The sequence below is a fragment of the Marmota monax genome, unplaced genomic scaffold (genome assembly GCF_021218885.2).
Source record: "Marmota monax isolate L192 unplaced genomic scaffold, Marmota_monax_Labrador192_F-V1.1 WCK01_AAM20220418_F8-fsc00021, whole genome shotgun sequence".
Classification (NCBI taxonomy): Eukaryota; Metazoa; Chordata; class Mammalia; order Rodentia; family Sciuridae; genus Marmota; species Marmota monax.
The window spans coordinates 27,063,033-27,204,411 of record NW_026695228.1 but is presented as its reverse complement, the minus strand read 5'-3'; the positions used below and the strand labels follow the sequence as shown (position 1 = coordinate 27,204,411).

Below are 141,379 nucleotides of genomic sequence, written 5' to 3'. Positions count from 1 at the left end.
TATACAGATGTCTCAAGTATTTGGCATTTCCAACTCATGAGATTCAAGCCACATCATAGTCAACAGAGTAGACAGTTTGATGATCTATGCAATGTAAGACCTCTGACATTCTATTAGTGCAGTGGTATACGTTGGATCTGGAATGTACCCCCAAAAGTCCATATGGTAAAGTCTTGGTCACTTCCAAGTTGCAACTAGGAGGTGGTGGAACCTTCAAGAGGTGGGTACTAGTGGGAAATCTTCAGGTTACTGGGGACATGTTCTTTAAGGTGATAGTGGGATCTCAGCTCTGTCCTGTCTTTTACTGTCAGAGCCCGCTGACAATCTGTAATTCCTGGTACAGCAGAGATGCTTAAAGAAAGACACACACACACACACACATCGAGTAGAAAATAAGTACCATCTTTACTTTCTTCTCTCCTTCTTTTATACAGCATTGTTAATTAAAACAAGGGAAAAGAAAAAACATCCTTTCGGCAGCTTAATCCTTACAAGCATGGATAAACATTCTCAGGAAAACTTTGTTTATGGTCACAATGCTCCGTATTTCTTATCAATTAACTTGTGGTTAGTTATTCCCAGGCAAACACACACACACACACACACACACACACACACACATATATATAAATTTTACACTTGGCAGAACATTCTTTTATCTTCTTAAGACAGCAACAAAGACAGTTCAAAGAGTTCATACTTTCTCACAGAACTCCTTATTTTGCTAAGTGCAGCAAAACTTAACTGTTTGTGTGCGTGAGCACACATTTTACTTCTTAACCATGAGTTGAGCATATTTTTTAAAGAGAGAGAGAGAGAGAGAGAGAGAGAATTTTTAATATTTAATTTTTAGTTTTCGGCGGACACAACATCTTTGTTTGTATGTGGTGCTGAGGATCGAACCTGGGCCGCACGCATGCCAGGCAAGCGCGCTACCACTTGAGCCACATCCCCAGCCCAAGTTGAGCATATTTTGCTCTGCCATGATGTGCCAACTTGTCACAGGTCCAAAGCAACAAGATCAGTCACTTGTGGACTGGAGTCTCCAAAACTGTGAGCCAAAGTAAATATTTTCTCTTTATAAGTTGATTATCTCAGGTACCTGTTATAGCAATGGAATGCTAACATGGGCAGAGAATGGGGGATTAATCCAATTTTATGATAATCTACTTCTCCAAGTTCCAATCTTCTTCCACACAGGTTTGGTTACATACCTATTTTCATAAGTAGGTAACTTTGAGAAATAGAAGTTACCTATTTCTGAAAATTGGGGGAGAGAGTGTGATTCTCTGCTGTGATGACTTGTGTCAGGTGTTTTGTCTACTGGATTTGAGACTTCTTATATAGATAAATAAGAGTCTAGTGCTCAGGTTGGCAACTATGGCCCATGGGACACATCTTGCCCTAACTTTAAAAGTTTCACTGGGACATAACTGTGCTCATCTCTCACTTTACACCAGCTGGATGGAGTTGACTATTTGCAACAGAGACCATTTGACCCACAATGCCTAACATTTAATACCCATCCCTTTAGGACAATGTCTGTTGGTCTCAGTTCTGCTAGGCCGGTTCTCAGTGTCATTCCTTGCAGCACTGTCTTCATATTCCATCATCAATGATCTCTGCCAGCCAAATCATTCTAATTTCTGGTATGTGTCATCTGCCCTTGACTATTGATGTGGACCCATTGCCTTTGATAGTTAAGGGCCACCCACTTAGTTGTCACTACTCTGGGTTTGCATCATCCCCAAGAAATCAAGATACTCAACTCAATGATTGTCTCCCCTATATTTGTACCTGACATATAAAATGGTATAACCACAGGTTTTCAAGGATGGAGGTTCTCCCGTCACCAGTTTATCTATGGTTAACTCATGAAGAGAGTGTCTTCTGCGTCCTCAACACAGGAAGAGGAAGGAGGGCTGTGCAGATCACACGTGAGAAATTCAGGGCAACATTCCTGTCTCTAGGATTCCTTCTTTCACTTATGCCAGGAAAGCTCTGGCATATGAATTTCCCTAACTCTAGGTCACCACCAAGTCAAGTTCCAGTCATTCAACCAACCTGTTAGTTACACCCAGATCCATGAAATCTAGAATGTCTAGTAAGTGTCCCCTGTCAAAAACCCTAACAGTGTTTTCTGAGGGCTCAAAATGGATTTCTATATTGCCATTTGCTGGAGCTACCTTGAAGACAGTCTGACCATGGTGATAAATAAAGCAGGGCACTCCCAGACCCCATTCCTTTGTGGGGTTTTAGGGGGAGAAAATCCATTCTGCTAGTATGTAAATACGTATCAAAATAAAAACAGGTAAACGTGTGAATGGATGCTAAGGATATTAGAGCAAGGAGGGTGAAAAGTAATACTAGATAGGACCAAATGCCACATGGGGGCATTTACTAGCCTAACTAGTCCTGTTCCTCAGTTATGTCAGAATATAGCCTTGAACTTCCAGTGGTGTCTGAATTAGGCAACTGAAAGTTTAAAAAAATAGCCTGCATCAGACTAAAATTCTAACGTATCTACTGTTTCTGTCCTTCTCTCCGATCTTGGCAACAGTGTCTGATTCTTCCCTTTCACTTCCCTGCACAAACCTGCAGATAGCACCTGGCTTTACAGACTCTTCCTTGCTAGTCTGTCTTGGTAGCTCAGACTTGCTTCTTTGCCCTGAGCAGAGGCACAGAAAATCAAGGCTTCAAACCCAGAAAGGTGGATATGGCAGTTATGCTCCATGCTTCCAAGGAAGTAAAATTAGCAACTGGGCAAGGTGGCACACGCCTATAATCCCAGCAGCTTGGGAGGCTGAGGCAGGACCCCAGCCTCAGCAATTTAGCTACGTCCTAGCAACTTAGAACCTGTCTTAAAATAAAAAGGACTGGGGAAGTGGTTCAGTGATTGAGCACCCCTTGATTCAATGCTCAGTACCAAAAAAAGAGCCATCAAATTAACATATAGCAGTGAAACTTGAGTACAAGACATTTTTATTATGGAATAATACAAGCAACAGAGACTAAGTAACATATATAAAAATGGAGCCCCTTATACCTACCATCCTGAAGGCCAACCCCAACCCATTTTTCAGTGGTACTGAAGATTGAAGCCAGGACACTTGACGAAAGCTACATCTCCAAACCTTTTTTAATTTTGAGACTTTTTATATTTTATTTTATTTGTGTGTGTGTGTGTGTGTGTGTGTTGCTGGGGATGGAACCTAGGGCTTTGTGCATTCAAGGAAAGCACTGTACCAACTGAGCTATATACCCAGCCCTTGAGACAGTTTCTTTAAAAAGATTTTCTAAAAAATATTTTTTAGTTGTAGGTAGACAAAAGAACTTTATTATGTGGTGCTGAGGATTGAACCCAGTGCCTTGCATGTGCTAGGTAAGCACTCTACCACTGAGCCACCACACCAGCCCTTATTTTGAGACAGTCTTGCTGATTGCCAAGACAGGTCTCAAACTTTTTTTTTTTTTTGTATTTTTATTTTTATTTTTACTGTTTGATTCACAACTAACATTTGCTTTTATTTTTTTTTATTGGTTGTTCAAAACATTACAAAGCTCATGACATTATCATCTTTCATACATTTGATTCAAGTGAGTTATGAACTCCCATTTTTACCCCAAATACAAATTGCGGAATCACATCAGTTACACATTCACATTTTTACATAATGCCATATTGGTGACTGTTGTATTCTGCTGCCTTTCCTATCCCCTACTATCCCCCCTCCCCTACCCTCCCATCTTCCCTCTCTACCTCATCTGTTATTGTTCAGTTCTCTCCCTTGTTTTTCCCCCCCTTTCCCCTCACAACCTCTTATATGTGATTTCGTATAACATTGAGGGTTTCCTTCCGTTTCCATGCAATTTCCCTTCTCTCTCCCTTTCCCTCCCACCACTCATCTCTGTTTAATGTTAATCTTTTCCTCATGCTCTTCCTCCCTGCTCAGTTCTTAGTTACTCTTCTTAAATCAAAGAAGACATTTGGCATTTGTTTTTTAAGGATTGGCTAGCTTCACTTAGCATAATCTGCTCTAATGCCATCCATTTCCCTGCAAATTCCATGATTTTGTCATTTTTAGTGCTGCGTAATACTCCACTGTGTATAAATGCCACATTTTTTTTATCCATTCATCTATTGAAGGGCATCTAGGTTGGTTCCATAGTCTAGCTATTGTGAATTGTGCTGCTATGATCATTGATGTGGCAGTATCCCTATAGTATGCTCTTTTAAGGTCCTCAGGGATTAGTCCAAGAAGGGCGATAGCTGGGTCAAATGGTGGTTCCATTCCCAGCTTTCCCAGGAATCTCCATACTGCTTTCCATATTGGCCGCACCAATTTGCAGTCCCACCAGCAATGTACAAGTGTACCCTTTTCCCCACATCCTCGCCAGCACTTATTGTTGTTGACTTCATAATGGCTGCCAATCTTACTGGAGTGAGATGGTATCTTAGGGTGGTTTTGATTTGCATTTCTCTGACTGCTAGAGATGGTGAGCATTCTTTCATGTACTTATTGATTGATTGTATGTCCTCCTCTGAGAAGTGTCTGTTCAGGTCCTTGGCCCATTTGTTGATCGGGTTATTTGTTATCTTATTGTTTAATTTTTTGAGTTCTTTGTATATTCTGGAAATTAGGGCTCTATCTGAAGTGTGAAGAGTAAAGATTTGTTCCCAGGATGTAGGCTCCCTATTTACTTCTCTTATTGTTTCTCTGGCTGAGAAAAAACTTTTTAGTTTAAGTAAGTCCCATTTGTTTATTCTTATTAACTCTTGGGCTATGGGCGTCCTATTAAGGAATTTGGAGCCCGACCCCACAATATGTAGATCGGAGCCAACTTTTTCTTCTATCAGATGCAGCGTCTCTGATTTGATATCTAGGTCCTTGATCCATTTTGAGTTAACTTTTGTGCATGGCGAGAGAAAGGGGTTCAACTTCATTGTGTTGCATATGGATTTCCAGTTTTCCCAGCACCATTTGTTGAAGATGCTATCCTTCCTCCATTGCATGCTTTTAGCCCCTTTATCAAATATAAGAAAGTTGTAATTTTGCGGATTGGTCTCTGTGTCCTCTATTCTCTACCATTGGTCCACCTGCCTGTTTTGGTACCAGTACCATGCTGTTTTTGTTACTATTGCTCTGTAATACAGTTTGAAATCTGGTTTCGCTATACCTCCAGATTCACACTTCCTGCTTAGAATTGCTTTTGCTATTCTGGGTCTTTTGTTTTTCCATATGAATTTCATGATTGCTTTATCTATTTCTACAAGAAATGCCGTTGGGATTTTGATTGGCATCGCATTAAACCTGTAGAGAACTTTGGGTAATATCGCCATTTTGATGATGTTAGTTCTGCCCATCCATGAACAGGGTACATTTTTCCATCTTCTAAGATCTTCTTCTATCTCTCTCTTTAGGGTTCTGTAGTTTTCATTGTATAAATCTCTCACCTCTTTTGTTAGGTTGATTCCCAAGTATTTTTTTTTTTGAGGATATTTTGAATGGAGTGGTTTTCCTCATTTCCATTTCAGAAGTTTTGTTGCTGATATACAGGAATGCCTTTGATTTATGCGTGTTGATTTTATATCCTGCCACTTTGCTGAATTCATTTATTAACTCTAGCAGTTTCTTTGTAGACCCTTTTGGGTCTGTTAGATATATTATCATATAATCCGCAAATAGTGATAATTTAAGTTCTTCTTTTCCTATTTTTATGCCTTTAATTTCTTTTGTCTGTCTAATTGCTCTGGCTAGTATTTCAAGAACTAAATTGAAGAGAAGTGGTGAGAGAGGGCATCCCTGTCTTGTTCCAGATTTTAGAAGGAATGCCTTCAGTTTTTCTCCATTTAGAATGATGCTAGCCTGAGGCTTAGCATATATAGCTTTTACAATGTTGAGGTAAGTTCCTGTTATCCCTAGTTTTTCTAGTGTTTTGAACATAAAGGGATGCTATACTTTGTCAAATTCTTTTTCTGCATCTATCGAGATGATCATATGGTTCTTACCTTTAAGTCTATTGATGTGGTGAATAACATTTATTGATTTCCGTATATTGAACCAGCCTTCCATCCCAGGGATGAATCCTACTTGATCATGGTACACAATTTTTTTGATATGCTTTTATATTCGATTCTCCAGGATTTTATTGAGAATTTTTGCATCTAAGTTCATTAGAGATATTGGTCTGTAGTTTTCTTTCTTTGAAGTGTCTTTGTCTGGTTTCGGGATGAGGGTGATGTTGGCCTCATAGAATGAATTTGGAAGAGCTCCTTCTTTTTCTATTTCTTGAAATAGCTTGAAAAGTATTGGTATTAATTCTTCTTTGAAGGTTTTGTAAAACTCTGCTGTATACCCATCCGGTCCTGGGCTTTTCATGGTTGGTAATCTTTTGATGGCTTCTTCTATTTCTTCCTTTGTTATTGGTCTGTTTAAATTGTGTGTGTCTTCCTGACTCAATCTGGGCAGATCATATGACTTAAGAAATTTATCGATATCTTCACTATCTTCTATTTTATTGGAATATACGGTTTCAAAATACTTTCTAATTATCTTCTGTATTTCTGTAGTGTCTGTTGTGATATTGCCTTTTTCATCCCGTATGTTAGTAATTTGAGTTCTCTCTCTTCTTCTGTTCATTAGCATGGCTAAGGGTCTGTCGATCTTATTTATTTTTTCAAAGAACCAACTTTTAGTTTTATCAATTTTTTCAATGGTTTTTTTTTGTTTCAATTTCGTTGATTTCTGCTCTGATTTTAATTATTTCTTGTCTTCTACTACACTTGCTGTTGTTTTGCTCTTCCTTTTCTAGGGTTTTAAGATGTAGTGTGACTTCATTTATTTGTTGTTTTTTTCTTTTTTTGAGGAATGAACTCCAGGAAATGAATTTCCCTCTTAAAACTGCTTTCATTGTGTCCCATAGATTCCGGTATGTTGTGTCTGTATTGTCGTTTATCTCTAAGAATTTTTTTATTTCCTCCTTTATGTCTTCTGTAACCCATTGATCATTCATTAACATATTATTCATTTTCCAGGTGATGCAGGATTTTTCCTTCCTTCTTTTATCATTGATTTCCAGTTTCATTCCATTATGATCAGATATGGTGCATGGTATTATCTCCACACCTTTATATTTATTGAGAGTTGCCCTATGGCATAATATATGGTCTGTCTTTAAGTAGGATCCATGTGCTACTGAGAAGAACGTGTATCCACTTGATGATGGTTGATATATTCTATATATGTCGGTTAAGTCTAGGTTATTGATTGTGTTATTGAGTTCTGTAGTTTCTTTATTCAGCTTTTGTCTAGAGGATCTTTCTAATGGCAAGAGCGGTGTGTTGAAGTCACCCATAATTATTGTGTTGTGGTCTATTTGACTCTTGAACTTGAGGAGAGTTTGTTTTATGAACGTTGCAGCACCATTGTTTGGTGCATACAAATTGATAATTGTTATGTCTTGTTGGTGGATGGTTCCTTTTAACAGTATATAGTGTCCTTCTTTATCCCTTTTGATTAACTTAGGTTTGAAGTTGATTTTATTCGATATGAATATGGCCACTCCTGCTTGCTTCCGAGGGCCATGTGAGTGGTATGATTTTTCCCAACCTTTCACCTTCAGCCTGTGTATGTCTTTTCCTATCATATGAGTCTCCTGAAGGCAGCATATTGTTGGATTTGTTTTTTAAATCCAGGTTACTAGCCTATGTCTCTTGATTGGTGAATTTAAGCCATTAACATTTAAGGTTACAATTGAAATATGGTTTGTACTTCCAGTCATGTTTATTTATTTATTTATTTTAGTTTGGCTAGTTTTTCCTCTTTGGTTATTTTTCTCCCCCTTTACTGAGATACCTCCCACTGTTAGTTTGGGGCGATATTTTTCAATTCCTCTTCTTGTAGTATTTTGCTCAAAATGCTTTGCAGTGCTGGTTTTCTGGCTGCGAATTCTTTTAGCTTTTGTTTATCATGAAATATTTTAATTTCATTGTCAAATCTGAAGCTTAATTTTGCTGGATACAGTATTCTTGGTTGGAATCCATTATTTTTCAGCATTTGAAATACATTGTTCCAGGATCTTCTTGCTTTCAAAGACTGAGATGAAAAATCAGTCATTAACCTAATTGGTTTACCCCTGAATGTAATCTGCCTCCTTTCTCTCATAGCTTTTAATAGTCTCTCCTTGTTCTGTATGTTGGCTATCTTCATAATTATATGTCTTGGAGTTGGTCTATTACGGTTTTGAATGTTTGGGGTCCTGTAGGCTTCCAGGATTTGGCAATCCATTCCATCTCTCATCTCTGGGAAGCTTTCTAGGATTATTTTATTTAATAGGTTGTCCATTCCTTTGGTTTGAACCTCTATACCTTCTTCTATCCCAATGACTCTCAAGTTTGTTTTTTTTTAATGACATCCCATATCTCTTGGATAGATTGCTCATGAGATTTAAGCATCCTTTCTGTGTTGACTATATTCTTTTCAAGTTGATAAACTTTGTCTTCATTATCTGATGTTCTGACTTCTACTTGATCTAGTCTATTTGTAATATTCTCGTTAGAGTTTTTAATTTGGTTTAAGGTTTCCTGCATTTCTAGGATTACTGTTTGGTTTTTTTTTTTAATCTCTATCTCCTGGAAAAGCTCGTTCTTTGCAGTTTGAATTTGTTTGTTTATTTCGTTTTCAAAATATACTTTCATTGCTTGGACTTGCTGTCTCATGTCTTCTCTAATATTCCATTCCATCTGAGTTAGGTATGCCTTGAGTTCTTTCCCTGTCCATGTTTCTGATGCTTCTAGGTCCTCCTGTAGATTTAAGTTGTCCTGCATTGTTTGTAATCCTTTTTTCCCTTGTTTTTTCATGTTGTGTGGTGAGCCGTGTTTGTAGACCGTTGCCGCCATTAGAAGATGGCGCCGGTCTCCGTTGTGGATCTTGGTAAACAACTCCTTATTAGGGAGAGTTGGCACACTGTCCCTCAATACCCAATGAGAAAACCCCGCATGGCAGCTTTGGATTGGACTTGAGTAAGCTTTATTAGGCTGTGTGTGGGTGCGCGAGGGAGAGCGCTTGAGAGAAAAGTAGAGTTAAGGCCTGAATAAACCGCTGAAAGAAGAATCCTGTGTCGTGTCTTCCTTGCTGGCAAGGGGGTCACGACAATTGGTGGCCCGTACGGGGAACTGAATACCTCTCAATCCCAGGATCCAGAACTTTCAGTGGTCAGGGTGGTGCACCGGTAAGTTCCCAGGTAAGTGGGAATCCGCGGAAAAATTAGTGGGTCGCTCCTCTGTAAGAAGAGAGAGCGGGGATTTTTTGGACTTTCGCTTTATTTCTTTGCTTTCGCTTTCTGCATTAATGCCATGGGCGCCTCTGCTTCTAGCCCTATTCTGTTAGCCCTGGATGGACTGCTACGATCTAAAGGTTTAAAAGTTAAACAGAGTACTTTGCAGATGTTTTTAAAACAAGTAGATCTAGCGGCCCCGTGGTTTGCTTACTCGGGCAGTCTCACGACCCCCAGCTGGGAAAAACTAGGCAGGGATTTAGATTTTGCACAAGAACAAGGGACCCTCGAAGGTGGGGTGATTCCTTTATGGAAGTTAGTAAGGGGTTGTTTAGCTGACAGGAGATGTCAGGATGCCCTAACCAAAGGACAGGAGATTCTTGAACAATTGCATGAGGAGAGGTCTGAGGGAGCTGAAAGTATTAAGAGTGGGGGAAGTGATAGAGATGATAAACGTTCAAGTCAGCCAAACACTAGACTTTATCCAGATTTGACGGAATTGAAAGCCTTTGAGGAAGACAGTAGCTCAGACAATGAGGAAGTATTGGAATTGCTATCCCAGCAAGCTAGAGAGAAAAGGGGAAAAGGTGAACTAAAGGGCGAGGTGATCCCCGTAAGGCTGTCTACACAGAACATAAGTACCCTAAGACAGATGTGGGATATGAGGAAGATAGGGAGGATGCTTTGGAGATTCCTCCTGACCCTCCACCCTATCCTAACCCAGGACTTAATAGGACGTTTCATGCACAAACATGGAGAAAGGTTCATTCGGACATGGGTCTAGCATTCCCTGTGTTTCAAGATGCCAATCGGGGACGATATCATGAACCCCTTGACTTTAAAATTGTCAAGACATTGGCTGAATCAGTCCGAACCTATGGTGTGGATGCTGCATTTACACTTACCCAGGTGGAGGGCCTTTCTCGTTTCTGTATGACTCCGTCTGATTGGGCGAGCCTGGTGCGCGCCTGTATTTCTCCAGGAAAATATCTGGATTGGAGAGCATTTATGTTAGAAGGGGCAGTAGAGCAGGTGGCCCAAAACCATGCGGCGGGACGTCCTGCCTGGGATAAGGACATGCTTTTGGGACAGGGCAGATTTGCTAATCAACAAACAGGGTACCCACCGGAAGTATATGAGCAAATCAACAACATCTGCATCCGAGCCTGGAAGTCCTTGCCTAACAGAGGGGAAGTATCTGGTAATCTAACTAAGATCATCCAAGGTCCCACAGAGCCTTTTTCTGACTTTGTGGCTCGGATGGTAGATGCAGCGGGGAAAATATTCGGGGACCCTGATAGAGCTATGCCTTTGATCAAACAACTTGTTTTTGAACAATGTACTAAGGAATGAAAAGCAGCTATAACCCCATATAAAAACAAAGGAATAGAGGCATGGATGAAAGTCTGTAGGGAAATAGGTGGGCCCCTTACTAATGCAGGGTTGGCTGCTGCCGTTCTTCAGCTAACCCGAAAGCCACCCCCTCATACAGGAAAGTGCTTTAGATGTGGCCAGGAGGGACATTTTAAGCGTGATTGTCCCCGAACATGTCAGTTACAGGACAAAAAAGGGTCATCCTCAATTGTTCGACAGCCGAGACTATGTCCTCATTGCAAGAAGGGTAAACATTTGGCTAATGAATGCAGATCAGTCAAGGACATCCATGGACAGCCAATATCAGATAGACAGGTGCCAAAAAACGGCCGGAGGGGCCCTCGACCTCAGGGCCCGCAAATATATGGGGCAATGGAGAATGGGATCATGGAGAGCGAAACATGGCCATCTCTACGACATCCCAAAGATCGCGGAGAACCACTACAGGTGCCGCGGGACTGGACCTCTGTTCCGCCTCCAGACTCGTATTAACACCTAAAATGGGAGTCCAATTGGTGGAAACTGACTTTAAAGGACCTTTGCCACCTGGTACTGTAGGGTTGTTAGTTGGGCGTGCTTCTTCCGCTTTACAAGGCCTTTACATCTTCCCTGGAATTATTAATCCGGATACAATAGGAACAGTAAAGGTTATGGTAGAAGCTCCAAAAGGTATTGTGTCCATCTCCCCAGGAGACCAGATTGCTCAATTGTTAATTTTGCCCAGTCTACATACCCGTTTTCCTGCTGGCTCCCATTTGAGATTAAACGATAAGATTGGAACAACGGGGGGAAATTGTATATTTTTGTCCTTAGAAATGGATGACCGTCCCACATTAAAATTAACTATAGAAGGCAAATCAATTTTAGGATTATTGGATACTGGAGCAGATCGTAGCATAATAGCAATGAAGGACTGGTCAAAGGGGTGGCCGGTGCAACTCTCGGATCAATCGCTGAGGGGTTTAGGATATGCTCAAGCTCCACAAGTCAGCTGTAGACATCTATCATGGAAAGATTCTGAAGGACATTCTGGCATTTTTCAACCATATGTACTTGATCTTCCAATCTCCCTATGGGGACGTGATCTTATGAAGGACATGGGGTTTCAACTTAGTAATGAATACTCAGCAGTTGCCCAAAAGATAATGCAAGACATGGGATATAGACCAGGTCTTGGATTAGGTAAAAATTTACAGGGACGTAGACGTCCTATACAATCAATACCAAAACTTAACAGACATGGGTTGGGTTTTTCTTAGGGGCCGCTGAGGATCAGGTGCCCATTACCTGGAAATCAGAGGAGCCAGTATGGGTGCCTCAGTGGCCACTCTCCTCTGAGAAACTGACTGCAGCACATGTTTTAATTCAAGAACAGTTAAAGTTAGGACATATAATGCCATCCACTTCTCCTTGGAATACACCCATATTTGTTATAAAAAAAAAAAAGACTGGAAAATGGCAGTTGCTGCACGATCTACAGGCTATTAATGCTCAAATGCAACTCATGGAATCTATTCAGAGAGGGTTGCCTTTGCTTTCTACTATCCCTAAAAATTGGCCAGTGATATGTATAGACATTAAAGATTGTTTCTTTTCCATTCCATTGCATCCTCGAGATTCAGAACGTTTTGCTTTCACTTTGCCTTCGTGTAATCACGAGGAGCCTGATCAAAGGTTTGAGTGGGTGGTTCTGCCGCAGGGCATGGCAAATAGTCCTACCATGTGTCAAATATTTGTCGGTGCGACTATTGCTCCACTCAGACAAAAATATCCATCATTAAGGTGTGTACATTATATGGATGATATTTTGTTAGCAGCAAAGACCCAATGTATGTTGGAGGCCGCTTATACTGACTTAGTACATTTGCTACAGTTGAAAGGCTTGCTTATTTCACCTGATAAGGTACAGATAGGGGACTCCATTAATTATCTTGGTGCTACTATCTCTTGTAAAGCTATCACACCCCAAAAGATAACTCTGAGGACTGATAAATTGCAGACGTTAAATGATTTCCAAAAATTATTGGGTGATATAAATTGGATTAGAAGCTACCTACATATTCCCAATGTTGAATTAAAACCTTTGTATGAAATTCTTAAAGGTGATTCAGATCTTACTTCCCCTCGACATCTTACTGAGGAAGCCAGATCAGTGTTACTTAAAGTGGAAAAGGCTATACAACATGCTAGCCTTTGTAGGTTTCAAGAGGATAAACCTCTCCAACTATGTGTGCTCACCACTGTGCGACAACCTACTGGAGTTTTATGGCAAGATGGTCCTTTACTGTGGATACATCCACATATGTCCCCTGGAAAATCCCTTGAGTATTATCCTGATGCAGTTGCTTCCTTAGCTATGTTAGGGATACAACAAAGTGTACAATTTTTTGGTTTCCCTCCAACGTCTGTGATTGTTCCTTATACATGTCAACAAATTCTGGTCTTATGTGCTAACTTGGATAATTGGGCTATATTACGATGCTCCTTTCCAGGAGAGAGAGATAATCACTATCCATCACATCCTCTTATTACATTTGTTAAGGAACATCCTATCATTTTCCCTAAAATCACTTCTTCTACGCCTATTCCAGGAGCTGCAAATATCTTTACAGATGGATCTAAGACTGGTATTGGAGCTTATGTGATAAATGATCAACCTCCTATCCAACATCAGTTTGCTCCTGGTAACCCACAATGGGTGGAGCTGCAAATTGTCATAAAAGTTTTTGAACAATGTCCATTTCCTTTTAATTTAATCTCATATTCTGTTTATGTAGTTCAAGCTTTAAAGGTGTTGGAAGCAGTGGGTCCCATACACACATCAGGAGTAATGTCTTCCCTTTTTCTCCATCTTCAAACATTGATTTGGAATCGTTCCGCCTGTTTTTACCCCTTGCATATTCGAGCCCACACAGGTTTACCGGGTGCTCTTTCTGCGGGCAATGCCCAGGCAGATCTTGCTACTCGTCCTTCTTGGGTGTTCCCTATTTCCTCCTTAGATCAAGCTAAAAACTTTCATAGTAAGTTTCATATTAATGCACAAGCACTTCAGAAACGCTTTACCATCTCCCGTGCTGATGCTCGACAGATTGTGTTGGATTGTCCTAATTGTGTGATTTTACATCATCCTCCTTCTATAGGCATAAATCCTCGTGGTTTACGGCCTTTAACTATATGGCAAATGGATGTTACTCATGTTCCTGACTTTGGTAAACTTAAATATGTCCATGTATCTGTAGATACTTGTTCTGGCATTATCTATGCTTCCACTTTGTCTGGGGAAAAAGCTGGAAATGTTATCACACATTGTTTGGAAGCTTGGGCAGCCTGGGGATTACCACAGTCCATTAAGACGGACAATGGTCCAGCATATACTGGGCGACAATTTTCTTCCTTTTGCAGCCAGATGGGTATCCAACTTGTCCATGGTTTACCTTACAATCCACAAGGCCAGGGTATTGTAGAGTGCGCTCATAAGACTCTAAAAGTGATGTTACTAAAACAAAAAGGGGGAATTGGCTTAGGCCACTCCCCGAAAGAGCGCCTCTCCCTGGCTCTATTTACTATCAATTTTTTAAATTTGGACATTCAAGGGCGCTCTGCTGCAGATAGGCATTGTTCGCCCTCTGCCCCGAATTTTGGGTATGTTAAGTGGAAAGATGCCCTTTCCGGACAATGGTATGGGCCTGATCCCGTGCTGGCATGGGCACGAGGTTCTGTCTGTGTTTTCCCACAGGACCGAGCGGAGCCGGTGTGGATCCCTGAACGACTAAGGAGAAAAGTCTCGAAGACAACTGACCAACAACGGGGGACCCTACAAGAGTCCAACGATGAGACCCTTCATTCTGCTGAGTATCCTGGCCCTATCACAGACGATGATGGTCCAGATGTTACCGATGCAGTGGTGGGCGGTAGCTCGGACATGGCCGATGCCGATGCCGGTCCATAAAAATTCTAGTGTCCTCCCCACTCTTTTTTCTACTTCATGTGAGATGTCTGCCCCTTGTGTCTCCCCTAGAGGAGACGGGGAACAGGCTTTCAACCTTTCTCGTGTTAATCTCACGGGAGCTTTCTGCTTCAGTTTCTTGAAAACCCGTTGTATTCGCTTACAGCGCAACAATTTGACCAATTGGGAGGACCCCTTACAGAACAGTAGGGTCTCACTGGGAACCTTGTATGCGGTGCTTAGCCAAGTGAGTAAGGGGGAACAGAAGGGCTCAGGAGAGACTACAAATTCGACCGAAATGAATATCACCACTTTGGCTATGATTTCCCAGGTATCACTCCCGGTGGCTTTTTCTAACGCTAGTAATGCCACTTATTTTAAGGCCTCTCCTTATTGTACCCCGTACTATTCTTTCCCCCCGACATTCACGCCTTGTCAAGATCATTCTTGGGAGAAGCGCAAAGTTGCTGTGGGTTTCTCTCTTTCCCCTTCTCTTAAAAGGTATTTGTATAATTCTTCCAAGGATAATTCCACTACAGGTACAGGCTGGTCTTGGTTTCAATGGTTGATTTCCAATGAAAAGGGGGCCACAGCCGATGTCTCTGCTCTGGCCCAATTGAGAGGAGTCCAGAGCTGGCTGTTTAATGTGTCTGGCTCTGTACAGGACACTGCTAATGGTAGGAGGCTTAAAAACATTTCATACAATTCTCAGGTGTCCAATGCCACACTGCCCTCTGCAGCAGTCTGCCTTCATTCTCCGTTTCTGTTCCTTTTGACCAATGATACCAATACTACAGGATCGGAAATGATTGACTGTTCTAATTGTACATGTGTCTTATCTGAGTGTTGGAATGGATCCTGGAGCACGGCAGTTGTTATGAAGGTCCCGACTTTCGTCCCGATTCCGGTTACTGCAGATCCGGACTCCTTCCGTATTATTGAGGTGCTCAGGAGCCATAGGGATTTTGGAATCACGGCAGCTATTGTAACAGCGGTTGCAGTGTCTGCTGCTGCAGCGGTCACTGCTGGAGTGGCCATGGCTAGTCAAGTGCAGACTGCGGCCACGGTTAATCAGGTCATCCAACAAACTTCCAACATTTTAGAGTCTCAAAGTAAAATCAATCAACATATTTTATCAGGAATTTTGGCCGTTAATCAAAGGGTGGATCTCCTCCAAGCTCAGATTGAGGAATTGTCAGACCTAGTACATTTGGGTTGTGTTGATCATCGTGCACATCTATGTATAACATCTCTCAGATTTAATGATTCCAGAAATACCTCTCAAATTATCAGACAGTACCTGGCCGGAAACTGGTCCATGGAAGCAGAGAAGTTGATCCAGACCCAACTGACACAAATTGCCATGTTGAACAACACTCGTGTGGACCCTGTGACATTGGGCCAATTTACGAATTGGCTGTCTTCTGCTTTTTCTTTCTTTAAGGAATGGGTGGGAGTAGGCATTTTTGGAGCGATGTGTTGTTTTGGGGTTGTCCTTTGTCTGTGGCTTTTCTGTCGCCTAAGAGCTCGCCATAGCCAAGAAAATGCTATGATTGTCCAGGCTTTTGCAGCCCTAGAGAATGGTATCTCTCCACAAGTTTGGCTTGCGCAACTTAAGCAATAATTTCCTGGGTTTTGGCCATTGCACCCCAAGTTATCTTTGACATTGTACTGGGATTGGCATGCCCTCCTCTTCCTGCTTTCCCAGTTATGGAAGGCCCATGCACTCTGCAGGCCTTGTTGCCATTGCACGCAGGTGGGCTTCCATGCTGGCGCTGCACTTTATGCTTTGGACCCTTCGTTTTCTCAGGGGCTGAGAGATGGTGTTGCCACTTCCAACCTCATAGTCACTGACCGGCTACTTGTAAAATCCCCCTTCCTTTTCGCCGTCATCACGATGCAGGATGCGAGGCAAGGCACTGCACTTGAGTGATCCGGTCTCCGGACCTCAAGGGAAGCATGTCCTATTGCATACGGGTTTGGCGTCCACGCCCCACGAAAAAAGGCGTCAGCTGATATGGTGTCAGATCTAGGGAAGGCGCCTCCTTGGGACTGAGCCATACATTGCAGCCATGTTTGCACAGTGGGATAGGACCTCTACTTTCGCCTGCATTGTTTTTTAAGAGATAAGGGGGAACTGTGGTGAGCCGTGTTTGTAGACCGTTGCCGCCATTAGAAGATGGCGCCGGTCTCCGTTGTGGATCTTGGTAAACAACTCCTTATTAGGGAGAGTTGGCGCGCTGTCCCTCAATACCCAATGAGAAAATCCCGCGTGGCAGCTTTGGATTGGACTTGAGTAAGCTTTATTAGGCTGTGTGTGGGTGCGCGAGGGAGAGCGCTTGAGAGAAAACTAGAGTTAAGGCCTGAATAAACCGCTGAAAGAAGAATCCTGTGTCGTGTCTTCCTTGCTGGCGAGGGGGTCACGACATTGTTGTTCATGTTACTTTCCAGCTCTGTTTGACTGCTGTGTAACTGCTTTCTCCTATAAATTTGTTTTGGTTTTGTATATCTCTGTTGTCTCTCCTTTGTTGTGGGAGATTATGCCTAGAAATGTTGGGCTTTATTGTACTTTAAAGCTGATTCATTCAATTCATAAAAGGCTTCCAGGTTCTGTATGCATATAGTGATTTGTTATTTGTTCTTAGGACTTTATGTTTAGGTTAGGTGCTATGATGGTATGAGGGTTAGTATGTCTTGGCTACTTTAGAAGATTGCTCTACTGAAGGGGGATACTAACAGGCGATTGGATCAGGGTGTTGGTAGTACCTAGGTATTTAGGAGCCCTATAGACAGCCTCAAAACATTCACCTATTTGCATTTAGACAATTACACGTAATGGAAGACGTAATGCTTGGGATGAAAGTTGGGGAGTAGGGTAAGGAAGGTGCTCTTAAAAAGAAAGAAGGAGAGAGAGATAGATTAGAGGAGAATGAAAAGAACAATAAAACTTGAGACGGGAAAGAAAGAAGGAAAAGGGGAGAAAGGAACAGAGAGAGAAGAAAAAAAAAGGAAAAACAAAAATGAAGTCTTAGAGATCCATTTTCTTCTCTTCCAGTAGGCGGAGCTGTGCCCTCCGAGCCAAGCTTCTGCCCTCTGCGTGCCAATAGCAATCCCTGTAAGGCGGCTCCTGGGAGTCTCTTAATCTTGTCAGTCCAGAGCCGTTTCACTTCTCCGGCCCCTCCCCCCGTTCCTCCTGTCAGCCGGCCAGCCAGGTCCTGTTCACCGGAAGCGGTTCCCCATAGATCTAGTTACACTTGCAGCCCCACCGCGCGCGTCCCATTTAAGCCCCAGTGCTGTGGTAAACTGGGCTAAGACCTTGGGAGTTGCCGCTGGTGATATGGGGGGTTGGGGGTCGGGAATCCCCTCTGCTTCCCTACAGACATGCCCCCGGAGAGATCCCTAACGTTTCCTGGCTGCTTGTATCTGGATGGGGTGGGAGTCACACACCTGCTAAAGTGGATTCCGCTGGGAAGGAATTCCGTCGGCCGAACTCTGATGACATCACCTCTCTGCTATGGCGGGCCCCAGGCTCCTTGCCGGAGTGTCCGAAGGGAGGGGTGGGACTGGTCCGTCCCCGGTTGGCCTCAGCTCCCGGCTCACTATTTCATGAAGGCTTAGCTAAAGACCTCTTTCTGCCAAGCTGCATCTCGGAGGCTAGCCACCCAGTCACGGTGGCTGCGGGCGGGCAGGCGGGTGAACAGTGGCTGGCGGGTCTGGAACGCTGCGTCTCGTCGCGGGGATTCACTCATCTGGGGCAAACTGTCATTTCCAAAAATCCTAGTAACTCCCCACCGGTCTCTCTTCAGTGGAATTTTGCTAGGAGATTCTCCGCAGGTAGAATCTCTGACCCCATCACTGAGGGGGTACTGAAAGCGCTGCCTCTCCGCCCGCCGCCATGTTGGATCCCCAGGCGTCGAACTTGAGATCCTCACACGTGCACCCCATTAGAAGTTTATAGGAAGCCTTTTTTTTTTTTTTTTTTTTGGTTCTGGAGATTGAACTCAGAGCTTCATGCCTTCGGGCAAGAGCTCTACCTGAGCCACGTCCCCATCCCAAGAAACATCTAATGGGATATGCATATCAACAATCCCCTGACTACCCAATTTCCACTCAATTTCAGACAATAAAATCTGTATGTCTTAGGTGGAGAACACAGTGGTAAGCATGAACCTGGATGTCATGGCAAGGCCTGATGTCCTTTACCAGCTGCATCTACTCCCTCTGAACCTGGTCAAATTTAATGGGGTTGACTTCATCCCCATAAGCCCAGGGGGTGATACTCTCCTGAGGGGCAGGGTACTGCACTTGTGTCAACAGCATCAGTCTGGCTGTGTAGTGCAGCGGGTTCTTAAGGGCAGACAGGGAGATGTGGTTCCCATAGAAGCCAAAGGTTCTGAGCTGTAACCCAGGGCTAGAAAGATGGCATCCAGCTGGGAGTCTGTGATCTCACAAAACTCTAAGACCAGGGTCTCAAGGGCGTCTGCCACCTTCTCTAGAGGAACCTGGAGAGGTCTGGGACTCATCTCTTTCATTGATCATTTGCTGAGCTTCAGATGCTTCAGTTGGTTAGTGCTTGGACATGCGGACAGATGCTTTATGTCTGATTCTTTAAGTGGACTCGATGTCAGCAAGAGAGTCTTCGAGGGCATCTGGCTCAGGAGGAGTTTATGTAGTGCTCTGTAAAGGAAGAAGACATTCTGCATGCAGCGTTCCTGGAGGTTGTCCAGCTTTCTCAAGTGAAGGCTGTATTTATGGGGAAACCACCTATTCAGCAAGTGGGATGTAAAGAAGTGCCAACTTACGCTGGTGAAATGAAATAATGAAGTTTCCTCATCTTGCTCAGGTAAAGAAAAACAAAATGTTCCATTTTTTCCTGACCCCAGAAAATATCCATTTCCAGCTCCTGGACATAGTCCACCAGCAGAGCACATATGACTTTATAGGAGAAGTGATCACCAATCTTCAGCTTCTCGTGGTATATGTGGACCACCGCCTTTCTCTCCAAGGCCCACGTGGGGAGCCTGAAAATGAGTTCATTTTTGGCAGCTTCATCCATCTCTTATGTATGAATACCCTCAAGGTCTGTTTTATTCTCCGTCAGCCATATTTCCCTCTTTTCTTTGGACACATGGCCTCTTGTGAGCAAGTACTCACTGGGGCTGTGGACCTCATGATCAGGAAGTCCTGATTCACATTCCTAAAATCCAACACTTGCAGTTTCCATTGCCTGGAGTGAACCTTCTGGAAAAGCAGCATATCCAGCCCACCTAACAGGGTTTTTAAGGCCTGCACATTTTGTGTCTTCATAAGAGACCCCAGAAGGAGGCAGGCCAAGGGGCAGGACAGTAACATCTTCTTCTGCATCTCCATGTGACCCCACCACCACCATTAAGGACCCTTTGTACAACTCTAGAATGAGCACCCTGGTCAGGTACTCCATATTGGGGATGGCAAGGCCTCATTGCTTAGCAGGTTCTGTATCACCAAGTCCTGGAATGTGGGTATGGGCTGGATACATCCTGTGGAATCCTATCTGAACATCTGGATGTGGCTGTCAGGGCACTCTGAGTGTCAGCAGGGCCAGGCAGTGACTCCTAGCTCCAGGATTCTTGAGCAGAATGGAAATTTTATTATGAGCTTTTCATCTTGCATTCTGATACATACCTGTTGCCTGAAATTTCTTCTTCATTTTGTATATATTCCACAGATTTTTATGATTACCATAAAGATTAAACATAATATCCCAATGCCTATTGCATTATACCAGTCCCACACTTCCCTCCTGCTATCCTCAGTATAACATTGGGGGGAAATTCTACTTAGAAAGTATTTTTAAAGCAATTAAACATTAAAATGTAAAACAACCACAGAAAACTGTGCTTACGTATCTTGAGAGTAAGACACAGAAAAGTGATTTCCTATAATTTATTTCAATTTGTCCTCCAGAATGATTTATCTTATATGCAATTGTATTACCACCTATCTTCTCCAAATTCTTGGTTTATCCTTTCTGGAATGACAATGAATATTTTCTGTGCCTCTGAAAATATGTGTATTTACTAAAAACATTCCTACATTTTTGCATTCATACAGCTTCTTTGAAGTGTGAATTTTAGTTTATAGTAAGACTTGAGCATTTCCCTCATTCTCTACAACCATAATTCCTCTCCAGTATGAATTATTAAGTTCATTAAAGGATGAAGGCAAAAATAACATGTTTTCCTCTGTGTGTGTGTGTGTGTGTGTGCACACATGTGTGTAGGCATGCCCATATTCCTTCCTTTAAAAAAAATTTTTGGGGGGGCACTGGGAATTCAATCTAGTGGCACTGAATCACTGAGCAACATCCCCAGCTAAGTTACTGAATCTGGCCTCAAACTTGAGATTCTCTTGCCTAAGCTGCCAAAGTCACTGGGATTAAAGTCATGGGCTACCTTGCCCGGTGGCATTCCTGTACTTCTGACATTCATGTTTTTGGCCTCTGAGATTTTTAACAAATGTGGTGGGACTAAAGCTTTCTTATATCTTATGGGGACAGGGTTTCTCTCCATTTCCTGTTACTTAGCAATATCTGAAGAATTTTTAGCATTTCTTAAACTTGTGAGGTTTCTTACACATGATGCTGTCAAATATTTCTGAAGGCTCTCCCAGATATTTGCGTACGTAGCCCCTCCCTCTCTCTCTCTCTCTCTCTCTCTCTCTCTCTCTCTCTCTCTGTGTGTGTGTGTGTGTGTGTGTGTGTGTTTGGGGTGCCAGGGATGGAACTCAGAGCCTCATGCATTCTAGGCACTCTACCCTGAGCTACATCCCTAGCCATTCACTGTAAGTTCTTAGGGAAGGGTTTTCTTGTAGACTTCACATTTGAATCCCCATGTGGATATTAATACCTAATCACAAAGTAAAATTTTACCATATTTCTTAGGCTGGTTATGGTGGCATTTGCCTGTAGTCCCAAATATCAGGATCCTGAAGCATGAGGAAAGCTTGAGCCCAGAAGTTTGAGACCAGCCTGGGCAACATAGCAAGATCCCATCTCAAAAACATAAACCACATTTCTTACAAAAGAGTTATTCTTAAGTGTAGGTTGTTATGTGCTATGAAATCATGTGGATTTGTATGTGTAAAATAAGTCCTGTGGAGTGTGGAGTGAAGGCTTTCCCACATTCCATACACACATAGGACTTCTTTCCACTGTGAATTCTTGTATGATTCATATATTTTCTTCTCCAGTGTGAGTTCTCATATGTAATTTAAGTCCTGTGGATTGACTGAAGGCTTTGCCATATTCTTTACAGGCATAGGGCTTCTCTCCATAGTGAAAAGAATGTCCTATAAGGTACAAAGAATGAATGAAGGCTTTCTCACTTTCCTTACATGCGTATGTTTTTCTCCAATATGAGATCTCATTTGTACTTTAAGACATGACTGATTAGAAAATTTCTCCAACAATCTTTGTATTCATACAATTTCTCTTGTGTATGAGTCTTCTTCTGGCAAGTAGGATTTGTAACCTGGTTGAAGATTTTATATTGTACACACTTAGTTTTCTCCCCAACATGGTTTCTTTGGGGCAGAAAATGAATTAAGTTCTTTTTAAAGGTTTTTCCACCCTGTTTATCCTTAGATGTTTTCTCTCTAATGTAAGTTCTCATGAGTCATAAGAAGTAAGTATTTGCTAAAGATTTATCCACAATGGTTAGAACCATAGAGTTTCTCTGTAGCAGTGTTTCTTTTCTGTAGATTAATAGATGAATGATGAATACAGAGTTTTTCACATTCAGTATAGTAACAGAATGTTTTCCCCATCAGCAACATTTATGTATTGGAAACAACATTATCATGACTAAACATTTTGCTGTTTCTACTATGTATACAGAGTTACTGCCCTGCTTTTGAGATTTGTTTTATTTTGTGTGGTGTGGGAGAGATAATCCAGAGTTTTGAGGACTGAGCTACACACACCCAACCCTGAATTACTTTATATTGAGTAATCTATGAAGCCAGGAGCCTGTTTACCATCTCTACTTTCACAGAACTTCTTAGAGATTGTATCTGTATTAATAAATATAGTCATTAAAAATTTTTATCAAAAATGGATTACATAAAATGCATTCTACCTTCAGGTGTAACTAATTAGAACAAGTAAAAATTCAAGTAAAAGATAGAATACATGAGTTATATGTGGATTTTTTTGAGGTATCTGAGAAAAAATAGCTTTGAAGTTAAGTTTAGAGTGATCCCTTAATTCATGAAATTCAGAGAATCTCTCAGAGACTCTGCTTTCTTTGGGTAAATGCCATTTGACTCACATAATCATGGAACTGGTGCTTCGGGTCCTAATGTGGAAGATTTCACTGCTAGAAAATCTTACCAATTATATTCCATTTGATGTTTTCTCTGCAGAAATGTTTTGAAACTGTGGAGCGTCTTTGGTATTAAGTTGCAAATCCAAATATTAAATAAAAATAGCAGGTTTTTTAAAAAATGCAAGTTTGTGATAAAGTTGTTTAAAAGCATAGCCAGGCATGGTACTGCATGCCTGTAATCCCAGTGGCTTGGGAGGCTGAGGCAGGAAGTTCACAAGTTTAAATCCATCCTCAAAAACTTAGCAAGGCCTCAATCAAATAAGTGAAAGCCTGTTCAAAAAATTAAACTTTCAAATAGGCCAGAGGCCTCCCTGAAAATAGAAAAAAAGTTGAGAAGATAGATGGAAATTTAAAGGTAACAGCAAGTTGAAGGCACCCAAGGAAACTCAGAAACCAATTGTCTTAGTCTTCTCAGGAAAAAAGTACACTCAGAATTTACACAGTGATACTTACAATGTACCCCATGTTTCCCAGACTAGCAACTCCTCCTCATAATACCATATTTACTTGTGACCTCTCCCTTCAGAGCCCTTCTTCCTCCTGTCCTCAGCTTTCCCCCTCTGTCCAATTGATGGAATTGGATTTACATAATTTGGACCTTTTTTGAGGGAAAACACACAAAGAGAACTGGGCAAGATATGACAGCCATTTCTGTGAATCAAGAAACCACACCTCTGCTTTCAGGACTTCTGAAGATGATCAAGTCTAACTTTGCAAACAGCAAACTAATCATGCAGCATTTCCAATAATGTAGTAAAGCTAATTTAAAAGGAACAAAAATGTAAACGTGTTCTCTCTGTGTGCCCTCAAATGACTGGGGAGCTCTAAGACCTAAGAACCATGAATTTTATTCATATTTAAAGGTTTACAGTTTTTAATCACATAAAAGAAAGTCATTTATTTAAAGAAGTCTTCATGGGTAACCCTCTGCACAGTAATGCCCATTGGCCAAGGTCTGTGTCTGTGCTTGCAGCGGGGATGGGGTAGACACTGGGGATTGAACCTAGGAACACTCCACCACTGAGCTATATCCCCTGTCCTTTTTATTTTTTTGAGACAGAATCTCACTAAGTTGCTGAGGTAAGCTGCAAACTTGTGATCCTCCTACCTCAGCCTCCTGAGTTGCTGGGATTACAGGTATATGCCACCATACCTGACTATGTCGTTTTTTTTTTTTGTTTTGTTTTGTTTTTTAATCACAGCATTCCCATTTGACAGCAAGCATTTAAGAAACATTCATTTCATAAAGGGCTCAGTGAAGACATGATGCCAGCCTTACCCAGTGTAACAAGATTCCTGTAGTCCTCCAGCATCACATCTCTGTAGAGAGCTCTCTGTGTTTGATCCAAAAAGTCCATTCCTCCTGGGTAAAGTCCACAGCCACATCCTCAAAGGTCACTAAATGCTAAACCATCAAATACAACTGCCTTTAGCTAATTACCATCTTCTTTGGTGTTCCAAGAAAGGTGCATGAGGGACTGCACTCTTGGGCCTCAGATCTTTTCTCTTCTCTACATATCATCGCTGTCTGGTGGTTCCATTCGGTCACATGGATTACCAGTATCACTGACCCATGTCTAAATGTACCTTACCATAACACTACTGTGGGTTCTCATCTTATTCTTCCTCTATTTTTAGGTCATATTTAACACTGAAGACACTGCAGCATCCTGTAAAGACTGGTAAATGAATTATTCCCACAATGACATACATATTCCTTCAGATTGGACACCTTCGTCTTTTTAACGTGTTGTAACACTTGGAAAACAATAAGCCAACAAACATGACTGAGGATCAGAAAAAAAAATAGTAAAGGACTGGGGGTAGCTCAGGGGCACAGCTTATGCTTAGACTGTGTGAAGCCCTGGGTTTGATCCCTAGCACAAAAAGGAAAAAAAAAAGAAGTAGGAAATACTGAGATAAAAGAATCATTGCCAATATACTCCCTGTATAGCCTAATGTATGGTTCCTGGAGAAACTCACCTGGGAACTCACTCAGTCCCTGAGGAGTGCTCTAACTACTTAACACACTTACATACATGAGAAGGGCAAAGGCTACCTGATGGAAACATGAATGACATTTTAAAGAAAGAACTACTTTCCATTTGCCTGAGAGAATTCCATCAGTAACCCAGCCATCATCCTTGCTTCCTTGAGGTTCCTCTCACAAAGACAAAAAGGTTCCTGAGAAAGATATCTAGAGAAAAGAATTAGGGCATGAAATTTTCAAGTCTTTCCTCAGTAGCAACAATCACATGCCAATATACTATTCCACACAACACAGAGAACACACTAGACACAATAGTTCCACACAATACCAAAGTGGTTCTGAGTTACCTAGAATAAGAAAAGGGTTATCTGCATCTTCTCACCTTTGAAGTAGAGGAGATTAATTTCATTTTATAGTTATACAAATTAAAGCACAGATAGGCGGAGCTGTTTATTTACCAGACACGATAACATTCACAGATTGTTATCCCCAAAAAAGCACATATGTGCTCCTTTTTGCATTCCAAATTCTAGGAACCTGAGCTGTAGACACCCTGGTTCATTTCAATACCTTTTGCAAGGCTCACTGTGACTACTCCTGAGCAATGGGTCCATCATCTGTGAAGGAGCCTCACAAAGTAGATGATTTGAAAAGAAGCATCAACAAGGACTCACCACATGTAAGTCAGATCAATGACTGCCGTTCTGTGGCACTGATAGTGAAATTCTCCAGGACATTCCATTTCTTGCTCAGAAGAATCCTGTGAATTTAAATTAATAGATTGATCTTGATTTCTCAGTACATTACTGGCTGGGTAACTGGGTTAATATCATCAGTCACTAAGCCTCAGAGGTTTCTCCTTGATCATGAAATATTACTCATTAGCCCTCTCTGCAAATATGACAAGCACCAACGGTTAAAGCTAACACTATCCCAGGCAAATATTAATAATAACAATTGACATTTAATTAGCACCTGTTAGGACTTCTACATTTATAACATCCTTTCAATGTCTAACAACTCTACAAATTAGGTCTGAACACTGTTGTTTTATAGCTGAGAATGCTAAGGATCTGACAGAATCAGTAATTGTCCTATATTCTCCAGCCAGGAAGAGGCAGGCCAGGATTAAATGACAGGTTAGTGTGTCAAAAGCCTTATCTCCCGGGTTGTTATCCCTGATATGACTAGAATTCACTCCAGACCTTTGCTAGGCATATGAACAACACAATATAAAAGGCTTTATGGAATTTGGAAGGTCCCGGATATGCCCTGTTGGAGCTTGGATGGATTTGAAACCTTTGCTTTCCCTTCAGTCTATTAGCAAACATTCATTAAGGTCCTTCACCATGGCAGGCCAGGTACCAGGTACTGAGCAGTAACTCTTAGGGATCTCTAATTTCAGTAGGGCACAAATAACTGATTTATCAGTTGCAGATGAGTAGTATGGTTTTGTTTAAAAAAAAATCCCAATAAACTATAAGGAGTATTACATACACACACACAAAGAAGGGTGTCACACACCTGTAATCCCAGCAATTTGGGAGGTAGAGGCTGAAGAATCATAAGTTCAAAGCCAGCCTCAGCAACTTAGTGAGGTCCTAAGAAACTCAGCAAAACACTGTCTCTGAGTGAAATATGAAAAATGGCTAGGGTCGCTGGGGTTGTGGCTCAGTGGTAAAATGTTTGCCTACCATGGGTGAGGCACTGGGTTCAACCCTCAGCACCACATAAAAATAAATAAATAAATAAATAAATAAAGGTATTGTGTCCATCTACAACTAAAAAAAAATATTTTTTAAAAAGGGGCTGGGGATGTGGCTCAGTGGTTAAGTACCCCTTCAATCCTCAGAGAGAGAAAGAGACAGACAGATAGATGGACAAAGGCAGAATAGGAAAATAATCATATTGGACCCAAAGATACTTGAACTTGAATATTATGGTTTTATTAGTCAAAATTCATTCCTTATGCTGACCATTTCAACAGGATCTGAATCATGTCGAATTTTTATGTTCAAATTGAAATAGCTTTATTTTACTCATAGTTATAAATAATACAATAAAATAGTTTCATCTTTTTATCTTCTTCTTATTGACCAATTCTACTTTTGCCCAGTAAGTACTGGTTCTTTAAAATTTTTTGTAGGTGTAGATGCACAGAATGCCTTTATTTTATTTGTTTATTTTTATGTGGTGCTAAGGATAGAACCCAGTGCCTCACACATGCTAGGCAAGTGCTCTGCCACTGAGCTAAAGCCCCAGCCCTAAGTATTGGTTTTATTATAATTCATGGTTTCAGTACACTTTATTCTCCCTATTTCTCATTCTCATTATGAAATGTTAATACTTAGTTCTATTTCTTGCACTTCTCTCACTGAGTTACAGTATATATACAACAGAAAGAGGCAATCCAGAGTAAGAATTTCAGTAAATTGTCAAGAAATGAATTGTCCCATAAAGCCACCATTCAGGTCAAGAAATAGAACATTCCTATATCCCACATCTCAAATCTGTCTTTTGCCTCCTAGTCAAAACCACTACACTGACATCTTACACTCTAGTTGATTTTGTCCATTTTTAAATTTTAAAGAAACACTATGCATTTTTTGTGTCTGGCTTTTCCCATTTAACGTGTTTGTGAGGCTCTTCCAAGTTGTTGCATCTATCTACTGGTGGTTTGTTCTTTCTCTTGGCTGAATAGCATGCCATAGAAAAAATATGCCACAATTCACACACTGTCCTGTTGATCCATATTTCAGTTGTTTTCAACTTACACTTATTTCAAATGATGCTCCTCTGACAGTCTTTATATGTATTTTGGTGCACATGTGCATGCATTACTGTTGCATTATGAACACTTCCTATTTAGTTGCTACTGTTCAAAAATGTGCTTCTACCAGCAATGTGTGCAAATCTTAACCAACCCTTGCTAAGATCATTCATTTTAGTTGTTTTGTGGTTGTTTTTCAGGACTGGTGTTTGAATCCAGGAGTTCCCCCACCTGCGAGGCAAGCACTCGACCACTGAGTTACATTCCCAGGTGTTTTATTTATTTATTTATTTGAGACAGGGTCTTACTAAGTTGCCCAAGTGGGTCTCAGACCTGCAATCCTCCTACCTCAACCTCCCCACTAGCTAGGTTTACAGGCATGTGCCAACTATATCAAGTTGTCATTCATGCAGTTTTACTTGTAGCTGTTCAGTTATGTGTGTAGTACAGTCACTTTATGGTTTGGACTTGCACTTACTTGGTTACTGATAATGAATGAGCACCTTTCCTTATTGTTGTTGTCCATTTGGGCATTTTCTTTATGGAAGAGGCTATCCAAATCGCTTGCAAATTAATCTCTTGGGATTGTAGTAAATTTGTAGGAATTATAACTCCTTTGTTGTTACATGTGAGGCAAGTAACCAAGTATTTATGGTCAAACACCATATCCATAATGTCACAATCTCATAAACATTTATCTACACACAAAGAAGGAGATGTAGTGACAGTCACAGCCTCTCCCCTCCAGGCTGGAAGACCAAATCATTCAGAGTGGCTCCCCACATTCAAGTATTTATATGGCCTTTTAAAAATCTAGCTCATGGTGGTGGCTGCTTTAGAGAAGAGCCCTGGAGCTGAGAAAGTAGGTTCCTCCCCCTCCTCCTTTGGACTTAGCATCTGTAGAAAGCTCCAAGGCACCACAGGCCACACGGGAAGAAGCCACCCTGATGTTCCTCATTCCAAAGGCCATCTGGCCCTCTCTCTGGGTCTCTTCTGTGCTGCAGCGAGGAGGATGCATAGTCCCAGCTTGCTCCTCTTTTCTTCCTGGGTCTCTTCAGGCTTTGTCTTCTGCCCATCCAGGGCCACTTGTCCCAGGACAGTCAAGATTTTTTTTATGAAGTTTCTTCTGGGCAGAGGCTACCAGGTCTGGGGCCTCCCCACCTCCCGCCCCCACGCAGGCAAGGTTGGGCACAAGAGCCTGGGGGCAGACCTGAGGGAGTTTTGGGGTGTGGTGGCTGCCAGTCCTGCTCTCCCTGCCACTCCAGCCGTCCTTCACCTTGGGGTTCCGCACCCTGTTGGTGGGGGCGCGGGTAGCTCCTGAGCTGGGGGCCCCACTCATACATTCCAGGCCCTGATGCCCCTGCCCCTACCTCCCCGGGAAGGTGGCCTAGAGGCTGAGAGGCAGGGGAACAAACCAATTCAGCTTCTCTCTCTCTCTCTCTCTCTCTCTCTCTCTCTCTCTCTCTCTCTCTCACACACACACACACACACACACACACACACACACACCTTTGGGTCCTTCGCTCCACTCCCCGGGGGAAAGGCACATATCCCAGCCCCTCCTCAGCCTCCTGGCACCGAAGAGCGGCTTCCCAGTCCCTTCCTGTGGCTGTAGCTGCCTCCCTCCGCACAACCACAGGCTGGGACGGGGGCTCTGGAATGAGCAGGCGCCACTGCCAGCTGGGAGGGTGGCAAGGAGAGGAGGGCAGCCGCAACTGCAGCTCCTCCAGGTAGGTGCACAGGTCTGGGCGCAGGGGCTGGGTCTCTGCCGCCTCCTGTCACGCCCCAGGGCAGCGGTGACTGTGGACCCGCAGGGCTTCGAGCTGGGCGAGGAGCTTGGGCCTCACTCCAGAGGGGCCGTGGGGGCGGGGGTGGTGGTGGTGGGGCAGCTAGAATAGAGTCCTTTAAGACATTTTTTCCCCATTGGGTTGGGAGTGTAGGTCAGTAGTAGTAGAGCACTTGCTTAGCAGGTGTAGGATCCTAATTCGATCCCCAGCACTGCAAAATCCTCCTCCTCATCCACATCGTTCACAGTCAGAGTTGCTCTGTTGTGCGTCCCCGTTCCTGTTGATTCAAGGATACTTCATGGTTAATGCTATCCCATGTTCATGCCAGTAAAAAGCTTCTCCCTATAAGAATTCTGTAAGCTGGGTGTGGAAGAGCAACCTGTAATCCCAGCTACTAGGGAGCGGGGCAGAGAGGAGAGTACAGCAAGTTTGAGGCCAGCCTGGGCAATATATCCAGAGCCTGTCTTTAAAATAATAATAATAATAATAATAAGCCACTGGACACCTGTAATACCAGTGATTGGGAGGCTGAGGCAGGAGGACTGCAAGTTTGAGACCAGCCTCAGCAACTTAGTGAGATCATGTCTCAAAAAATATAAATGTTGGGGGTGAAGCTCCATGGTTAAGTGCCCCTGGGTTAAATCCCCAGCAATCCCCCACACCAAACTCTTATGTATTAGAAGCATATGAGTAAGACAGGTCTCCTTTTCTTTTTCAGTACATAAATACAGGTCATATCCTATTTGAGTTCTTTCATGTTATATAAGGTAGCTGCTACATCAGAAGGCTCCATTATAGTCATTATCATAACAGACTTATTACATGAAGAATTTATGTGATAAATATTAAACTGATGAAAACATATACTATACTTGATCTTAACCAAAAGACCAAGAATGATTATATGCAAGAAATATTTTAAAACTAAATTATGTTTCAAATGTTAAATACTGGAGTCACATTTATGGAAATATTTACTTGTAAATATCTACTTGTGGAAATATTCACTGTGTTAAAATTCTCAGACCAAAAATATGTTTTGAGCTAATCTTAGAATGATCCTCAAATGCATGCTACTCAGACTGTCCTGAGACACTGGGTAAATGTCACCTTTATCAGTTGCCTCTCCCAGTTCTCTTTCTGCTCTTCCCAATCTTCTGCTAATTTGGAGGGCAAGGTATTATTCCATTAAACATTATCTTTTCCATCCTGTTGTTTTTAATCCTGAAAATCCCAGGCTGAAGTACTGACTCTTTTAGTATAAGTTGAGTCTCTAATTCTGGGGGAAAAAATTCATTCTAGTTAAAAGAAAGACTAAAGAAGCTAAGGAAAGGAGAGGAGCAGGGAGGGAAGGGAAAGGGAGAGGAAGGACGGCTCCAGGCATGGTGGTAGTCCATGCCTGTAGTCTTAGCTACTTGGGAGGCTGAAGCAGGAGGAGTGGTTGAATGCAGTCATTTGATTTTTTTTTTTTGGGGGGGGGGTACTAGGTATTGAACCCAGGCGATTTCAAGCACTCAGTTACATCCCCAGTCCTCCTTTAGTTTTTATTTCAAGACAGGTTCTTGTTAAGTTGCCAAGGCTGGCCTCAAACTTAATTTCTGTCTCAGCCTCCCAAGTAGCTGGGATAACAGGTGTGGCACCACCCCTTGAATCCAGGATTTTAGAACATCCTGGCCAACTTAGTGAGACCCTGTTTCAAAACAAAAACTAAAAAGCTCTGAGGATATAGCTTGATGGTACAGTGCTGGCCTAGCACGTGTATACAGCACAATGGTTAACAATGAGTGCTTACCTATCTTACCTAGCATGTGAGAGGCCCTGGGTTTAATCACCAACACTGCAAAATAAAAAATAAAAAAAAATAAAAATGGTATTCCTCTAGGCAATCGAATACTATTTAGTACTAAAAAGAAATGAACTATCAAGCCATAAAAAGATATGTATGAATCTTAAGTGCATAGTTACTGAGGGGAGCCAATATGAAAAGGCTTACCTACTGTATTACTCCAAATATGTGACATTCTAGAAACACCACTATGGAGACAGTATAATGAACAGTGGTTTCCAGAGGTGGAGGGGAGGAAGGGATGAATAAGTGGAGCACAGGGTATTTTTAGGGCAGCAAAACTTCTGTTTGGAACTATAATGATGGATACATGTCACTATCCATTTGTTAAATCCACAGAATGTACAATATAAAGAGTAAACCCTTAGTGAGACCTGTCTCGAAATTAAAAAAAAAAAAAAAAAAGACTGGAGCTGTGGCATGTGGGAAGCCGGTCTCACACCTGATTGGGCACCTCCCTGACTGGGTGTGAGGGGTTCTGGCCAAGCTGTGTCAGAACTTATCCCCACCCTTTTTAGATGCGAGAGCCCATCCGTGTGGGGGTGTGACTGACCATTGACCCTGAGACCAATCACTGACCCTGACCTTGGAATGCTGTCCCCCTCGACCTTCATTGGATGGAATTTTCCCCTGAATTTCTTGTTCCCCAATAAAAGGCGTGCCCTCCTTCTCTCCTACTAGTTTCCTGTGTAAACCTCGCTACCCCACCAGGTGGCTCGAGGCAGGAGCCAGGGAGGGCCTCTCTGACCTGGTCAAGAAAAAGGTAAATTGAGTTTATGTGTCTTTATTTTTGATCTCACTAGTTAACTTCTATGCTTAGGACTTCTAGTAAGAAGCTAGCGTGCTGGTCACGCGGCAGTGGCTCAGTGGTAAAGTTCCCCCTATGGATTCAATCCCCATCCCTGTCCCCCTCCAAAAAAGTTAATGTAAACTAAGGACTTTGGATAATATTGACATGTTGATTAATATAGGTTCATCAATTATATCAAATGTACTACTCTAGTGCAGGATGTTGATTATGGGGGAGGCTAGGTGGGGGGAGTAGAAGATAATATGTAAATTTGGTGCTTTCTGCCCAGTTTTTCTGTGAACCTAAAACTGTCTTTTTTTTTTTTTTTCTTTCAGTGCTAGGGAACCCAGGGCTTTGTCCATGCTACGTAAGTAAGTGCACTACTACTGAGGTACACTTCCACCTTAGCCTCTTTAGTTTCCTGACTGATATTTTGAAATGGACCAACTCTCTCACAAATTAAGGCTATTCTGCATGAAAATTAATTTAAGCTTAGCTTGGAGAACTCTCTACTGTCCCCAGCCCTTGTTCAATATTTTATATATATATATTACATACCCACATATTTTTTAGTTGTAGTTGGACACAGGAACCTTTATTTATTTATTTTTATGTGCTAAGGATTGAACCCAGCACCTCCCAGGTGCTAGGCCAGCGCTCCACCACTGAGCCCCAGCCCCCCCTTGTTCATGATGATGATTGATTCATGGATGTATTCCTATGTCCAAACTCATCAAAATGTACATTTTTATATGTGCAATTTGCCGGGCATGGCAGCGTAAACCAAGTAATCCTAGCAACTCAGGAGGCAGAGGCAGGAGGGTCATAAATTCAAGCCCAGCACGGGCAATTTGGCAAGGCCCTGTCAAAAAAAAAAAAAAAAAAAAACATAAAGTGGAGTTGGGGCTGTAGCTCAGGGGCAGAGCGCTTGCCTAGCATGCGTGAGGCACTGGGTTCAATCCTCAGCACCAAGGCATTCTGCCACCTACAACTACAAAAAAAAATTTAATTAAAAAATAAAAAATAAGTGCCGATGATGTAGTTCAGGGGTAAAGTGCCCTTGGGTTCAATTCCTAGTGCCAAAATAACTAAAACATGCAGTTTGTCACATACAAATTGACCTCAATACTGCTGTTCTGAGGAGTTCTACGTAAGGATTCGGAAGCGACCCTCTTCAATCATTAGTGTTCAGCAGGACACGCTGGCACTGCCAAGTCTACGGGGCTGCAGGAAGCTTGGACCCAAGTCACGGTGGCCCCAAGGGCAGAGATGCTTTTATGAAGAGAAGACCCGGATGTTGCTTTGGCGACTTTTGGAGAAAAGGCCCCGTCAGCCCGCCTCCTGAGGAGACGGAGTCCCAGGGCACAGGGCCACAGCCGGCAGCCTGGGGAGAGATGCTCCACAATCTCGTAAAGAGTTTCCGCTGCAGCCTGGCCCACCCTGCCCCTGGACCCCACGGAGCCTCCGCAACACGCCCATCCTGCAGGCTGTAACTGGCCCGGCCGCCCAGGCAGGCGGAGGCCGCTTTGCTCGGTGGTCCTGCATATCTGCATTTCCGCTTCCTGTTTGGCGAGCCCGGAAGGGGCGGGGCTATAGGGCTCCCGGGAGAAGACCCGAACCTGAAGCTAGAACCTGGTCCTGGGTCCGTGGGCGGAGCTAGAGGGAGGATAGGGTTAGGGGCGTGGCTCGGGTTGAAGACCCGTCCTAGAAAGCGAGGCATAAGATGGACGTGAGACTTGTGGAATCGGCTAAAGTAGACTCCAAGCCCAGTTCACGGAGCCATGATGGGGACCAGGCTGGGGATGGAAGTCGGTGAGTGGGACCTCCATTGGCCAGATCTCAGGATGCTCAAAGTGTTTTTCTTGCAACTGTTCCCTATCTTCTTTTTTTTGCCGATCCGCAAAATAAGTCAACCATCATTCATACATTCATACTGTTCTTCCTTAACCTTTTTTTTCTTTCTTTTTTTTCTGTGTGTGTGTGTGTGTGTGTAAAAAGCATTTTATTTATATGGGGGGGGGGGGGAAACTACAATAAGATCTGTAAAAGGAGTCAATATAATGTTGCCTGAACAGAAAAAATTCAAAATGTGAATAGCAAAAAATAATTCATTCACATTGCAATAAAATTAAGTATAAAAAATTAAAACATATGTTTCTGCAATAATCAGAATGCCAAGAATCAGTGTAAAGATCCTCTCAGGATTAAGAAATGTTCAGTCAATCTAAAGAATATCCTAAGACAAGGGAGATGCCATTAATTCATTTACTTACCAGCTGTTGAATTAATACTGTCCACTGAAAACAAGTGATGAGTTGCTCTAATTCCAGCACCTGGGAGGCTGAGGCAGAATTGAAAGTTTGAGGTCAGTCTCACCACTTAGCTAGATTCTGCCCTCTGAACAATTTTGTGAGGCCCTATCTCAAAAAGGACTGGGGATGTAGCTCAATGGTAAAATCCCTCTGGGTTCAATCCCCAGCAGCCCCAAAATAAAAAAAATAAGTTGATATACATGCAAATTGGACCTATTTAGTTTTGTACAGTGAAAATGCAAATTATGAAGTGAACTTACAGAATGAAATATGGATACAGATTTACAAAAATGACAGATAACACATATGCATTTCTCATGTAAACACAACTAGTTTCATTTAAATTTTCCTTTATTTGTTATGTGGGTCTTTGGGAAGATGAGGGACATGTTTTAATTTAAATCACAAATGCTAAACCAGAGTATCCAGATGATAAAGTTGATGCCCAGCAAATAGTTATTTTCACTTTATCTCAAACAAGGGTGAAGAGATAGACATATAGGTTTTCTCATATTCCTGTTGAGATGTTAATGATTTACATGGCAATTCAGGTGATATTCTGCCTCCTGCTGTATACTGGTGGTTTTACATTCCATCCCAAGCAGCTGCTTTTTGAAACTAACCATAAAATCTTCTGTACTGAAAGTTCTCATAAACAAGAAAAACACTTTCTGGCTGGATATGTAGCTCAGTGGTAGAGTGCTTGCCTACCATGCTTAAGGATCTAACCCCTTAGCACTGTAAAAAACAAAACCAAAAACATATTTCTGTCTCACTGTATCTTTGGGTTGTAGCATCTTCCCACTGCTTGGGCTAGGGATGGGAGTAGATAGCAACAGTTTAACAGATGAGAAAACAGACCCACATAATTATAATTATATATAATTATATTTACACATAATATTTCCAATTCATTCCCAGCAAAATGCTGAAGGAATTTAGAAAATGTAAATTTCTGAGGGAAGAATAAACAGCAAGTGCAAAGGCCATGAGATAGGAGAGTGTTTGACCTCTTTAATCGACAGCGGAACCCTCAGTGTCTGAAATGGTTTGAGTGAATGGGGGATTAGGTCGAAGGTAAACTACCAGGAAGAGTAAAACCAGATAAGTCACAGAGTCAGATCATAACAGGGGCACCTGAGCAACTCTAAAAATGTTGAGTTTTACTTTGATTGCAATGGGGAGCCACTGAAGGAAAGGTCTGGAGTTAAAAATGCAACATTATCTGAAACATTTTAAAAATATCTGTTATTTGTGAACTCTAGGGAAGCAAAGGTATGATGTGGAAGAATAGCTAGAAAGTTAAGGAGAAAGTGGTTTGGAGGATGAGAGGGTGGGAAGTTGTCTGATGCTAAAGTGAAGACAGTCAATAGCTGTTTAAGATGTATTTTGGAATCATTCATGATTCCAAGGATTTAGTTCATTTGTCTGTTTTGCATTATCAAGTGAAAAGAACTCTGGACATTGGTAAATAGAGACTTCAATAAAATAATTCCATTTCAAGAGGAAGAATAGGGCTGGGATGTAGGTCAGTGGTTAGCAAATACTGATTTGAGTGTTTTGTGGATAAGGTTAAATTAGAACCTGGGCTTAATCCCTCAGAGAGAGAGAGAGAGAGCGAGAGCGAGCTTATTGCAACAGATGGAAAGGTATTACTACAATAAGAACACACAGAAATATCTCAAAGATTAGTAGAAAAGGGCTTTTTTTTTTTCAGAAAGAAGTAAAAAAACTCAGAGAATGTCTTTTTGTTTAAGGAGTAGATGTTCTCAACATCCACATTGGTTTCCACTGAGGATATTGAGGATTGAGGTCCTCATGGGAAGAAAGAAACTTAACTAACTGTATTCCTTAAAACCCCTGGGAGCCATGTCCTGCAATGTAAACCCCAAGGAAGATCTGTTCTTGCTCCTGTGACAAAATGCAGCCAACATTCAGTATCCATGGAGAGCTGCATCTGTGGATTCAAAGTTGGACAAAGAACACATGAAAGTGTAATTGTGTCTGTCTACACTGAACAGGTTCAGACTGTGTGTTTAGGGGTGGGTACTGGGGATTGAACTAGGGGCATGCTACCAGTGAGCCACATGCCCAGTCCCTTCCATTTATTTATTTATTTGTTTGTTTATTATGAGACAGGGTCTTGATAAATTTCCCAGATTGGCCTTGAATTTTAAATCCTCCTGCTTCAGGCTCCTTCTAGAATTGCAGGTGTAGGACACCATGCCTAGACATAGACATTTTTTCCTTGTCTTTATACACTAAACAATACAGAATAACAGTAATTTATGTGACATTTATATTGTTATCATAAGTAACCTGGAGATTACTTACACAGGAGGATGTGTGTAGGTTCTATGCCAATACTTATATAAGGGACATAAGCTTCTGAAGATTTTGGTATCTGTGAGGGATTCTAGAATCATCCTCTGTGGATAAAGAGGAATGAATAACAGAAATGTTTTCCTAACAGTTCTGGAAGCTGGGAAGTCCAAGATCAACCACCAGCAGTTTTAATGTCTAGGAGGGCTTCCTGGTTCATAGTGCATTCTGTATCCTCACATGGTGGAATGGGCAAGAGTCTCTTTGGGGCTTTTTTTTTTTATTTTATTTTTTTTTTAGTTGTCAATGGATCTTTATTTATTTATATGCAGTACTAAGAATCAAACCTTATGCCTCACACATGCTAGGTAAGCGCTCTACCACTGAGTCACAACCCCAGCCCAGGGCTTTTTTTTTTTTTTAACCCCCTGGGGATTGAATCCAGGTGCACTTTATTACTGAGCTTTATCCCCAGCCCCCACTTTTAAAATCTGAGTCAGGATCTCACTACATTGCTGAAGGCCCCACTAATTTGCTGGGGCTGGCCTTGAACTCGTGATCCTCTTGCCTGAGCCTCCATTGTTGCTGGGATTACAGGCATGCACTACCATGCCCAGTTGAGACTGTTAAGTCCTTAGGCCAAAGTAACTTCATTTTGAAAATCAGCACCCACCATCCTAAGAAGCCCACCCAGGCATGACCTTCTTGTTAAGCCCGCCTCCAAGAGTCCCTAATTGCCAAAATCAAAACAAAGATGCCGAGTAACAATCACAGGACCAGATGGGTTATTTTTAAACTGTTTCCTTGTACTTGACTATATAGTTAAGAAGTATTTCCCAGCAGGCGGCTGCGCCTAGCAGAAGGGCAGCCTGGCAGATATTCTCTGTCAATAAACCTTTGCTTGACTCAGAGCTGTCTCTCTCGTGGACATTTGTGCCAGCTACCCTAATAGAGGACTCTTGAAAAGGGCACTAGTCCCATTCATGAGGTCCCTGTCCTCATGACTTAATTACCTCCTAACGCCGCCCCCTTGGGAGCTAGAATTTCAACATATAACTGTAGGGGATTATGTGTGTTCTCCAAAGGTCTGTGTGTTAAAGGCTTGGTCCCCAGGGTATACTGTTCTTAGCTGGTGGAATCTTTAGGTGATAGGGTAGTATTAGGGGCATGGTCTTGAATAGGATTATGTCCAGGGCCTTTTCCTCTTTTGCTTCCTGGCTCATGTGGTGAGCTATTTGCTCTACTGTATGCTCCCTGTCATTGGCATCCAACACCCTAACCAGAGCCCCTAAAACAATGGATCTGCCTGATCTTATCCCACAACCTCCAAAAACATAAGCCAAAATAAACTTGCAGAGCCCAACTGTATCAATCTGTTTTTCATTACTATAACAAAATAATAGAGGCAAGCTAACTTCATAATGGAAAAAAAGGGCTTATTTTCAGTTCTAGAGGTTCAAGGACATGATGCCTGCATTAACGTGCCTCTGATACAAACCTCATGGCTAATGATGTCACAATGGCATCAGCATGTCAGGAAGGAACAAGTCTTGTCATCAAAAAGAAGCCAGAGAGGTTAGAGTCCTACAATCCCTACTAAGTCCTTCTCACTAAGCTCCATCTTTTTTCTTTTTTGTAGTGCTGAAGATCAAACTCAGGGCCCCATGCATACCAGGAAATTGCTCTACCACTGAGCCACATCCCCAGTCCTAACTCCATCCTTTGAAGGTCCCACCACCTCTCACATTGCCTCCCTAGGGACCAAGCTTCCAACACATGAACTCTTGGGGGACAAATTCAAACCTTATCCAAACCACGGTAACGTGTGGCTGATGTGGACCCTCCATCATATTCCCCCAAATAGAACCCAGTTCTCCTGACAGCCTCCATCAGCAAAACAGGCCTAATTTTATTTCCCTCCCCACCCCCCGCAGCTGTGAAAATGCCAATCTCTGTGCTCTAACTTGGCTCAATCCTGTCTCCCAAACGTCCTGGGCTAGAGCTGCTAGGTTTGGTCATAGCTTTGGACAATAAGACCCTAACCATGGCCTCATCAGGGGCATACCCACACCCCAATCCTGGCAAGACAGAAGGAATTTCTATTCCATCCAAGTGGGAATAGCAGGAAGAAACATGTCCAGCTCCTCTGATGGGTGAGCTTAGAATAAGGAATCAGCAGACCCAGCTCAGCCCTCTTCTCTCAGTCCTGGCCCTGCCTTCCAGGCAGGTGATGAGCCCCTAGTCCGGGGCTTAGCCACACACCCTCAGACCCGGTTCAGAAGGGTTCAGAAGTAACACTTATCTCATGGGCAAGCAAATGCTCAGGCTTTTACCACCTGCGTCCTTCAAGTGGTTCTGACTCAAAAGACAGGAAAAGAGTTGTTACTTACCGAAACCCTAACACCTGAGCCACCTGTGAGGCCCTGCCTGCCCTTCCCCCATTGCTCTCCAACCTGGCTTTCTCCTCCCTGCTCACTCCGCCCACAGACCTCCTTCCCATTACTGGAAAATGCCAAGTTTTTTCCCACCTCAGGATCTTTTTTCCCCAGCTTTCTCTGCAGCTGGTTTACCACTTAGATCTCTGCCAAGAGGCTCAACCCTGCCCTCTCTACCAAGCACCCATGCCTCCATCACATAACCTTGGTTAATTGTCTCAGAGGCTCCAAAATTATTCCATGAACCTGTTCACACCCCGCCTTCTCCTCTTGGAGCTGTACAAGAACTTTTGTTTTGGTCACTGCTGTGGCCCCAGTACCAAGAATGTTGCCTGCCAAAACAGGAGGTGCTTAAGGAATGAATAAACTGAATGCTTTCTTGAAAAAAAAATTCATTATTTTTCTTTAATAGCAAAATAATATCTGCTGTGGAAAACTTGGAAAAGGTAGAAAATACAGAAAATACAACTGAGAACCTTCATGAACATTTTGATTATGAATGGCAAGCCTCATCTGCCCTTGATCTCTGTGCCTCCTGTGTGTGTGTAGATATAGAAATGGTGCACAGGCGTGTGGGAACACATGTATAGTCTTTTCAGTATCATTGCGGGGACTTGGCCCCTCAGGTCCTTCTAGCTCTTAATTCCACCCATCTGGTGGTGAGGACAACTCTGAGGATGACCTGGAGGATGGCCTTCATCAAGGGCTTCTGAGGGCGGGGGCTGTCAGAGTAAGGCTATGCAACATAATCCTGAGGTAGCTCGGATCTCTATTTGTAGATGTGGGAACTGGGCCTCCAGAGGCAGGCTGCTGAGGCTGAGGCCACACAGCTGGCCAATGATTCCCACTGTCTGGAGGCCCAAGGCCTTCATTGTCTCCTCCTGTCACCTTCAGTTCCCTCAAGCCCCATAAGCTGCCCTCTTCAATTTGCTGCTCAGAGGGTCTTTCATCAAGGGCTTTCATCAACTATGAAAGCTGGGACAGTGGCACAGTTACATCCACCAGTCCATGGACTCTTTGGGGCAGGCCCTAACAATGACCATACAGTGGGGCAGCCCCTTACACAGGATCCTCTCAGCCTCCTGACCCTCCCAGCCCAGCCCCTGCAGCTCAAGCACTCTGAGTTTGGGCATGGTGAGGCAGGAGGAAACAATTTCAGCTGGAGTGGGCATTTCTGGGGTGATGAGGGGGCCCTGTAAGCACAGACTCTCCAGGGCTGGCATTCCTTCCAGGACAGCCAGGCCAGGAGCAGAGAGGCCCCCAACGGTCAGCCGGATCTTACGCACACCTCGGAGGTGGCGGCTGATGGCCAGCAGGGTGCTGTCGGCTGAGAGGGTGCAACCTAGCATCTCGAACCTCTGCAGGTAGCTGAGCTCCTGCAGGCTGGTATCCAGCCCCGTCTGGGTCACACGGTAGGTGCCACCTAGCACCAGCGAGCGCAGGGCCCGGAAACGTGTCAGGCCCTGCAGGTGCTCGTCACGGAAGGCAGGGACACGGTCCAGCACGATGCATTCGAGCAGGGGCAGCACGGTGGGGTCCTGCTCCTTAAGGAGCCAGGCCATGGAGATCTCACAGCTGTGCAGCTCCAGGGTCCTCAGGGTGCAGGGCAGGCTGGTGATGGGTACCATGCTCAGGTCAGCCACGTGCAGGCAGAGGCGCTTCAGGTTGGGGCACTTCTGGCCCAGGGCTTTCAACAGGGCAGGGGACAACTGGGGGGCCTGAGAGCCGGAGAAGAGGTAGCCACCCATCCGCAGGGAATGGAGCCGAGATGCCATGTATCGGCGAAGAAGGTGCCACATAACTTTAGGCCGCATCTGTAAGAGGCAGAGGTTGGGGTGACTGGGTGAGAGGTACAGGGTTCCCAAGGCCCCTGACTACTTGTGGCAGGGGTTTGGGTGTTTCCCTGGGTTTCTGCCCTTCCACATTAGCCTCCTCCCCAGGAACAGCAGGAGGGTCTGACTTCACCATTCTGACTGCTAAAGTCCAGCGTTTGTGTGTGTGTGTGTGTGTGTCTTGGGGTGGGGGTGGGTCCAAATAGATCAGAACAGATGGAGCAGGGAAACAAAATGAACCACCCCTCTATAAGCCTTTCTTCATAACCACCTCTGGGAGAGAGAAACCACAGAGAATAAAGCTGGAAAAAAAAAAAAGGCTAAAAATTACCCAGAGTAAATTAGGTCTAGGTTAAAAAAAAAAAAATGATTAAAAACAGTCACAGCCTAGTAACAATCAGAGCTGCCTGACCCTGGGAAATTAACAGAACACAAGCAGAGCCAGGTGGGGTAGTACACCCCTTATCCTAACTCCTTGGGAGGGTGAGGCAAGAGGATCTCAAGTTCAAGGCCAGCCTGGGAAACTCAGTGAAACCCTGTCTTAAAGTAAAAGTTTAAAAAAAGGTCTGGGGGTGTATGTAACTCAAGTGTAGAGTGCTTGCCCAGTAAGTTCGAGGTCCTAGGTTTATTCCCAGTACAGTGGAAAGAAATAAAACAAAATACAATTGAAAACCCAGTTCACTTCATTGTATGTACATATTACTTTAAAAAGAAATTGACTTCAGTGTAGCTCAGTGGTAGAGCAACTCGTCTGGCAAGCATGAGGCCCTGGATTCAATTCCTAGCATTATGCAGATTTAAAAAAAAAGGAAATGTATAGCATATAATCTATCTATGGTTCTGGGTATTAGATCCAGGGCCTTGTGCATGCTAAGCACATGCTCTACCAGCTTCATACCCAGTCTACTGGGTATAAATTTTGTTGACTACTTTTGACATAGGAATCAAATCTTTGTGGCTAAAATTATGGAACCAGCCAAGATGCTCCATCAATAGATGAATGGATTAAAAAATGTGGTACATATACACAATGGAGTCCTTCGAAGCCATAAAGAATGAAATTTTGGCATTTAACAGTGGATGGAACTGGAGAACGACATGCTCAGTGAAATAAGCTAGACTCAGAAAATCAAGGGTGGAATGTTCTCTCATATGCAGAAGCTAAAGCAAAATAAGGGGGGAAATGGGGTGGATTAGATATCAGTGGTGATACAGGGAGGATCAGTGGAATAGAGGAGATTGAGAGAGAGGGAGGACGTATGGGAAAGGGAAGGAAATGTGGAATGAATCTAACAACTCATGTCATGTGCAAGTAAAAATATACCATAAAAAATTCCACCTTTATGTATATGTCAAAAGCACCAATCAAAAATAAATAAATAGGGCCTGGGGTTGTAGCTCAGTGGTAGAGTGCTTGCCTCACACGCATGAGGCGCTGGATTCAATCCTCAGCGCCAGGTAAAAATAAATAAATAAAATAAAGATATTGTGTCCCTCTACAACTAAAAAAAATATTTTAAAAATAAATAAATAGCCAGGTGCAGTGCCATATGCCTATAATCCCAGGGGCAAGGGAGGCTGAGACAGGAGGACTGCAAGTTCAAAGGCAGCCTCAGCAAGTAGCAAGGCCCTTAGCAACTCAGCGAAACCTGTCTCTAATAAAATATAAAAAGGATTGGGGATGTGGCTCAGTGGTTGAGCACCCCTGGGTATAATCCCCTGTACCGAAAATAAATAAATAAAAAATAAATAAGTAAATGGAAGATTTGTAGGGCAGAGGAAGAAGAATGGGGGAGGGAGGAAGGGTAGGAAAGTGATGGGCACCACGGACTGAAATGGAATAAATCAAAATCCATTCATGCATGATTTTTTTTTAGTTGTAGATAGACACAATACCGTTATTTATTTTATGTGGTTCTGAGGATCGAACCCAGTGCTTCATACGTGCTAGGCAAGCGCTCTACCACTGAACCATAACCCCAGCCCCATGCATGCATGATTTTGTCCAAAGAACCCAATTACTAGGTATAACTATAATGCTCTAAAAATTACAGCAACTTAAAGAGCCTGTCTCAAAAGATTTTGGGATGTGGCTCAGTGGAAAAGTGCCTCAGGCTAAAGCCCCAGTACCAAAACCAAACAAACAAAAAATACCAAAATTCTCGGCCAAATTTAGACCAGCAAGTCGGGTCCCTGGAAACTAACTCGTTAGAAATACTGGCTACTAACCAGAACCTCACAAGGGTAGAAGCTATGGTTAGCAAAATTTGAAATGGGCAAAAAGCCAATGGACAAAGTTAATTTTTTATAACTTTATTATTTATTTTTATTGTTTATGTGGTGCTAAGGATTGAACCCAGTGCTTCATACATGCAAGGAAAGCACTCTATCACTGAGCCACAACCCCAACCCTGACAAAGTTAATTTTTATTTGAAAGATAATATTTAAGAAAACTCTTTAAGTTTCACAACATCAAATGTGAGTCAGGATGCTGAGAGGCAGCTTTTCTCATGATCTGCTGTGGAAACTTCTTTGGGAAGCAATATGGTAGTTTTTTCAGAAATATAGAATGCAGGAAACCACTAACACCTGTTTTGTTTTGAAAGAACACAGTTGACGCTCTGTAACCATGGGAAGAAAAGCTACATCTCCAGCCCTTTTTATATTTTGAGACAGGGCCTCACTAAGTTGGTGAGGCTGTCCTTGAACTTTCAATCCTCCTACGTCAGCCTCCTGAGCTGCTGAGATTACAGGCATGAGCCACTGTGCCCAGCTCCTATGGAAATTTTTTTGAAATATATTTTTTTTAGTTGATCTTTATTTACTTATTTTTATGTGGTGCTGAGGATTGAACCCAGTGCTGCACACGTGTGAGGCAAGCGCTCTACCACTGAGCTACAACCCCAGCCCTCCTATGGAATTTAAATCATCTCTGAATGACTTATTATAACTATAGAATGTGAATGCTAGAAATTAATTGTTATACTGTATTGTTTAGGGAATGATGACAAAAAAAAAAAAAACTAGACTGTACATTTTCAATGTCTCCAAATTTAATACCCGGTACCAAAAAAAGAAAAAAGAAAAAGAAAGAAAATCTATAGGAGGATATGCATTGATTCTATGCAAATGCTACACCATTAAAAAAAAATGTTTTGCAGTTATAAATGGACAGCATGCCTTTATTTTGTTTACTTTTTATGGGGTGCTAAGGATCAAACCCAGTGCCTCATACATGCTAGGCAAGCTCTCTGCCACTGAGCCCCATACACCATTTTTTTAAAAAAGGGACTTGAACATCTAAGAAATTTGGAATCTGAGGGGATCCTAGAACCAATCCCTAGCAGATACCATGGAACAACTGTTTATGTGTTTGTGTTCCTAGGATACAAAAGCAAACAGGAACCTGGAGCAGTGGCACATGCTTTTAATCTCAGAAGCTCAGGAGGCTGAGGCAAGAGTATAGAGAGAAAATTTAGTGAGACTCTTGTCTCAAACAAACAAACTAAAAAAAACAAATTATGGTACTGGGGATTGGACCCAGGAAAACTTTACTTATGAGATATTATTTTTATTTTTTATTTTGAGACAAGATCTTGATAAGTTGCTGAGGCTGGCCTCAAACTTTCCATCCTCCTGCCTCAGCCTCTGGAGTTGCTAAAATTATAGGTGTGTGCCCCTATGCCCAGCCAAAATTTTAAAAAATTTTAAAAGGGCTGGGGTATAGTTCAGTGACAGAGCATCCCTGGATTCAATCCCCATACCCCCCCCCAAACTCCATTTCCCCACCACCCCCCTGCACACAGGCAAGCAAGCAAATAGCAACATCTGCTGCCTCTGGCAGAAAGAACAAGGTAAGGTGAGGGAGAGAAATAGAGAGCAGACCTTAATTAAGGCCTTAAGGAGACATGAATTTTTGCTACTTTGCATTTTGAATCATGCATGTTTTATCAAAAAAAAAAAAAACCTAATGCTTTCATTTGTTAAAATGTACCCACCAATCTGGGGTACAGTTCAGTGGTAGAGCACTTGCCTAGCATGTGTAAGACCCTGAGTTCCAGTTTCAGCTACACACATGCAAAAGAAAGAACAAAAGGGTGGGGCAGGGGGAATCAAGTTAGGATTCCAGTACAGCCTGACTCCAAAACCTGATCTGGATCTTATAATCACTGCACTGTAAAAGCAAAATGTACATTGTAAATGCATAAAAGATGGGAGAGGGGGAAATACTCCAGAGCAATAATAGTGATGACTCTGGGGAAGGGGTTAACAGAGACAACTCTCAACAGCTTAGCTCTGCCTGTAGCAATTTCAGTGTATTTACCAGAAGAATCATTCATGACTTGCATAATTTCTTAAAAATTATCTTTCACTGGTAAATACACCTCCAAAAAAAAAAAAGGGGGGGGGGTTGGTATGGTGATGCACCTGTGATCCCAGCTACTTAGGAGGCAGAGGCAGGTGAATTGCTTGAGTCCAAGAGTTTGAGGGCAATCTGAACAACACAGCTAAACCTCATTCAAACAACATAAAAGGAAAACTATAAACAAATGCTCATTTCCAGCAAATAGCAGGTGTGCTAAAAATGTTTAGTAGACTGAAGTCCTGCAACTTACTTGAACGAATTTTAAAAATAATAAGATGGATTCATGGACTGAGAAAGCACTGAATAGATAGATGCACAAATGGATAAACAGGTAATAAATGTAATTAAACTTTAAGGTTGGGTATTTGGGATTCTCTATGCTATTCTCTCAACTTTTATGTATTTATTATAAAATGGTTTTTAAAAAGTTGATTTTAGGGTTGGGGGTATAGTTCAGTGGTAGAGCACTTGTCTAGCATGACTTAGGCCCTGGATTCAACTCCCAAAACCACCAAACAACAACAATAAAAACAAACAAACAAAAAAACAGGTTTGGGATTATATGCCTATAGTCCCAGCTACTCAGAAGGCTAAGGTGGAAAGGTCATTTGAGCTCAGGAGTCAAGACCAGGCTGGACAACATAGCAACATCAGGTCTCAAAAACTGTTGATCTCAATGAAAACAATTTTTCTATAGGGTCATAATCTCTTTTTTTAAAAAAAAAAATTTTTTTTAGTTGTCAATGGACTTTTTATTTATTTATTTATATATGATGTTGATCATTGAAACCAATGCCTCATACATGGTAGGCAAGTGCTCTACCACTGAGCTAGGACCCCAGCCCATGGGTCATAATCTCTTATGAAACATCATGGGGGCTGGGGATATGGCTCAAGCGGTAGCGCACTCGCCTGGCATGCGTGCGGCCCGGGTTCGATCCTCAGCACCATATACAAACAAAGAAATAAATAAAAAAAATAAATATTAAAAAAGAAAAAAAGAAACATCATGGAAAACACTTTGAGTAGGAAAAGAAAAGGGGTATTGATAGCTTTATGCCAGGTTGGGGAAGATTTTATTACCAAATAAATTTGTACCTGGTTTGGAAAAAAAAAAAAAACCTTTTCACTTTCCAAGTGTTTTTGTTGTTGGGGTTTTTTTGTTTGTTTGTTTTTGGTACTGGGGATTGAACCATGAGCACTTAACCACTAAGACACATCCCCACCTCTTTTTAAATATTTTATTAGAGACAGGGTCTCACTGAGTTGCTTAATGCCTCGCCAAGCTGCTGAGGCTGGCTTTGAACTCACAATCCTCCTGCCTCAGTGATTACAGGTGTGCAACACTGCCCCGGCATTACTGTTTTTAAAGATGAGATCTTGCTATGTTGCCCAGGCTGATCTCAAACTTGTGGACTCAAGTAATCCTCTAACCTCAGCCTCTTGAGTAGCTGATTCCACAGGTGTGCTTGAACAAGCCTGGCTTCACTTTGCAAGCTTTCTGATTTTGAAATGTTGGATTAAGAACTGAATATGGTAAAGTCTAAATGATCTTACTCCTCAGAAAGTGCACTTCCAGGTTTCAGTGTAAGTTCACCTGGAAAAAAGAAGACAATCACTGGGCGCAGTGGCACATGCTTATAATCCCAGCAGCTTGGAAGGCTGAGGCAGGTGGATCACAAGTTCAAAGCCAGCCTCAGGAACTTAGTGAGGCTCTAAGCAACTTAGTGAGACTCTGTCTCTAAATAAAAATTTTTTTAAAAGGGCTGGATGTTGCTCAATGGGTTCAATCCCTGGGGGGGGGGGGGAAGAAAAAGAAGAAGACAATCACAAGGCTATTCTTGTTAACCAAAGTGTCTTCCCCTGAGGAGAGGGGCCGCACCTGGAGATGCGGATCAGGTCCCGGACCGGGAGGTAAGAGAAGATTTCCAGAATGAGGACAATACCTGGAGTAGAAATGGAGAGGTTAGGACCCCATTAACCATTTTAATAAGAACCCCAAGTGATTCATATACACAGTAAAGTTTGAGAAACTGATTTTAACTATTTAGATTATTGGAAATAATCTAAACATCTATTAACAGGAAAATGGATACATAAGTTAAAAGGAATGAACTTGATTTCTATGTGCTAAAAAAAACAGCATTATTTAAATAGGAAATTGTTCAGAAATTCATTCACTATACTATATACTGCTTATGAACACACGTATGAAATGATGTGAAAGTAAGGTTACAAATCTTCTTTATAATACTGGCTACTTATAAAAAGGATAAGACAACAAGTAGACCTATAAATGTTTTACTGTGTACACGTATATTGTGTGTTTACATATACACACAGGTGTCTGTCACACGTATGATGTGCAGTAAATAAAACAAAGTTTAGGTTAGATCTGCCCCACAGTGGCACACATCTGCAATCCTCACTACTTGGGAGGCTGAGCGAATAGAATTGAAAGTCCCAGGGCAGCATGGGTAACTTGGTGAGATCCTTTCTCAAAAATAAAACGTTAAAAAGACCACGGAAATCGGCAGCACAGGCCTGTAATCCCAGCGACTGGAGGCTGAAGCAAAAGGATCACAAATTCCAAGCCAGCCTCAGCAACTTATCCAGAACCTATGTCAAAACAAAAAATAAGAAGAGCCGGGAGAGTAACTCAGTGGTAGAGGGGTCCTGGGTTCACTCCTCAGTCGGACCAAGGGGGAAAAGAAAAAACAATGAGAGAAGAAAAGAAACAGGGTGGCGGATACAGCTTAGTGCTAGAGTGGTCACCTAACACAAGCAAGCCCTGGGTTCCGTCCCCAGTATAGCCAAAAAAAAAAAAAAAAAAAATTTAGGTGGTAAAGACATGGTTGTAATATCACCCTCCATACACTTCTGGATAGTTGAAATATTTCATAATAAACACAAAGAAAATAAAATGCAAATGAGAGAAAGTGGAAATGGTTTGGTCGTACTACTCAGGAATTTTATTCAGAAAATCAGTTGACTCGGGAAAATAATTTCGCTACAAAAAACTGGTATCAGCGTCTGACAATGTCATCACAGACCAGCATTTCCTGGGTGCCGAGGAGGGCCAGGCACTGCTGCAAGCCCCTTCTCCGCACCGCGGCCCCACGACCGAGCTTTTCTTTTAGGGGCTGGGACTGACCACGGGCCTCGCGTGGACTCAGCACGCGCGCCGGTCCCGCAGGGATCTAGGACGGGGACACTGAGGCCCTGAGACGGGCCCACACTGCCTGACTGGAAATCCCAGGCCTGCGCTGACCAAGGGCCAGTTCTTGCAGTTCCTGACACACCGTCCCAGGGTGGGAAGGCTGGTCCTCGGGTCCAACCAATCCAGACGAAGCCCTGGCCCGCGCCACCGACCCCGCGTACCGTGTAGAGCGTCAAGTCGACATGTCGCCACAGCCACCGGTCGTCCACCAGCCTCTTCCAGCGGTGACAGACCCTGGGGGAGGGGACTCGCCGTTAGAACGACCCCGGCCCCGCTGGGGCCGGAGCCGCATCTCCGGGTGCGCCCCCTGCCCGGCTCTTTCCCCCGAGGAGAGGGGCCGCACCTGGAGATGCGGATCCGGTCCCGGACCGGGAGGTAAGAGAAGATTTCCAGCAGCACCGAATCCGGCAGGTCAGTAAGAGTCACCATGATCCCGCCGCCACGTACTTCCGCTTCCGGTCAAAGCGAAGTCGGGATTCCCTCGGGAATGCCTAGGCGGCGGGAGGGGCGGCAGCCGGACTTCCAGCACCCGGCGGGACCTCCCGCTTTCCTCTCGCAAGGATGTGGTCAGGTTCCAGGACCGGACCACCTCGAGACCAGACCTGCCCGGGGGCCGGGCTAGAGACTAAGACCCAGCCTGGGCGGTGTCGCAGGGGCTGGGTGAGGCCCAGGGGCGGGGCCGGGACGAGGACCAAGCCCGGAAGGCGTGGTTTGGGCGGGAACCAATTGGGGGCGTGGCCAGGACGGAGGCTGGGCTGGGAATAAAGGCGGGGAGTGGGCGGGGAGTGGGCGGAAGAGCGTGTACCCAGGCGTGGACCTAGCCCAGAAAGCCTGGTTCGGAAGGGGACAGGGACCAAGCTTGGGGCTAGGAATGTAGCCCAGCAAGCGCAAGTCCCTGGGTTCAGTCCAGGGAAAAAGAAAAGGGAAAAAGATCTCAAGAAGAAGCCTGGAAGACGGCACCGGGTTGGGACGGGCCCAGGCCCAAGGGTGGGACCGGGAAGGAAGCTCAAGCCAGAAGGTGTGGTTGGTGGGCGGGAAGAAGGACCAGGACCCAGCCTGGAGGGCAGGGCAGGGATCGGGCGAGGCGACGGGGTGTGGCCACAAGCGGAGTACCTGGCTGAGGTGTCTGTGCTTCTTCACTTAATGCAGCCTGAAGCCTGAGGCGGTGGTCCACGCCGCTGATCCCAGGGACCTGGACGGCTGAGGCAAGGGAATTGGAAGTTCAAGGCCACCCTAGGCAACGTAGGAGACCATGTCTAAAAAAAAATCTCCGTGTCAGGAGATGAAGTTCAGTAGCAGCACGCCCGTCTGGCATACCCGAGGCTCTAGGTTCGATTCCCAATATTGGAATGTCCTGAGCAGTGAACTCAAAGGGAAATGAGACAAGATTTTGCTAGCCTCGTTATGATGAGATAAATTTATATTCAAGAAGTGCCACATGACTTGATAAGATTAAGAATGTTCGAAGTTGGGATGGGGATGTGGCTCAAGTGGTAGCGTGCTCACCTGCCATGCCTGCAGCCCGGGTTCCATCCTCAGTACCACATTCAAACAAAGATGTTGTGTCCGCTGGAAACTGTTAGAGTCTGTAAACAAGTCAGGATGGCGCCTGGCATTTTGCCAGAGAAATGTTAGGGTCTGTAAACAAGTCTGGATGGCGCCTGGCAAAATGCCAGAGGGAGTGGTTTGTGAAGTAACACCAGGGAGCCATTAAGTGTGGAGATTCCTTATTGGTTGACTGATGTATCTAGTTTATGCTAATTAGATAAGCTGTGTGGAATGTATAAATACTGCTCCTGTCCTGCAATAAATGGCTACCACTCCTGCTGTATCAATGTACACAAGTTGTTCGTCACCCCTCCCCTCAGTTTGCTGCAGCCGGACTGCGGCAGGAAACTAAAAAAAAATAAATATTTAAAAAAATTCTCTAAAAAAAATTTAAAATAAATAAATAAATAAAAGAATGTGCAAAGTTAGATAAAGAGTGTGTGAATTTAGGGATGGAGATGTGGCTCAAGCGGTAACGCGCTCGCCTGGCATGCGCGGGGCGCTGGGTTCGATCCTCAGCACCACATTAAAATAAAGATGTTGTGTCCACCGAAAACTAAAAAATAAATGTTAAAAAATTATCTCTCTCTCTCTTAAAAAAAAAAGAGTTTTTGAATTCAGATAAGGGAGATTGTAGATAATTGAAGACCTTGAGACCCTGTGTAGGCATTGGGTCCCACTTCCTCGTTCTCCTATAAATGTTGGTGAAGATGCTCACAGCTTTGATGTTGTGGCTGTGGACTTCATGCAGAAGGAGTGGAGTTTCCTGGATCTAATTCAGAGAAACCTGTACATGATGTTATGTATAGTGATATGATGCTGGAGAACTACCAGAACCTAGGATTGCCATCATTCCTGTAGCCTCTCAGGGACTTACTGTGTTGCAAGGTTAGTGATGTTAACTCTGAATACAGTGGGAAATAATATAGTCCCTGCCCTAAAGAGATTGTAACTTACTGTGGTGGTTCTCAAAATGTCCAAGATCAATAACAGTGCTGTCATTATGTTAGAAATGGACCTTTTCAGCCAGGCACAAGGTGTGCACTACTATAATCCCAGCAATTCAAGAGACTGAGACAGGGAGACACAAGTTCAGAGCCATACTGGGCAACTTAGTGAGACCTTGTCTCAAAACAAAACTAAAAAGGATTGGGGATTTAGCCCAGTGGTAGAGGGCCCCTGGGTTTGATCCCCAGTACTAGAAAAATAAAATTAAATTAAAAACTGGAGTGACTAGGGGTGTAGCTGAGTGCTTAGTATGGGCAAGGCCCTGAGTTCAATTCCCAGTAACACAAATAAAAATAATAATAAAAACAAAAGCAGTGTGTATAGTTTGATATACACACACATGGATTCACATTCTTTCAATAAAATGCAAACTATTATGTCTTTTACTTTATACATAAAGGCCTGTAAGGGGGCTTGGCTGCTCATGTGACTCAGGGGTACAGCACATGTCTAGCACTTGCAAAACCTTGGGTTTAATCCCCACTGTGACCAAAAAAAGAAAAAAGAAAAGAAAAGGAAAAAAAGCCCTGTGTGGAAAACAAGTTGTTTATCAAACCTCGGACATAATCTGAAATGTTGTACAGTGCTTGAAAATACAAAGTCTATTTCTTATTGAAATGTATTATGGTGTCTGAAAGATTTATCATTTTCTTAGGAGGCTCCCGATCACACATTTGAGGATGCAGAGACTTGTTTTTAGGAAACAAAATTTTAATGGCATTTGCTGTGGGAGGGTTAGGGGACCATGTGCTGCTGTATTGCCTTTTATGCTGCTCACATTTTCTACCTTGTGCAAGTAATACCTTTAAAAAAAATAAGTTCCAAATGTGTATTTTTTTAAAAAAAATTTGTAGTTGTAGATGGAAAGCATGTCTTTATTTTATTTATTTTTTATGTGGTGCTAAGGATCGAACCCAGTGCTTCTCGCATGCTAGGCAAGCACTCTGCCTCTGAGCTACAGCCCCAGCCCACAAATGTGTATTTATACTACAAACCCCTTTGATATTTTTCTTCAAACAAGAGTACAGATAAAATACTTCATGTTTTGGCAATCACTCTTGTGATTGTGGAGGGAAAGACCAAAAGAAATGCACAAAGAAAACCTCAGATATCCCTGAGTTGCTGCTTCAGGTGCTCCCTATTTCCAGAATTTTTGTTATGAGAAAAATAATCAGTTTAAGCAACTGTAAGCTTTCTGTTAGTTGAAGCCAAAAGCATTGCTAACTAAAAAGCTTGAGGCTCTTCTCTGGACCTGGAACACTGAAAATTACAACTCCTTTGCTTAGCTTATTGGTTAAGAAAAAGTAATAAAAGTACAAAATAGCTGTACTTTTCTGCTGAGTGCTCGTTCTGTTTGAGTGTTTTTACCAGTATCAGCTCACTTTATTTCCATAACCATGGTGGTTGATACTACCAGGTGGAAGCTGAAGCTTAGAGGTCGAATCACTTGCTAGAACTGCAGGGCCAGAACCTTCTGGTGCTGAGCCTCTGCCATTATCACAGTACTCTGTGGTGGTAATTCCCCAGCACTGCTTTAAAAAAAAAAAAAAAAAAAGCCAAAAGCCAGGCGCAGTGGCACTTGCCAATAATCCCAGCGGCAGAGAAAGGATCTCAAGTTCAAAGCCAGCTTCAGGAAAAGCGAGGCGCTAAGCAACTCAGAGAGATCCTGTCTCTAAATAAAATACAAAATAGGGCTAGAAATGTGGCTCAATGGCTGAGTGTCCCTGAATTCAATCCCCAGTATCGCCCACCCCAAAAAAAAGCAAAGAATAAAAAATCCTAACTATGGCATTGATTTTGTTCACTGCTGTATCATTAAGACTTGCAGAGATACTCAGATGTTTGGGAAAGGGACCTTCTTCATCCCTAAGATTATTTTACTTCTGGTGAATTGTGGGTGGGGCATTGCCTTTTTGTTTGGCAGAACCCAAGCAACTATGCCCCTGGCTCAGGTATAGGGGGTCCTAAAAACCATCTACTGGACCACCAGCTCATGGGGATGAAGGGGAGGAAGGTAGGTCAGGTAAAGAAACACATGTATAACTTCCTTCTGGATCAGAAACGAGGAAACAAGGGTATCAGGGGCCTGCCCAACTTGCTCCCTGGGTCATGAGCCAGTCTCCACCTTCTGAGAAATATCCAACTCCCCCAGAAGGAGTAGCTCTGACAGACAGCACGATGGAGTTGCCTCAAAGGGCAGTTGCAGCCAGGTCCCTGCACAGGCAGCCCAGAATTAGCATTACCAAGATTTGGGGAGGAGTCACACTAGGAGACCCACTGTCTCTTGGGGTGCCTGTCATACCACTTCGGTCCAGGGAAGGAGTTCTGCAGTTGTGGCAGTCTCATTCAGGGACTTCCCATTGCCCACACCCACTCCCCAGGATGGCCTAGTCCCCCAGTAGACCCTCACCTGTCCCCATGGAGCCCAAGCCCTCATCAATCCCAGGCTTGATGTTCCTCTTCTCATCGCAGCAGTCCCCACTTACTATTGCCCCAGCCCACAGCTCAGCATGACAACAGCTTCAGTGACCTGTATTTTTTTTGTGTGTGTGTGGTGTTGGGGATTGAATCCAGGGCCTCATGTCTGATAGGCAAGCACTTTGCCACTGACGCTATATCCCAAACCCTTTGAGTGATCTTCAAAATAAACACATAGAAAAATTTACTCTTATAAAATAAAATAAAGGGCTGGGGATGTGGCTCAAGCGGTAGCGTGCTCACCTGGCATGCGTGCGGCCCAGGTTCGATCCTCAGCACCACATACAAAGATGTGTCCGCCGAAAACTAAAATAAATAAATAAATATTTTAAAAAAATAAAATAAAATGTGTTCATGTTAAAAATCTGTAAAACACCAAAAAGTATTAAAAAGAAAATCAGACTCTCAGCAATTCCACCATCTAGTGATAAGGACTGTCAAAGACCTGTGTAACCCAGTATTTCTATGTGAACACAAAGACATGTTGCTTTCAAACTTCTCCAGATGTATCAATCCCCTTACCTTACCCTCAAACTTCCAGTTTCTCTTAATCTATCCATTCTTCTGCAAACTCTTTTTTTGGGGGAGGAAGGGGGGTTGTTAAATTGCCCAGACTTATCTCAAACTCCAGGGCTTAAGTGATCTTCCCAACCTGGCCTCCCAAGCAGTGTGGAGGTATGTACTACCATGCCTGTATTTTATATATATATATGATGCTATCACATTGCGGGTTGTTTTTTGTTGGTTGGTTTTATTTCCTTGGTGGTACTGGGGATTGAACCCAAGGCCTTATCCATGCTAGGCAAGTGCTCTACCACTAGTCCTCCCCCCACTTTTTTTTTCATACTAGGGATGGAATCCAGGGGCAGTTTACCACTGAGCTATATCCCTAGTTCTTTTAATTTTGAGACAGAGTCTTACTAAGTTGCTTAAGGTGCTGAGGCTGGCCTCGAACTTTTGATCCTCCTGTCTCAGCCTCCTGAGTTGCTGGGATTACAGCCAAGAGCCACTGCCACTAGCCTCAGCCTTCTTTATTTTGAGGCAGGGCCTCACTAAATTGCCAGGCTGGCCTTGAATTTGTGATCTTTCTGTCTTGGCCTCTCAAGTAATTGGGATTATAAGAATGTCTCAACATACCTGGATAGGCTCACTCTTTCATAACAGTCCACTCTGAAGGGAACTAACATACTCTTCTAGACTAGCATTACTACCTCCAATAACCTAATCACCTCCCACTGGGCTCCACCTTTTAAAGGTTCCACCACTTCCCAACATCACCACACCGGGGACCAAATTTCCAACAATCCTTGGAAGACACTCTCTAATCATATCCAAACCAGAGCACATAGAATCTGCAGTTTCCATAGGATGGCCTCTCAGCTTCTACCTAATCTCACATTCTAGTTTGAGAAGGTGGATTGAGTAGGTTGAAAAGCGGTGGCTTCCTCTCAGAATGAATCAATTTAGGCTCAGAATTTTGTCTGCTGAAAAGGAATTATCTATCAGGTCCACTGGCAGAAGCTGGTTGAATTTGGGGGGTGGGGGTCCTGTCCCACCAGCCCTCATGACCCTTGAATAAGACACAAAATGCTCCTGGAAAACACAAAAGCAAAAGATTTTACGATTGTGCGGTTTTCAGCTTCCTAGTAGGCATTGCTAGTGCGCGACAGGGTCTCCATTCCAGGATGGGGCTTCGCTTGTGGGATGGAGTCTGTGACCCGTGACTCCGCGGAGCAGTCGCGACGAACAGAGGTGGGGGGTGAGCAAGAGGTTATGAGTTCTGAATGCGGGGGCGGGGACAGGACGACTGCCGGGCTGGGCACCCTCTGCCCGGTGGCCCTAACGCTGTAGCGAGGCTTCCTCGCGCTCAGGCACTGGAGGTCATCCAGAGGCCGCCGGGGGACCCTCTGGAGTTTCCACCAGCTGACTGGGTCTACCCACAGCGAAGGGGCTTTAAACAACGGCTTCCTACGGGCTGGGCGTCGGCCCCTGACCTCTGACTCCGGTAAGCTCGTCCCCGGCTCCGTGCCCACCGCTACCCTGTTCCTACCTCAGGCTTCCGACTACCCAGTTTCTGAACCCTAAAGCCGCGGGGATGAACCGCAGGACCCAAACGGGCCCGGAACCCTGAAGAACCCGACCCAGCTCTAACAGGTACCCGGAACACAAGGGAGGGCGCTTGCGGTCTCGCACTTCCGCTTCCGGTTCCCAGCGTCGACTTCGGCTGGGCTTCCGCGCTCGAGCGGAGAGGTTGTGGCGTCTTCAGGTTCGAGGCGACTCGAGGTGAGCGGGTCAAGTGAGAAGCCCTGAGTCGCGGGCAGCGGCCGGCAGTCGCCGCCGAGGGTCCGCGAGTCGGTGGGAGGTGAATCCGGGAGCCTTGGGGCCTGGCCTTCAGGCTACGTGAAGTGGCGGAAGCGCTGCTGTCTGGGATCCCGGGTCCTGGGACGCGGTACTTGGGGCCCAAGAGGACTCAGGTCTAGGGGTTAGAGGAGGTGAGCAGAAGACCCAGGCCGGGGTCTTAGGGCTGGGACCTAGGAGATTTGTACGATGGGCCTTCTGGGACCTGAGAGGCCCCAGAAGTCCTGACCGCTGTCCTCCCTCCCACCCCGCGTAGCTCCGGTCAGGATGATCGAGGTTGTTTGCAACGACCGTCTGGGGAAGAAAGTCCGCGTAAAGTGCAAGTATCCACCGACGGCCCGAGAGGCAGTGCTCGCTGGGGGTGCTTAGCGTGAGGCAGGCAGCCCGGTCTGTGTTGTCGGGTGGTTCTAGTTAAACCCAGGAGAGCGGGCGGATGGGCTCCCGGCAGAGTGTAATGCACTCAGCCCTAGAATGTCATCTTCCTCGTTCTACCTCTCCCTTCCATTTGCCTTAACTTCGCTGCGTCCAGCACCGATGACACCATCGGGGACCTTAAGAAACTGATCGCGGCTCAAACTGGCACCCGTTGGAACAAGATTGTTCTTAAGAAGTGGTGAGTGCAGTGGTGGGGCTGCCGGCTGGACTGGGGACTAGGCCAGAAGGGTTTGGGTGGGGGAGCGCTGGGCTCAGCCTGCCTCTAGGGGGAAGAGTTTTCTAGGCTTTTTTCTGAAAGGTCTCTATTTCCATAGGTACACGATTTTTAAGGACCACGTGTCTCTTGGGGACTGTATCCTTTGTGTGACTTCTTGAGGAAGAGTCTACATACCCATTCCTGGTTTTCTGGTTCTGTATTGAAGCACGTTTGATATTAAGCTCATAGGTATTAACTTAGAATATGGTACATGGTAAGCACTGAGAAAATAGTTGTTACGGAATTATTTCATTGGGGAGGAGGGTGGTTTATTGGTGAATTCGTTTGACTTGGCTTAGAAGGACTTTGTCACTCAAGTTCAACATTACTGAGCTCCACCTGTTAGATAGGAGGTCAGGAGGGGTGAAACTCAGGCAAGTCTGTTATGCAGAGTGGGAGCCTTGAGCTGTGGAGTTTACTGTGGTTCTCTGAACTTTCTTTAAAAAAAAAAAAAGTTTTCATTGTTTTTTTTCCCCCTCAGTCAAAATTAACCCAGTCCAAAATGACTTCCTTAGCTTTGTACTGAGTCTTTAGGGCACCTGGATCTAGCTGTGAGTAGATGAGGGATGGTGATGGAACCCCCAGTGAAGACTCCTTAACACTTTACTTCAGATGAAATCCATGATGGGATGAACCTGGAGCTTTATTACCAATAGAGCAGAATTCCTTCCCCCCTGACTTAGCCTCTTGTCCCAAGCTCACCTCTCACACTGGTATGGATATTTGTTTTTAAAAACTCACATTAATAAAGACTTAGATACTGCTTTGTTGCCGTCTATGTTTGAGAGCTATCTTATGATTTCGTCTGTCCGTTACTGTTAATACATGGCTGCTTAATGAGAGCTTAGGAATGACTGGATCAATGACAGAGCTGACTAGGAGCCCTGAGCTATGGGGTTTATTGTGGTTCTCTGCAGGCAAGAGGCCCTGGGAGTCTTGTTACCCTAATAGACCATAGAGCTCCCACATAAGGTCAGATTTAGTAGTAATGTTAGTAATACAGGCTCTAGATTCAGACAAACCATGGGTGGAATATCAGCTCCGCCACCAACAATCTGATAACCCTGGGCAAGTTACTTAACCTCCCTCTAAGCCTTTGCTATGGTTTGAATGTCCCCACCAAAACTTATGTTGAAATTTAATCTCCATTTCAATGTATTATAAGCTGAGATATTTAAGAAGTGATTAGATCATTAGGGCTGTTTTCCTGGATTAATTAATCTATTCATGGATTAATGGGTTATGTCAAGAGTGGGTCTGTTGCAAAAACTCTTTTGACTCCTTGTTATCTGGAGACTCTACAGAACCCCGTAAAAGGCCCCTCAACCCTGGTCCTCACAACAAAACCAAGAGCTGAATAAACTTAGTTTACAGATTACCCAGCCTCTGGTGTTCAGTTACAGCAATAGAAAACAGATGGCCTTCTTTTCCCTATCCCTATTCCTAAACTGGAATTATTTCATATCTACTTCACTGGTATGTTGTAAAGCGATGAGATTAGCATGTGTAAGCATTCATAATTCCTGGCAATTCTTTTAAAGACAAAAATGAGATCATAGTGGACAAAACAAGGCAGTGTGGCACAGGGTTTAACAATTCAGATGTTATAGCTCTGATCCTCAGGTTCCTTCTCTGAAAGGGGCCCGGTGGTACATGTCTATAATCCCAGTGCCTTGGGAGGCTGAGGCAGAAAGATTGCAAGTTGAGGCTAGCCTGTGCAATGTAGTGAGACCCTGTCTCAAAATAAAAAGGGCTGGGTGCAGTGGTGGGAGCCTATATCCCAGCAGCTTAGAATGTTGAGACATGAGGACTGAAGTTTAAAACCAGCCTCAGCCATTTAGCAAGGCCCTGAGCAACTCAGTAAAGCCCTGTCTATAAATAAAATATAAAAAGGCTTGGGGAGAGGGCCGTGATTGTGGTTCAGCGGTAGAGCACTCGCCTAGCATGTGCGAGGCCCTACATTCTATCCTCAGCACCATATAAAAATAAATAAATAAAATAAAGGTATTGTGTTCAACTACAACTAAAAAAAAAATAATAAATATTTAAAAGGTCTGGGGGGCTGGGGTTGTAGCTCAGTGGAAGAGTGCTTGCCTAGCATGTGTGAGGCACTGGGTTCGATTCTCAGCACCATATACAAATAAATAAAGGTCCATCAACAACTAAAAAATATTAAAAAAAAAAAAAAGGTCTGGGAGTATAGCTCAGTGGTACAGAGCCCTGGATTCAGTCTCCAGTACCACCACCCCCCCCCCAAAAAAAAAAAAACTTAACCACTGAGCCACATCCCCAGCCCCTTTTATTTTTTGTTTTGAGACAGGGTCTCACTAAGTTGCTGAGGGTCTTGCTAAGTTCCTGAGGCTGGCTTTGAACTTGCAATCCTCCTACCTCAGCCTCTGAGCTGCTGGGATTATATAGGCAGATGCCACCGAATCCAGCTCAAAACAAAAATATTTTTTTTTTTTTGAGAGAATTTTTTTAATATTTATTTCTTAGTTTTTTCGGCGGACACAACATCTTTGTTTGTATGTGGTGCTGAAGATCGAACCCAGGCCACACGCATGCCAGGCGAGCGTGCTATCGCTTGAGCCACGTCCCCAACCCCACAAAAATATTTTAAATATTTTATATTTTTAAAAATTTTTAAAAATTACATGACAGATCTAACAAGGTGTTCTTTAATTTCAAATCAGCTTATAAATATATAAGCTAATAGTAAAACCATTCTCCTTACCCCATTCTCCTGAGGACAGGCCTTTTTTAATGAATTTATATAATCTTAAATTTTGTTTTCAGAAGATGATTCTGCTATGAGCTTGGGATGTAATTCACTGGTAGAGTGCATGCTTAGGTGTGCACAGGGCCCTAGGTTTGCCCCCCAGCATGGAAGAAAAAAAAAAAGACTAATATTATATGCTCATAAGAAAAACTCAAAACAAGAATTTGTTTTCTGGGCTGGGGATGTGGCTCAAGCGGTAGTGTGCTTGCCTGGCATGCGTGCGGCCAGGATTCGATCCTCAGCACCACATACAAACAAAGATGTTGTGTCCGCCGAAAACTAAAAAATAAATATTAAAATTCTAAAAAAAAAAAAAAAAAAAAGAATTTGTTTTCTTATTTCTTAATTCCATCCCTCCTGCCTCTGGAAATCATTACATATCTGAATGAATCTAGGAATTTTATGAAATAGCAACGTAAAGTTTTCATACAATAGAATAATTATACATTCTGCAATAGGCATTACCATGTAGCAGCTTGCTTTTTTTTGGGGGGGGGGGGTCCTGTAGATTGAACTCAGGAGCACTCAATCACTGAGCCGCATCCCCAGCTCTATTTTGTATTTTATTTAGCAAAAGGGTCTCACTGAGTTGCTTAGTTCCTTGCTTTTGCTGAAGCTGTCTTTGAGATCCTCCTGCCGCAGCCTCCTGAGCTGCTGGGATTACAAGTGTGACCACTGCTCAGTGCAGCTTGCTTTTTTTGTATGCTTATGTAGATATCTTTCCATTTAAATTCTCTGTCCCAATCTTTTTAATTAGTATTTTTCTTTGCTTGGTTTTATTTATTTATTGTTTTACTTATATAAATAGGTAGTAGAGGGGGATCTTTATTTGTTTCTTTTTTTGATGCTAGGGATCCAACCCAGCCCTCCCTGTTTTTGTGACAATTGAAAGTGTCTTAAGATATTGGCAAAATATTAAAGAAGTGGTAAATAAAAAGAAAATATTGGCAAATGTTCCTTGAGGAACAAAACATCCTGTTTGAGAACCTCTGTTCTATCATTATGTATGAATCTTCTCCCGCCCCGCACCCCCCCACCAGTGCTGGAGAAAGAACCCAGGACCTCACATTCTAGACAGTGCTCTATCACTGAGCCATACACCCAGCCCTATGACACACTACTTTTGCAACTCTGCCCTAAGTCTAAAGTTGTCTTTAAAAAGAAAAGATTGTGGGGCTGGGGTTGTGGCTCAGCGGTAGAGCACTCACCTAGCATGTCCAAGGCCCTGGGTTCGATCATCAGCACCACATAAAAATAAATAAAATAAACGTATTGTGTCTAACTACAACTAAAAAATAAACATTAAAAAAAGAAAAGATTGTTATGTTGATACACTTATATAAAACCAAAGGATTATGTGAAAATTAAGTCCCCCATTTCCTCCTTCACCAAATCACCACCAGCAGTCAATGTTTTAATTAATCCAGAAATTTTCTGTTATAAGCTTATAGTTCTTACACAACTGAGATGATTATACTCTTAATAATGCTGTTCAGCTGCTTGCTTTTTTCTGCTTTATAATTGGTAACTTTTCATAAGTGATCTATTTATTCATTCTTAGTTTTCTTTTTTGATTTTTTTTTTTTTTTTTTTTGGTGGTGGTGGTATGTTTTCATACATACTACGGTTGCTATGCTGTACTTTTTTTCACCCAGCAAATACCAACTAAAATTTATTTATCATTCTTTTGGCCACCTGGGAATTGGACCTAGGACATCCTGCAAGCTAGGCAAGCATTTTACCACTGAGCTATATCCCAGCCCAGGACTTTATTATATATGTGCTCAAACAGCTCATCCTCTTCCCACCCACACCTGCTCCTATGCCCTCATCTGAGTGGCAGTGCTATCACCCACTAGTCACCCAGGATGGAGGTAGGAGCCAGATTAAGAAGGAGTAAGTTGAAGTAAGTAGGTTACAAAAGGCATGGAAATGTTTGGGTCGGTAGCATTGGGAAATAGCCTTATAAAAACTAAAAAAGGGCTAGGTTCCTTTTGGACATCTGGAAAAGTCAGGTGGGAAGAGGGAGGATGGAGGAGCAAAAATTAGGCATCTAGCAACTCGTCGCCAAGGCAACTGCGTTGTTATGGCAACAGCAAAGGCAGTCTCCTTCCAAGTACTTAGTGGGTTCCCCAGTTATCTCCACACCAGCCGGACGCTTCCGCCTGGGGGGCTGGCGGGCTTCCGGAAACTGTTCATGAAGGAGGGAACTGCTGCTGCAGTAGCCAATCAGTAAGGTGTATCTTTCCCGGGTGGGCTCCGCGGCGAAGAGCGCCAAGAACGGGTCGGGACTTTTTTGGTGCTTACCGAAGGGCGTTGAAAAGGGCGGGTTCGTGTCCCTTCCCCACCACTTAGGAGGGAGGAGGCGGGGCCCAGATAAATCGTAGGTGAGTACGCCTACCCTCACTTCTGCCCAATAGGAAGCCAGAGAGCTAGCCGGGACGGTTGGAATGTCCAATGTGTGTCGCAGCCAGGCACCCGTGCGGAGCGCGTAGAACCAATAGGCAGCAGCAGTGGGCGGGCGCGGGCGACAGGCGGTGCAACGGAGGCGGAGCAGGCGCTGCGGCAGGAGGGAAGATGGCGGACGAGGAGAAGCTGCCGCCCGGCTGGGAGAAGCGCATGAGCCGCAGCTCAGGTGCCGCGGGGGTCGGGGCTGGGGCGGGGTCGCGCGAGCCCGCGGAAGCAGGGCTCGAGCTTCTCCCTCGGACGCGGCGGCGCCACCTTCCTTCCGTGGGATCTTGTCCTCTCACACCGTCCCCCGGGTAACGGCCCCAACCCGCCCTGTGCGGGCTGTGAGTCCTAGGAGCTAGGACCCGAGGAAACCGAGGCAGAGGGCGGGGCGAGTGAGGGACCTGGGATCCCATGGCACTTCCCAGGCAATTGCCGTGGTCCTGCCGGCCCGGCTGATGCGTTTCGGCCTGATGCACCTGACGCTCTCGGGGAAAGTCTCTTCAACCCACTGGATCTGGGGGCACCGTACCTTTGGGAGGAAGACACCCCAATACCGTGCAAAGGGCGTGGCCTCAGGATCTTGCCATGCCGCAAATCCACAACTTACTCCTGCTAACGCCCCTACCATCTACCCCTACTGCTGAATCTGCAATGTCGGCCAGTGATGATCTGAGGATGGTTGATATTGTGGGGCCTGATATTGTGGGGTTTGCCACAATAATAGTGTTGATAATTGGGCATGCATCTGAGCGCCAAGCATCGTGTCTAGTGCTTTAAGTATTTAAGTTCTCTGAATTGCCATAACTCTGAGAGATGGGTAGTTATTACTCCCATTTTAAAAGAGAGGAAACTGAGCCTAGGACACTTAAGGAACAGGTCCAAAATCATGCATTTTAAGGATTGGGGGCTGGTTCTACCCCAGTCAGTCTGCCTCCAAAGCCCACCTCTTGCTTCACTGCCAAAGCTGCAAAAGCTGGTCCAGCATCTCTGGGTAGGTCCAGGATCACTTTGCTTCCTCCAGAGCCCATAGTAATCATAGTCACAATAATAATTCTTATTTATTGAACACCAGGTACTCTGGTGAAAATTTTGCATACATTGACTTCTCACAGTAATTCCATGAGTTTTGATGTCCTTATTCTCTTGATCCCATTTTGCAGATGAGAAAACTGAGGCATTGCTAAGGTTTCAGTCAGTGGCTCCACTGGATTTACCCCCAGAATCCATGGTCTTGCCAAGCCTGCTGCAGCTGATGTGTGACTGCAACCTCCAGCATAAACCTGCTACTGTGCCCAGCTCTGGGTCTATTCTTTTTTTCCTGCAGTACTGAGGATTGAACCCAGGGGTGCTTTATCACTGAGCTTCACCCCATATTTTTTCTTTTTTGAGACAGGGTCTTACTCGGTTGCTAAAGCTGGCCTCGAACTTGTGATCTTCCTGCCTCAGCCTCCTGAGTCACTGGAATTACAGGCTTGTGCCACTACACCCTGCTTCTGGTCCCATTCATGCATTTCTGCTCAGTGCAACCCTTACAGCCTTCTTGATGGATGATCCTGCCCTTCACAGTGCTAAGTCCACTATGTAGCCCAGGCAAATTCTTGGCCCTTGGAGTGATACCCAGAGTCTACTGGGTCCTTCCTTTAAGCTTTTTATTTGCAATCTTCATTCTTTCATGCTCCTCAACACCTGCATAACATCTGGTCCCCAATAATGCTGTTTCCTAGCTTGCATCATAGGACACTGGGTAGGGAGTTAAAAGCGGAGCTTTTGGGTGTGGTACACCTGAGTTCAAATCCTATCTCCTCTCTGTGTGTCTAGAGCAGAATAAATGTGCAGGAAACATTACCTGTTACCAGAGATGCAGAGGGTGAGGCCTCAGTTTTGTCATCTGTGCAATGGAGAAAATAAAAGCTGTTATACTCTTAATATATGCCAGACTCTCCTAGGCAATTTACAGATGTTGAACTTACTCAGTCAGCACTGTAGGCAGGTGCTCTTCATTTTACAGGTGGGAAAACTGATGCCCAGGGAAGATAGATCATGCAGCGGGTAGTGGCTGAGCCAGATTTAAACTCAGGTATTTTGGCTGCTGATCGAAAGTTCTCCCTAATCTCTCCTTCCCTTCTTTTGTTATTCTGGGTTGTTTTCCTTCCTGAAGTTGTCATTGGCTAATTATTTTGTCTTGCTTCTTTAATGCTTGTTTGGCCCCACATACAGTGTTATCTCTGTGGGAGTTAACATGTTGATCCTGCCATATTGGTTTACATCTTCAGAGCCTGTGGCACATGTGGGCACACAGTGGGTTTGCTGTGTGAAGGCATCACATAAGCCAGTCTTTGTCCTGGTTTCTGGTCAGGGACCCAGGGTGATATCCTGTGATCATATCCCCAGCTGAGTTCCTTCCTGTCCTCCCCTCCAGGCCGGGTATACTACTTCAATCACATCACTAACGCCAGCCAATGGGAGCGACCCAGTGGCAACAGCAGCAGTGGCAGCAAAAATGGGCAGGGGGAGCCTGCCAGGGTCCGCTGCTCACACCTGCTGGTTAAGCATAGTCAGTCAAGGCGGCCCTCGTCCTGGCGGCAGGAGAAGATCACCAGGACCAAGGAGGAGGCCCTGGAACTGATCAACGGTGAGCTGGGCTGGGGCAGGGTCTTTCTTGGGAGGGAGTCCTCTCAGATCACATCAGACCTTCCACTCCAACCTGGCTCCGCTGTCGGGTATAACCTTGGCCTACACAGAAGTGCCTGTATGTGACATAAGCTTGGTTCAAATGACTACCTCTCTCTGCTCTGTGGCATTTGAAGGTGAGCCTTGGGATAGGGGCAGAGGACCAGCCTTTGGGCTGGCACATCTGGGTTTAGATAGCAGCAGTGCCTTGAGAAGAGAAACACTGGGGACTCCTGTCCAGGGGTTGTGATTTTGCCCCTCAGGGGAAACAGGGTGTTTTTAAAGAGGTTAATCAAAAGCTACGTTCCACATGTTCTCTGTTGTACTTCCGTTGTTAATTTGGGAGATAGTCATTTCTTAGATCTTCTGGTGCCATCCCCAAGTCTGAATTATTTAGTTCCTGTGGTGGGTATGTGTGCAAAGACATACCCCTAGAACGGGGGAAAAAGGTAATCCTGTTTCCCCTGAGATTAGGGAGGGAGTCAGGTTTTTTGGTTGTTGTTTTGATTGTGTTTTTTTTTTTCCTTTCTAACCCTAGGGTTCCTTTTCCCTAGTCTATAAAGGTTCTGGTCCCTGACACCTTCCTGCACCCAGCAACTAAGCCTAGTCATTCAAGAGCACTGGCCACAGATTCAAACCTTGATTACAGATCTAATCTCTTCCATTATTAGCTGTGTGACCTTGACTGTGTGAGTTGGCTGACCAAGTCTCAGTTTTTCCACCTAATAAAATGGGGATCTCAGCTTCCTGCCCTGCAGGGTTGCTGAGATTAACTCAGATGATGTAAGTGAATGCCTAGTGTAGAACAAGCATTCAGAGTTGGTGGGTTTACTCTGACCTGGGGAGGAAGTTGTACCCAACCCTGATCTGTGTCACCACTGTAATCTGTAAGCAAGGTTGGCAAAGATGGTGTGTAGTTAAGGTTTTGTGGGCCATGCAGTTTTTGCCAGCTCTGCCTTGAAACTCCATAGTAGCTGTGGACAATATGTAAACACATGGCTGTGGCTGTGTGCTGGGAAAGCCTCATTTACCAAACCAGGCAGGATTTGGCCTGTGGGCCATAGTTGGCAGAACCTTGGACTGGAGCTCTCAGTGTGGCAACCACTACTATATACAGCTATTTCTGTTTAATTAAAATGAAATAAAATTAAAAATGGTTTCTCATTCTCATCAGCTTCACTTTAGGCGTTCAGAAGCTACGTGTCCTGGTGGTAACCATCTTGGGTGGGGATGTAAAAGGAAGTTCTGTCAGACAGACACAGCTCTTTGAACCATGTGGGCCAGTGGCAAGCAAGGAGGATTCCTGGCAGAGGACAGGGCAGAAATAATGGAGGGGGCTAGGGTGTAGCCAGAAATCTGGGGAAAATTGTACAGGGGGACTAGAGGGGCATGAAACCCTTCAGGGGCAGGACCCAGCTAGGGGAGGAGGGTCCTGAGTGAGGGGAGGAGTTTGGATCCATCCTGGAGGCAGCAGGAAGCACAGGTCATGTGGAACCAGGAGAGGGGCCCCGGTGCTGTGCCTTCAGGAAAGATCTGTGTGGCTGGAATGTGAAGGGTTGGGAAGCCAGAAGGCTCAGAACCCAGGCTGAGTTTTGAGGGGGGTCTGGCTACCCCAGGGGACTAGGAGGAAGTGGCTAGAAGAAATTATAGGATGACCTCTTAAGTCATCCCAGCACTAGCGTTCCCTGTTCTGAGGCCCCTGCACTCCATAAGTGACCAAGAGGAGATGGGCGTTTGGAGATGGAATGACAGAGGTACCATCTCCAGTAGAGGGCACTTGGGAAGAGGCCCAGTGTGGGAGGAACTCATTAAATCTTTGGGGCTAAGGAAGAGACTGGGAAAGGGCCTGGGGTTCAGCAGAGGAGCCAGGCTGGAGACAGATGTGTGAGGTGATCCCAGTGAGAGAGGTCTGAGGCAGGTGGGGATGGTAAGAGGGCACAGGTGTGGGCATGGCAGGTGAGAGTGTCTTCCCTTGTGGTTGGTGGGGGTCCTGCGGGATGTCTGAAGATACCAAGCAGTTGGGCCCTTGGCCTAACTTTAAGTAGACACGGACTCAGTTGGGAATGTCAGCAGGAATTCCATGCTTGTCTGTTCAGGAGGGCCCCATGGAAGCTGTGGGAGTAATTGCAGCTAGAGACAATGTGATTTGAACTTGGGGGTGGGGTGGGATTAGAAGTGAGGGGGAGCAAATTCTAGAGATGTTTAGGAGACAGAATTAGGAGGACTTGGTGATGGATAGGTGGGCAGGGATTAGGTGTTCAGGAGAAGGTGATTTAAGGTCAGGACTGTAGGACCCACCCTTGCAGGTCTGGTTCCAGGCCAGCCTGTGGAACAGAGCAAGTGTCTTCATTATGAGAGCCTCATTTGCTGACCTGTAGAACAGGGCCAGGGTGGCCATGAAAATCCAGTAGTTATGGGCTCTCTCTTGATCCCAGTCATTCGGCACATGCTGTGGGGAAGCTCAGGCCAGGACAAGTTCTGTGTTCATGGGCAGCCCCTGTTGCTGTCCTGAAGCCCCTGGAAAGAGCTTTGAGCAGGGATGCAGGAGGCCTAGTGGCTCAGCCAGAGACCCTCCACTGACCTTGGACCATGACCTCCTTCTCCTAGCCTTGCTTCACTGTCTTCTCGGACTGAGACAAGACCCTTGGTGGTCAGCTGGAGGGTCGGTGAAAAGGCCCTAGCCGGAGTGCACTGGGGAACCAGACGCTTCTGTGTCGCGTCAGCAAGTGTTGGGCATCCAGGCCTTGTTTTCTGTCCCAGGAAAGTGAATGTTCTTCCCCATCCTGGGCTTGTTCCAGGTGATCAGGAGATGATGATTTGGGCAGTGCCCGCCCCATCTTGCAGGCTAAGTGAGTGTCATCGGTGCCCATTTAGAGCTGGTGTTTCCTCTCCACCCTGAGGACAGACTGCCCACAGCAGAACCAGTGCCTCTACATTTCTGCTGAGGCTACTTTTCCCAGCATTGGTTCTCCTGTAACTGTTGGGCTACAGCCAGAGACTGTCAGGAATCCAAGGCCCAGCCGGGTGTCATTGTTGGTGTCCTTGTCTGAGGAGGCCAGACCATGGACAGGTCCTCATTTTCTGTTCCCCATTGTTCCAAGACCCTCCTGCTTGCCCAGGACCCGAGGCTCAGAGAACGAGTAGCACTCCTTCTCACGTACCCTTTCCAAGGCTCAAGGGTCAGTGAGCTTCTGTGGCTTGGTGTTCCCTGGGGTCAGTGGCATCCTTCCAGCCTATTAGTCTCAGGCGATCCCACCTGCTGGATCCTTGGTCTTCTGGGACAGCAGACCTAATCCTGTCACCTGTTTCCCTGAGCAGGCCCTTTCCCCTAAGGGTCTTGGACTGGAAGGAGCCTATAGGATGTGGTGGGAACGTGGGAAATTTGTCTCTAAATCTTTTTAGGTTCAGGGGGTCACCCCATTTGTTCATTCACTCTCTCTTAAGTATCTATGGCATATCAACTTAGGTTGCCATAACAAGAGACTAGACTGGGTGGCTTCAACAATAGAAATTTATTCTCTGACAGTCTGGAAAGCAGAAGGCCCAGATCGGGTTCCAGCCTGATGGAAGCTTGGTTCTTAGCAAGGCCTCTCTTGGCTTGCGGACATCTGTCATCATCTTTTTTTTCAATACCTGTACTTTATTTATTTATTTTTATGTGGTGCTGTGGATCGAACCCAGGGCCTCACACGTGCTAGGCGAGCGTGCTACTGCTGAGCCCCAGCCCCAGCCCCAGCCCCAGCCCCAGCCCCCGGCAGCTATCTTCTTGATGAGTCCTCACATGACCTTTCCTTAGTGCTAGTGCAGAGAGAGAGAGAGAGAAAGAAGAGTCCCTTTTTTTTCTTTTGAGAGGAAGTCTTGCTACCTTGCTGAGGCTGGTGTGGAACTCCTGGGCTCAAGTGATCTTCCCACATAGATGGGACTACAGGCACATGCCACTACACCTGTCAGTGTCTATTCTTATAAGAACGCTAATTATTCTGTTAGAGGACCCTGCCTCCCAACACAATCACACTGGAGGCTAGGGCTTCATTTTATGCATTTGGGGACACAGACATTCAGCTCCTATCTGTGAATGACTTTCTCTGAACCAGCCATTGCTCCAGTGGTCATTTACTCCTCAGAACAGCCCCCCAAGGTGGAAGCTCTTATTATCCCATTTTATAGGCCAGTGAGTGTGAGATTCAGAGGCAGACCTACCAGACATGCAGAGCTCAGAAGCAGCAGAGCTGGGATTTGAACCCAGCAGTTGGAGTCCTTCTAGGTCTCAGGGATATGCTGTGAGCAGGCCAGCCTAGAGCTGCCAGCGGAGATGTGTCTTCTTATGTTTTGCATGCAATTTCAGGGACTCCTGAACACCCTGAAGCAGGGAGAAGGCCCCTGTTCCTGGAGAGTCTGCCCTGGGTCTGGGTAGTTCTCAGCGAGAGCCCTCCCTGGCTGGAGCCCTATTAATCAGATTTGAGTCAGGCACCATGTTGAGACGGGTGTAGTTGCAATCAGTGAGGCAGGGCCTGCTCCTGGAGGAGGCCCAGGAAGTCTGGCCTCCGCATTGACACCTGAGGTTCAGGTACAAAAGTCAGGAGATTCCAGTGATGGTTCCCTTTTCCCTCCTTCCCTGTGGCCTTTTCTGTCTTGTTAATTCATGAATTCCTTGGGCACCGGGGAATACCTGTTTTGGGCACACTGCTGGGTGCCGGCAGGGGTAATGATGAACAAAGTCGACCCAGCCCCTGTCCTCGACACACACACAGACAGGACAGTGGTAAAGGCAGCATCCACAGAGGGCACCTCACGCAGTAGGGGCTTTGGGAAGGCTTGCAGGAAAGACCGGAAGACATAGGCTGGTGCCCAGCAGAACTAAAAAAAGGCCTGGAGGTGGAGGCAGTGGGGTGGGGCAGGAGTAGGAGTGACACCATCGTGGTAGAGGCATGTGTAGACTGAGCTGCTGAGGGGACACATGGAACCGACCACTTTCAGGTCATTGTCAAAAGAAGGAAAACTCAGGATGAAAAAGGTTTTTTAAAAATTTGTGTGAGGCTCCATCAAAACAGAACATATTCTAAGAGAGCTGGTTTGTCAGGTTGATCTGGGTGATGTGAACTGTGAGGTCAAAGCGTGGCTCTTATTCATTTTTAAGTGGAAATGGCTTACACACTGAATGTGTTTGAGAAAGCCCTAGGCAGTCCAGTCTTAGGGATCCCTGTGGCCCCAGCTGCTGGGGGGTGCAGCAAGGTGACACTTGTACAGGGAGGGCTGTGGGCTTAGCTCTGTGGGTGCTGGGCTCCTGCATGCAGTTCTGCTGCCAGGAGGCAGGCAGGTACCCAGAGGCACTGTGCATCAGGATTCCTTGACTGGCTGACTGTGGTCCACTCAGAACGAGAGGTGGGGAAACCTGGTGCTGTACGGCTAAGGCTGGGGTACACTCAGAAGGCCAGGAAGAAGAGGAGAGGAGGGTGACTAGGGATGTCTGGTTCAGCTCAGAGTTGCTGATGGATGCATTGGCACAAGGGGACCCCTTGGTAGCCTAGGAGGGTGGTTTCCAGCCAGACCTGGGTATTCCATGAAGCCCAAACAGGGAGCAGGGAGGAGCCTTGTATGGCCAACGTGCTTGTCTGACAGGCATCAGGCAGCACCTCCAGGGATGGGCAGAGCAGAGAGGAGTAGAGGCAACTTTGTCCCTGTGACATGCAACTCACATAGAAGGAAGAATGGTGACAGCAAGTAACTTTGTCAGCATCTCACTCATTGCCTGGTACTGTGCTGTGTGTCACAGTAGCACGCTGGCAAGATTGGCAGTCTGGAAGACAGGTGCAGGTGATGATGCAGGTGCAGTTGAGTTGTATGCTCTGGCAGTGTTCAGATCAATGTGGAAGTCACTGCCATGACGTGTTTTGCCAGACAAGAACAACATTCATGCTCGCTCAGTCACATGGTTTCCACTTTGGTGCCAGTCGTGTTTATTAGGGTGGCATTCGCATCCCACAGGATCCTGAGGCAGATCCAGCAAGATCCCCATGGGGCTCAAGCCAGCACCAGGTGGGTGTGTCAGAGGTGGTTACTCCAGGCTGGCTGACAGGCATTTTGGCTTTGTGTAGGTCGGTGGAATTAATTGGTGGAAGTGTTGGTGATTTTGCAAAGGCAAAAATGTGTTGGGTGACCCTCACATCTTGAGACAATGGCAGCTGTGGGCTGGTGTCCAGTTGCCCAGCCAGATGGGTGGGGTGGGTATAGTCCCTGGTGCACTCCACAGAGCAACTGCTGGGCCAGGCAGGAAAGTGGTACAGGGTCCAAGATCACCAAGGGCTGCTCCAGGGTCCGGGGCCATTGCCCTGGGAACTTGGGAAGGAGATGGCCAGAATGCTCACATGTGCCAAGGCTGCTTGTCAAGCTGGAGGGTCATGAAGGGAGGACAGGATAGACTGTCCTGTATCTGTGTCATAGACTCCTGGCCACCTCAGGGACTTCCTGGACTCAGGAAGATGACAGGCAGCTCCTCCCTACCTGGCGCACATATGCGTGTGCGCACACACGGTTACACCTGTGCCTGGACACCAGTACACTCTGACACATGCTGCATACTTACACTGCACACCCTCACCCCTAGTGCGCGCACACACACACACATTTGTGCACACGTGTTCAGATCTTACACGTTCTGCTCCAAAACCTGAGTCACCCAGATTCTTGGCACTGCCCTCTCACTCCCCTCTGCTGGGGTCCTTTTCCTTCCTCCCTTGCCCCTGGCTTCCTCTCCCTCCAGGAGAATTGTGGTCCAGTGGGGCTGGTTTGGACTGCACATCTGGGGCTCTGCCAGACACCTGTCAGGGCAGCTGGAGAAGAGCCGTGTCTCTTGCCTATGGGACCCCCGTGCACAGGGCTGACACAGCATCCCTTGGAGTCCCCTTGGGTTCTCTTCTCAATGCTCCAGTGATCTCAGGGCTTGTCTCCCCTGTCCCGAGAACTGAGGCCCACGGGTGAGGGCTTGGCTGGCCTCTGTGGCAGACCTGGGCTTGTACCCTGGCCTCCTGCCTGTCCTAAACCTTCTCAGACTATCCTGGGGCTGGGTGAGCCTCCTGCTGTGGGGTCCGCCATCCCTTCGGTCTCCCATCTCCTGTTCTTACTCCCTGTTGTAACTTAGAGGTAGATTTTCCTCTTAAATATTGTGTATTGGGGAATGGAAGGAGGTCGGTGTGTGTGTGTGAGAGAAGGAGAGGGAGGGGAGAGGGGGAGACTGGCTTGGCCATCAGTATCACTGTAGGATCACAGGCACAGGTACATGCAAATGGGTGACAGGGTTGGTTGTGTCCCTGTGCATGCATGTGGAAGGCACCTCTTCATGGACTCGTGCAGTGCACGAACAGAAGACTGCGTGAGTGTAGGGGAGCGCTTGTGGCCTGCAATGTCTGTGAGGAGCGTGCACAGTGGTCAGAGGAGGGCTTACTCCCCCCTTGGGGATGGCCTTCTGCTCTGCCCCTGACGTGGGGCTCTTTTTCCTGTCCCCGCAGGCTACATCCAGAAGATCAAGTCGGGAGAGGAAGACTTTGAGTCTCTGGCCTCACAGTTCAGCGACTGCAGCTCGGCCAAGGCCAGGGGAGACCTGGGTGCCTTCAGCAGAGGTGGGCAAGGAAAGGGCACCACCCTACCCTAGGCAAGGACCACCTGCAGCCAGGAGGGCAGTAGAGGCTGGGAGGAGCCTGTGGGTTTTCAGGAGTGTGGCCCTTGTCACACAGGGCTTCCCAGCCCACCAGGTGGCAGCACAGTCTCTTCCTCAGGTTGTTGCGGCTGCCCTGCCTGGGGAGCTGGCAGCTAGGAGAGAGTAGGGGCAGCACAGCCTTCTTTCTGATGTCATTCCTTCCCAGGGTCTGTGCGTCTTTGCACAGTTGTCCCCATCAGGGCCCATAAAGGTTGGTTCCATCCTGTTGTTAGCATTCCCTTTTGTCAGGGCTATTGAGCTGAGTCCCCCAGAATCTCCTCTCCAGTCTCATAAGTGGGGAAACCAGGGCTGGGGGAGGGGGCAGGTCAGCAGCCCTGAGTTTGGGCCCATCTGTCCAGGACAAAGGAAATCAGGGAGCCACGGTGGCCTGGCTGCCTCCTCCCACCACCTCCTTTCTCCTCTCCCCCTTTATTCCTCTCTGCCGGCCTTCCTCAGTCCTCAGGGTCTACAGGCCCGGGGTGGGCTATGGTATTCAGACCCCTGCCAAAGAGGGGGAGTCCCGCCCTCACCCACCCCAGGAGGCCTGTGGGACAGATGATGTGCCCGTGTGGGGAGCCAGGCCCAGGGAGAGGAGTTCATCACCAAAATGCGCCTCTAAATGCATAATGGTGGCAGCGGCTCTGCCTGCCATCCCTCATGCTGTCCTCGGGCTTCCCAGGGCCTCCTAATGGCCTTGCCACCTCCGGCTAGGCTGCAGCTCTGCTCCGTGACAGGCCATAAACTCAGTGATGGATGAGTAGGGGTGGGTACAGGCGGGAGCCGCATCTGCTGTGGCTCGACTCACCTGCCTCCTTCTGGCCCTGCACTGACTCGCTGACCCCTTCCTGTCCATGTCCCTCGTGGTTCCTAGGTCAGATGCAGAAGCCATTTGAAGACGCCTCATTTGCGCTGCGGACAGGGGAGATGAGCGGGCCCGTATTCACGGATTCTGGTATCCATATCATCCTACGCACGGAGTGAGGAGTGTGGGCGGCCCAGGCTGGCCTGCAGGGTGGGGCAGGGCCGCGGGACCCACCAGCTCCCCTGCTGCCCGCTGGCCAGTGAGTGCTCCTCCCTGCTACCGTCACACAGTATTTATTGTTTCCAAAATGGCTGAAGGGGGGCTCTTCAAGATTGGGAGCTCTGGGCTTCCGCTCCCTGTTCTACCTGCAGGTGGGGCTCTCCCCGCCAGACTCCCCTGAAGTAACTGACTTCAAAGGGCAATGGGGGTCGGGAGGCTCCCAGACCCAGGGGAGTGGGGGGTGACCTGTCCCCCAGGTCCCAGAGGCAGGCAGGCAGCAAGGCCTGAGTTGTTGGGTTCTCGGTTTGCCCCATTCCTCTGTTTAGTTGCAAAAAGCAAATGCTCCGTGCCAGCCGCCCAGCTGCAGGCCCTTTGGGCGGCAGTGCAGCACCCCTTGCTTCCCCATTAAACCTGGAACCACTGCTCTGCCGTCCTGTGTCTCATTTCTTCCCTGGTGAGGTGTGGGGGCCGTTGTGCAGAGAGGGGATCATTGTCCATCGTCCCAAGTTGTTCACACTGTTCTTCGTGCCCTGGAACCTCCCTTTTTCTGTACCGGGGTGGTCCTGTGGGCGTTCTCCCCAGTTACAGGACTACCAGGGCCGTGGGGCACCTTCCAGCCCCAGTCCATGCAGGGTGTGCCACGCCCTCCCCAGGGCCTGTCCCAGGATGCAGGGGCCCCACCTCACTCACCTGAGGGCCTCCATTCAGCCGGTTGGGAATGGAGCCAGTGGACCTGCCAGTGTTCCTGGGGGAGCCAGGCTGAGGCCCCTCGGTGCTGGGTGCACTTCACCCGTTCCCCACCCTCATACACACAAGCCACTGTCAGATTAGAACAAACCACACCCTGCATCCTGATGCCTGTATCCCTGTCACCTGGAGCACTTCCAACAGTTTGTTCCTGGGTCCAGCCGCCAGACCCAGAACCCTCTGCAGCTGCTGTTACCATGGTAACATAAGCCCCCTGGAAGTGGGCTAATACCAGGTGCCGCTGTCAGCAGGGATCCTGGCAGAAGGGGCTGAGCAGAGGAACAGAGTGGGGAGCAGAGTGCGGCTTCCACTGGCTGTTGTGCCTGGGGCAGGGGGAGGTGGACCCTCTTCCTCCACCTCTGGGTAGGGCCCCTGCCAGGGTGGATAGCTGCGAATGTGGCCTGCCTGTCCACTTTCACCTCCGCAGCTGCCTCTGCAATGGCCTGGGACAGGGGTTATTGAGAGTCATTTATATGTAGGAGTGGTTCTGCCCACCCACGGCCCCCTCATTTGGTGGGACCAGCCTGGATTGTGAGGGTGGCCAAGCTGGCAAAGCTTGGGAACCTGCAAAATAAGGCTGAATCCCAAGGGAGCCCCCACCCCCAACTCCAGGGCTGAGACTCATAAACAATCACCTGAGCCTGCTCCCATCTGGCTGGTTTCTGGAGCAATCGCTCTCCCCACCAGCCGCCTGCTGGAGCGTTTGTCATTAGGAAGGTTTAATGAGTTTCTTCCCAGCTCTGCTGGGCTGAGGAGAGCCGGCTTGGTTGGCTACACCTCCTTGCAGAATGTTCCATCATGGGGGCTGTGAGGCAGGCAGGCAGTAGCCCTGCTGTCTGCAGCAACAGTTGGGTGGGGTTGGGGAGGCGATTGCACTGCTCCTGGTCCAGGGGAGCCCCTGGGGATGATTGGAAGTGAGGGGTTGGGGAGCAGGTTTTGCTGAGTGCTGCTCCAAGGGAAGAATAGCCCTGTGTTCTGATTTGTGACACAAGAGCCCAGGGAAGGATCTCCCTCAGGCTCCTGCTGAGTCTGAAATGCTGCCAAGGAGGGGCATACCGTTATCCTGTGTGAGGCCAGAAATAGTGTTTATGGCACTGTCACTTTGGACATCCACAAAGTGTGTGTGTGCGTGTGTGTCCTGTGCCATGCTGAGAGACCCTGGACCTCATCCTTACCCTTCCCTGTCTATCCATGCAGTGGCCAAACTCAAAGAACATTGCTATTAGACAAATCTGCCCCCGGAGCCCACTCACTGTCTGAGTGATTCATTATTAAGTAGCTGTGCTTCCCTCACCTGCTCCACATTCTCACCCACCCCTCTTGCCCAGAATTGGAGCTGTAAATCCCAAGCCTTTAGGATGGTGACAGTGTAGTCTCCTCTGATTTTTTTTTTCCTTCCCAGTGTTGGAGATGAGCACTCTCGGCAAGAGCTCAGCCACTGAAAGCCCCACCCCCTCCCAGGCCAGGCCCTGACCCAGAGAGCTGGTTCCACTCTGCCATGTGCATCAGTCCTGGCCTCTGGCTACTGGGCAGGGCTAGAGGTGGTCACCTCAGGGCAAACAGGGTTATTACAACTTCCTGGATGTAGCCAGGTCCCTGTCTATAATGACCGGGACATTACAGAATTAACATTACCTAAGACAGGTAGACACAGACGGTTCTGGCCTCAGGTTCTGGCCTCGAGGGGCGGTGTTCTTCCCTTGCTCACCCTTGGTTGGAACAAAACCCCAAACGTGAAAGTAGAAGGATTGCTGAGCCTGTGTGCGGGAAAGAGAGTGGCAGTTGTGTGCCAGGTGCCCGGGCTCTGGAGACTTGAGGTACAGATGTGACTGACGGGTCCCATCAGCTCTGTTCTTGGTGTGAGAAGTGGATCTCTGTGTCTCAGCATATTCTGGACAAAGGCTGAATCAGCATCCTCCAGTCATAACCCTACTCTGGAGGGTTCAGTATCAGATGGATAAACCATGTCCCCTCACCTTGGAAATCTGCCTCCAGATAAATGTAAGTGTGTGTGTGTGTGGGGGGGGGTGGTACAGGTGTTCCGAGCATCCCAGACCTGTGACGTTTTTGTTTGTTTTTTCAGTTGGTATGGATCAAAGTGCTGCTTCAGGTGTTAACCCAGGAACCCGTCCTTTTCTGATGTCACACTTGTTCATTTAAATGGAAATTAATTGTTCTTCTGGAGAATTTCTTTAAAAATTGGTTTTAAATGAGTGCATTAGGCAGCCCCATTTATTATTCATGGGGTTCATTCCCAATATGGCCCCCGTGTCCAAGTTCCCGGAGATGCCAGCGCAAAGCGGAGATGATTTAATCAGGAAGGCCATTAATTAGAGATGGGGACATAAGCCTTTGGGAGGAGCGCCACCACCTTCCTGTGGCCACAGAGGAGTGGGTTCTGGGCCAGTGGGGCCCTTTGCAAAATTTTTCTGCTCTGGGTTCACATGGGGTCGACCACCTGAGGGGCTAACGTGGAGGGTGGGGGCAGCCCTGAACCATCCTCTCACCTCCATTCCCGAAAAAAACAGCCCTAGGGATGACTCTCCCACCCCTCTTGCAGTCCTACCCGCTTTCCCCTCAACTTTTGACACCTCCCTGGTCCCCAGCTTCATCCCTTCAGCCTGCCTCACATAGCTCACCAGACGAGGTATTGAAAAGCACTCGGTTTTGTTCTCCCCCTTCTGTGACACCACCAGCCCCTCAGCCCTACCTTTAGCTAGGTTTCTAAGGCTCCAGAGCATCTGGCCTCTTACTTTGCCAGCCTCTTCCTGACCCTGCACCTCTTTCCTCCTCTGATTCCTCCTGTCTGCCTGGCCACGAGTCTGGTCCCCATGTTAGGAAGCACCCTGGCCCAGCCCCTTCCTGCACATAGGCTCCAGGCATGGAATGTGCTGGGTTCCACTGACGGCCAGACCACCAGAGCAAGCCCACCTGGGGTGACTTGTTTAGAAACGATTTTTCAAATTACAAAGCTGAAAGAGAAGAAAGGGGATAAATTTGGCAGGGCCCTAACCTCTCATACCCAGATTCTTAAAAGTAGCCAAATTGTTTAAAACCCATTAAAACATTGCCAGACAGCTCAGCGAAGCACTGGATGGATCAATGAGTGAAAAGCCAGCGACAGGGAATATTTGTTTGAGGCCAATTTCCATCCTTGTTAGAGGATTCTCAGTTGTTTTGATCAAATTGCTTTTAAACGAATTGCTTTTGACTGAAACACCTTGGATCAGATCTCCTCATTCGTCTCCCCAAAGGGCTCACCCTGGCGAAGGGGGGCTCCAGGCTGGACTTGCTTGCCCCTGGTTGAATGGGACAGGGGCTCAGTGGGGATGGGGCTGCAAGCTCAGGCTTCACCTCCAACTCGGCCACCAATGGACACACAGAGCAACCGAAGCGTCAAATGTCAAAGGTCCCGTTTATTCCAGCAACCCAGAAAGAAAAAAAGTGTAAATAAAAAAAAGATCCATGCACTCAACTCCAGGGGCTGGGGGTTGGGAGTGAGGATGAAGAGCGGGGGCGGGGGGGGGCAAAGAGCAGGAGGGGAGGGGGAGAAAGAGAGACAGAGACAGAAAGAGAACTGGGGGGTCAGATCAATGAAAAGAAAGAGACGGAGGGACATCAATAAAAGGCAGAAAGACCAAGAAGTGGAGTATCAAAAGCAGAGATCAATAAAGGAGAAGAGAAAATGGAGAAGAGGCATTGATAGGAATTCAGGGCAGAGAATGAAAGCTGGGTGTGCAGAAAGGTGGGGAGAGGGCACCACAGAGACAGAAACTTGAAGGGACACAGGCAGAGTGGGAAGGGCCCCAGCAGCCCACGTGGGGCAACCTGAGCCGCGGAGGCACCTAGGGATCCCCAGCGGTGCTGATGACATGGAAGAGAGTGACATTGTAGAGCACCTGGTGGCCATTGTTCCAGGTGTACAGGGCCCGCTCCCGGGGGTTGTAATCCAGCATGGAGATGTGGGAGTACTGGTTGTGGAAGGGGACGTCCGTGTACTCATAACTGGACGTGTTGGTGAAGTAGGCAAAGTAGACCTTGGCCCCGGCCAGGTGGGAGTTGGTCACATAGAGCACGCCACAGATCATGAAGGCCTCCCCAGCACTGCGCTTGGGGTAGCCAGTGTCCCAGGACCGCATGACCTCCAGGGTGTGCGGGTCCAGCCGGCTGACCACAATGTTGCCCGCGTTCTGGTTGGTGGTGTACACGGCCCAGAGCCCACTCTCGTCCACCATGAAGTCCATGTCGGAGAAGCCACCCCAGGAGTAGGGGAAGGTGTTGTTGTAGCCAGCCCCAGGGAGACTCCTCTGCACCAGCACGGAGCGCGAGCGGAAGTGGTACTTGACCACCACGTTACTCTGGTACTTGTTATAGAACAGGGAGCCATTGTACACCACGTGGCCCGTGCCCGCCCATGGCTGGGGCAGCAGGTGCTGGATAAAGTTCTGGCCTTTGATGAAATCGCCCAGAGTGCGGAACTCCAGCACCCGCCGGCCCTTGTAATAGCCGTCCATGTACCAGACCTATGAGAGTAGCCTCTGGTCACTGGAGGGACCAGCGTCAATGACCCAAGGGTCCCAGCAACCATTCAGGACTCAACGATGGTCATCAAAGACCAATGCCACCTACATGGTCATTACTTGGTCATGGGCTTTCTACTGACCACTCACGACCCAGTGACTATGAGTAACAGACACTAGGTGGGTGGTGCTTGATCCCAAAGGATTAGGGAAATTGCACTCCCTGGGGACTTCCTAGCCTAGGAATTCACTGATCACTGGACACTGGTGGCTAGTGGTCACTGAAGGTCCCTTGAATTCTTTGCCCATAGGTAACCCCTGTAATAAGATAACTAGGCATGTTCTCCTCATCGCCAACATTGTCTTCATTGTCCTTGTTGTCATATTAATTAGTATTGTGCTAAGAATCTTAAGAACTTTAATTCTGAAATTATAATAATTTTGAAGATAAGGAAATCAGAGTCAGACATTAAGGATGCTGCCTAAGATTCCCTAGCTGAGAAATGGCAGGAGGGGAACGCGACCCAAGCCTGATTTCCAAGCCAACCAATTGGTTGAACCTCCATAATCCCTGGGAGACCAATGATCACAGGCTTATTACTACCTGTGGTCTATGATACTTAGTGGCCATTCAGTGACCTATATCAGTCACTAGGAAGGTCACTGTGCAGGATAGTCCCTGGGCAGTTTGTTCCTGGTTCTTGTGGGTCAAAGTGATGGGCAGTCATGACCAAGGAGGCCACTGGAAGTCCAAATGTCATTGAGCAGGAAAGGCATGGGTCACTGTAGCCATACAGTCTTATGCTACATATGACATTTTGGTCAATGACACATATACAATAGTGGCTCCATAACATTATATCACCTAGTAACATTGACGCCATCTTAGATTTACAGAGCTAGAGGGTCCTTGGTCACTTGCTTGTCACTAGACAGTCAAGGGAAGGTCTAAGGATGCTGAGGATCCCTTAGGACACTTTGGTTACAAGAGTCATTGGTGTGGAGTCCCTGGGTACCTGTGGGCAGTCACGGACCATGTCCCTCCCAGAAGCTGGTCCCTGGGTTGGGCACTGTCACTCACCCGGCTATCGGCACTGGGAGCCATCGTGTCAGTCATCCACGAGCCAAAGCGGGACCCCATAGCCCGGACAGTGATGGGGTTACTGACACCAGTCAACTTCCCGCAGCCTGGGGACAGGAACAGAGGGAATGAGGTAGGAATGGGAAGAGCCCAAGGGAGGAGGGCAAGGCTCAGACTGGGAAGGGCAAGGACCAGGGATGCGAGAAGGGGCAGAAATCTGGTCCCAGTGTAGAGCACGGTTGGGGGTGCAGGGTGGGAAGTCAAGGGTCAAGATCATTCAAGATCATTTCCAGTTTCTGGGCCCAGGTTTGGCCTTGGATAGAGAAATCAAATGTTGAGGTTTAGAAGTCAGAGGTTGAAAAGTGCCCAGATTCGGAGCACAGGTGGTATTGGGGTGGGGGACATGGAGGTCAGGGGTCAGGGTCAATGGTCAAGGCGTACCCAGTTTCTGGGCGCAGGCATGGAGCCGGGCCTCCAGAGCCATCACGCGCTGCTGAAGGTCCTCGTACCCGTAGGCGCCCATCTCCTCCTGGATGGCCGCCAGGCTGCCCGAGAGATTCCGCACCTCCTCGCGCAGGCGCACAATGGTCCGCGTGTCCGCTTTATACTGCTCCAGGACCGAGCTCAGGGGCAGTAGCTCTGTCATCCTGTCCTTCAGCTCCTGCCGCCAAGGTAGAACGGTCGCCAGTCCTCACCACAGACCCGTTGTCTTTGGTGTACCCTGGCCCTTGACGTTTGACCCATACTGGACCCAGAGCCCAGCCAGCCCTTGTTTCTTCCCAGACATGACCTTGCCCTTGGATCTACTGAGACCAATCGCAATCACTCCCTCCATATCTGGCCTGAGCCCAGAAGGACCCACCTGGAAGCTCTTGGCCGAGACGGACCCATCGGCTGCCCGGAGCCTCGCGTCCAGGCTGCGCATGAGGGTCTCCATGCTGCGGACGTACTGCAGATCGCGGAACGTCCGTAACTCAAGGACCTCCATGGACTGCGACACATTCTGGACCTAGGAGTGGGGACAATTCTGGAGGCCAAAATTCCTCCCACCGGGTAACCCAGAGACGTCACAGAAAAGACCTGGCAGGGCCAGAGGCCACACAAACACCCAACCAACCTTCTCCTGGCATCTTACTAGCAACCTCCCAATTGCATGTCCACTCCTTGCCCCCCTCATCCCCTGGCTCCCACCACCTCCCACCTGCTCCCTGTTCTCCTGCTTCTACCCTTACCCCCTGTCATAAGTTCACCCCATAGCGGCCAGAGAGAGCTTTCCAAAAAGAAATCAGGTGAACTTCCTCCCCTACAGATCCTGCGAAGGCTGGTCCTGCTCCCTTACCTGCTTCCCCTCCTGGATGATTCCATTCTAACCTCCCGTTGTCAGAGGCTCTAAGTTCCTCCCCACCTCAGGGCCTTTGCACATGCTGATCCCACCACTGTTCCCCTCATCTTCCCAAGACTGGCTCCTGCTCATCCCTCAGGTGTGAACTTCAGCATCACTTCCCAGCAGTCTCCCTGACCTTCTTGGCTTGCTCACACTCCCCTTGCCCAGGGATTTTCTTCCCAGCTATCTGGAACATTCTTATACATCTGCCTCCTCAGATGGGATCCTCAGAGGTAGAGTCAGTGTCTAGCTTGTCCTTGGCTAACTAAATCCCCAGTGACCAGTTCTGGCCCCAAAGTAGATGCTAAATAAAAAACTTTTGACTGGATGATTAAATTAAAATTCCCTTGCCTTGGCCTCTTCTGATTCAGCCTGAGGGTCCTCCAGCTCCCCCTCCACCTGGCTGAAGTGAACCCCACCTGCTTAAGGTGAGCCCCACCTGCCTAAATTCCACCTTCTTAAACTGAACCCCACGGCCAAACTGAACCCCACTGGCTAAGGTAAACTCAGACACCACTGGTCCCTTGGTGGAATGCAGACTGTCCTGTGTGACCGCTCACAGGGCCCCTGGAAGTTCTCAGAAACTCAGCAGCACACCAGCCCCCTGGGGGCCACAGACATTTTTACAGCCATTATCAACAATCAGAGGGCACCACATGGACGTCTCAAACAGGTGGGGAAGGCAGACCGGTGTCGGGGTAGAAAGAGCAACAGGTGGAGGACACCCTGGTGCCGACACTGCTCTCTGCCAAGCCTCAGCTTCCTCTACCGAAGGAGCATTGGGAGAGCCCTGGTCCCTTCTATCACTGGCATCAAGTGACCAATGGGCAGTTCAGGTGGGTAATGGCCATCAGTCTCCAAAGGGCACTGAAATACCTCGGGGATGGATTGATGGGACCTCTTTACATCAACCACGATCAGAGGGAGAAGAAGTCTTTACAGGAGATTTCTTCTAGGAGTGGGGGGAGGTCTCCGAGAGGCCCAGAACGCCATCAGCAGGTGCACTAAAGGCTGTACGGAGCGTGCGCAGTGGGGCCTGGGCTCGCGGACAAGACTCAGGTCCTGCCCCTGGGATTTTCCTCTCCCTGACTACAGGCTCTTGGCTTCTCTCCCCAGGAAGCGGTAGCAGATGTTGCATTAAAATATCCATCGGGACTAGGGATGTGGCTTGGTGGTAAAGCATTTGCCTAGCGTGTGTGAGGTCCTGGATTCGGTCCCTAGCCCCACCGTCTTCCCCAGTGGCACCTGGAGTTTCCTACCTTCTCCATCAGCTGCCGCAGCTCCCGGCTCCGGCCATCACGGGAGCAGGTGCTCTGAGCCGGGATCACAGCTGTGCAGATGCATTTGCCGTCAGGGGCCTGGGCCGAGGTGTACAGTTGCCAGCCCTCTTCTGGACTCTGGAAGAGAGTCTACCAGAGGTTGAGGTCAGAGCTGGAGCCCAATGGGGGACCCCCCTCGATCTTGCTGGGAGAGAAAGAGGGGCCCCTGGAAATGACAGATGCCCTTTGCTGGATGCCTGGAATGGGAGGGACCATGTATTGAGTGTGGGCTGTAGTGTGACCGCAGTCATTCCTCAAGGAGCCCCACTTATAGATGACAAGACCCACGTAGGGCAGGATTAAGGAACAAAGCAAGGAATTGTGGAATTTGAGCTCCTCCCCAAGCCGGGAACGCATTCCCTCACACACACGCCACCTCCATAACCTCCATTAGAACATAGACCTGCTAGGTGTGGGCCTCCCTCTCTGCTCCTCCAGCCCTTGGTGACGCGTGGGCTCCAGACACATGAACCTTGCTGTCCCACCCTACCGCACCTGGAGAAATCCAGGCAAAATAATAGCCAAAGTGAGATAAAATGCTCACAGAGACATTTCAGGTTCTTGGATGAAAGACATCACCTTCAGCTGTCTCTTAAATGAAGGATCCGTTTATGTTGGAGATCAATTATGACTGTTTTCCAAACCATGCTCCTTGGAACACTGGCAATCTTACCAGGTGCGCCGGGAAAGGGCGCTCTGAGGTTAATGTCATGCATTGCCGGGCGAAATAAGTTTTTATTGTAAGGTTTATCAGAACCTTGGCCATGCTAAGGTCCATCAGGGAACTCAAGCCAAAATTTCCAAACTTACTAGGAAATATCTAGTAAGAGCTTCTTCTGTGCCAGGCACAGGGTCTGGGAAAGGAGCAAGGAGGAGAGGGGAGGAGGGAGCACCCATCATTGCCCACAGAGCCAGCAGCGAGGACAGACGGCAGACGTGGAATCCTAATGATGCTTCTAGAACCCGTGTGATGCTTTGAAGAGAATGTTTTGAAGAAATGAGTAGCAAGGAGTAGCAAGGGGTCTTTCTTCCTCAGGGTTGGGGTCTTAGAGGAAGCGTCCCCAGGAACAAACATTTGAAATGAATTTCAGGATTGAGGAAACTAGAAGAAGCGGAGAGAGAAAGGGACATTTTGGACACCCCCAAATCCTGAATAATATCTGAAGGGGCCCAAGGAACGCTGTTAAAAGGCAGTGAGTACAGTCTCTGCTTGGTATCTCTGAAGACTTGTTCCGGGATGCCTTGTAGACACCAGCATCTGCAGGGACTCACGTGCCCATAGAAACCGGTGGAGTACTTGCATAGAACAGAACCTAGAACATCGCCCTGTGGACTTCCAGTCACCTCCAGATGCCTTATAACACCGAATATAACGCAAAGGCTATGTACATAGTTGTTATATGGTATTGTCTAGGGAACAATGGCAAGAAAAATGTCTATGCATGCTCAGGACATAAATAATATATTTTAAAATATTTTTAGTTGTAGATGGACACAGTACCTTTATTTTGTTTATTTAGTTTTTTTATGTGGTGCTGGAGCTTGAACCCAGGGCCTCATGCACGCTGGGCAAGTGCTCTACCACTGAGCCACAACCCCAGTCCCCATAAATAATTTTTAAAAAATATTTTCAGCCCGTGTTTGGTCAATTCAGTGGACCCACAAGGTGCAGCAGACACCAAGGGTCAGCTGAACTCACTGGATGGAGCCGAGACCCCCAGTCAGGTCCCCGGAACATCCTCAGACATAGTGGATTTGGTCCCAAGCAGATCCCTTTCTTTTTAATAGGGTACAGTGATCTCATTTGTTCAACAAATCATCAGCATGTTCCTACTGTGACATCTCTACCTCAGATGCCGAAGACACACGCAGCAGTGAACAAAACACGTGCGCTCGTGTGCACACACACACACACACAGGAGCTGATCTGGGTGCTTTTATTAAAGGGGGGATGGACATAAATAAGTAAACATCAACTATTTTTAAATGATGAGTATCAGAGAGAGGAGGGATCCAAGGATGATGGATAGGGAGACGCAGGGGAGGCCCCAGGTTGCGAAGTTGGGTGTCCTTGGAGTTAAGACCTGAAGGAGGAGAGAGAGGAGCACAGGGCTGTGTAGGGAGGGGTGTTCCAGGCAGGGGGGAGAGTAAGGAGGAAGGCCTGAGGCAGGACCTGAGGCAGGACCCTGAGTGAGCAAGGGGGTCCTCGGGGTCGTCCAGGAGAGGAGGGCTGGGGACAGCGCAGCCCCACAGCCTGCAGCAAGGATTTTGGCTTCTCTGGATGATGCGGGAGCCATGGAGGGTTCTGAGTCAAGGAGGGGTGCGCCCTGACTTGGGTGCTCACAGTGACCTCCAGCTGTTGCTGGGGTCGGGGGATACAAAGGAGGGAGGCTCAGCAGAGGTGACTGCATGTGTCCAGGCAAGTGATGATGAGTAGTGGCCATAGAGATGGCAAATAGAAAATTCCAGTCCTCTCTGGAATGCATTCTTATGAGCGCGAGAGAATTCTGATAAAACTGCAAATGTTTTACAGAGAAACAAAGCGCCACAAAAATGGATCATTTCCACCGCGTTCTGATCCCCCAGCTGAGGCCATCCCACGAGCTAGATAAGCCCGCCTGGGAGTCAGGAATAATCGCCGAGACTCCACCATTGCCCCACCTTGTCCTCCCCCGCTCAATAAAGTCTTTTTTTAAAAAGCTTATTGGAATGTGAGCTAATGATATAATTGTACAGATGAGCTTGACTCCTCCACTAATTTATAAGGAAAACAAGCCATTCATAAACACCATCCAAAACGATTGTAATGAGTCATTATTTGTATCTTACATATACTCTGCTGAAATTAGGAGAACCCCTTCTTTTTTGCTGGGGTACTAGGGATTGAACTCAGGGGTACTCGGCCACTGAGCCCCATCCCCAGCCCTATTTTGTATTTGATTTAGAGACAGGGGCTCACTGAGTTGCTTAGGCCTCACTTTTGCGGAGGCTGGCTTTGAACTAGTGATCCTCTTGCCTCAGCCTCCCAAGCCTCTGGGATTACAGATGTGTGCCAACATGCCCGGCTGGGAACCCCTCCTTTAGGTGACCACATGCCCTCCATTGGGGTAACTCTTCTTCCCAGCCTTCTTTGCGCCAGGTCTGAGCTGGGTGGAGTCTACACTGGCTCAGTGTGGAAGTGCCCAGGTTTCCCCACCGCCAAGGGCCTCCTTTGGTGGTCAGGGTGCATTCAGCCTTTGCACTGGACAGACAGGCAGGGCCTCCCCCCAGCATTGTCAACAATGACTCAAAGGTGCTAGTGATAATTCAATCCTCTTGCCTCTTCCTTGGGAGAACTTTGAGGTCCTACAGAGTCTCCCAGGAGAGCCACAGGCACTGTGCTCCAGTGGCCCAGGGTGCGACCTGCTCATTAACTGGCTCTGCGTGAATCTCCCTCATCTCCTCCCTCCCTTCCCTGCGTCCCCACTGGTTCCTCCCGGGATCTCCGCCTAGGCAAACACAGTCATCCCTTGGGATCCGCGAGGGATGGTTCCAGGACCCCCGCAGATACCAACAGCTGAGGATTCTCAAGTCCCTCATTTTAAAGGTCACAGTATTTACACAGAAGCTCTGCACATCCTCCTGTAAACTTTAAATCCTCTCTAGATGACTTATAATACCTAATACAACATAAATGCTTTGAAATAGTTGTTACACGGTACTGTTTAGGGGACAATAAGAAGGAAAAGTTTGTGCACGTCCGGTACATAGCAGTTCCTCTCCAATATTTTCAATCTGCGGATGGTTGAATTGGCGGAGGGAGAACCCAGGGATAGAGAGGGCTGACTGCGTCTGTACCCAGTCCTCCCCTGCGAAGCCCAAGACAAGAAGGATGACCCCAGCAAGGCTTTCCCTTTGTTCTAGAAGAATGCAGCATTAGTTTCATCTCTTTTCAAGACAAATCCAGTTCTTTAAAGACAACACAAAGCAAAACAATGAACAGGAGCCCAAGCATCCCTGCACATCCTCCCCTGGCTCCAATCCCCAAGCAATTAAGTCAGAACCCCCCCAAAGATTCTCATTTGTGCAGAAACAAAGCAGCCCAGCTCAACATAATTAACATCTCCTTCCTACATTTCCTAACATGTCCTTTGAAGCAAACAAGGCATTTTCTCTCAACATATGAAATATTGAATTGTAAAAGAGAAGCGAGATTTAAGTGGCACGAAGAGAAGGCCTCCGTGGCTTTCCTAAAATAATTGTCTGCGTTGGACACACTTCGCAGGAGTGTTCTCTGCAGCAGTATAATTAAATGCCTGGGGTTTGGCTGCCAAGTCTCAGCATGCTAAGATCCCCAGTTTTACCCGGCAGGTTTAAGTTCAAATATGCAGTCGAGTTCATGTCGCTAGGAGCCATGGGAATGTCCTGGAGGGCTCAGTGTTTGAAAGTCCAAATGCCATTTCTCCTAGACTGGGTCTAGCTTAGAACCAAAGTCATGAACTCCTAGAGGTCACAGCCGGAGGGATAAAGTGGTCTATCCTGGGGGAGATGCTCACGATGGCGGGTGTGAGAATCCGTGAGTTCTCTGGGTACAGAAATCTCCAGTGGGGTGGCCGCCTCACCTCGGATTGGCAAATGCTCAGGAGAAGCCAGCTGCTCTCTTGCCGAGCTCTGATTCCAGCCTAATATTCCTGCTAATGGGCTCTGAGAGGGTACGCTATGCACTCAAGTAGCAATTCCTCAAATCGTCTCTTCTGGCTGGGATTTTTCAAATACTTCACTGAGGCTGCCGCCCCAATTAAGCACCAGGCTCCGTCACTGGTCCAGAGTGAACTGAGCAGGAGACACACAGGGAAGTTTTCCTCAAGGCTGGCTGGGCCGGGGATCATCATCTCTGCAGCTCTGCTGTCTGTATCTGAGCTCCAAAACCTTCCCCGGTGGACTGGGGTGTGGCTCAGCGGGAGTGTGCTCGCCCCTCCTGCATGAGGCCCCAGGTTCAATTCCCAGCACTAAAAAAAAAATTTTAAGTGTTTGCCAGGGTGAAGGGATTACTCCAGCATCCCGGGGACAGACCCTCACTGAGCATTGGCTGCTAGGGATTAGCCAACAGGAAGAGAGCAAGGCTTTAATAAAATGAAGATATCATGGTGTTTGAGACTAGATAATTTAATCAGGAAGCAGATGTGGCTTGGGGCTTATATATTTATTTGTATCCTGCCTTGTTCCAGAAAAGCATCTAAGTGGGTTACAAGGATCTGTAAAATACCACACGATAGCTCCAATTAAGTGCGAGAGAGCAGGGATTAGGCACTCCTGGAAGGCCGTTCGCCAACCCACAGCTCAGGCTTTGAGATGTCTGTACTTGCCTTTTATTCAGCCAATCCAAGGCCAGGAATCCAGCCCATGGAAATCACAGGGGCACATACTGGACCGCTCTGAGGATGCTAACTAAAGTGCTTCTTTGGATCTGGAGGACTAGAATTGTTTCCTCCAATTACCTGACAACAGGAGGAAGGATTTAAAATTTTAAGATGCATCCACAGGATGGAATATTATGCAGTCCTTAAAAATTGGGATTCACAGGAATTTTTATCATCATCTCTATCTCCTTTCCCAAATCTTCAAAGTGAACATGTATCTTGGAAGGGGGTGGAGCCCAGGGCCTGCAGGGTGCGGACCCTGCCACTGAGCTACACCGCCAACCCATGGTTCTTGTTAGGATTCTTTTAAAGCCCGTTTGTTTTTTTTTTTAATTTTTTTCCAGGGGAGTAAGGGGAGGAAAACAAAAGTAGGGACATAAGACAGAGCCAGAAATGAGACTAAGAAAAACTCATCCCTGAAGAACCCAACCCATCAGCATATGGTCGGGCCATAAATTTGGCTCCAAGCTCCTTAGCAGCCAACTCGAAAAGAGAACGCTGGTCATTTCTGCGGTTCCCAGTGTCCTGAAACAAAAGTACACCAGATGCTCAGGAGAAGGCTCAACTATTTTTGGTACTGAGAACAGGCAGGGATTTCTCCCACGGTCCTCCCAAAAAGGATTCTGTGTGATGTCACCCGTAATCTTTCCAGACAACATCCTTACGATAGAAACCATTGTTTCCCCTAGATGTTTATTACTCCTACTTGAATGATGGAAGATAGCCAGGGTCCTTGGGTCGTGGCTTGACCATTCCTGGGCTCTGTAATGTGGATAAGCTCCTCCCACTAGACCCCGCCTCTTAAAGGTCCACGCTCTCCTCTCTGTGCCTCAGTTCCCTCATCTGTGAAATGGACGTGTTAGTTATCCCTACCTCACAAGGCTGCTGGAGGATGCCATGAGTTAATAATACACAAACAATTAGAACAAACATCATCATATAGGAAGTGCTACATAAGTGTTTGTGACTAATATTATTATTTTTTTGCAGTGCTGGGGATCAAGCCCAGGGCCTGGTGCCTGGTAGGCAAGTGCTCTATCACTGAGCTCCACTCCTAGACCCTCTGCTATTTATTTATTTAGGTACCAGGGATGGAACTCAGGAGCACTTGACCACTGAGCCACATCCCCAGCCCTTTTTTAAATTTTTTTTATTTAGAGACAAGGTCTCACTGAGTTGCTTAGCTCCTTGCCTTTGCTGGGGCTGGCTTTGAACTCACGATCCTCCTGCCTCAGCCTCCAGAGCCGCTGGGATGACAGGCGTGTGCCACCGCGCCTGGCCACTGCTATTATGTTTATTGCTACCCTTGTAAGTCTCCAAAGGCTGATTTCAGTAACTTTATGGAATCAAGGTGGTGGGAGAGAGGACACACGGCTCCATCCCGACCCCGGGTGGTCCCGCCTATGTCCCGACCCAGAACACGTGCTGCAACCCGGCAGGGGGCGGGGGAGGGGGCGGGGGAGGGGGCCGGTCCATCTTGACAGGCATCTTGACCGCTTACCCGCCCCGCCCCCTCTTCCTAGTTGCGGTTCCTGCTTGGAATGGACGTCGCTTTTCTCCTCTCCGGCCTCTGCAGTCTGACCCCCTTCCACCGACCCTTGTGCCCCGTCTCATGGCCAAAATAACCCTTCTCCACCCCTGGGGCTCAAGCATCAAGGTTTCTGCCAAGTTCTCCGCTCTTCCTGCCATGGGTTACCATCTCTCGAGGCAGCCTGTGCCCACTTCCTAATGCCCCTGTTTCTTATTGTATTTGTTCACTTAACAAAATACCTGAGGCAGACGACTTTTGAAGAGAGATGTTTATTTAGCTTCCAGTTCTGAAGGGTCAAGGGCACGGTGACCGCATCAGCCCTGCTCTGGTGAGGGCCTCGAGGCAGATGGTATCCATCACAGCGCTGCGGGCAGGTGCAGGAGGAGGGAGAGAGCCTGAGGTCCCACAAGACCCCCGACGACCTAAGCTCCTCCCACTAGACCCCGCCTCTTAAAGGTCCACGCTCTCCAAACACCTCCCACACTGAAGGCCCAGCCCCCACACAGGAACCTTTGGGCGCTATCTAAGCCGTAGTCCTCGCTGTGAATCAGACGTTTCCTCCAGCGCCTTGTGTGAATGGACTGATTTGATCCTCACAAGGACATTGTGAAGCAGTTGCTGTCATTTTCCCTCTTTAAGGGTGAAGAAACTAGGGTAGAGAGAGGTCAAATTCATCAGTCTTGGGCCAGGATTCAGGCCCAGGTCTGACTTCACAGTCAGTCCCCGCACTTGCTGCACCTCCTCCCTCCAATTCTCCTGTAAGCCCGAGTCACAATGGCCACTAAGGCCTCATTAGTGTGACCCAGGCATGCCTCTGTCCCTGGACAGGAGATGGCATGAGGGCGGGGAGTTTTGTCTGCTTTGCAAATCATTAATCACTCAGTCCCCAAAGCCAGCAACCGCGGATGTTTGTTGAATGACTAGACATTGAGGGACGGGGGGGGGGGGGGGGGGGGGGGGGGGGACGGGGGGGGGACGGGGGGGCGGGGGGACAGAGAGCAAATATCTTCTCGGATCCACCATGAATTTCTCCTTCTGCCACCAAACTGGCCTCCGTCCCTCGCAGGGAAGAACCATCTGAGATGAGGCGGCAGACAGGCGCCAGGCAAGCTCAGCAGCGGCCCTGGCTGCTCCCTGCCTGCCAGGATGGCAGAGGGCCGTGATGAATGATCAGGGACATGCCTGTCTGCTGCGACTGAGCCGTGACGGGGCCATGTCCCTTTGGAGGGCTTGAGATAATAGCAGGCTGCCCTTGTCAAGCCTCAAGGTGTTGGGCAAATCCCCCCTGAGTGATAAGCTTGACAGGCCTTAAAGAAGATATCAGCTCTCCTGCGCCAGGCTGGAGGCCGCGAGTCACGGCCTCCCTGGGCCTGAGCTGCCGGGGCTTTGCCTGCGAGAACCCGGTGGCAGGGGACCTGTGTGGGCATGAATTCATTAATTCATGCATTCATCTATTTACACACACACACACACACACACACACACACACGCCCAGCCATTTGTTCCTTCATTCACTTATCCTAATTAACCCATCTTGAGAGGCCTCCAGGGCAGCAGCACAAGACAACCGCTAACCCTCTGCGAAGGCCAATCTTTTTTATAATTTTTTTTTTTTTTAGTTGGGGACAGACAGATGCCTTTATTTTACTGAATTCTTTTTAGGTGGTGCTGAGGATGGAACCTAGGGCCTCCCACATGCTGGGCAAGCTTCCACCACGGAGCCACAGCCCCAGACCGTGATGGCTAATCTTGATTGTCCCCTTGGCTGGATCGAGAGCTGCCTAGGAAAACACTAAAAGCCCACTCTGGACGTGTCTGGGAAGGAGGGTCAGAGGCCATTGGCATTCGGGTCAGTGAACTGAGTGACCCGCCCTGAATGTGCGTGGCACCGTCCACTCAGCTGGCCCGGAGGGAACGGGGAGGAAGGAGCTGGCTGCGCTCCTCTTGAAATGGGGCCGTCTCCTTTCTGGGATGTCACAGTCAGTGAACACTGACTCCGGCCTCTGTGAATGTGGGCTCACACCTGTGCCTCTCCAGGGGCCTCCCAGGCCTTCAGCTCTGGACAGGGCTGCCTCAGTGGCCCCTCTTGTTCTGAGCTCCTTGGACAGAGCAGCGGGTTCCTCTGGCCCTCCAGCCTGCGGCGGCCACCGTGGGTCCAGCCAGCCTCGGCTCTGTGAGTGGATCTAGTGAAGCCCCTTTCATAACTATATGTGCATCGTGTCGGTTCTGTCCCCTAGAGAACCTGGACACGGGCTGGGCTGGGGCTCAGGGGCAGAGCGCTCACCTAGCCTGGGTGAGGAACTGGATTCGATTCTCAGCACCACATACAAATAAATGAAATAAAGGTCCATCAGCAACTAAAAAATATATTTAAAAAAAAAAAAAGAACTTGGACAATACACCCTCCAAGCCACCCAAGCAGAAGACTCTAACATGCTCCCCGGCCACCAGCCCTAGTTGAGGCCACTCCTTATATTCAAAGATGCTTCAAGGCTGTGGCATCATATAAATGAAAAATAAAATAAATGAAATAGGTTTTCTGGGGAAAAATGGAAAGAGACACAACTCTGCGTTTGCCTGACTCTCCCGCCTGGAGTCCTCAGCACACACACGGTTGCCCTGTTCAAGAGTTTATAAAGGCAGGGCTGGGGCTGGTGTGGCCCAGTGGTAGAGCACTTGTCCAGTACGTACAAGACCCTGGGTTCTACCCCCAGCACCACAGAGAGGGGGCAGGGTGGAGAGAGAGTCAGAGAATTGACAAAGACAAGCCACCGGGTGTGCGTGTCGCCCAGTGTGTGTGGCCCGGTTTATAAGACAGCTTAAGAGATCTGCATTAGGACTGCAAATCCTGACACCATCAGTCATCAAACAAGCTTGCTTTGAGGAAGTACACAATCCACCTGCACCCCAGCAATCAAGTGCCCCTCTTTTGGGGAGACCCTTCTGGGAGGAAACAGACACACACCAGGGCCCCCAGGTCTCACGCGCCTCCTTTCAGTTCTTCAGCAAACCCTCACACTTTGCTTTTCCATGATATTAAGGACTGAACCAAGGATGCTCTACCACCAAGCGGCATCCCCAGTCCTTTTGATTTTATTTTGAGACAGAGTCTCATGAAATGCCCATTTTTTTTTTTTTGCAATCCTCCTGCTTCACCTTCTGGGCAGCTGGGATTACAGTGCCCGGCTCCCCCAAGCTCTTCATCACCCCAGGTCTTCTGAACGTGCTGTCCTCTGCCCTCCCCTCATCAAAGGGTTGAACAATGACGAGGACTTGTATGATGAACATATTGAGACAGACGTGTGGTGGATATGAAGGCAGAGGCCAGAGGTTTGCAGAAGGAGGGTGGGAGGTGGAAGGAACACAGGGGAAATGAGAATGACTCCATCTTTTGGGTCATGCATGCAAGGCAAGCGCCCCACCACTGAGCCCCCCCCAGCCCCAGAACTGCCTTCTGATGTGTCTCCCCCATCTCAGACCCCCCTGCGGCCCTCAGCGCTGCCAGTACAAAGCTCAGACGCTAGTCCTGCCCCGTGGCCTCCCCTCTCCTGTCCCCAGATGGCATATCCTGTCCATGCTGTACTGTCCAGGACACCTGCCTCTCCCCCATCATGGAGGAACCTGCTAGGGCCTCAGCAGGCAGGAGCTCCTAGACTTGGGCTGGGCCCTGCAGCAGCCTGGGTATGATGGGAAAGTGTCACCTGTGGGGCTGGAAGCTTGGTCCCTGGTCTGGTGCTGGTGGGAGGTGGTGGAACCTTTAAATGTGAGGCCTGGGGGAGGTACCAGGTCATTGAGGCCATCATGTCTCGTGGACTGAGTTAGTTCCCATGAGAATGGGTTGTTATAAAAATAGCAGCCTAACCCCTGGGCGGCTCAGACTTCCTGTCTCACCATGGTGACCCTCTTCTGCTGTCTTTCCACTCTGTGATGCCTCACCACGAGGCTCTCACCAGAGGCCAAGCCAACAGACTGACTCAATCTTGCACTTCCAGCCTCCAGACCTGTGAGCTCAATGAGCCTCTCTTCTTCATACATTATCCAGCCTCAGGTATTTTGTTACAGCAATAGGCAAAGGTCTAAAACAGCTCTCCCCTAAAATGCTGCTGCCCGCAACATATACAGAGTACTGTGACTGTGCGATGTGAAAATCTCCTTTAGCATCACAACAGTGGTGGCAACAACAACAACAGTAAATATCAGCTACCATTTATTGCACACATTCCCTGAGCTATGTCCTGTTCTAAATGCTTTGCAGCCAATTTCTCACGAATCCTCATAAGAACTCGACAAGATTGAGCCATGATGAATGTTCAAGTCCTGGATCTGCTCCTTCCTCTTTGTAGGTTCCCAAGAAGATCACTTTACTTCTGTCAGTTATAAAATGGAAATAAAAAACTGTTTCCCTTCTAGCCACCTACATGCACACACATGCACACACATGCACACACACACTCAAGTAAGTGCAAGCTGCTTGACGGTGGAATTTTCTCCTGCTCTATCTGCTGCTATAGAAAAAAGGATCCAGCACAGGACATAGGAGGAGGGCTGCCCATCTACCACCTGCTCTTTCCTTTTCCCACCCCTGTCCTACAAGGCTGGAAACTACATTACCCACAGTCCCGTGCTCTCTGCCTTCCAGGAAGGATCAGCCAATGGGGGGCGCTCGTGGAGGGCGGAGGGTGGGACAAAGGAGAAGCCTGTGTATTTTCTGCTTCCTGTTCCTCCTGCGCTCTGACTGTGGCTGCGTCTCTGCTGGGGCTTCAAGTCCCACCTGAGTCCCAATGTTGGGCTCTGTGTATTTGACCTCTTCTTTCTTCCTAGGGGTACAGACGTTCTCCTTTGTTATTGCCATTCTGATTTTCTTTTCCATCCTTGGTTTAGTTTCTTATTTCCTCCACCGTCTGTATAACTAATTTCCTGAATTAAAACCCTTGAGAGGCCTGTAAGAGTTCAGTTTCTCTAGCACCTGAAGGGGGATAGTAGTTGCTCAATAAATATCTGTGAATTTATAGGCGGCTGTTAAAGAGTCCAACAGAACAGGCTGCTCGGGTCCAAATTTTGATCTGCTCCTTTCTGTGCGACCCTGAACAATAGGTTTAACCTCCCTGTGACTTTTTGAGAGGGGTGAGGACTGAACACAGGACCTCACGCATGCCAAGCACATGCTCTACTGCTGAGCGACCTTCCCAGCCCCTCTCTGTGGCTTCCTTAGCCTCCGATTCCTTATCCGTATCAGTCCATTTTCTGCTGCCATAAAAAACACCTCAGGCTGGGTTCTTCCTAAAGAAAAGAGAGGTATTTCTCTTGCAGTTCTTTTTTGTTTGGGGAAATGGTGGGTATTGGGAACGGAACTCAGGGCACTCAACCACAGAGCCACCTCCCCAGCCCTATTCTGTATTTTATTTAGAGACAGGGTCTCACTGAGTTGCTTAGTGCCTCTCTGTTGCTGAGGCTGGCTTTGAACTCAGGATCCTCCTGCCCCATGCCCCAGCATGGCCATGGGGAGGGCCTTCTGGCAGATGGCATCCCCATAGTGGGTGTGCATGTGAACTGTGAGATCCCCCGTGAGACGGGAGGCAAGAGGGCTCAGGGGCCGGGCTTGCTCTTCTTAGACAACTCAATCTCCCAGGAACCAACTGGGGTCCTGAGATACTGCCGTCAGTCTCTTCTGGAGGTGATGCCCCCAGAACCTAATTACCTCCTGCTAAGCTCCTCCTCTTAAAGGCTCCACCTCCTCAACTCTGGGGTCCAAGCATACAGCACAGGAACCCTGGGCAGACACTCTAGAACAGTGTTTAAATCACAGCCTCATCTCAAAGTCCAGATCCTGGGAGGTTAGGCCTCCCAGAGTGCTGTAAGGGTGACATGAATTAGTATACATCAGCGGGGACAGTGCCTGGCACACAGGATGCACCTGGTCTTTGGAGCTTTTGAACCGGCACAGTTCCTGAATTGTTGCAGATCCTCTGCTGATTTTTCCTTTCTTTCTTTTTTGGCTAATAAACTTTTTATTTCGAATAACTTTAGATGTACAAGAAAATTACACAAGGTGCCAGGAGCGCCCGCGTGCCCACCCCTTGTGGTGGCAATCTTACATAACCTCAGCACATCCCTCACAACCGAGACGGCAGCATTACTACTAACTAAATGCAGACTCCATTTGAATTTTCCCACTCATCTCCTTTTTCTGGTCTGGAATCCAATCCAGGATACCATGATGTTTTGAGTTATGGTATCGCCTTAGTCTCCTGCGGTCGGTGACAGTTTCTCAGTCTTATTTTTCATGACCTTGACAGCTTTGAGGACTACTGAGGAATTTTGTAGAATGCTCCACATGTTTTGTTTTGTTTTTTCGTTCAGTGCTGATTAAGCCCAGGGCCTCACGTGGTCTAGACAAGTAGTACCACTGAGCCACACCCCAGCCCCCATCTCCAATGCTTCTTAAAAATGGTACCAAGGACTGAACTCAGGGATGCCTTACCGCGGAGCTACACCCCCAGCCCTTTTTATTTATCTTGAGACAGAGTCTCACTAAGTTGCCCAGACTGGCCTTCAACGTTCATTCCTCCTGCCTCAGCCTCCAGAGTAGCTGCAATTACAGGCAGGCACCATGGCGCCCGGCTCCCCAGTAGCTTTTAAGGTCAGGAACTGGACTGGGGGTGTGACTCAGTGGTAGAGCGGGCACTTAGCATGCATGAGGTCCTCAGTTCCATTCATAGAAAAGAAAAGGGGGGCAAAAACTAGGTCCCCATGTCCCCCAGCCATTCCCTCAGCCGGAAGCCCAGTGCCCAGAATGCAGAGAGATTTCCCCAATGAATGAATCCGTGAATCGCCATCATTTAGCTCTACATCCTGCTGCACCCCATGTTCCGTGGGCATCCCTGCCAGAGGCGAGATCTAGAAAAGTTCACAGGGACATAAAAGCTCTTCTCCTTTCAGAAAGATTCGCTTTTGATCCTTTCTTTGTAGACATCAAGGATTCATTTCTTTAATATTTAGGGGCTTTGGAACCAAAGACAAGCAGCACATTTGCATCAGACGGCTCATTTTTCAAGGCCGCCGAGAGAACTTCCAGAAAGACTCGGTTTCTTCCTTCCTGCACTTGTCACTGATTTCTCTGTCTCTCCCTCCCTGGCTTTCGGGGCTCTGACAGGGGGTGGGAGTGAGGGTTCTGGAATCCTCTGCAGACTCTCTGAGTTCTCCCTGTCACAGCCCCAGGATGCTTAATAAGCACGGACCAAGTCACCGGGGCTGAATTGGGCTCAGGAGCTGGGGCAGGGGGTGGCTGGTGATGCAGATAAATGAGTGGATTGAACTCAGGGGTCCACTAGGCTGCACCCCCTGCCGTTCTTCTTTGTCTGGAGACAGGGTCTTGCTAAATGGCTCAGGCTGGCCTGGAACTTGTGATCCTCCTGCCTCAGCCTCCCGGGTAGCTGGGATTGCAGGTGTGTCCCCGCTGTCCCCGGTGTAAATTAGTGGCTTTATTTCCCATCCTTCTGACCAGCTCCTTATCTGCCACAGGGACCCAGAATCCTGTCTTTGGGTGCACAGAACAGGTCACCTTTCTACCATGAGCCCGGTCAGAAACGGGAATTTCCTTCAACCACACAGCCCTCAACGTCTGAAGGCTTTTTATTTCTCAGCCCTGGGAAGCCCAACCAAAGGCAGGAAATGGTAGAAAAAATGCCCGCGGCGGGGTCATTTCTCCGCCACCGCCACTGCCCCCGAGGTCTCTGCAGCTGGAAGACACTGGCCGGGGTTTAATCTCTCGCCTCAAGTTTGTCAGAGGTAAAAATGAGGCAGGCTGAGCTTTTTCAGACACTTCCCTCGACTTACAGGAATTCAATTTCTGGCCAGGGCATAAATTTGCAGCGATCAGCGCCTGCAGCGGGGCCCGGGCTGGGCCTGTGGGCTGGGGATGGATTTCTGAAATCAATCCGGCGGCGCGTGGAAAAGGTCGTCATGGGGGAAATTTATCTTCCGTGGCTGGCTGAGGCATTTTGTGCCGACAGCCAGGGACACCCTGCACAAAATGGAGGTGTTTGCTCTGAGGATCCCAGGCAGGGACTGCGGGGAGGGAAGAGGCGGGGAGGCTCAGAGGCTGGATGGCGAGGCCGAGGTGGGGGGCTGGGCATCAGGCCGCCAGCTAATAACTCAATGGGGCACAGGTGCCAGCACTGCCTGCCACCAACTTCCCAAGGGCTCCTTCCTGCTAGGTACCACGTGCGCCCCTGGGGAGGTGGGTTAATTTGGTTACCCAAACCTTTTATCACTTGGCTGTACCTCTGCACACACACTCCAGAGTCTCAAAGGCTCAGCCGACTCTGGGTTCAAATCCCAGCTCTGCTGTGTGACCTTTGGCTAGTAATTGAACTATCCCATGTCCCAGCTGGAAGAGCACACTTAGTGCCAACGTCATGATGTTCAGACATTAAAATGGCTTCACTGTGCACTGTAATGTGATGTGGCTGCTTGTGGAATTAGAATGATAAACGTGTGCTGCCTGGGAGCACAGAAAGACGGGCCGGATCGCCTGAATTTCCATCTTGGCGCTGTGTTACATCGGGCAAGTTATTTACTGTCTCTGAGCTTCGGGTTCCTTACTTCTCAAACAGGCGGTAGGTGACGGTGACATTGGCGTTTTGAGGATGCAGTGAGCGAATATATTCCAAGTGTTTAAAGCCGTGGTTCAAAGTGAGAGCTCCAGAAACGCCTGCGGCTGTTTTCCTTGCAAGGCAGACAGGACCGTGAGCTCCCCAAGTTCACAGATGAGCCAGGCAGAGACTCGGCGAAGAGGCAATTAGAACAGAGTGTGATGGGTGTGCAGCGGGCAGATATGGGCCCGGTGAGAGCCCATATCAAGAGTGTGAGGACAAACTCCTGGGAGAAGCAACAGCTAGCTAACAGTCTGGATGGACAGACAGGAGACTGTGGGTGGGGAGGAAAGGGTTCCAGGCAGCGGGGATGGCACAGGCAAAGGCCTGGCGGACAGAGAACATCTGCTGCTCCCATGCGTGTTTGTTGAGCACCTGCTCTGCACCAGGCACTGTTCTGGGCTCTGGGAACACTGCTGCTGGTGAGACAGAGAGAGATCCCTGTTCTCATCAAGGCTCCACCCTAGTAGGAGGAGACAGGGGGCACAGAGGCTCCTGAGAATTGTCCAGTGAAGAGTCAAAGGTCAAACTGGGAGGCTGGGAGGTGAGTTGAAATTCTCTGTTTGTCCTCCACCCACCCCATCCCAGATCCAATCTCTGTACTGCTGCATCTGCTCTGGGCTCCAGAAGCCTGACCCCTGTGTAGGATTCCATTTTTTTGGTATTATAATGAAATACCTGAGGCTTGATACTTTATCAAGAAAAAAGGTTTATTTAGCTCAGAGTTTTGGAACATGGAAGTCCAAGATCAAGTGCCTCATTGCTTTGGCCTCTGGTGATGACCTCATGGCAGATCACAATATGGGAACCGGTGCAGAAGAAAGAGATTATATAGGAAGGCAGAAAGTAGGTGGGGAGACCCGGGGGTCATCTTCAGACTATAATAGCTTGCTCTCCAAGAACTTACGCCAGGAGACCAATATTCCCTTCACTTGGTCCCAAGGGCAGCCCTCTCCATGACCCAAGGACCTGCCACCAGCCACCACCTCTTAAGGTTCCTCCTTCTCCCACAGCCACACTGGGAACCAAGCTTCCAATGCGTGAAACTCTGCTTGTGGGACAGACAAACCACACACTGCCTAGGACCACAGCACCCCCGCCCCCCGCGCCCCCCCAGACTCCCCTGCCCTCCAGCTCCCAGCAAAGTGTGGCCCAAGGGGACAGCCACAGGAAGCAGGAGGGCAGAAGAGAGCGAGCCCGGGGGTACTTATGCCCCTCATTCCTTCCAGGCAGGTGGCAGGCAGTGGCTGCGTTTCTCTCCCTCTGATCGGAGCTGAATTGTGTCCCTCCCAAACTCACATGTTGAAGTCCCAATCCCAGAATGTGACTGCATTGGGAAATAAGGTCTTTAAAGAGGCCACTGGGTTAAAATGAGGTCCTTAAGGTGGGCCCTCACCCAGTAGAACGGGGTCCTCATAAGAACAGGTGATCAGGACCCCGATGTTTGCCAAGGGCAGGTCCACGGAAGACACGGGAGAAGACAGCCGTCAGCAAGCCGGGGGAGGAGCCACCTGCCGACACCCTGACTTCAGACTCGGAGGGTCCACGGTTATGAGAAGTGAAGTTGTTTAAGCCACTGAGTCTGAGATATGGTCCGAGATACGGTCTTGGGTATGAGAAGCTGACCGAAGGTGACGTAAGTCCATGGGAGGGCACATAGGCGCTGTGCGAACTCCACACGGTTTTATATAAGGGACTTGAGCGGCTGTGGACTTTGGTGTCCTGGGGGTCCTGGGACCATCCCTCCCCACAGGTACCGAGGGACAGCTGTGCCTCATGGTGACAGACCTAACAGATGAGCACATCGCCCTCAGAGTGGCTTCGGTGGCTTGGGGAGTCTCCAGCTGCAGGCTGGGATGGCCCGCTGCAGGTCCTCTTAGCCTGGCCGCTTCTCTGGATCCTCTTCACTGCGCCCTGTGAGGGAGCTGCTTCCCAGGGGACCCTGCCCACACCGTGATGAGGAGACCCGGGCAGGAGTCCAGGTCTTCGGGAGACCACCACGGGCAGGTGCAAGAGTCTGCTTGGCTGCAGGATGAGGGGCCGCAGGCTGCACTGCTTTACATGGACGCCTCCTGGTTCTGGAGAGTTTGAAATCAAGATGTCAGCCTCCAGGTTCCTCCTGAGGCCTCTCCCGGGTTCGCAGACAGCTGCCTCTCTCTGTGTCTTCACCGGGTCTCCGCCCAGTGTGTGTCTCTGCCTAATCTCCTCTTCTTGTAAGGACCCCAGTTGGATTGGCTCAGGGCCACCCTAAGGACCTCATTTAAATTGATTACAGGCCTCTGTTGGTATCTACAGGGAATTGGTTCCAGGGCACCCCTGGGATACCAAAATCCATGGGTGCTCAAGTCCTGGATGGGAAGAGTTTGCAAAAAAACCTACACATCTCCTCCTGTAAATCATCTCTAGATAATTTATAATACCTAACACAATGGAGGTGCGATGAAAATAGTCATTATATTCTATTGTCTAGGGAACAAGACAAGCAGCATGTGTGAGCACGTTCACTACAGACTCACAATTGCAGGCTACAGACAGAACTCCCACCAGTCGGGGCCTGAGCAATGCTCAACTGAGGGCTGGAGGGGACTGGGGACCTAAGAAATGGCCAACAGCACAGCACGGTGTGTCTACATGTCCGTGGGTTCAGTGTAGTGCCCAGCTGATAGCATATTCCAGTTTTGTTTTTTTGGAACTTTCTAGATTTTTTTTTTTTTTGATCTGCAGTTGATGGAGTCTGTGATACAGAACCTGGGGTCTAGAGGGGGAGCTGTACCTCTTTAAAGCCCCATCTCTAAATATAGACACATTCTGGGATGCTGGGGTTCAAGACTTCATCGTGTGAATTTTTCTGGCGGGGACAGGGGGATGGACACAGTGGAGGCGATAACTGTGCGTGGGCGGGGGAGGCAGAGATCTGCTGGGGGAGTCCGGGCAAGCACACCAGGGGCCGGCTCAGTCCATCTTTCGAGTTTTCCAGGTCTTTCAAAGAAATGAATCTCAAAGATAGAAAAATCAGCTCCAGCGGAGAGACATCCTCAGCTTGGAGGGGAGGGGGCAGGGACAGCCACCTGGGTCACCGAGCCCTTTGTTAGTGAGAATGGGCCACTTGAAGGGAAATCGATCCCGGCTGAGCGCGGAGCAGCTGTTCCCAGCCAGCGCTCCCCTGGGGAGGCCGGGCCCCTCCCCTCAGGGCCGAGCCGAGCCAGAGCCCGAGGATTGTTCTGGCAGGTGGCGGCCGCGGACCGGCCTTCAATCAGCGGCATTGTGGCTGCGGGCACCTGCGTCCACCCCCTCAAGGGAGGCTCATTCAGCCTGGGCCTCCAGCCTCCGCAGCCGTCCCGGCCCGGCCCGGCCACGCCATGCGCCTGCAGGAAGGGCCTCGCGGCTCCGCGTCCCAGTCGTGTGACGGAACCTCACGGGTGGCCTCGGTTCCCGTCCAGAGCCGAGCCGACCTAGCGCTCACTCCCCGGCCGTCGTGGAGGCCGCCGTGAAGGTCCGGGCACGAGCTCAGAGAGTGGGCCTTCCCACAGCCGTGTGGCGTCGGGGACACCAAGGGAAGGGCAGGGAGGAAGGGCCAAGGGGCAGAGGCCGGCGTGTCCCCACAGGCTGAGAGGGGAACCGAGGCCACGATAGATGGTCCCCCGGAGGGGGAGAGGCTGCAAGAGAGCCCGGGACGGTGAGGCCATTCAGACAATAGCAACAGCTGTCACCACCCAGGGTGGCAGAGGAAAGGGAAGGGACGGGGTCACTAGAGCGGTGTCACTAGAGCCCGGAAGCTGGAGCCACCCGGCAGGCAAGCCACCCAGGCAAGGTCACTGCCTGGAGCAGAGACTGCGGGAGAAATCCCCCGGCTCCCCTCCGACTCCGCCCCCAAACTCCCACCGCAGCTTCTCATTGGCTGAACAGAGCAGGGAGCCAGTGCGCATAGGAGCCTGGGAAATGTAGTTTTCCAAAAGTCACCTCCTGCACCACAGGGAGAACCAGGAAGGACAGGGGAGGGACTCCAAGGAAACGACCCGCATGCAAGACTCGAACTCTGGTTGCCTCTCTCTAAAGTTGTCTCGACCATCAGCCTATCCACTTATGAGACATTTGGCCAGGTCCACTGTCCCATTTTGTCCCCATAAGAAGCCTCTGATCCGTGACAGGACTGGATTCTTAGTCATAGTTAAGAGTCTAGCTAAACAGTCACCTCCTCAGGGAAGCCTTCCTTGATTGTCTCCTTCTGAGTCTTCCTCTCCCTGCATGGAACTTGTTATGAGAGAAACCATTTGTTGGTTAGTGTAGTGTGTGACTTAGGCAATGGATGTCATTTGTCCCTCAAGGGTTCATTTGTCAGAAGCCCGGCCCCCAGAGTGACAGTATTAGGAAGTGGTGGGACCTCTAAGATGTGGGGCTAGTGAGAGGTGATTGGGGCACTGCCCCGGAAGGGAGTAAGGTAATCCGGTGTGTCAGGAGGGGGAGGGAGGGAGACTGGTTAGTTCTCTCCAGAGGGTTGTTACTTAAAAAAAAAAAAAAAAAAAAGGCTGGTCCCTCTCCTTGATTTCCTGTCTCTTGATTTGCTCTTTCCCCCTCACATGTGTTCCTGCCACTGTGACACTGTGCATTCCGAGGTCCTCATTAGAACAGAGCCAATGCCAGCACAACGCCCTTGAACCTCCAGCACCGTCAGCTACACAAACCTCTTTTCTTTATAAAGCTCCCCAGCCTCAGGTAAGTTATAATGAAAATACACTAATGCAATGACTAGAGGAAAGTAGACAAGGACAGGGGCCTCACCCTCTGTCACTCCCATGTTCCCAATGCCCAATACAACACCAAGCACAGGGCAGATGCTCAGCGAATGTTCGCACAATTTTTTTCCATAAAGCTTGGAGGCGGTGCTGCTCTCTGTCTGCATTCAGAGGCAGAGTGGGTTAGAGCCGGGCCACGGGGCTGTACAGATGCTGGTGTTTCTAGGTGCCCCACTGCCATGATCCCAGGAGGACTCCCCCAATTCTGTGCTCCCTTCAAAGCTACCTGGAGGAAGACCTTCCATCTCTGAAGCCAGGCGGGAGCACCGTTCTCCTCCTGGGTGGTTGTCCACTGTTGCCGGCCCCCCCCTTACAAAGTCCTTCACTTTTCTTCTCCTTGGCTAGCTGGGCATCTGTGTGGCCCAGGGACCTTGAGCTCCAAGGCAGGGCTGAGACATCTTCCTTGGTGTGCCCAGTGTCAGGACATGCTGGACAGAGCAGGCCTGCGTCAGAGCATGAACGAATGAATGCTCTGCACTCTCCTCGTGTCTCATGTGACCTCCCTCCCCCGTGCCTTCTGTCATGTTCTGTCAGCCCTTCCTTCTTCCTCTCCCCTCCAGAGTGGACATGGGGTCTCTGGGTTTTGAAGGTTTCACAGGGTCTAAGGCAGTTGAGTGTGGTTTTGAAGCACACAGACCCCAGAGCCTGATGAGTTCTGGCTTTTCCACTTTCTGGCTGTGAGACCTTGGGCAAGTGATTTAACCTCTCTGGGTCTTGATTTTCTTGAAGATGGGGGTGGCAGCAGTGCTTTCTTTTAGCACCGGGGAAAATTAAGTCACCCTGACCTCTCTGAGGGCAGCGTCTCCTCCTCATGGCCCCCTTTTGGCAATTCCCGGGCAAATCTGGGAAGTGAAGGGCTGAGTCTCTGGCAGCTAATGAATCCGGAAAGGATCTCAGCTGTGTCAGGGGAGTCCTAGTGCCAAGTTGGCCTGATTTTCATCCCGGGAGAACTGAGAACAGGCTCTGGTGTCAGACATCCGCACTGTGATTGGCACTAATGTTTGGTGCTCCCGTGACCCTTCTCTTTGGGGGCCGGGGATGTTGGAGCTGCTCTTGGGGTTCTGCCTGGATCCCCTGCTGCCAAGAGGCGCTCACTCCACAGCTGCTGACCACGGAGGCTCATTGCTAGCAGCTGTGACCTCTGGAGACCTTCCCTGGGCTTTTGGGAACCATTGTACCCTTGGGAGGTGTCCCCCACCGCCAGAGGCAGCCATTACTGATACATGGGAACAAAATCGGCAATGCAATGTCTGTTCTAGAGTGCTCCCAGCCCTGGGGAGCAGGCCAAGCTTGGGCTGTACCTGGGACCTGGTCTTCGCTCCACCCCTTCCCTTCCAGGACCGCTTCCCTCACCCCTATTAATCATCAGCTCCAGACCCTGTCTCCCACTCAGGAACTCAACCTAAGAGGGGAAATGATGAACACCACAATAAGAGGGTATTTCTGCAGGTGCTCCTTCAAGCTCACATGCACACCGGGCACCCGTTCTGTCATTTCCATCTAAATAGGTAATCCATCAAGCAAACCCGAGCAGCTCCTACTTTGACATGCATCCCCAATGCTGCCCAGTCCACCTACCCGCAGGTGCAGCCCCTGTGCTTCTCTGGGCTGGGCTGGCCCTGATGTGCACGGTTCTGCATAGAACTGCTCCGCCTCCTGCCTACAGGAAACTTATTTTGCTTCTTGGTTTTCTCTGCCATGATAGGTCCGCTCCTCAAGGGAGGGGATTTTTTTTGCTCTGTTCATGAACTGTGAGCTCAAATCAGAATCGTGCCAGGCACATAATAGGTGCTCAAGAAACATTTGTACAATCAGTGAATCCTTTTCAGTGAAGTCACTTGGAGACATACTTCATCTCACACTAATCCATCAGTTATATCTCTTACCTCTACTCTATGAGCATATACCCATTTCTCCCCCCTCTCAACTGCCATCTCCAGGGTCTGACCCTGTGGTCTCTCACCTGGATGGGTGCAGTAGCCAGCTCTGCCCTGGTCCTCAGTTCCCACCCTCACCTCGCTGTTCTCCCCACAGCCACCAGAGGGCACCTGAATACCTGCATCATGGCCCCACCCTCTGCTCAGAACCCTCCACGGCTCCCACCTTACTTGGGGTAAGTGGCTTGAACATGTCCCCCAAAGCTCACGTCAGAAACATAATTCCCAAATGCATTTGTTGATGGTAGCTGGAGGTGGAGCTCCGGGGAGGCAGTGGGTCTGATGAAGTCGTGTCAGGATCTAAAGAAGGGGAAGGGAGCCGCGAGCCCTGCTCCCTGTCTCCTGCCTCCACACTCCAAGCACGCACCTTCCTCCTCAGGTCTCTGCACTGGCTGATCCCTCTGCCTGAAATGTCCTTCCAGTTCCTTGAAGTCTTTACTCAAATGTCATTGTTTCAAGAGGCCAGGTCTGGCTGGTCGGAACTCCTGGGGTCCCAGCAAGCCCTGCACCTTCTCTGCTCCCCACATGCCATATCGCTGATGCACTCATTTTGCAAACTGTCTTTCCTCTCTTCAAATGTCAGGCAGGTGTTTTAAACCCATTTTTACTGAGTGGTGTGTCACCTTCACCTAGAACAGAGCACCTTGCACACAGCAGGTGCTTGGTGGCTGCTTGTTATTTTAACTGTGTGTGGGGGGTGGGTACTGGGGATCAGACCCAGGCCCTCACACAGGCTGGGCAAATGTTCTACCCAGCACATTCTTATTTGTTTTGTTTTCTTTGGGAGATGGAACCAGGGCATTCAATCACTGAGCCACCTTTTTAAAAAAAAATTGAGACAAGATCTTGCTAAAGTGCTTAGGGCCTCACTAAATTTCTGAGACTGACCTTGAACTTGAGATCCTCCCGCCTCAGCCTCCCGAGTGGCTGGGGTTACAGGTGTGCGCCACTGCACCCAGCACGTTTGCTATTTTTAAAACTCTGCACTACAGCTCTGCAAGGTAAGGACTCTCAACGTGCCTCTTATGTAGATGGGACTGAGGCCATAAAAGGTGTCCTGATGAGATCATGGGTCAGGAGGTGGCCGCATGGGCTGGGACCGTGGGCTTCTCTACGGTGGTGCGTGTGATCGTGTGCGGCTGGGCGCTGTGTGTGCTGCTCTGAGCAAGAGTGGCTGTCGCTGCTGGAGGGTAGACGGGGGAGGCTAGACAGGGGGAGGCTAGACAGGGGGAGGCTGCCTGCACATGCTCAGGTCCACTTTGTAGGGTGCCGTGTGGGGGGGGGGGAAGGGAGGCGGTGGCCAGCCCAGGCAAAAGTGAGCACGTGTCTATGTGCCTAGCTGGGTGTGAGTGCACGCACGTGTGCAAGGGTAGCTCTGGAGGCTCGGTTGGGGTCGCAGCTGAACTTGAAGGAATCAGTGGGTGAGGGAAGAACCCCATCAGCCACAGGCCTGTTATTTATAGATGGATCCTGGTTCATAAATTCCAAATGTTTTTTTTTTTTTGTCTCCCTCACTGCCAGGCCCCTATAAATATTCATGAGTTTCCTGCCTTGGAATATTTGAGTAGTCACAGGGGGAGCAGGGCTGGCCGGGAGAGGGGCGGAGAGGGTCCCTGGTGGTGCTGGGCGGGTGTGCGGGAGGAGGCCAGGGTCTCTCTGGGTTTGCTCCCCCCTGGGCTTCCCTCCCAGGCTGCAGCTGGCGGGATGAGGAAGGTTCTCAGCCAAGGCAGAGACCTTCCAACGCCCACTATGATTCTTCCCAGCGTCTGTGGAAAAACACCGCCCACTCCCGGGCCAGGGGAGGTGTTTGTGCTGCTGTCTCCAGCTCCAGGTGGGAAAGCTAATTACCCTGGGCCCCCCTCCGCAGAGGCCAGGGGACCCTCTGATGTTCCCAGGGCAAGGGGGCCCTGGAGGAAGGTGTGCGTGGCTCATCTCACGGATGGTGTGGGTCAGCAGGGAGGGACGGCAGGGGAAGAAACTGTGTGTGCGTGCACACGTGTGTACGTGCATCTAGGAGTGTGTGACTTTCTTGAGCGCGTGGAAGTGCAGTCGTGGAACTGTTGGTGTTTCGCAGCTCTTTTCTCCTGGGCAGATGATAGGACTGTACTTCACCAGTGTGGCCACGTGACTGCCGCCTCAGGCGTGGAAATTACTTCCAGGAGAAAGCTTTAAGAGGTGGCATGTGATTTGCCCTGTTCTTGCATCAATAATTGAAGTCATCTGGGTTATTGCAAAGTCCCCACCAGCAGGGTTCCCAAGTGACCAGACAAGGTAGAGACCCCTAACGACCCTCAGGCAGCAGGAGTCAGATCTCATTTGTCTGCTCCATGGTACAGAGACTTGGGAATGGTTTTGTTACACAGCGGAGCGTGGCCTATACTGACTAGCACAGAGCCTGTGAGTGGGTGAGACTGAGGTGTAACACATCTGTGTCCAGAGACCAAGGACGGGTACCAGTGTGCAGCTATGTGTATGCTCACATGCGTGAGCCTCAGCGAGTGCATGAAACCAGTGTACGATGGCAGAAAGGGGCTGAGTATGGGTGTACAAACTTGAGTGTGCAAGCCTGCGCGTGTAGATGTGCAGCTGAGCGTGAAGGGCAGGGCTCTGTACCGCACAACCTCAGGGCCACTGCCCTGGAGCCACACCGTGTCCCCAGAGTTGCACACATTGTAGACGTGAAAGTGGCCAGTGTGGGAGGCTGTCAGTGTGCCAGGGACCTGAGGGTGGTGTGCCTACAGGGCCACCATGTGGTCTGTGCACATGTGTGTGAGGGCGTGTATGTCAGTGTGCAATGCTTGTGTTTGACGCGTGCGCATGGGTCTGTGTGGACACGTTTGCACACGTATCTGCTACAGCGTGAACGTGTGAATCTCTGCGTGTGATGAGCCCAGGCCTGTCAGAGTAGTCACGGGGACACGGGAGGAGGGACGGCGCCCCCACCCCCACCCCCACCCCCCTCAGCTAAGCCTGTTTCCAGGCTCCTGGGTTGCGCTGGATCAAATTCCGACCCTAGGATGACCTGGCATGGGAAGATGAAATTCTCTTCCCCTCCTGGGTCTTGGGACATTTCAAGTCATTTGCAGTGGTTCTTAGTCCCAGAGGTACTCAACAGTTTGGGCAAAGTGGTTCAACTAGTGGGGAGGGCAAACCCTTCCGCTCCCCCAAGGTAAATCATTTCCTGTCCTGTCCACATCTGTGCTGCTCTGATCTAGCTCAGGGTTCGGCTTTGGTCTGTCCCAGGGTCTGGGTTCGTTCTTGTCCATCTCAAGTCCACCGAGTAGCCCTGATCTACCCAGGATTTGGATTTGGGGCTGGTCTCCTAGCACTAGGCTTCTTTCGGTCTAGCCCTAGACCCAAGTTCAGCCCGTGTCTATCCAGGGCTTCAGCTTGACCCTAGGAGACAAGAGCCAACCAGGGAGTATCGTAGCCCTCAGATTGTCCCGGGCCTCGAATGTACCACCACCTTGGACCCAAGCTGAGCCTGGTCTATCTCAGGGGCCACCTGGCCCTGGCTGAACTTTCCCAGGTGAGTGAGAAATTCACAGCCAAGGGGTCACGTCCAAAGCACCCGTTGCTCACGGAACACTCAGGAACTCGTGGGTAAGTGTCCATTGCAAATGACTGGTGTGTCCCAGGATTAGCGAGGGTAAGGGGATTTTATTTTTCCAAAGTCATTATCTGAAGTTCATTAAGTTGGATTTTATGGGTCTTTATTATAAGGGGTTCTTGATTTGCTATGCTAAATGGCATTGATCTTCAGGAGTTGGGGACTTCATGAGAACCCATCATGGGGTCTTACTCATAGATGCTGGAGTTGGAACCCCTCCATCTGGGCTGTCCCCAGGCTCAGTCGCCACGCCGCACACTTAGCGCTCTGGCGGAGCGTTGCAGGGAGCTTTCTTCATGGGTGTGACGGGTGGGGGGTGTGTGTGTGTGTTCGTGCACCGTCACAGGCCAGCACACGCTCAACAGAAGGGCTCGGAACCTTCCATCTCCTCCAACCGTCCCTGGCCTCACTCCAAACCTCCCAGAGGAAATAAGAACCACACAATGAAGTCCCCCTTCTCCCTAGTGACAAGTGGCCAACTTCTGTCTCATTCTGTCCTCTCCTTCTTCCAGGGTGAGAAGCTCTTTCTCATTCTGCAGTTCTAGTTGGATCCCTCCACCTTCTTGGGACTCTATCCTGCTTATTCAACCCCTGGCAAGCGGAACTTTGTCACTCGAGTGCTTCCTAGGAAAGAAGACAGACCAAGCCGCCTCGCTTGACCCCCTCTTCCACCCTCTACTTCTCCCCTTCTTTCTAAGCTGCCTCCATCTCCCCGCTTCCTGCACGGGCTTCTCCACCCCTTCCCCTGGTTTCTGATCCCACAGCTCCTGCCAAGCCCACCAGGGGCCTCCACGTTTCCACACCCAGGAGATGCCCGTGGCTCCGCTGACGTCTCTTTCTCTGTACATTTCCTTGGCCACCATGACACATGTGGTTTGGGCACCTCTCCTTGAATCCGTGAGTTGGAAACTTCATCCCCAAAGTTCCTGGGCCCGTGTTATTTGGAAGTGGTGGCTTCAAGAGGTGCTTAGGTCCTGGAAGCTCTGCCCTAATGGATTCATCAATCCGCCATGGATCAATGGGTCACGGAGCGTGGCCTTGTGATAAGGGTGGTCTCTCTCTGGGTAGCCGGCTCTGGCCCACCGCGTGGTGCCCTCCACCTCCTCCGGATGCAGAGGAAGGCCCCCCGCTGGCACCATGCTCTAGACTTCCCAGCCCCCAGAGCCGCGAGTAAATGAATATCTGTTCTTTATAAATTACCCAGCTTGAGGTATTCAGTTATAGCCACAGAAAACAGACTGAGACACATCCTGCACGGCTCCCTCCTATCGCAGACTCGTCCTCCTCTACCCGACGATTAAATGGACTAAGGTTTCTCCGTCTCAGCACAGATAACCCCATTCTGTGCAATCGATGTGAGCAGCATCTCTGACTTCTACCTGCTAGATGTGCGCGGTATCCCCCTCTCCACACCGACAGCAAGCTCTCTGGGCAGGGCCAGGAGTCCCCTGGGGGAATAGCGGCCCTCTGGTTGGAAACCGTTGCTCTAGTCTCAGCCGTGGCCCTCCCTCCCCTGCACCTCTCTCTAAAGGTTCCTCCCACACTGAGGCTCCCATGGCCCCCTGCTGCACACGTTCTCAGAACCCCCCACCCCTGTCCACATGTCCATCCGGCCCCTCAGCTGCACCCTGCCCCCAGACGTCTCTAAAGCCCTGAATCCCAACAGGCTCAACTCTGAAGGCAAGACCTCTGCTCTCAAACCTTGGTTTCATTCAGTGGCTCCTGAGTCTCCATCTCCATCCCTTCCAGGTACGTGGGTCAGACACTCAGGCCCTGTTTCTACTCGCTCACCAAGCCCAGCTGACTCCAATTCCTAGATATGAGACGTCACAGATGGTTCTACGCCTCCATCACCATTCAATAGTCTAAGCCATCTTCAAAACTTGGAAAGTCCATCTGGTCTACCTCAACAGACTCTCTTTTTTTGCACACCTCAGGGAACTTTTACAATGTACATGTGACCATTATCCTGCAAGCCAAGCCCCATGGAGGGCTCTTTTCACTCTCTGGATACAGATAAACCTCCTTAACAGCCACAGGACCCTGTGGGTGTGCCCTTACTTACCCTCTGCTGTTGTCCTGTACTGACTTCTTACTCCAGGGCCTTCTCTGGATTGTCATTCTTTCCATACTTCCTCTCACCCCAGGGCCTCTGCATAAGCCATTCCCTCTGCCCAGAGCACTCTTCCCTCTTGGCATCAGATCTCAGCTCTTGCTCCCTTGGCCTTTCCAAATGAGATCAAATCTCCATATCATAAGTTCCTACGGCACCAAGATCTTTTCTTCCAAGCTGTTATTACAGCGGCCATTCATATTTATTGGGGAATCTGTGATCACTACCTGCCTCCATTTGACAGGAATCCCCATCTGCCCGAGTCTGCTGGGCTCACCCCGTCTCCTCCCATCACGAGCATGGAGGCACTGCTGCTCGCAGGACCAACTTTGAGTGACCCAGTCCAGCAGTGGAGGTTCTCCGGGACCTCAGGAGCCGAGCTCCCAGGCTTGGTAAAGGTCCGAGCAAAGACGGACGGGCACAGGTGCCAGGTGGAGAATAATAGTTCATCAGAGGCAGGAAGTCAGAAGCCAGGGTGAGCAAGAGAACACGCCCCCCCCCACGACGAGGAGCCCCCAAGCTGGCATCCATGCTGCACAGGGGACTGAGCCACTGTCTCCTCCTGGCTGTTAGAGACTGGTGACCTGTCGTGTCTGCTGGGGCTCGGCTCCCCATCTTTTACCCATCCCCCAAGCTCCGCCCATCTGCCAGCTGCCACCTGTGTCCCTGTGTCCCCATCCTGCTGCTCTTTCCCAGTTCCTCAGACCAGACCCGTGGGCAAGTCCCGAGGGCTCTTCTCCAAGACTTGCTCCCACCTGCCCCGCACCTCCTGTCTGGCTGCCTCCCTCTTGGCCTGGACGGCGCTGGGTCCCGCGTGGACTGTCGCAGTCACCTCCTAGCTGGTCCCATTCCCCAACCCAGTAACTGACAGAGGTCTTAAGCATCGGGAATCAGATCGGACTCTCCTTCCCACTGCAACTCGTCCCGCAGCTCCGCGCCACATTGAGAATACACTCAAAAGCCCCCCCTGTAGCCTGTGAGGCCCTGACTGCAGCCCCCTGCCAACCTGCGTCCTCGTGCCCGCCTGTCTCTGGCTAGCTCTTGCCACAGTGCAAGGGGCTCTTCCCCACCTCAGGGCCTTTGCACTTCTCCCAGCTCTTCCCAGGGCCAGAGAGCCTGACCCAGTGACCCTGCCTCACGAGGCTCCCCTCACACACGCTCATTTATTTGTGACGTCTGTTATGTCTCTAGTATGATATCACCCAGGACTCAGGCGGGCTTATTATAGTCACAAATCTGTGACTATAATATTTGTTACAGTAACAGAAAGCTGACGAACACCGTCCCTTGCCACCACCATTCTGTGCCCTGCACTTGGAACCAGACAGTAATTTCTTGTTTGTTTGCAATTGGTCTCTTCCTACCAAATGTCAGTCACATCTGTGTCCTGCCACCTACGACACAGCCTGCAGCTCCAGGCAATCGCTGTGTCGCGTGAATGAACGAATGAGTGGCCGCGTCTGCATGACCTCCACTCCCAGCTCTCCTTCCAAGAGATGCTCCTACCCGTCCACCCCTGCCGAGTGAGAGACCTCCAGAATCAGGGGTTCCAAATGCCCAGGGGTCCCATCTCGGCTAACTGGACAATGAGTGCACTCCTGGTACAAGTTGAAACCTCAACCTCCCCTCCCCAGCCTGGGGCGATGGACTTGGAACACGGAGGCCAGGGTGATTGGCAGGTGTAGGGCCATGGACTTGAAGGTCCATGAAGATGGGGGCTGAAAAACCCGGAGCTGTGGGTAGGTGACATGAGGGGTGCAGAAACAAGAGGCCTGGGGGGGGGGGTCATGCCAGGGGAGGGACCCAAGAGCTGATGCTGCACCGGCTTCCAGAGGGGATTCTCTAGGCCCTTGGATTCGAAGTAACTCCCTGCCGTTGCTGAGATCTGGAACATTCCCCAAAGCCTACATGTGAAAGCTTGGTTCCCAGCTTGGCACAGTGGGCGCTGGTGGACATGTTAATAGATGGGGTCCCATGGGAGGTCTTAGGCCATGTGCACATGACCTTGAAGGGCACAGTGGGGCCCCAGTGCCTCCCCTCGCCCTTTCTTTCATGCCCTGGTCATGGGATGGGTGGTTTTGCCACTCCCTGCCACGATGTGCTCCCTTGTCACAGGCCCAAAAGCAACAGCACCAACCGACCATGGACTGAAACCTCTGAAACTAGGAGCCAAAATAAGCATTTTTGCTTTATAAGTTGATTGTCTCAGGTATTTGTTACAGTAACAGAAAGCTGACGAACACCGTCCCTTGCCACCACCATTCTTTGCCCTGCACTTGGAACCAGACAGTAATTTCTTGTTTGTTTGCAATTGGTCTCTTCCTACCAAATGTCAGCTTGCAAGAGCGAGTGCTGTGTCTGTCTCACGCAGAGTGTGGTATAAATATTTGTTAAATGAATTGATAAAGGAGTAACTGAATGAATGAAAGATGGCCCTTTGGGCCCCTGGAGCACCACCTACTGGGTTTTGAGAGACTCCCTGACAGTTCCTGTGTCCCTGGGCCAGTTAGGGACACCGCCCCCCACCCCCACCCAGGCCAACAGGAGGCAATTGAAAATGGAAAGAGACGTCAGGGAAGAGCCAGCCGGTGAGAGGGGCAGAGGGTGACGGCTGAAGGAGCCTCTCTGGCTGGAGCAGGAGGGAGGAGAAGACTATGAGGCCAGAGCTGGACAAGGCCAGAGCTGGGAACAGGCAGGGCTGAGGGACAGGAGGCAAACCAGATGTGAAGGACCAGGACCTCTCTCACGCAGAAGCTCGTCACGATTGATGGTAACAGTGATTCCTCAAAATGCGAACCGTGATCCCTTGCATGCACCTGGCCCTTGCTTGTGCCAGGCGCCTGTTGGTGCATCAGCCCCCGTAATTAGTCCTGGGGGTCAGGGGGTCAGGGGGTGGGTGGCCATGTACCTAGCGTACATCAATGTAAATCCAGGCAAATGACCGTGTGCATCAGTGGACGAGGGCACCCACGGCCACGATCGCTCCCTTGTTAGTGGTTTGCAGCATCCTGTTCTCCTGTATGAAGGCTCCTCAACTTACAATGGAGTTACATCCTAATAAACCCAGAAGTCGAAAATGCGCTGGACACACCTCACCTTCCAAATATCACAGCTGAGCCGCGCAGCACGCGTGGAGCGTCTGTTATGTGCACCTGTGATGGCGTGGCCAATGGCACTGTCATACTGCACAGTGCCAATCTGGGAAACGGTCAAAAATCAAACTGAATGTGTATTGCTTTTTGCTCCATCTGAAAGCTGAACAATCGTAAGTCAAAAAACACCATAATTCAGGGATCATCTGTACTCTATGTACAACTGAGAGCTCACGGGTCAGTGTGAGAACCCAGTGTACCTGGTATGTGTGTGTCTGTTTTCCTCCATCCTTGGTCAGTCACGTCCACGTGACGCTCTACAGCCATGTACACACATGCATGTTGCCCATACCCAGAAGTGTGCCACGTTGGGTCATGCCCATCACACAGGTCAACACCTCCTTGTAAATTCCATGGCCGTCTGTATGTTCTTCTGGACAACCAGGAACACGTGTGTAAGTCCACCCAGGAGCCATAAATATGTTATATATCTGGTTCCATTTAAGAACACCTGTGTCCTTCCATGTATAACTCTCTACGTCCACTCACATCCACCTGCCTGTATCCACGAGCATCCCTACACTCGTCTCAGTAGGAACGGACATCTGTATACCGTCTGTCAACTGCCCTCCTAGGTCTCCCCGTGAACTCATTAGCATTGCAGTCAGTCCTGAAATATTCCTGCAGAATTTATGCTTTACTAATAAGCCTGATGTCCTGCTGAGGTCACATGGCACTTACAGGGCTAATGGAGCCAGCCTTGGCCAACAGGGTTGGGGAATCCAGGACTCCCAGAATGGCAAGAGAATGCACTTACAAGAATGAATGAATTCCTCTTTCTTCTCACTGCACCAAATGTCTCAGTCAGTGTCTACCTGCAGAATGTAAGTCACTGTTCAAGATATGTTTATGGCCCCAACACTGCCCTGGCATCCTGCTAAGGGCTACATCACTAGATTTGCCATTATACTGAAGACTGCATCACACACTACACTGAGGGCTGCATCAACAGACTTGGCATACTGAAGGCTGCATTCCCTTTAGAGCATTACACCAAGGGTTGAGTCATCAGACCTGTCTTTACATGAACATTGAATCATTCTTCCAGTGATACACCTGAAGGCCCCAATGGAGACTGAGCATTATCCTGAAGGCTCCATAAATAGAAAGTAAAATTGAGAAGCAGCACCTTCCCTCAGCCCTGGTGACTCCTGTGTGGGGCTGAGAGATGGTCCTAAGGGTTCCAGGAGAGTGGCACAGTGGAGAAGCTGGAAACCTGGAGTCGTGCACCGGGGGAGGAAGCCAGAAGACAGAGGAGCACTAGTACATCAAGAGCTAGAACCCAACCCTCTTGAGTTACTGGTGCTGAAGGAGCTGGGGAGACGCCCAAAGTGTAACTTGGGGCCCTTCACTGGAGCCCTGGAAGCTGCAGATCCAGTCATGCTCAGCTCCCCCTGCCCAGGGGCCCTGCCGACACATCCCTGGCCACTCCCTCGAGGAGAGATCTGCACCTGAGAGCACAGGCCTCTGCAGGACCAGGCAGCCGCTGTGCTGACACAGCCTGGGCATGTGACATGCCCCACGTGCCCCACTGCACCTCAACGCCCTAGAGTGTGCCCCACATGCCCCGTAGTCCCCACGATCGCCGTGTCCTCTAGGCTCAGACACTCCAGATGGCATCAGATGCCTCTTACTCAAAGGTGCACACCTGCCACCAACACACGCTCAAACACACCGGGACACACCCCGCCATGCAGGGCCAGGCTCCAACACACACGCCCGTGTCCGAGCGAGCTGTGGGGTCCGGCAGGTCCCCAGCTTCTGCCCGGGTCTACATGCTGCGGACGGACTGACGGGCAACAGGGAGAAGCTGTTATGAATTAACCATGGAGGCCGTGGAGTGCTTGGCCCTGCCACCGTCACTGGCTGCTGCCCTCCCAGGAGGCTGTGGGACCCCAGGGCGGGGGACAGGGCAGGCAGAGTGGCTCGCTTAATTAATTAGTCCTAATTGAGGTATCTTTGCAAATGTCCCTTTATTGAAGGACACGATTCCATCTGTTCCTTGGGAATTTGTCGCCTCTATTTGTGGCCAGCCCTTGAGTACCGCAGAAATGACAAGAAAGAGCACTCAAGGAGGCCACGGCTTGCACCTCGGCCACGCTCCCGATAATGACAGTGGCGCCCGGGGACGGGCGGAGGGGCTGGAGATCCAGAGATCCAGCGGAGAGACGGAGAGATAGCGATGAGATGGGGGGGCTGGGCCAGAGCAGGAGGGACACCCGGGCAGGTAGAGGCACAGAAACTTCCCACCAGGGAGGACAGACGTGGGCGCGGGGGGCCGGCATGGTGCGGTCGCATCTCCCCCTGCCTTTCCCACCTCGCCCGGCCTCCGGTCTCCTGGGCACAGCACCCGCCACGGCAGCGACAATCAGGCCTGATTCCTCTTGGCCCTCGCAGCCTCCCCTTCCCTCTCCTCCTCTCCCTCCCCAGTCACTCCCGCAATCATCTCCCTTGTTCAAAATGAGCTGCTGCAGCTGTAGCCACACAGCTGTTCATCTTGGAGCCAGTGCCGGGCCTGGTGGCTGGGTCCTAGAGGGACGCCCTCGTGGCCGGCAGCAGGAGGGGGCATGGGGCTTGGCTCCCACCTCCACCCCAGCTGCCACCAGAGCTTGGCTCCCACGCCCAGTGACCACGGGGGTCTGGATGCCCCCGACTGACCGTCTTTGGGGCCTTCCTGGTCTTACGCTCCCCTGGCCCGCCATGTCCCACCACAGCAGCCTTCCTGATACCCGACACGTCCTCACTCAGGAGCCTCTCAAGTCTGAGAATTCTAGTCTGCTCCACACCCTCCACCCCAGCCCTGCCAGGGTCCCGTGGTAATATGCAGACGGAACCCCAGGACAGACAGATGGACAGACAGGTAGGAGATATAAAGGTGGTGACATCAGAGGCAGAGATGTCAGAGAGACAGAGACACATAAGACAAAGACAGAATGAAACAGATTGTGTGTGTGAGAGAGAGACAGAGAGAGAGAGAGAGAGAAGGGGTTGGGGCTCAGCAAGCATGAGGCCTCAGTTTGATCCCCAATACTAAAAGAAAAAACAGAAGAGAGAGAGGATGACAGAGATAAAGACACACACACACACACGATCAGCAGTGGACACTCAGCAAACATTTAAGGAGTATTTACTATTTGCTGTGAATACATAGTAAAGTTAGCAAGAAATAAACACTGTGAGCCAGGCGTCCCTGAGGTCCCAGCTACTTAGGAGGCTGAGGCAGGAGGATCGCTTGAGCCCAGAAGCTTGAGGCCAGCCTCAACCTAGTGAGACCCAGGACTGTTTTAAAAAAAAAAAGAAAGAAAGAAAAAAAGGACACCTCTATCCACTGAGATAGACATGGGGGGTGCAGAAGTTCAAAACCTCGGCACTGGGGCTGAGACAGAGAGAGGCGGAGCCAGGCCCACCCCCAGGCCTATTCCCCTGTCCCTCTGCCTGTTTCCCCTCCAGCCCGGCTTCCCAGCGGCTGCCTCTTCCCTCCGAGCAGGAACACACCCAAGCCCACGCCCAGCCGTTCCAAAGCCCCCGGGGCTCTCCAGAGGGTCGCCAGACAAGGGAGGTGCAGCGGCTTTCCAACTGGCCCTCTAGATAGACGTCCTGACCACTGAGTCTCGGTGGCCTCACGGTCCCTTCCTGCCCCACTCAACGTGGCATTGGAGCACCCAGACCAACTCCCTCTATGCCCTGGACATCGCTGACATTCCGGGTGCCCCATGCCCCTCCTGACACACTGCCCCCGGGCCCTCCCGGCCCTCATCCTCTCCTCTGCTGGCGGGTCCCTGCCCTCCTTCCCCGGGAGCACTTCCTTCTCGGCTGGAAGACTCGGTTAGGAGCTGGGGGTGCAGCTCAGGGGTGCAGCTCAGGGGTGCAGTGGGCACTCACATGCCACAGGAGGGGCAGGGGACTCGATATACGCATCGCCACCTCCAGGAACCCGCCAGGCCGGTTTCAGTGCCTCCTCTCGCTCCCACAACCTCCCAGAAATATCCCTGTCACTAAACAAACCACGTCATGTCACGTCATGTCACAAGTCATGCTGATGAGACTGTGATCTAATTGAAGTCAGGGACCTTGGTGTGTGTGTGTGTGTGTGTGCATGTGTGTGTGTGTGGTGCTGAGATGGGACCCGGGTCTTCACATGTGCTAGGCAAGTCACCCTCCTGTCCCATACTCTGGAGCCCTTGCCACTATGAAGCAGGCGCTCGACCAGCATGGCCTTGCGCGTGAGGGTCCTGAGCAGAAGTCAGGAGCCATGACCTGGGCAGGAGCTTGAGGCCAGGCACAAGGTGGACATGGCCGATGGAGGCCAATTCCAAACGCCTTCTCCTTCTCTTGGCCTTGACTGGTCCAGCTCTATCATCACCCACCTGGAGAAGTGCAGCCACCTCTGCCCTGGTCTCTGGGCCCTTCCCAGAGGCCTCAGCAGGCAACTGTGAACCCCTAATCCCATCCCTACCCACGCAGAACCCCCCAGAGCATCCCATCCAGTCACCATGTATTCATTTAACAAGTACTTATTGGACACCTACTATGTGCTTTGTTCCAGGTTGGGCCTAAAATAGTCTACAAAGACTGATTTTTAAAAGTCCCTGCCCGATGGCCATGCTATGTAGAGGGGGATCAAACAAGCCGAGTTAGTCGGCGACATAAAGCCTGTTACAAGGTTAAAGAGCCATAGCGAGGAAGCAGCGGAAGGAGGTGGGAGGGTGTGTTACATCACAAGGTATGGCTCCTGTCACCTCCTTCCCCTCCCCTCCCTGGCCCTCCCCTCCCCCACTCTGCAACTGCTCCACGGGCCTCCAAAGCCACTTCGGGGCCTTTGTACCTTCTGTTCCCTCAACCGCCAACTCTTTTCCTCTAGATATCCCCCCTCGCTTCCTTCAGATCTCTGCACAAATGTCACCTCCTCAGAGAGGTCACTCAATCCAAAATAGCTCTCTCACCTCTCCCCCCAGCCCCCGCCAATTCTGCTCTATGTTCCTTCGGTAGAAGGAACTGCCACCTGAGGTTGGGTAGATTTGGGTACACTTGTTGCCCCCCACCCCTGCCCCAGAATGTCAGGCCCACAAGGGCGAGGATTTCTGTCTGTTTTATTTGCAGCTTGGCACATAATAGGTGCCCAAGAAACACTGGTTGAATGAACAAGTGGGTGAGTGAATGAACGCACAGAGGCAGCCCCTGTGAGAATTCCTGTCCTTTAAGTAAGAGGAGCAGAGACCGGCAGAGTGGGTGGCCCTGGCAAATACTTGACTGTTCATCCCACGTGGTCCAGGTTGCAGGACAATCGTATGTCTTGCCCTCCTTGAGGTAAGGCATGGCCGTGTGACATCTTTTAACCAGTGAACTTTGAGCAAAAGTAATCTATGTCACTTCTCAGGCAAAGCTTTAGGAATCGGTGGGGGATGTGCCGTGCCCTGACTCTCTTCCTCCCTCAATGATCATGTCACAAGAGAGCATCCATCATCCTGAGTTCCTCCAACACCTTCAGTCCGTGGGTGACCACCATGGACAGCTCTCCACCCACCACCGCCAGCCAAGGATGGACCCATCAGGGAAGCAGGAATTAAGCCAGGCTGTTAAACGGGGGCTGTTGGGGATGTTTGTTGCCATAGTGTCACTAAGCCTCTCTTGACTGATTTGGGAGTCTCCCCACCCCCACCTCAAAAAATCACCAAGAAAATATGGATTGTGAGTCTTGGTTCTACTCCCCCAGCCTTTTGCTGATAGCTGCTCAGACCCTCCCCACACTTCCTGGGAGCAAAAGGGTCCTCCCCCAATAGAACAGCCTCCCCCATCTCCCCAGCCCTTAAGCTGGACGGAAGGCACAAGGGCATAACATACAAGATGCAGGTAGCTCACTTCGGGCCCTGTCATGATGGCAGCCGCTGGCAATGGTGGTGACCGCTCTTAGTCTGGGTCTGGATTTATGGTCCCCAGGTGAGAAGCCTTTCCGCCGAAGGCTCCACCCCACAGGGATGGTTTATGGCTGGGAGATGGCCAGAGGTACCAGCAGTGGCTGCTTCCTCCCTCCTCCTCCCTGGAGATGGTCCACAAGCACAAGAACGCTAAGCTGCTGCTCTGGAGTGAGGAGGGGAGAGCCAGAGAGAAGCACGACCCTGGGTCTGGGCTCACCCCTTCCACATCACTGAGGTCCTTTGAGTCAAACGCCAGCAAGCACCCTGCATCATGGTGCCATGAACCCACACTGCTTAGGTTTCTAAACCCTCAGCCTCTCCCAGGTTGGTGTCTGTATCTCCCTATAACTCCTCTTTACTGAGCACCTACTATGTGCCCAATCACTTCCATTCATCCCTCCCAAATCCTTATGAAAGGGACATCGATTTAGACACTTGATAAACATTTATTCCAGACCTACTATGTGCTTGGCTACAACGGTGAACACAACCCCTCCTTACTAACCACCCACTATGTTGGGTCGTTTGTTTCCATTTGAAAGTGGAATTTGAGAATCTCTAGGATAGTGTGATTGTTTATTTTAGCCACTTGACACACATTTGTGGTAAGCCTACTATGCAAAACACAGCTGTCCTCATGGATCTTATAGTCTAATGGAGATACTGAGTTCTCCTTGACTAACACAAACGTTGGAGTTCAGAGAGATTATATGATTTCCCCAAGTTTACAGTTAAGGCCAGAATCAAACCCCGACATTTTAAATTCAAAGTCCTATTATTAATGGAGCATCTGTCCAGAGAGGCAAGAAGCTTGGGCCTTTCAGATACACACATACTTGACATAGAAGAGGCACTTGGTAGTTTTGTTGAGGAAATAAATGGATCAAAGGATGGATGAATGGAGATATGGATGGATGGAGAGGGATGGATGCACGGAGAATAGACAAAGAGATGGCTGGATGATAGAGAATGGTGGATACATGATAGAGGTGGACAATGGGAGCAAAGACCTGTAGATAAGTAATGGAAATGGATGAGACAGGGCGATGGAGAGATGGATAAAAGGATGGAGGAACCGGTGGATGGAAAGACAACGAAGGGACAGAGATAAGATGGATGTGTGGAAGACCAAGTGTAAAGGTGGATGGACAGATGGAATAAAGAATGGACAGATGGGTGGGCTGGTGGAATGATGGCTGGAGAGAGAGACGTAAGGATGAATGCAAAGAGATGGATAGATGGACGGATGGATGGGCAGATAGAAGAATGGATGGATGGGGGCCTGGACAGTAGATGCTGTTACCCACAATGATTCTGTGAGGTAGGAATGATCATAATCATTTTATAGATGAGGAAACTACAGCACAGAGTGGTGTAGCCACTAGTGGATCCAGGGACACAGAGAAAGGGGGGAGAAAATCCAGATTCTAAGGTAAGTTTATCAGATTCCCAAGACCTTTTCTTGAGCACCCCACGGTGGTCATCACCTCCCAGGCCCCACCCTGAGTCCTTTAGCATCTCACTCCACAGAGTCCTTTTGTCAAGGATAGTAAGACTGAGGGATGGGGCGGGGGTCAAGGATTAACTTTCAGCAGGTGATTCCATGACAGCCTTGGATCAGGGACTGTTAGCTATGAAGGGCTCCAGGTCCATTTAGGAACATCAACAGACACACATACACACGTAACACACACACACACCTGCACACAGGCAAGCAAGCACAATTAATAAATACACATGTGCCTATGTGCACACACAAAGCATGCATGTTCACCCTTAGTGCACACAAAAATGCTGGGCACATGAACAATTTGCACACACATGCACGCATAAATCATAATTTAGAAGTGCTCGCACACACTTATGTATACATATTCCCCCAGATATGCCATAAGCTCACATGCCCACACACACCTGCATATAACACATACATGAGTTACACAGACTGGCACTCTCTGGTGGTTGGGGCGGGGGACTGGACTCTGATTTCAGGGAACGCATCTCTCTCCCCTCAGATAGTATCTGCAAGAAGACTGTGTCACATTCACATACACAAACTCAGATATGCATATGCAATCACATAACACGCAAATCCACAGCAAGGGGCGTACAACTGCAGACACGCAGATGCCTCCATATCCAAACACACTCAGGGACACACCCACACTGATTCTGGGATGGACTCCCACATGCAGGAAAGCGCAACTGGACCCTCATGTCAGCAAGCACATAAACTTTCTCTTCACATCCCCCACATACACATACTGAAACACACGTACAGATGCACACACCAGGACAGACCCAAACAATGTCACTTGATGTGAGACACACAGAAAAATACTGCTTCACAAATTGGCTGCAAGTCTGAGAATGTGGAATGAATAGTCTCACTTGGGTCCAGCCCAATACCACCTCCCTGCAGGGGCCAGACAGAATCTGGGCACAGTTGATGGTGTCCTCCAAGACACACACACACACACACACACACACACACATAGGCTTGCCTGCAACCGTTGGGAGCAAAGACCTCTCCTTCCAGCCAGGAGGGAGAAGCTGTGGTGCTTACTGAGGGCTAAACAAGGGGGCTGGAGGAGTTGGGGCATCACGGAGCAGAAGAGCTGAGGTCCAGTGCAGCCCAGACCCACCTATTGGGAGGAGTTCTGCTAACAGATTGACGATGGGAGGGGCTCCAGAGGGGTGACGATGTGAGGGGAGGGGCTGAGGGAAGTTTGCAATGGAGGAAGCCCCCCTCCCCTCTTCCCAAAACAACAGGACCACCATTATGAATCCAACTGAATACCTTCCACCCCCTCCCAGGGAAGCTCTGTGGCGGGGAAGCGGGAGGATAGGGCCACAGAGGGGGATAGCACAGAAGGGGCGATCCTGGAGCTCCTGGTGGCAGTCTGAGCCCCTGCCTTAGGCTAAGCCCCTCTGCCTTCAGAGGTGGACGAGTTGTGGGGATAAATATTCAGCGCATGTTAGACAGGTAAGGATCAGGGAGATGCTGGGGTGGGATTAGGGTCGGTGAGTGCAGGGGAGGAAAAAGAGACAAAAAGAGATTCAAAGTCAGAGACAGTGCGACAGAGATAGAAAGAGATTGGAGAGACGTAAATAGACTCAGAGAAGCAATCAGAAAGAAAAGGAGAGAGAGAGAGAGAGAGAGAGAGAGAGAGAGAGAGAGAGAGAGAGAGAGAGAGAGAAACTACTCCGATGCATTTAGACACAACCAGACAGAGACCCTGAAGGTGGAGACATCGGAGACCCCGAGACCCGCCCCCATGAAGAGGCCGGCTCCCTCGCAGCCCCACGAACCCCTCCCGCTCCGCGCGACTCAGCCGGGACCCGGCTCAATTCCGCAGCCCTGGCCGCCTCCGCCCGGGCCGGAGCGAGCCCTGGCACTCGGACCCGCTCACTAACAGCCCGGATCCTAATGACAATAACAACGCGGCACTGCGCGGAGGAGGCAGCTGGGGGTCCCGGGCCCCCTCCGCCCGGTGTCCCGCCACTCAGCCGTGACAGGCATCCCTCGGGAGGGCACTCTCTGCCCGGGATCGCCGGGCGGTCGGGGGTGCGGGGCCCCCGGGGGCTGCGGCGGCGGCCGCGGAGCGGGCACCACGCCCCCCGGGAGCGCCCCCTGCGCGGCGGCCACTCACGATTTTCTCGGAGGCGCCAGCGCGGGACACGGTGCCGTTGAGCCCCACGAGCGAGGGCAGCGTCTGCGACATCCAGTTGGTGACCATGGCCATGGTGCTCAGCACGGCCCCGATCTTGAGCAGCGGCACAGACATCGCGCCCCCGCCTCATGCCCCGCGGCCGCCCGCCGAGCGTCCCTAGTCCCGCCGGCCACCAGGCAGGCACTCGGTCCCTCACCACCCAGCCGCCCCAGGGGCGCGAGCGCGAGCTGGGGGCCAGGCCGGGGCCGGCCGGGGGGCTCGGGGACGCGGGCTGCGGCTCGGCGCGCCTCGCGGGCTCCGCTTATAAAGCGCCGGCTCGGCCCCCACCCCCTCCCGCGCCTCCGCGCCGGGCACTTCCAGCCGCCGTGACGTCACGGCTCCGGCCCGAGCCCGGCGGGGGGCGGGGGGCGGCCCGACTGCCCCCTCCCCTCGGCCCGGAGCCCCCGGCCAGGAACGCCCCACAGGGCGGGGACCCCTCCAGCGCGTCCCCACCCGCCCCACCCCCACGCCGCGGCATCCCCAGCCCCGCCCCCCGGCGGCATCCCCACTCCCCCACCGGGGGCATCCCGGTGCCACCCTCCACGCACAGCCCCTCCGAGGTCCCCGCCGCGGTGCCCCGCGTCTAGAGTGGGGACAGCCGCCCCATCTCGACCACCAAAGCCGGCGCGGGGCCGGGGTCGCAAGTCCCCATTCACCGACTGCTGTTAGGACTCTAACCCGGCTCTCAGCCCCGGGCGGGCAGGGGGCGTGGGCCGACCCCCGTGCGCCCCGACGATCGGGCAGCCTGGGGTCCCCCGGGGAAGGGGTTTCCCCGGTACCAGGACACTCTGGGGTCCCTCGTTAGTTTCGGGAGGAGGGAAGCCCAGAGTGGCGTGGCCCGGAGCAGTAGGCGCGATTCGTCGCTGGAGGTGCGGTGGCGGGGGTCACTTGGGCAGCGGGAGGATTTCCCTGCGCAGCGGAGGGCGACAAGGGAGGGGTCCCGGGGCCCTGGAGGCGCCTCGGGCAGGCCAGTGCCAGGCCCCGCGACGCTCAACTTGAACTCGGGGTGGGGGCGGGGAACTTGGACTTGGGACCCTCTGGCCGCAGGCCCGGGACGGCTCCGGGGCCCGCTCTCGGCGGAGAGGGGAGCGCAGCCCGCAGCCGCCCACCCACCCACGCACCAGCCGGCGGCGGGGCGGCGGGCAGCGGGAGGAGCGCCCGGCGGGGCTTAATTTCCTCTGTTTTGCCTGCACTCACGCCCCCTCCTGGCGTCCCCGCATCACCTCGCGCCGCCGCCGCCGTCGCCCTTGGCCCGCGGCCGCCGCCGTCTGGAGGCGGCGATGACTCAGGCCTTTCCCGCGGCCGCTCTCGGAGGGCTCGCCCCGGAGAAGCGCAGAACCTGGCGGTGGAAGTGGGGTTCAAGGACTGTCTCTGAGCCCGACCACCCCGAGAGGCAGATTCTACACCTACGTGACCTCCAGCAGTGACTGCTCCTCTCTGCCTCAGTTTCCTCATTTGCAAAATGGGTGGTTGTGAGGGCTGATGGCTCTGTTACAGGTAAATGGTTTGGCTGCCCTGAGAACCAAGTGATCTATCGAACATCAACTACACCCCAGAGAGCAACAGACAAAAATGCCTACCTTCGCGGAGCTGTGGGGTGAGTCAGACAAGAAACAAAGTGAAATACAAATAGAATATCTGAGGAAGGGGAATAGGGACTACAGAGGGGAGAGTTGATTTTAAATTGAGGAAGGTTACAGTTAAGCAGATATTTAAGAAGGCGAGGGAGGAAGCCATTTGGATATCTGGAGAAGAATTCAAGCATCAGGAACAGCAAGTGCAAAGGCCCTGGGGCAGGAATGTTCAAGGAATAGGAAAGAAGCTAGTGTGGTCGGAACAGAGTGAGCCTGGGGGACAGAGAGGGAGGACAGTGCTTGTAAAGTGCTTTGTACATTGTCTAGGACATGGTACATTTTTCATAAATAGTAAATGCCATTGTTATTATTTGCAAGTGATAAAAAAAAGTGTCCTTGCTTACTTGTACAAAACTTCCATTTATTAGCACTGAACGCGGAAAATGGACTTGCTAGCATTTACTGCAACCTCCCAAGAAAAATTTGAAACCCAATGATACCTCTCATCTCCTCGCCCTGAGGGCTGTGTGTCACTGCCCTAGCTCAGTGCAACAGTCTTCTCCCAGCAGTGATCTCCGTACTCAGTACTAGATCCACTACTGGGTGCACCTCCTGGCCTCCCACCTCCTCCAGGATCCCAAACTCCTCTCCCAAAGGCATCAATTACCTTGCACGGAGCTTTATTTAAGCTACATTCCCAACCCTTTATATGTGGATTTGTGTATTTATTTTTGAGACAGGTGTTCTCTAAGTTGCTAAGCCGGCGCGATCCTCCTGCCTCAGTCTCCAGAGTAGTTGCGCCACTGGGCCTGGCTTTCCCCTTCTTCTTGAAAGCCATTTCTTCCCTTATTTCAGACATACCTTATCACTCCCTGGTTTTCCCACTTCTGTAGCCTCACGGTCCCTTCCTACTTCCTGAATGTCTGCTTCTCCCTTCTGGGCTTTGTCCTGCCCCTGCCCCTCACATTTGGCACACTCGATCTGTACCATCCTACCCAACCCCAGGGCCTTGGTTCCACCTGGCACACTCAGGACCTTTGCCCTGGCTGCTCTCTCTACCCAAAACTCTATTACCACAGACGCCCACATGGCTTGTTCCCCTATTTCTTCTATGTCTATTCTATATCCTTGTATGGGTCAGAGTCACGCCATGCCCTCCTGCAGAAAAAACTACATTTCCCAGGTTCCTTTGCGCACTGACTTCCTGTTAGATTCAACCAATGGGAGGCACTGGAGGGAGATTGGAGAGTGCGGAGGGAGAAACCCGGTTTCTCTCCTCTCTACCCGGGTTGGTGGGGGTGGTGCTTTGTGACTGTGCCCACACCCCCTCCATGGCTCCACAAGAGCTTCTCCAGTGTCCCTCCAGCAGCTTTCTGCCGAGGCCTGTAGCTGGATTCCCTGATTATGCCATCTGGCTTCTCAACTCCTCCATCTCCCACTTAGCCAATCCCCTGTGTTAAATCCGCTCTCTCTGATCGACATGAATGGTTGTTTCCCTGACTGGACCCTGAGTGATATGGTCTTTGGGGAAGGGGTGCTGTGGACTAAACCCAGGGCCTCATGCCTGCTAAGCACAAGCTCCCCACTGAACTTACCCCCAAGTCCAAATATGGCCATCCGTTCTGAACGACCTTCCCTGACCACCTCATCTGCAATCAGAGCCCCCATGACGCTTCACCCTTTACTCTACTTATTTTTTAACTATCAGAACCCTCACCATGTGATATTATTGTGTATTGCACTTCTATTTGTTGATGGTCTGTCTCCTCCACTAGACCATAGACCCCTAGGACTGTCATTCATATATATATATACACACACACACACACACACACACACACACTAGCATTTCCTGCAACCTCCCAAGAAAAAGTTGAAACCCAATGATACCTCTCATCTTCTCACCCTGAGGGCTGTGTGTCACTGCCCTAGCTCAGGGCAATCAGGCTTCTCCCAGCAGTGATCTACTCAGTACTAGATCCACTACTGGGTGTGTGTGTATATATATATTTAATCATTTATTTATTTTTTAGTTGTAGATGCACACAATATCTTTATTTATATGCGGTGCTGAGGATCTCACATATGCTAGGCAAGCACTCTACCACTGAGCCACAACTCCAGCCCCATTATGTCTTTATTTTTGTCAGCTGAGTCTTCAGGACCTAGAACAGCACATGGCACATAGTAGATGCTCAAGAAGTTGTTCTTTCTTTCTTTCCCTTTCTTCGTGTGTATGTGTGTGTGTGTGTGGGGGGGGGTTGTTCATAGGGATCAAACCCAGGGCCTGGTGCATGTTAGGCAAGTTCTTTACAGCTTAGCTACATCCCCATCTCTAAGAAATTGTTCTTGATTGACTGACTAAATCAATCTATTACCTGAGGCCTGTCTACAGCCCAGATCTCCACCTAGAGCTCAGACCACTAAATCCACCTGATTTTTGGACACTTCTACGAGTGTGTTTCACAGAACTAATGACACATTGCGTTCATTAGAATGGCATCAAATAAAAAAGATGGTATCAAGTATTGATGAGGATGTGGAAAAACTGGAACCACAGACATTGCTACTAGGAATATCAATTGTTGCAACCACTTTGAGAAACAGGGTAGCAATTTCTTAAAGAGTTAAACATAGTCTATCATAGGACCTAACAATTCCATCTACCCGAGAGAAATAAATTATACGACCATGAAAAGACACATGCATGAATATTCAGAGCAGCATGATTCATAAGGCATGCAACCAAATGCCCATCAGCTGGCGATGGAGAAAAAAACCTCGGTCCATCAATATAAGGGAACCCTTCAGCCACAAAAGGAACAACTATTGATATTTTCTACAATGTGGGTGAACCTCAAAAATATTTTGCTAAATAAAAGAAGCCAGAAAAGGCCACATATTTTATGATTTCATTTGTACAAAGTACCCAGAAAAGGCAAATCAATGTGATGGAAAGTAGATTAGCGATTGTCTGGAACTGGGGTCAGCAGTGGGGAGGGAATGCAAAGGGGAGTGAGGGATCTTTTGAGGGGGACAGAAATGTTGTAAAATGGGATTGGGGTGATGGCTGCATAACTGCAAATTTATGAAAAGTCACTGAATTGCATATGTAAACAGATGAATTTTATGCTGTGTAAACCATATTCCATAAAGCTGTTAAAAAGCAAGGAACAAGCTGGCTGCGGTGGTGCATGCCTGTAATCCCAGCAGAAGGATCCTGAGTTCAAAGCCAGCCTCAGCAAAAGCAAGGCGCTAAGCAACTCAGTGAGACCCTGTCTCTAAATAAATACAAAAAAAGGCTGGGGATGAGGCTCAGTGGTCAAGCACCCCTGGGTTTAAAAAAAAAAAAAGCAAGGAACATTCTTATACTTTTCCTGTGACCTCCCACCCTCCCAGGTGTCCTGCAGTTGCACTAAATGAGAGTAAGTGCCTTCTAAGGACTGAATGACGCTGGCTTCACCCTGGTCCTTGCGCTGATGTACTCACAGTCAGAAACTAGAGGTTATTCCCCTTTAACTCCTTATTCTCCCTGCCTCCCCAGCACTGAGCCAGTGGATCCTGATGCAGAAAACATCTCAAAAAGTGTCTCTTCCTCTCCTCACCATCATTCTGAGCATCATGCCGGAGAACCACTGAAAGAAATGGGGGCCAGGGTGCAGTGGTGCACACCTGTAATTCTAGAGGCTCGGGAGACTGAGGCAGGAGGATCATGAGTTCAAAGCCAGCCTCAGCAAAGGTGAGTCACTGAGCAACTCAGTGAGGCCCTGTCTCTAAATAAAATACAGAATAGCGCTGGGGATGTGGCTCAGTGGTCGAGTGCCCCTGAGTTCAATCCCCAGTACCCCCAAAAAAGAAATGGGGGCCTACCCCAAGAAAAATCCTCAGGAGGAAAAAAACAAAGTTCACCGCTTTCAGAGTAATACGAATCATAGCTAACGTGTCTTGAGCTTCTGTTAGGTACCAGGCACCACTTGTAGCAAGGCACAGGTAACGACTCAGAATAGACAGGACTATACTTCCCATTTTATAAGAGGAAATAGAGGCACAAAGATGCTAAGAAACTTTCCCAAAGACGCCCAGGTTTTGATTTGAGTCTCCATGGTACTGGGATATTTAAACCAGTTCATGGGGGGGAGAAAATGAAGGCTGGTTCCTACCTCACACCCTGTACAGAAACCAATTCTAGATGGATTGTTCATGTAAGTGGGAGAGACAAACTCTAAAACTTTTAGGAGAAAACGTGGAAGGATATCTTCATTACCCTGTTGTGGGCAAGGATTTTTAAAATAGGACCCACTGACAAGCACCATCCGTGAAGGGAAAAAAAAATTATGATCTGAACTATGTTAAAATTCAGAAATTCTATTGATTAAAAGAAGCCATTAAAAGAATGAAAAGGAAACTCACAGACTAGGGGACTATGTTTGTCATCCTTATGTCCAATCAGGCGCTCGTATTCTGGTTTTATATTTATGTAAGCTATGGTTGTGTGTGTCTATATACAATCTGGACACACTCTCACTCACACACACACACACACACACACACACTCACACCTTCCTACAAAGCAATAAGGAGAAGGCAGGCAGCCTAATGAGAAGCAGGCGAAAGACTTGAACAGACAAAAGGGGGTATCCAGGTGGTCGATCAAGAGGTGAAAAGTACTTAGCATGATTAATCATCAGAAAATGCAAATTAAGTCCACAAGGAGGAACCACGGTGCACCCACCAGAGAGTCCAAAAGGAAAGAGAGGCGCGCAGGTGTTGAGGAGGATGCGCAGCCGCCGACGGCTCCCCCTGCCGGTGGGAGAGGGAACTGCGGCTCTCTCTGGAAGAGTCTTTGGGGTTCTGAAAGCCTGTTCAGAGGACCTCCACTGAGCCAGCAGTTCCATTCCTAGACTTACAGAGTGGAGCCTCGACATCTTCGGATTCCCTACTGACAAACTTGCCTATTTGATACAACTTATTTATATGTCTAAGTCCAACTGCTGGGACTTTTTTGGTAATTTGTGGCCATGTGCAGAGTATCAAAATGTTGCTGGACTGGGCACCGGTTCCCAGCTGAGGCTGAACAACCAGATAGCTCTGTTTCATACTATAAACGAGCACATTTTTAACAGTCTACTTAGTGTCCTGTTTTCCACACTTCTGTGCGTTTTGCTGGCGACTTCATGTCCTTGAATGTTACCCTCCGCAGGGTCCGAGGTGCTGTGTAGTGGTCCTCGGTGCAAGGCTCTGAGAAAAGCCACGTGTTAGATAAACTTTATTTGGGTGTGAGTTATAATGCTGGTGGCCATGAGTTCCATATTAATGAATCAAATTTTCAAAGTTTTAAAAAGAAATGCACGTCAAATGGCATTATCTCTTATTCCACTAATAAAAATGTTGTGACTTGAGCTTGCAGACAGAGTGACATGTGTTTGCAAGGATGTAGACCACTAGGGCACCCTAGCTGGGGACGTTAAAGGGTGCAGCTGCTGAGGAAAACAGCTCAGAGGGCCCTCAAAAATATACATGGGGGCTGTGGCTGTAGCTCAGTGAGAGAGCACTTGCCTAGCATGGGTGAGGCCCCAGGTTCAATCCTTAGCACCACATAAAAGTAAATAAATAAAATAAAGGTTAAATTTTTAAAAAATAAATAAGTATGGAATTGCTATAGGATCCACAGACTCCACTCTGGGGTATAGACATAAGGGAATCAAAAGCAAGTCCTCAGCAAGATATTTGCACACCCATCTTCTCAGTAGCATTACCCGTAATAGCCAAGAGGCGGAAGCCAGCCGAGTGTCCAGGTACAGATCAACAAAATGTGGGCATCCTTATGATGCAATATGATTCAGCCTTCAAAAGGAAGGAAATAATCCTGTGGACACGGATGAACTGTGAGGACAGTATGCCAAGGGAAATAAGCAGTCACAAAAAGACAAACCATGTGTGGTCCCTCTTTTTTTAAAAAAAAAAATATTTTTTTTAGTTGTAGATGGACTCAATATCTTTATTTATTTATTTGTATGTGGTGCTAAGGATCAAACCCAGTGCCTCACATCCGAGGCAAGTGCTCTACCACTGAGCCACCATCCCAGCCCTGCGGGGTCCCTCTTACAGGTGATTCTATAAAGACATCAATCAACAATCTAATTCATACAAACAGAAATCAGAATGGAGGGTACCAGGAGTGGGAGGGAGGGGGATCAGGAAGTGATTAATAGGTACAGAGTTTCAGTTCTGCACGATAAAATGAGTTTAACTGGTTGCACAATAGTGTGAATTTTCTTAATATTACTGAACTGAATACCTGGAAATGGTGATGATGGTAAATTATATATTATTTGTATTTTACCCACAATTTAAAATTTTAAAAATCTTTCATTTGAACTCTCTCTTCCCTGCCCACCGCTGTCTCTCCTATGACTTACTGTCAGCTCAATAAATTCTAAGACCCTTAACCCAGCATTCAATGTCTTTATAGTCAGATCACAACCTCTTGTTCCAAGTTCACCTCCAAATCTCACCTCCCCATGGACCCAGCCAGGCTCCACCTTAGTTCGCGTTTCTAGAACACACCGCATGCTTCCAGGTCTTGTTAGCTTGGCCAACAACCTTCTTCTGCATGGAATGTCCACTCTCCCGTCTTCATGCACTCGACCCTCAGGCTCAACTGGAGCCACCTCCTCCAGGAAGCCTGTCTGACTTGACATTTTGCACAATGGACCACATCTGCCACATCTGTCTCCCTGACTGTCGACATAAAGCCACTCCACAGCAAGCTCTGTCACATCTCTTCACACCCCAGTGCTTCTCTCAGTGGCCTTTTCATAGGGGTTACAAGAGAAGTAGAAAGAACTGGGAATCTGTGGTGCTGTCTTGGGACCTAAAAGATGAGGAACTCTTCGCCTCTTCATTCAAAATCTCAGCGGAGTTTGCCTTCTGGTTTCTTTCTTCTTTTCTGCTAAACTGGACTCAGATGCTAGTTGCCCAGGATTGTCAGAACTGTGTGTAAGGTACATGTGGACAGGCACCTAGAGACTACTGGGATTCCTGGGAGCCATGCAAGTAAGCTTTTGCATACAGACCTCAGAGAACTCATTCAGACTACTCTCTGCTCTTTCCTGGTTCTGACTTGGTTTGTGGCTAAGCCTTGGATGGATGAAAATTGGGACAGATTGAGTTTCCATCCCAGGGGGAAAGGAGTGTGGATGCCCTGTTAACTAAAAGTGGTATCAAGCTGAGCACAGTCAACACACGCCTATAATCCCAGCAGCTAGGGAGGCCAAGATAGGAAAATTGCAAGTTCAAAGCCAGCCTCAGCAACAGTAAGGCACTAAGCAACTCAGTGAGACCCTGTCTCTAAATAAAATACAAAAATAGGCTTGGGGATGTGGCTCAGTGGTCGAATGCCCCTGAGTTCAATCCCTGGTAAATAATAATAATAATAATAGTGGCATCAAACTCTGCTTCCATCATGAAACCCTCTTCCCTTTATTTATTTTTTTATGTGGTGCTAAGGATTGAACCCAGTGCCTCACACATGCTAGGCAAGCACTCTACCACTGAGCCCCAACCCTAGCCCTGACACCCTCTTCCCAACACAGCCAGGCTCAAAACCTCCAGAGAGGTAAACTCTTCCACCCCACTGCTTGAGTGCACAAACTATCACCCAGACCTTGGTGTGTGCTAAGAGGCTTGGAACAGAGGGTTCTCAGCGAATGCTTTCCAAATGAATGCACGAATGCACAAATAAATTATAACTGCATGTTACTGGCTCCCCAAAACTGACATTGAATTCTGGGGACACAAAGCCATTGCCCAGACTAGCTGCTGGGCTCATAAGAAACACACGCCCACCCACATGATGGATGCATAGGGAACAGAGTCACATGCACACACATCCATAGGTATAATTGTGGTACAAACGTCCCTGTGCCAGGCTTGCCCAATGCTGAGTATTCTGCAGGTTCAACCAATGCTGGATCAAAAATACTGGGGAAAAATTGCACCTGTATTGACTTTTTATTATTTTCCAAATAATACAGGATAACTCTTTCCATAGCATTAACAGTTTATTAGGTATTGTAAGTCGTCTAGAGATGATTTTAAGTCTACAGGAGGGTTGCATAGGTTCTACGTAAAAGCTACACCGTTTTACATAAAGGACTTGCACATGGGCAGATTTGGGTATTGTAGGAGGTCCTGGAACAAGTCTCCTGCAGATACGGAGGCACAACTGTGACAGTCCCTGAACATACATACTGTCACTGAACATGTGCACATACTACAGACAATTCCTATGGGCCCAGGATTAAAGTGAGGCAAGTTGTACAGGGGCAGAATTGATTCCCATTTTTATTTAAGTTTTTGACATTTTGTGCATAGATATTTTGCATAAATTTTGCCTTTCTTAAAAAATTTGGTTAGTTGGGTGTGGTGGTGCATGCCTGTAGTTCCACTGACTTGGAGGCCTGAGGCAGGAGGATCACAAGTTCCAGGCCAGCCTGGGCACCTTAGCCAGGCCCTGTCTCAAAATAAAAATCAAAAGGGGCTGGAGGTGTAGTTCAGTGGTAGAGGATCCCTGGATTAAAATCCCAGTACTACAAAAAAATTTAAATAAAAATTTTAAAAGGTTTGAATCCCTTAAATTTTGTACTAGAAACAACTGCCTGACTTATGTTGGCTTAAGACAAACACACACACCGACACGCATAAGCATCACGCACACAGGAACAAAGTTCCTGCAAAAACCTCACTTCACCACTAGGTGTCGCCTCAGCTCCTTATCTTAGGCCTAGCCCCACCAGGCTCTGGGTTTTGAAGTCTTGAACATTTCATTTACCTCCCTCCACCTGGGACACTCATATGCTCTAAAGGAGCTCAGGAAGAATAGCATCTTAACCCTAAACAGTGCTGCCCTATAATGGATTTCAAGCACAGTAAGGAAGATGGGTTTTCTTAATGCCTTTGCTCCAGGAGTCCCTGCATCCTCCCTTGGTACACTGGTTCCCCCTTAGCAACAGACAGTTCCTTAAACGAACAATTCATAAGGTTGGTTTTTGTTTTGTTAACACAGGGGTGCTTAACCACTGAGCCTCATCCCCAGCCTTTTTATTTTGAGACACAGTCTTGCTAAGCTGCTTATGGCCTTGCTAAGTTGCTGAGGCTGGCTTTGAACTTGCAATCCTCCTGCCTCAGCTTCCTGAGCTGCTGGGATTACAGGTGTGCACCATCACTCCTGGCTTTGTAAGTTTTTAATTGCACACTATTCTTTTTTTTTTTAATTATTATGCTGGGGGATTGAACCCAGGGCTGCATGTATGCCAGGCAAACACTTTACCACTGAGCCACATCCCCAGCCCAATTATGCACTATTCTTAATAGTGTGACCAGAACCCAAAACAACTGGGAGGGACAAACCCTGGAACACCTCTGCACTATCCTCCCTGGGACGTGGATCACCCCTCTGTGCATGCACCCCACTTGCTAGTTATCAGATTGGCCATCTTGGTATTTCAGTGCTGTGTTCAGGTATCTTATTTTACCCAATAATTGTCCCAAAGCTTAAGTATAATGATATAAATAAATGATTATAAATAAATGAAATATGCAAGTGCAGAATAACTCAGGTATTATGGGTGGTGTGTAAGAACGGGCAGGGGATATTGGGTCAAATGGTAGATACAGAGTTTGGTACTATACCAAGTCTCAGGCATCTACGGGGGTTTTGGAATGTACTCCTCATTAGTTTAGAGGGGGAACTAGTGTACAAGAATCTTATGACTTGAGAAAGAAAGAGACCCTTTGTGTATGTAGGGGGTCCACCCACTCATTCATTCAACAGATATTTGCTGAGCACCTATGTGTGCCAGGCTCTATTCCAGGCAGTGGAGTGGTAACAAACTTTGCCTGATGAGCTCCTGTTCTAGTGGGGAGACAGATAATAAATGAACACATAAAACATGGAAAAGAAGTGACAAGGGCGATGAAGAAAAATAACAGTAAGAGCTCCAAGGGTGGAAGTGGGGAGGCTATTTTAGATGGTTGCCAGGGCAGTCTTCTTGGAGGAGATGACATTTAAGCATAAAGAAGAGAGGGAGGAAGTCAAGTAACTGCTCCTAGGGGTACAGTGTCCCAGGCAGAGGGAATGGAAAATGTAAAGGTCCTGGGGTATCTGGTCCAAATTGGACTATCTCTCCCCACCATGCTCTGGAGATCCCCTGAGAGAGTTGACCCTGAACCCAGATAGTGTCAATGATACAGTTAGATTGTAGGAAGGACTTCCCAGGGGTCAGGAAGAGGGAATTTTTCCCTTAGGAAAGATGATGAGCTTAGAGTTATCAGGTCCTCTGGATGCTTCAGATCATGCACAGGGCCACTCGCTGGCCAGAACCCAGAACAACTGGAGAAACCCTGGATGGATGAACAAGACCTCTGACATGGCAACTTTTTTTGCTTTCCAGTTAAATCTAAACTCCTGCCCACAACCACAAGTTCCTGTGTGGTCTTGCCATTCTGGACTTCTCTGGCCAAATGGCACTCGCCCACAACTGTTCCCACCTCAGGGCCTCTGCACTTGCTATCCCTCCTGCCTTGAATGCTCTTGTCCCAGATACACAAGGCACCCTCTTTCATTTCTTTCAGGTGTGGCCTCAGATCCACCTCCATAAACCTCCATAACCACACCTGATTTCTAAGAATGATACATGGAGAAACCCATTAGGGATGGGGGGGGTTCTAGGAAGCGATGGAGGGAGGGAAGAGGGGGCAGAGCGCCCTCTCAGGGGTTAGCAGGGGCTGAAACTGTTTTCCCACCATGCAGTGCCCCTCGAGGCCACCCGGGGCACTGCAGTCCATGGCAGGACTCCATCAGTCCAGCCCCAACTCATTACTCCATCTTGGCCCCGCCCCATGTGCTCTTTAGCCCCGCCTTCACGGCTGTCTGATTAGTCCCGCCCCCAGCAGCCTGCCCTTGAGGCCCGCCTCCATGATTACACAATTAGCCCCGCCCCCAAGCAACTCCTTCCCAGCCATGAGGTACGTGGGACTCACCCCTAACTGCACCGCTCTCAGCGAACTCTCTGGCACCACTTGGAATAGGCAATCTAGCGTTCTCTAGGGACTGGCAGGGGTGAGGGACAGTCCCCAGGTGGTGATTCCAAGAACCCTTCATAGAAACCAAATTCAGCTTCGTCCCTGGTTCATTTTTTTCCAGCAGTTCAAGTGTGTGCCTCTTGGTCTCTGACTGTCCGTCTTTTCATGTGTTCCTCTTTGCTTTTCTCCAGCTTACATATCAATTGAGTACCTACTGTGTGCAGCCGGATGCCAGGTGCTGGACCGGATGCCAGGTGCTGGACCGCACTCCTTTTCCCAACCAGTGTGTAGGTGCTGAGATGGGGAAACGAGAGGAGGGGATCCCACACCTCTCCGCATGGAATTGAAAATCCTCTTGTCTAGAATGTATCCTCCATCCTCCCAAGCCCCCACTGGGGGTGGGCACAGCTGATTCCTTTCTTCTGCTGGTCAGATTAAGGAAGGTGTTTTTCTTCTGAGTTTCTACCTGAAAACCCCACCTAGTGACATCTACACAGACACTGTCCATACCCTTGAAGTGAATTCTTCAACAAGCTCGTAAGCATGTGGCTCAAGAACCTGATTGCCTCGGTTCAGTCCTGTCTCTGCGACTCCTGAGCTGTCTGGGCTTGAGCAAGTGACTGTCCTTTTCTCTGCCTTGGTTTCCCCATCTCTAAGGGTAACAATAGCATCCACCAGTAGGGCACTGAGGAGAGTAAATGCCTTCCTTGGGACTATGTGCTTGAAACAGTGCCCTTCACATAATGAGCACTTAGGAATGCTTGCAGTTATAATTATTATTTCATTATTTTTGATTCCAGCTTCCTTCTAAGCCCCTCCATAGGGGGTATTCCCAACCCCAAGATGGAGGAAAAGAGGTTTCTCAATAGCTGAAGAAAGCTTGGACCCTCACATTTTGCAAGGTTCCCCAAACCTGCCCAAGCGATGGGGTACCACAAGGAGACAGACCTGCATCTGTGAGAACATGTATGGGGTTTACAAGAAATCTACACGCACGCACACACGGGTATGTGGATGCTCTCTTTTGCACACACAATCCCCCCCACTCCCTCTTTTAGAGTAATTTATTCAAAGGCATAGAATGGCACATGGTCATCTCAGCTCTCACCCAGTCACACACCTGGTCACATGCGTTTTGTACAATACCCATGCATTTGGAAAGGGTCATGCAAAAACTGTCACACACAGTCCTTGACACAGCTATAGCTGCACAAATACCCCCAGGATTAACACGGTCCTCACTTGAATTGATGTCACACTGCCAGTCACATACACACTCACAACTCCATGGAAAGCTCACAAGCTTCATCATCACACCAACCCTCCGGTCACAGCCACCCACTGTCACACACAGACTCTCCCTCACGTACAAACACCCTCTCCTAGTCACACCCCAACTCACTTACAGTTGGACAAACACCTGCAGGGCCACACACACAAACTCCCCTCGGTCACACCCAGAGCGACACAAAGACACGTTTATCCTGCCCCCCCCAGCACCTCAAACACGTCCCCATCAGTCACTCACACGTGAGTCCCGCCCCCTTCCCCACTCTGGGGGTGCAGATGGGAAGTGGGGGGCTTCAGCTAACACCTGGGCCATGATAGAGAAGTGAAGGGTAAGCGACATCCTAAAGCCCCCCGAAGTTTCCCCCTCCACCTCACTCAGCTCCAGAGAGACGGCGGGGTGTGGGCTCCAGGTCACCGGTCACCGAGGGGTTAAGAGCCCCAAAGCAAGGATCATGCTGTCTCCCAAACCATCCCGGTTTGGGGCTGCATTTGAAGTCCCCCTGCTACTCCCCCATGCCAGGGTGGATGTCCCAGCCCCTCCCCCGCTGCGACCCCCGCCCCTCGTCCCTCGCCACCCTGCGGCTCTGGGGGGGTGGCTCATGGAGACCCCGACCTCGTTTCTCCGAGGACCCTCCGCGCGCCCCTGCCCTCCGGGACTCCCCCGCGCCCACACCTGCCCGCCGGGCCCCTACCTGTCCGGCGAGGCCTGAGCACAGCAGCGGCAGCAGGAGCAGCGGCAGCGGCGGGACCGTGAGCGGCCACATGACGCGCCCCCAGCCCGGCGTTCCGTCCCCCCCGCCAGCCCTAGCGGCGCCTCGGCGCGGGGACCGCCACCAGGCGCGACCCCGCCCGCGCGGCAGGGGCGACCCTCCACGCCACCTCCCCCGCCTCGCCGGCGGCCGGGATTCCGCCCCACCCCCGCCCCCCAGCTCGCTCGAGTCTTTGTTGCGGGCTCCGCCCCCCGCCCCGCCCCCAGCTCGTCTTCGGGCGCCGAGCCAGCCGGGTCGGGGGACCCGAGGGGCGGGAGCTGGCACTGGCGGGGGGAGCCGCGGACAGGAGCCAGCGCCCCACCCAAGGGCATCCAGGGAGTGGGTCACGGAGATGGGGTGAGGGCGTCCGTCACGTGCATGTCAGTTTCACCCTCCCTGGAGGTTTCCCACGTTGAGGAAGGAGGTGGGAGAGGGGTGGAGGGAGAGGGAGTTAGGAGGAAGGCCTGGAGCTAGAGGAGAATCATCCAAGAACCCAACAATCTGCAGAGAAACTGAGGCACAGGGCCTGTGAAATTGGAAGTTGGAGAAGGGGCCAATGCCAGGACAGGGGCAGGTAGAGCAGAGATGGACACTGGGAGTGAGAGGCAAAAGCGGGGAGCAGGAGCGTGACATTGAGAGGAGGCCAGGGGCATGACCAGGTGGGCGGACCTGAACTCCTGCGGAGGCATCTCATTTCCACTCTTCCTGGGCGCCCTTTCCCTAGGGCTCTCCTGATGGAGAACTTATCCTCTCCCCAACCCCCAGCCACACCTGGACAGCCTCTCCTGGTTCCTGTTTCAATGGCCCAAAATGACAGACCGGATTCCCAAGAGAACCAAAATGTGAAGGCCGCCTCCACACGAGGCATTTGCATATGAAGGGCGTCCTTGTCCGGTCTGCCTTCTCTGGGGAGGCTCTGCAGCCCTCACCTGGTCTCCCCGCAGCCCTTCAATGGCTCTTTGCTGGAAGGCAAGTAAATGAAATTATGAAGGAATCTGCTGTAAAATACAGGGGAGGGGTGAGAAAAAATAGCATTTTTCTGACCCTACTATGTGCCAGGAAGATAGCACATTGTTGATGGTTTTGTTGAGACAAAGAGGAAGAGCTTGGTGTCTAACAGCCCTGGCTCTGTCACTATTTTGCCATGTAACCCCAGGCAAGGAGTTTTCCCTCTTTTTAAAAGACCTGAGGGCAGAGAATGTGGCTCAAAGATTAAGGGTCCTTGAATTCATTCCCTGGTTCCAAAAAAAAAAAAGAAAAGAAAAGAAAAGAAAAGAAAGAAAGAAATGTTATTTGGTGTACAATGAATCAAAATGCATTCTGATGTCATATATACCTAATTAGAATAAATAAATAAATTTCATTAAAAAAAAAAAAGACCTGTTTCCTCCCAGCATCTCCCATTGTTGGGAGACATCTGTGACCTGGGAGCAAATAGCACACTCAGTCCCCAGAGCACATTGCCACAGAGCAGTTGAGGACACTGGCCGTAGGATTGGGTCACAAGTCAGAATCTGAGCCTGAGAAAACATCTCAGCTATTCCTCCACCTCCTTTTTTGAAACAGGAGACTGTCCTTTGCTGGATCCTCAAGCCAAACCTGAAGAAAGAGCATGTAGTTTGGTACATTCTGAAAACTCTTGACCAAGAGTGGGCGCCCTTGTACAGGGCTTTGTTTCAGGACCATGAACAGTGTCCTTCTTGGTCACTGTTCTAGCCAGGGTATGACCTGTGTTATAATGCTGAGCTTTGGCCAGTATGACTTCAGGTCCATCTCTCATCTGTTCTCTGCTCTCTTTTGTAGTAGGGGAGATAGCATTTGTAAACTACATTTCCCAGGCTCCCTTGCCTCTTACAAACTACATTTCCCAGGCTCCCTTGCTTCTGGTTAGGCTCAGCCAAATGGGAGGTCTAGGAAGAGATTGGAGGGTGAAAAGAAAGTCTAAACCAGAATATTTCTCCCCCTCTCTCCACTTTGGGTGTCTCTAGGAGTGGCTGTTGGGTATTCCCGGTTGTCTCAGCCCCATCAGGTGTCCCCCATCATGGTTCAACTCTGTCCAGGTGGCTGTGACTCTGGGTCTCCAGCAACTAACTTCTCTGTTGTTTCATCCTCTTGGAAAGATGGTAATTTGCTTCTCTGGGGCTGAGTCACTTTCTCCCCCATGCTCTTCAAACCTACCCAGCACCTCTGTGACTCATTCCCCCTGTGAAATCCCCTCTATTGAATTAACTGGCTTGGGCTCTGGTGTTTTCAGACTGGACTGGAGCCAATACATTAAATGTTGTTTTTGTAACCACTGCTATGGTCAGTGGCAATCTCAGTGTCCTCATCATGCTGTGGTCAGTGTCCTACTGAATGGTGATCTATGCTGTCATCAGCATCCTGGTTCTGCTGGGGTCAGCAATGTGGTCAGTTTTGTGGTCATTGCTGAGCATTCCTGGTCATGCTATGGTCAGTGTGGTGATCAGTATTGTCAGTGTCCTGGCTGCCATGGGCTCAGCATCCCCATCACTGTCCTGGTGCTGTGTCATTGTCCTGAACTTGCTTTCGACAGAGGCCTGGCCGTGCTGTGGTCAAAATTATGATCAGGTCATTCTGTGGTCAGAGTCCTACTCAGTTTCCTGGTGGTACTGTGACAGCTTCAGAGTCAGCACTGGGGCTGGTGTCATGATGAGCGTGGTATCTACAGTGCAGTGGTCGGGACTGTGACCCATCCCTGAAGACACATCAGGGTCAGATTCCCAAAGATCTCATGTGGCAGAACTGATGAAATGGGTGGGTCAGTGTCTGGCATCAGGCAGAGGACACTGTGACATGTATGGGAAGCAGAAAGGGCATTGGATTTTGTCATCTCTTCACTTGAGTGTTCCTAATTGGTGCTTAGGAAGCCATTGGCTCTGCTGCCCTGGGACCCTTCATGTGTCCAACTGAAGGACACAGCCCAGGTCTTTGTATTCTCCCCACCCTACCCGGGGCCTGTCGTAGGGAAAATGATCAAGAAGTTCATGAATGAATGAATCTATTGCATGTCTACTTACGCCTTTGTTTTTGCTAATCCCTGTCTTTATGATTCCAGGTCCTTTGGTAGTAATTGCAGAAACCCAGCTTGAATTGAACTTAGCAAAAAAAAAAAAAAAAGGGGGGGGGGTGGCAAGGCTGGGGATATGTAGCATGCATGAGGCCCTGGGTTCAACCCCTAGCATTATGCTGAAAACAATAATCCAGGGGTAACAGAATTTAGGCATGGCTGTATTCATGGGGTTCTGTTACATCTTCAGGATTCTGTCTCTCTCTTTTTTTCTTGTCTCTGTGAGGAATTCTGCTTTAGACAAGAGGTGACAACATCAGTTCCCAGAGGCTTCTATCTTCCAAGATCAGCAACATCAGCAAAAAGAGAGCTTGCGAAATAGTGACTGTGGTCCATCGCCAGTCATGTGGCTCAGCCAGACCAGCTCACAGATCATCTCCCTGGAACCAGAGAGT

The 141,379-nt window shown here is 48.7% G+C and overlaps 4 protein-coding genes, 2 long non-coding RNA genes and 1 pseudogene across 11 annotated transcripts; 4 read left to right on the top strand and 3 right to left on the bottom strand.

The window, feature by feature from the left end:
- Positions 1 to 21,690: 21,690 nt before the first annotated feature.
- LOC124087734 (zinc finger protein 846-like) lies at positions 21,691 to 22,251 on the bottom strand (annotated as a pseudogene).
- Positions 22,252 to 39,597: 17,346 nt separating this feature from the next.
- Fbxl12 (F-box and leucine rich repeat protein 12) lies at positions 39,598 to 49,115 on the bottom strand. 3 transcript variants are annotated; one of them, XM_046437086.2, is made up of 4 exons: positions 48,977 to 49,037; positions 48,795 to 48,867; positions 47,296 to 47,359; positions 39,598 to 41,028 (listed from the first exon to the last, which is right to left on the bottom strand). In XM_046437086.2, exon 4 carries the CDS (start codon positions 41,026 to 41,028, stop codon positions 40,207 to 40,209), a length of 822 nt encoding a protein of 273 aa, XP_046293042.1. In that variant the 5' UTR covers positions 47,296 to 47,359; positions 48,795 to 48,867; positions 48,977 to 49,037; the 3' UTR covers positions 39,598 to 40,206. The 3 variants fall into 3 exon arrangements, with proteins under 3 accessions (XP_046293042.1, XP_046293040.1, XP_046293041.1); XM_046437084.2 differs by lacking the exon at positions 47,296 to 47,359 and having other exon boundaries at positions 48,977 to 49,115; XM_046437085.2 differs by having other exon boundaries at positions 48,795 to 49,051.
- Positions 49,116 to 49,161: 46 nt separating this feature from the next.
- LOC131423890 (uncharacterized) lies at positions 49,162 to 50,464 on the top strand. The gene is made up of 2 exons (XR_009226025.1): positions 49,162 to 49,293; positions 49,783 to 50,464. It is a non-coding gene; the product is annotated as an uncharacterized LOC131423890 (long non-coding RNA).
- Positions 50,465 to 55,795: 5,331 nt separating this feature from the next.
- Ubl5 (ubiquitin like 5) lies at positions 55,796 to 57,479 on the top strand. The gene is made up of 5 exons (XM_046437088.2): positions 55,796 to 55,950; positions 56,282 to 56,348; positions 56,555 to 56,638; positions 56,775 to 56,812; positions 57,329 to 57,479. The coding sequence occupies exons 2-5, from the start codon at positions 56,293 to 56,295 to the stop codon at positions 57,370 to 57,372; spliced, it is 222 nt and encodes a 73-aa protein (XP_046293044.1). The 5' UTR covers positions 55,796 to 55,950; positions 56,282 to 56,292; the 3' UTR covers positions 57,373 to 57,479.
- Positions 57,480 to 61,984: 4,505 nt separating this feature from the next.
- On the top strand, positions 61,985 to 73,752 carry Pin1 (peptidylprolyl cis/trans isomerase, NIMA-interacting 1). Of its 2 annotated transcripts, none has more exons than XM_046437412.2 (4): positions 61,985 to 62,130; positions 64,366 to 64,578; positions 72,122 to 72,232; positions 73,181 to 73,752. In XM_046437412.2, the coding sequence occupies exons 1-4, from the start codon at positions 62,073 to 62,075 to the stop codon at positions 73,288 to 73,290; spliced, it is 492 nt and encodes a 163-aa protein (XP_046293368.1). In that variant the 5' UTR covers positions 61,985 to 62,072; the 3' UTR covers positions 73,291 to 73,752. The 2 variants fall into 2 exon arrangements, with proteins under 2 accessions (XP_046293368.1, XP_046293370.1); XM_046437414.2 differs by lacking the exon at positions 61,985 to 62,130 and adding an exon at positions 63,952 to 64,023.
- A 3,721-nt stretch (positions 73,753 to 77,473) lies between these two features.
- Olfm2 (olfactomedin 2) lies at positions 77,474 to 137,937 on the bottom strand. 3 transcript variants are annotated; one of them, XM_046437766.2, is made up of 6 exons: positions 137,840 to 137,937; positions 82,322 to 82,471; positions 80,541 to 80,687; positions 80,120 to 80,339; positions 79,679 to 79,785; positions 77,474 to 78,600 (listed from the first exon to the last, which is right to left on the bottom strand). In XM_046437766.2, the coding sequence occupies exons 1-6, from the start codon at positions 137,909 to 137,911 to the stop codon at positions 77,923 to 77,925; spliced, it is 1,374 nt and encodes a 457-aa protein (XP_046293722.1). In that variant the 5' UTR covers positions 137,912 to 137,937; the 3' UTR covers positions 77,474 to 77,922. The 3 variants fall into 3 exon arrangements, with proteins under 3 accessions (XP_046293722.1, XP_058432610.1, XP_046293721.1); XM_058576627.1 differs by lacking the exon at positions 137,840 to 137,937 and adding an exon at positions 123,139 to 123,381 and having other exon boundaries at positions 82,322 to 82,459; XM_046437765.2 differs by lacking the exon at positions 137,840 to 137,937 and adding an exon at positions 123,139 to 123,378.
- LOC131423901 (uncharacterized) lies at positions 124,451 to 131,221 on the top strand. Its single transcript, XR_009226041.1, has 3 exons — positions 124,451 to 124,795; positions 128,317 to 128,511; positions 129,476 to 131,221. It is a non-coding gene; the product is annotated as an uncharacterized LOC131423901 (long non-coding RNA).
- Positions 137,938 to 141,379: the final 3,442 nt, after the last annotated feature.

Bases quoted from the DNA above. Each gene is read 5' to 3' on its own strand.
- Olfm2 (XM_046437765.2), bottom strand. From the start codon at position 123,273: ATGTCTGTGCCGCTGCTCAAGATCGGGGCCGTGCTGAGCACCATGGCC. The intron at 80,688-82,321 runs GTAGGAAACTCC...CCCCACTCCTAG, and splicing joins TGCGGCAGCTGATGGAGAAG to GTCCAGAATGTGTCGCAGTC. The intron at 78,601-79,678 runs GTGAGTGACAGT...CTACTCTCATAG, and splicing joins CTCCCAGTGCCGATAGCCGG to GTCTGGTACATGGACGGCTA.
- Pin1 (XM_046437412.2), top strand. From the start codon at position 62,073: ATGGCGGACGAGGAGAAGCTGCCGCCCGGCTGGGAGAAGCGCATGAGC. The intron at 62,131-64,365 runs GTGCCGCGGGGG...CCTCCCCTCCAG, and splicing joins GCGCATGAGCCGCAGCTCAG to GCCGGGTATACTACTTCAAT. The intron at 64,579-72,121 runs GTGAGCTGGGCT...CTGTCCCCGCAG, and splicing joins GGCCCTGGAACTGATCAACG to GCTACATCCAGAAGATCAAG.
- Ubl5 (XM_046437088.2), top strand. From the start codon at position 56,293: ATGATCGAGGTTGTTTGCAACGACCGTCTGGGGAAGAAAGTCCGCGTA. The intron at 56,349-56,554 runs GTATCCACCGAC...CGCTGCGTCCAG, and splicing joins AAAGTCCGCGTAAAGTGCAA to CACCGATGACACCATCGGGG. The intron at 56,813-57,328 runs GTATCCTTTGTG...ACTTTACTTCAG, and splicing joins CCACGTGTCTCTTGGGGACT to ATGAAATCCATGATGGGATG.
- Fbxl12 (XM_046437084.2), bottom strand. From the start codon at position 49,062: ATGGTGACTCTTACTGACCTGCCGGATTCGGTGCTGCTGGAAATCTTC. The intron at 48,868-48,976 runs GTGCGGCCCCTC...CCCCTCCCCCAG, and splicing joins GACCGGATCCGCATCTCCAG to GGTCTGTCACCGCTGGAAGA. The intron at 41,029-48,794 runs GTACGCGGGGTC...TGCCTCTTACAG, and splicing joins TCGACTTGACGCTCTACACG to ATGCGGCCTAAAGTTATGTG.